The sequence below is a fragment of the Dama dama genome, chromosome 26 (genome assembly GCF_033118175.1).
Source record: "Dama dama isolate Ldn47 chromosome 26, ASM3311817v1, whole genome shotgun sequence".
In the NCBI taxonomy this organism is placed as follows: domain Eukaryota; kingdom Metazoa; phylum Chordata; class Mammalia; order Artiodactyla; family Cervidae; genus Dama; species Dama dama.
Genome location: NC_083706.1, coordinates 25,014,903 through 25,133,554, shown reverse-complemented (window position 1 = coordinate 25,133,554; position 118,652 = coordinate 25,014,903). Strand labels below are relative to the sequence as shown.

The 118,652-nt window shown below is 39.1% G+C and overlaps 1 protein-coding gene and 2 pseudogenes across 2 annotated transcripts; 1 reads left to right on the top strand and 2 right to left on the bottom strand.

Moving 5' to 3' along the window:
- Window positions 1-31,183: 31,183 nt before the first annotated feature.
- Window positions 31,184-115,701, bottom strand: ENPP3 (ectonucleotide pyrophosphatase/phosphodiesterase 3). 2 transcript variants are annotated; one of them, XM_061130463.1, is made up of 25 exons: window positions 115,535-115,701; window positions 109,579-109,654; window positions 105,532-105,654; window positions 103,616-103,669; window positions 98,265-98,325; window positions 92,669-92,766; window positions 82,766-82,845; window positions 80,856-80,975; window positions 80,197-80,306; window positions 78,698-78,763; window positions 77,997-78,069; window positions 69,446-69,554; window positions 67,985-68,113; window positions 67,576-67,607; window positions 66,375-66,502; window positions 60,740-60,806; window positions 59,546-59,633; window positions 57,571-57,749; window positions 56,547-56,598; window positions 54,566-54,720; window positions 46,528-46,663; window positions 43,744-43,821; window positions 42,935-43,067; window positions 41,146-41,302; window positions 31,184-34,774 (listed from the first exon to the last, which is right to left on the bottom strand). In XM_061130463.1, the coding sequence occupies exons 1-25, from the start codon at window positions 115,610-115,612 to the stop codon at window positions 34,604-34,606; spliced, it is 2,553 nt and encodes an 850-aa protein (XP_060986446.1). In that variant the 5' UTR covers window positions 115,613-115,701; the 3' UTR covers window positions 31,184-34,603. The 2 variants fall into 2 exon arrangements, with proteins under 2 accessions (XP_060986446.1, XP_060986444.1); XM_061130461.1 differs by having other exon boundaries at window positions 31,187-34,774; window positions 103,616-103,741.
- LOC133047284 (nucleophosmin-like) lies at window positions 48,296-49,480 on the top strand (annotated as a pseudogene).
- On the bottom strand, window positions 101,216-102,975 carry LOC133047285 (COP9 signalosome complex subunit 8-like; annotated as a pseudogene).
- Window positions 115,702-118,652: the final 2,951 nt, after the last annotated feature.

Here is a 118,652-nt window from a genome sequence, read left to right as displayed (position 1 = left end):
CCCCATTGCCTTCTTTCCAAGGATATTTTATTATTTTATGATATATATATATATATATATATATAATTAGACATAATAATACAAAGATATTATTATCATGAATACCTAAAGATTTTGCTGACTTTCAGTTATCCTTTGGCTGAAAGAAGTGGTAGAAAGAAGTCTCTGAAAGCTATCATCCAGTTAAAGAAACAGCATTTTGAAATGATTCTCCTACATGTATAATCAGCTTACAACGGGAAATAATAAAGCACATTAAAAAATAATCACCTGGCTTGCAAAGTGTTCTGTGTTTCTAAATTTTCCACCAGTATTAGAACTGATCTATGCACAAGCTTCAAACTTGGAAACCACCCACTTTATTTCATAAATAGCAGGCAAACTAGAATGGAAGAAAGAAAATATGCTTATCAAATGGAATTATTCCAGTTGACTGTTCCCCTTAATCAAGTCATTGGGATAACTGCCAAATTCATTCCCTTGGATGGATCCCACACACTCCTAATAGAATCAAAATGTCAGGAGGTTTTATAAAGTTGAACCCTCTGTAGAGCAGGAAAGTGGATAATTCCAGTAAGTCTCTACCCACCAGTCCCCACCTCCAAGCCTCAGGTTAACCCCTGGCAAGATCACGCATACTTTAGACCAGAAATCTTCCATGGATTACATAAGACTACTTAGATATAATTTTACACTTGGAAAATCAAATAAAAATGATTATTCTGAAATTTTAAGTTATGTTTTGTTCATTTTATTCAATGGAAGGACTGATGCTGAAGCTGAAGCTCCAGTACTTTGGCCACCTGACGTGAACAGACTCATTGGAAAAGACCCTGATGCTGGGAAAGATGGAAGGTGGGAGGAGAAGAGGATGACAGAGGATGAGTTGGTTGGATGGCATCACCGACTCAATGGACATGAATTTGAGCAAACTCCAGGAGATGGTGATGGACAGGGAAGCCTGGTGTGCTGTAGTCCATGGGGTCGCAAAGAGTCAGACAGGACTGAGTGACTGAACAACAATAAGAATTGTTTACTTAGGGGTTTCCCTGGTGTCTCAGTGGTAAAGAATCTGCCTACCACTAAATGCAAGAGACGCAGGTTCGATCCCTGGAGTAGGAAATGCCAATGCACCCCAGTATACTTGACTGGGAAATCCCATGGATAGAGAAGCCTGGCAGGCTACAGTCCATGGGGGTCACAAAAGCGTCAGACCACTTAGCGACTAAACAACAACTTTGTTCATTTGTTTTTCAAGGGGGACGCAAATTTTAAAATGTTGGAACGCTGTCCAGACATTTCCCTCTTTTCTGCTCTTCGTGAAAATTTGCCTGCCTCTCATGCCAGAGCTAAGATTCGTACTGACAGTAGGTGTCAAGGAGACCGCTAGCTTCCCAGAGGGCAAAAAAGAGAAATCCAGCCTCCACCACTGCCCTAGCCCAAGGCACAAATGCCTGTGTCTGTTCCCAGCCTCCCCTTCCTCAGTCAGTGTTCCTGTAGAAACTGTAAACCCAATATCCAAGGATCACACATGAAGCTTGAGTCGTATGCCTGGAGAGGGAGCTAATGGAGCTCTGGGTGAGAGTTTGAACACAGGGAAGGTTGCTATCCCAGGTAGAGCAATTTTCTCCACACCGATCTCTTTGTAGAGAAGTAGCGTGTAGGAGGAGAAGGGGAACCTGGCCCACATTTATCAGTATAAGCTTGCTTATTGCTTTTCGCTAAGTAACCAAAGAAACAAGACTTCATTACTACAACTGGAAAGTATTTTTCATGATTAATGCTTGTTAGTCTCCAACTCTTGGAATACAGCTCTGCTGGAGAGAGTGTACTAGTAGTTCTCAGAAAACCCATGAGCAAAGTTGAAATCACATGTGCTGGAACAATCAAGAAATGTTAACATATACAAGTTGTGTTGCTGATCTTTTCTTTTCTTTTTTTTTGACCTTTTCTTATGGAGAAATAAAGATGAAAGTCAGTTTACCACACAGAGTAACCAATGGGAATTGGCCCCCAAAATGATGAATTGCCTAGCTTTCTATACCTAAGATTTACTGAATATTTACATTTCTTCTTGATCATTGGTGATTCCAGAAGAGTGAAATCTCAAGATTGTATGGTCCCTATATTCTCTAATTAAAAGGGAAATACTGTACATGGATCAATCTTTCCAGGACCCTCAGGGTCCTGAACCTTAGGAAGCAAAGATCCGGAGGTGTAAGCAAGGCTGACTGCATCTCATCTTTGTGTTCACTGACAAAGACTCTGATTTCAGAAACCAAAGCCCCCAGGTGCCAGTATCCACTACCAACCAGAAATGCTGAAATTACATATTGTGTTAGGAATGGCTGTGATGGGCTTTTATTTACCTATGTGTGTGCATGCATGCATGCATAGTTGCTTAAGTCATATCCAACTCTTTTCGGCCCTATGAACTGTAGCCTGTCAGACTCCTCTGTCCATGGAATTTTCCAAGCAAGAACACTGGAATGTGTTGCCATGCCCTCCTCCAGGGGATCTTACCGACTCAGGGATCGAACTTGCACCTCCTGTGTCTCCTGCATTCCAGGCGGATTCTTTACCCTGAGCCACCGGGGAAGTCCTTATTTACCTATATCTATACTTCATTTATCAAAATGAAAATATGATTGAGAAGGATAACAGAATATGTTTTATCTAGCTTTTATATCTTAATGGAGACAGATCTATGACACTTCCGGAACTGATTCTGATAGAAAAGGAAGCAAAAGAAGACGAAGGCCCTGAGCATCTACAATGACTGTGGCAAATGAGGGTGCACGCAGAGGGCGCTGTGGACCCTGAAATCAGTTTGTATATTTATTTCCAAGCCTCATTCTATTGAGCCTATTCCTGCCAGCATTCTCCCTTCAGGATAGCGTTATCCTTGATATCCAGATATTCTCTGGCTAAAAAAAAAAGACAGAAACTAGTGAGTTAGATAAACCAAATTCCTGCATCTGATGAGGCAAGTGGAGCAATTTTGAACATCCCTTGGTCAACAGGAACAAAAGACTCCAATGTAAGTAGCCGGGCACATCTGGAGAAGGTGTTAGGGAGTGCACATGTGGAGACGCTCGAAGAACACACAGAGCCTTGGCTTAAAATGATGATCACAGTGCCAGAGTGTGCAGGTTGCCCTGGTTTCTGCTGCCTTTTAATGTTCTCTCTGCGCTCCTACCATCCTAGGTTGCCACGTCCACACTCTGACAGCCTGTCATATCCTCCAACCCCATGACCCTTGGGTTCCTGGATTGTTTTCAGAGTTCTGTTTTCAAAAAACTGTCCTCTTACTTAACATCAGTGACAAGGTGGCCCAGGAGTTGTCACTGGACATCTAATCTACTTCTAATGTAGAATTCGGAGGTCAGAAATGTGTTTAATCTCACCAGGCCCATCAGACCATCTCAGTCCCTTATGCTTCCCACCTCATGGCCAATCTTCCTACTTTGCTACCTATTTGAATCTCTTTGAATCTCTACTTTTAGCACCACCACCACAATCAAGACCCTTTTTTACGGACACCGATCCATGTATCAGACAAAGAGATGTTGGGGGCCTGCTACATGGCTGGCACTGGGGATGTCGCAGTGACTGAAAGTGAGACAGATCCCTGCCTTCCTGTCACTTACAGTTTCACGGGGGAGGCAGGCAGCAGAAAATAAACACAATATCTAGTATATTAGTAAGTGGTCAGAACTATAGATAAAGATGAGCAAGGAGAGAGATGTGGCTGCAGTTTTAACCAGAGTGGCCAGGAAGGTCCTCACAGAGATGGTGACGATTCAGTAAAGACTTGGAGGAGGAGAGGAAGAATACTTGAGGATGATTGTTGCAGGAAGCAACACGGCTACAGAAGTTGGTGGGGATTTGTTTGCTGTGGAGTTTATAGTCAATTAATTCAAGGTCAGAGGAAGTATACTGGAGGGCTCACAATCAGAGGCAGAGGCATTTTTCAGCCACGTCTCTAAGAATTCTGAGGCGAGATAATGACCCACAGAATATGGGAAAGTCAATGATGAATTCTAAAAGGACACGGTTGGCTCACATCCTCCGCTAGTTGTCCCCAGTGTCTGAATCACATGACAATAATATTTCATACAATTTCTCTGTATTAAAAGCAACTATTTAGAATACTTATTCTTCATGAGATGCTGTGACAAGTATATATTCCTTACATGTGCTATTCCATTAAAAATTTCTGATATAATCTGGTATTATGCCATTTTATAGATGAAAAAATTGATCCTTTAAGTTTAAGAAAGTTTCACTGTGTTATTATGTGTCACTGCCAAAGGCACACATTTTCACTCACTCTGCAGAGGAAAGCATGGAGAACTAGTAAAATATACTCAAATCTTAGGGAGCAATATGTAGACTAGTGTCATTAGATCTATCTGTGACATATAATCTAGTTTATTCCCTGACAGATATCTCTGATGGATGAGGGATATACTCCTTTAAGAGCTGGGTGTAGGTCAGGAACACTGTAGAAAATCTTGGCCTGTTCATATTTTACAGCTCCACTGATTGGCCTGAAACCCTTGTAAAAATAGATACAGACAGGCTATCTCATTTTTTCCATATCTGAGTCCAGTTTCAACCAAGAATGTCAGAATGGTGTGCTCCAGGAAAAATCATGGAAATAAACGAAATGAACTGAGATACTCCCAGGTACCCCGTTGTCCTGCAGGGGCTCATGCAAACCTACTCCCCTGGGATTTAACTGCATCTGCCTCATCTCAGGATGAGAAATCCGGAAAGGTCTCCAAGAGATGGAACAGTTAGGAGAAATTCCTTTCTGCAACCTCAACAGAGAGAAGAGTGGCTCTGAGGCTCCAGCAAAAGCTCCCTAGAGGACACTGGCAAATCCAAGGACACATTGTTTACTCTCCTCACGGCTGGTCCCTCAGGAGCTCGCAGAGTGCCAAGTATCCAAACTCCCATGCTTTTTGCATAAGGATTCTCCACCTACTTCTCCCCCACTGTTTCCCTATTCTCCTACTTCATTGCCAACTACTTGAATCCATCATATTTACATAAAGTGAATCTTTACAAGCTTGTACATTCTAGAATAGTTCTGATTACTTATTTGCAATTTCTGTGAATCTTATTAATGTTTTTCCTTGGAATGCTCTGTCATTTCAGACATGTCATCTCACTTGAAGAGAACAACTTGATCATATACATGTATTTTTTAAATTATATACTTAGATATGTAAGCATTTAATATACATGCATTATTTTATAAGCTATACTAATAGCCACATAGCCTAATGCCTCAAACTGTTTGAAATCTCACATTTAGGACATGTTCATTTTCTGATGATAAGATTATTTTTTTAACCTTTAATGAAAGTTGTGGATACAGCTGGTAAAATAGTACAGTAGTAAGATTTGAAAAATTTAAAAAATGTTTTTTCTCTTATTTCCAAATATTTGCAGATCAAAATCCCTCTCCTAAATTCATTCTTTTAACAAATATCAATTCATTCAACAAATACTTACTGGGTGGTTGAAATTTGCCTCAAAACATATCACCTGCCAAGTACTAGGCTAAGCTATGGAAATAGCATGATTAAGTGAGCACCAACAAAGGTGACCCCTGCCCTCCTAGAGTTTAGAGTCTAATGAAATTAATCAATTAATTATCAATTAATCACACCAATGGCATAAGTAAAAACACATAAAGATTATAAGGGAAAGATATCCAGAGTTCACCAACAATTCAAATCATTTATATGGTAAATAACTTTTATCAATGAACTGTGCTATGATTGTATAAAGTGACTGAGAAGTACCCAACGGGTTACTTGACTACTACATTTAGCTGTCTGATCAACAGCTGAAACTCAAGGTCAAAACTAGGTTCCCTGTCTTCTCTCTAACCTATTCTGTTTTAGTTAATGTCAACTTTACCCTTTCATTTGCTTGGGACAAATACTTTGGTGTCATCTTGACTTTTCTTTCTACTTCAGTCCTTGTATCTAACCCTTTAGCAGATCTGTGCCTCTATTTTCAGAATATTAATACATGCAGAATCCAGCCACTTATTCCCTCAACTGATCCCACTGACATCCGGACTGTCAGAATACAAGCGAGAGTAAATCCAGCAATACCTCCTAAATGGCCTGCCTTCTACATTTTCCCCATAAACAGTCTATTCTCAACATGGATGATGTAAAAGACCCTGATCTAAGTTAAGGCAGAATGTACCCTGCTTCTGCTTAAAACATTCCAGTGCCTCCTCCTCACCCATTAAATTCAAGCCCTACATGGACCCTTGTCTTCCTCTGCCCTACCCTCTTGCAGCTCTGCTCCTCACGCCCTACGCTTGAACATCCTGACCCCCTCGCCAGTCCTCAGATGGCCTCTTCTCTCACCGTTCCCCCTGCCTGGAAATCCTCTCCTTGGAGAGCTGCATTGCGTCCTCATCCCTCACCTTCCAGTCTTGGCTCAAAAGCCACGTTTCCAGTGAGATTCACTCTCTATTTACTCTCTATTTTACATGGCAACCTGCCCTGGCCCACATTGCCTGGAATTCCTGATTCCCCTGGCTCTGCTTCCTTTTTTTTGTCCCAGAACTTAGCACTTGTTAACACGTATATAGTTTTATTTGAAATTATACTGTTTCTTTTGTCTCTCTCTCCCATTGGAATCTAAAACTCAAAAGGGAAGGAAGTTTTATCTTTATTCACTAGTACATCCTAAGTGGGGTTTCCCAGGTAGCTCAGTGGTAAAGAACCCTCCAATGCAAAAGACTTAAGAGATATGGGTTCGATCTTGGGTCAGGAAGATCCCCTGGAGGAGGGCATGGCAACTCACTCCAGTATTCTTGCCTGGAGAATCCCATGGACGGAGGAACCTGGCGAGCTACAGTCCATAGGGTCACAAAGACTTGGATGCTACTGACTGAGCACACATATCCTAAGCATTTAGAACTATGCTGGCATCTGGTACACACACTCAATAAATATTTTTCAAATAGATAAATGGAAGTCAGTAGGCAGGGTCATGTAGTTGAAAAGTGGAGGCACTGAGGAAGCAAATCTGGGTTCTAATGCTGACTGCATTTCCTGGTTAGATGAGTTACTACTTACTCTGAAGTTTCAGTTCCTCTTATTATAATAATGTAAAAATTGTGTCAACATAAAAATTATGCATGATGCACTCAGTGTGGCATGGGTTTTACAAGTGTAGTAATGACCGAGATATTCAAGCTGGATTTAGAAAAGGCAGAGGAGCCAGAGATCAAATTGCCAACATCTGTTGGATCATCTAAAAAGCAAAAGAATTCCAGAAAAAAAATATATTTCTGTTTTATTGACTATGCCAAAGCCTTTGACTGTGTGGATCACAACAAACTGTGGAAAATTCTTAAAGAGATGAGAATTCCAGACCACCTGACCTGCCTCTTGAGAAACCTGTAGGCAGGTCAGGAAGCAACAGTTAGAACTGGACATGGAAAAACAGACTGTCCAAAAGTCTGTTGAAAAACAGACAACAGGTTCCAAATAACAACAACAGGTTCCAAATAGGGAAAGGAGTATGTCAAGGCTGTATATTATCACCCTGCTTATTTAACTTATTATCATAGTACATCATGAGGACACTGAGCTAGAGGAAGCACAAGCTGGAATCAAGATTGCCTGGAGAAATATCAATAACCTCAGATATGCAGATGATACCACCCTTATGGCAGAAAGTGAAGAAGAACTGAAGAGCCTCTTGATGAAAGAGGAAAGTGAAAAAGTTGGCTTAAAACTCAACATTCAGAAAACTAAGATCATGGCATCTGGTCCCACCACTTCATGGCAAATAGATGGGGAAACAGTGACAGACTTTATTTTGGGGGGCTTCAAAATCACTGCAGATGGTGACTGCAGCCATGAAATTAAAAGACACTTGCTCCTTGGGAGAAAATTTATGACCAACCTAGACAGTACATTAAAAAGCGAGACACTACTTTGCCAACAAAGGTCCATCTAGTCAAAGCTTTGGTTTTTCCAGTGGTCATGTATGGATGTGAGAGTTGGGGTATAAAGAAAGCAGAGCACCGAAGAATTGATGCTTCTGAACTGTGGTGTTGGAGAAGACTCTTGAGAGTCCCTTGGACTGCAAGGAGATCCAACCAGTCCATCCTAAAGGAGATCAGTCCTGAATATTCACTGGAAGGACTGATGCTGAAGCTGAAACTCCAATACTTTGGCCACCTCATGCGAAGAGCTGACTCATTTGAAAAGACCCTGATGCTGGGAAAGATTGAAGGCAGGAGGAGAAGGGGATGCCAGAGGATGAGATGGTTGGATGGCATCACCGACTCAATGGACATGAGTTTGAGTAATCTCTGGGAGTTGGTGATGGACAGGGAGGCCTGGCTTGCTGCAGTCCATGGGGTTACAAAGAGTCAGACACAACTGAGGGACTGAACTGACTGACTGACTGAATGACTGATTACAATATTTTTGTTAGAGATAAAAATAAATGAAAGACTTAATGCTGTATTTGTTTTTCAAACAATGTTCTACAAGTCATAAAGATATTTTGAATACTTAAAAATACTTGCTTATTTTGGCACTGTAGGTACCACTCAAAACGCAAAGCTCATCAATAGTGTAAGTTCTTCTGGGTTTCTCTATGAAAATTTCAGCAGTTCAGTTAGTGGAAGGCATAAGAAATGCCTCTTTGGAATGCAAATGATTTCTAGCTGAAAACAATCAAGGCCCAAAAGACTTAGGTAAAAACTCTGACTTTTCCCCAACTGCCTAATGAAGCTAGAGGACCTATTCTGGGAAGGGGGCTGTCACCACACATACTATAGTCTGAACCAGGTGTGGTAGACAGGGCAGATGTAGCAAAGCCTGTTTGTTAAATCTCTCTCTGTGGCTCACTGTCTCTGCAGGCCCAGCAAACATTTGTTTACCAAACATTTACTTCTCTATCTCCAAGTGAATTTCCTTCTTCCCCTTTAAGGCCCCCAAATACTATCCCAGTATCCTCTTTTGTCCTTAGCTGAAAGCTTTCCTGGTGGCTCAGATGGTAAAGAAACTACCTATAATGCAGAAGACGGGTTCAATCCCTGGGTCGGGGAGATCCCCTGGAGAAGGAAGTGGCAACCCACTCCAGTATTCTTACCTGGAGAATTCCATGGACAGAGGGGCCTGATGGGCTGCAGTCCATGGGGTCACAAAGAATTGGACACAACTGAGTGACTAACACACACACATTTATTATAGGGCTTTACCATTCTGACAAACAAATTTGGTGGGGTTTTTTTTTGGGGGGGGGTCTCTCCCAATATGCATGTTATTAAACTTTTGTTTGATTTTCTCCTGTTAATCTGTCTCATATCAATTTAATTCTTAGAATAGCCAGAAGAAACTAGAAGGGTAGAGGAAAGTTTTTTCCATCCCAACCTAGGTAACAACAGCAGAAATACGCACAGGGTTTCTTAAGCCATAGACACCTAAGGACAATATAATTGTCTCATGAATAGTATTCAAAGTTAAAAAACTAGAGAAAACACGCCCATTTCTCATGGCACATAGTGAAATGGTAACGAATTATAGAGAGAAAGCAGGAACAAAAATTTGTTTGATTTTGTTTTTTGGCTTTTTTTTTGAAAGAATGAACTTCAGACCAAGTTGTAGAATAGTGAGAAGACATAGACACCTAAGACATGTGAGATTGTGAGACAAAAAGGAATGGTGCTCTGAGCCAGTTTATCCCCAAAGTAAAGTTTCTCCAGGGAAACTGCTTTTAAGATTTCTGAGCCACTTCCAATTACGTTTGAGAAGCAAGTTGAAATATACTTTCTGAGAGATAGAAGAGGACAATAGAGCTGCTTTAGTTGTCTGCATTCTCAGTTGCTCTGTTGTCTCTGAATTTGTGACCCCTTGGACTATAGCCCGCCAGGTTCCTCTGTCCATGGGATTCTCCAGGCAAGAATACTGGTGTGGGTTGCCATTTCCTTCTCCAGGGGATCTTCCCAATCCAGGAATTGAACCCATGTCTCCTGCACTGGCAGGCAAATTCTTTACCACTGTGCCACCTGGGAGTAAATTGCATAAGTAAATTCCATAAGTTTGACTTGAAAACATATATGTTAAAAATCAGTCTGAAGGAGTATCAGAAGCCAAAATAATTCACAAAGTACAAATTCATTCATTCATTCATTCTAAAGTCACTTACTGAGTGTTTACCATGGTCTGGGCACTCAATAAATGTCTTTTGAATGAAAAAAAGAAAAATCCCCACCCTCATAAAAAACAACACTGTATTCTTTATACCATGCCCTCCTCCAGGGGATCTTCCAAAGCCAGGGATCTAACCCAGGTTTCCTGCATTTCAGGCAGATTCTTTACTGTCTGAGCCACCAGGAAAGCCCCAAAATACTGGAGTGCATAGCCTATCCCTTCTCCAGGGGAACTTCCTGACCCAGGAATCCAACCAGGGTCTCCTGCTTTGCAAGCGGATTCTTTTCCAGCTGAGCTACCAGGGCACAGCGACTCATATCTATAGGAGCAATTAAAAAGAAAATTCCAGGTGTTTGCCCTGAGAGAAAAGAGTGTGCAGGCACACATAATAGCTGCTTCTATCTTAGACAGGGTGCTGCAGGGTGAACGGAATTGGAGGGAAAAGGGAACATCTGTGGCCCATCTCTGAGCCAGGCACTTCCCCGGGGCCTTATTCACTTAATCTTCATATTTAGCATTAAAGTGCCTGATCCCTGAGGCACATATGCAACCAGCATCTCTTCCCAAGCATGTTGGGAATACTGAAAGTCATCACTTCTGTACATCCAGTCTCATCTTCCAGGGCTTTGAGTTACTGCTTTTGTAGTAACAGATTCTCACCATCTGTAAAATTTCCAAGCAGCTAGAGTCAGTGAAGATAATAAACAGGGAACAAAAAGAAAAGAAAAGAAAAAGCATTTTAGCCTGAAGGGCAAATGCTTAACCAAGAAGAGAAGAGCTTCCCTGGTGGCTCAGTGGTAAAAAATCTGCTTGCCAATGCAGGAGACCTAGGTGTGATCCCCAGGTGGGGAATATCCCCTGGAGTAGGAAATGGCAACCCACTCCAGTATTTTCGCCTGGGAAATCCCATGGACAGAGGAGCTTGGTGGGCTACAGTCCACGGGGTAGCAAAGAATTAAACAAAATCAACAAAGGTAGAGAAACCACTCCAGCCATCAGAAGTGACTTTGGAATCTGAAAGGACAGAGGTTTTGTGTGCACCCTAAAACATAACAGTCCATTGGGTAGCAGCCCAATCTCACAGAAAACTATAGACAGGTAGCCATGAGCCTGTGCCCAAGGAACTGTTGGCAGATTTCCTAAATGGGACTTTAAAACATGGAATCTACTTTGAAAATGAGAAAAATCAGTATGCCTGGATGGGAAAGTCAGCTGAATTTCTCCAGTTCAATCAACATTTATTTCTGAATCAGGCTTCTATTCCTTTAAAAACCTTGCTTACCTTCAAATTCATTTTTGTTTATAGAAACCTTCCTAAATAGCAATGTTCACAGAGAAAGGAATCCTTTCAAGGAAAGCTCGGAAAATATATGAAAAGGTTCTTTGAAAGCTATCACATTTTGAAACTGACTTGCAATGAACTGCTGCCAGCTGCAGCGATCAGTTTGAGTAGATTCAATGGTTTTTCTTTATTTTTAGTATTTAATAGTTCACTTTTTCCTACTATCTCAAACAACCTAAATATTCTGAGCTCTCTGGTATTCCCTCTAGCAGCAAATTGACAGCATTAGAAGAAATATTCTTTTCCCCTGGTAATTTTCCCAGTAGATTTCTGCACCTCTGATGTTCTGTGGTTAAAGAACATAGATTTATAAGCATAAATTTTAAGAACTACTCAAGAAAACAGACATCCAAAACATCACCTCCAATCAACAGTAGTGCTGTTTGGAAGAGGATGGTTTGGGGTTTGGGAATAGAAAGAAGTACTTTTACCTGAAGAAATAACCGCCTAGAAGTCTCCACTGAAGGAGGTGAGATGGTCACGTTCCCCAGTGGGAAGGATTCTGGTCATAAACTCACTCCAGTCTGACCTCCTATCACCTCTCAAACCAGAATCAGGCCAATCCTGAACTCCCTCACAGCTGAGGGAGTTTCCTCACATCTTTGCTAATGCTGAGTTTTCTTAAAGCCTCATTATATGCCAGGCATTTAAGGACACAATTGAATTTAATCTTCTTGGTCATCCCTGGTAGCTCAGATGGTAAAGAATCTGCCTGCAATGCAGGAGACCCTGGTAGGATTCCTGGATCAGGTAGATCCCCTGAAGAAGGGATAGGCTACCCACTTCAGTATTCTTGGGTTTCCCTGGTGGTTCAGATGGTAAAGAATCTGCCTGCAATGCGGGAGACCTGGGTTCGATCCCTGAGTTGGGAAGATCCCCTGGAGAAGGGCATAGCAACTCACTCCAGTATCCTTGCCTGGAGAATATCCGTGGACAGAGGAGCCTGGAAGGTTCGACAGTGCATGGGGTCGAAATGAGTCAGACACAACTAAGTGACTAAGCACAGCATAGTGACCTCTTGAAATAAGTTCTGTTTTAACTCCCATTTCACAGAGAATTAGGCTTAGAAACTCTGCTTAAACAACTGGCTGGTCAGTGGTAACAGGCTCAGAACCCTAGTCCTTGACTGTTACCCTAAAATGCCTCTTTTTGCCTAGTTTCTTCCATGTCTGCTGGGTCTTTGGATGCCTGAATCTAATCAGCAGTGTTCTAATGAAAAGGTAAATCCCAGCGAGGCAGTGAGTTAGTCTCTGAGCCTGGAGTCTCTGGCCATTTGGATCGAAAAGAACCGCTTGGCAAGAGGACCAGAGAACATCACATGTATGATCAGTTATTCCAGTGGATTCACCTCCAGCCTTGGCTTGGGAGAAGAGTTCCAGGCTGGCTGCCTGAGCCCTGAGAAAAAGGATCGAGTCCTCTTCTGCTCATTTTTATTTTTATTTTTTTAAGGTTTCTAGGCTTTGGGAATCTGCCAGAAAAAGCCTGTGAACAGCCTTAGGAGACCTGTTTGCAGTCCCCCAGGGAGTTGTTAGCCAAAAGTTTCCAAATCCGCTCCTCATCAGTGAGACCTGTCCATTGGGAGTAGCTCAAAGATATTCTTTCAACCAAGATAATTAGCTTAGCAAAAGGGAGGCATTGTGGCTTGGAGAGCTCACCATTGATTACAGGTTGAGATAAAGATTGTTCTCTCCTTTTTCCCCCCTGAGACCTTGGATGGTAAGGCACTTTTGACCTTGTGCAATAGAGATCATCTTTCCCATTGAGAATACTGCGGGGAGGAATGAGAGGGAGGTGGGGAGAAGTACGTGTGTCCATTGTACCACTTCTTGGCTCTTGTGTTTTCCCCATCAGCCTTCACATAACCCACAGGCATGTGGCCCTCAACAGTCGCATCAGGAGAAAGACATGGCCTTCCTAAGGCCAATGATGGCCTTGAAGGGGTTCAGAATATGCCACCTCAAGATGTGCCTCTTTGACATACTGATGATTTTGAGTTGAAAGTACTTGAGAAGGAACAGGTACAGATGAGGCCCTCTGATCTTCTCTTCTGTCTAAAAGCATGGCATAAAATTTCCCGTGATGAAGATGCCCACCCTGCCCCAGGAAGAGAACACGCTCATCTTCAGAGACTGGTAAACAGCCAAACCTACTGAATTAACCTTTGGCTTCCATTAGTTCCCCCATATATTTTCTATCACAGGCTTCCTTGGTGGCTGAGACAGCAAAGAATCTGCCTGCAGTGCAGGACACCCGGGTATGACCCCTGGGTCGGGAAGATCCCCTGGAGAAGGAAATGGCAAGTTTACTCCAGCATTATTGCCTGTGAGAATCCCATGGACAGAAGAGCCTAGTGGGCTCATAGGGTCACAAAGAGTCAGGCACATCTGTGTGAATAACACTTTCACTTTCGTATTTTCTAGCAGTCTCACAATTTGATGCCCTCCCCCAAATCCCTTTGTCTTATCGCATTCCCACAATTTGTCATTATTTATTTATTTTTTCGGCCACACCCCAAAGCATGAGACATCTTACTTTCCTGATCAGGGATTGAACCTGCACCCCTGTGGGAGAAGTGCAGAGTCTTAACTGCCAGACTGCCAGGGAGGTCCCTGTCATTTTCCTTTTGAAGACACTCATGAACACATGAAAATATTAGATAACATTTTTCTGCTTTTCTCCTGTCTTTTATCAGTTTCAGCCCACAGATCCTAGGATGATAGAATAAAGCTTTTCTTCCCCTATAGCCCTCATGGAATGCATGGAAACTTTTCCCCCCAAATAATTTGATGATATAAGCGAATCAAAGTGATAAAATGCCTCTTTGAAGTATTTTTTATCCTTTTTTGCCCTTATGCATTCTATTCATGATCATTGAAGAAAATTTAGATATATAGGTCAACAAAAAGAAGATAAGTAAAGTCACTCAAAATACCACTATCCAGAGATAATTATCATTAATAATTTTGTGCTGATTCTTCTAAGCCTTTTCTATTCAATATAGACATATATAAATTAACTTTTTAAGAAAAATGAGTCAAATTCTGCACATGGTTTTGTAACTTGCTTTTAACTTAGTAATAGATCATTTCATATAAAAATTAAAATTTCTCTTATTTTACTGTCCTCCATATAGTTGAATAGACTTCCCAGGTGGCTCAGGGGTAAAGAATCCGCCTGCCAGTGCAGGAGACTCAGGAGACACAGGTTTGATCGCTGGGTTGGGAAGAATCCCCAGAGGAGGAAATACTCTAGCATTCTCGCCTGGAGAATCCCGTGGACAGAGGAGCCTGGTGAGCTACATTCCATGGAGTCGCAGAGTCAGATGTGACTAAGCAACTAACACTTTCACACTTCACAGTCCCAAGACAACCTCTTAGGAAGCTGCTGAGGCCTAGAAAGGCTAAGTGGCTTTTTGTGGGTACTCAGCTAGATAAGCAGCAGAGACAGGGCATAGTGCATGGCTTCTACTTTCCTCCTCCATCCTAGCCATGTGCCCCCAGACACTGGCAGCAGACACTGAATCTAAGGAAGATGTAAGGGAGAGTGCCGCTGCGTTAAAAGTTACCGATTGTTATATAGATAGATAAACATTTAGACACACGCAAACACAGGCACATACCATAATATTTAATGTATTTTTAATTCAACTGTCTGGTGAACTCACCTTTGAAACTCAAAACCTGCCTCCCTATGTGTCTATCTGTCCATCTATTTGGTCTCTGACACTCAGATCTGTTTCTTAAATTTCACCACATCACACATCTTCTGGCTTCTCTCTGTAGCTGACAGTGAAAGCTAAGGCCACCTTTCATTCATTTATACGTATATTCACCTATGTAAGTGAACCCGCTTGATGCCTTCTACATGACTTAGCAAAACACCCTCCATCTCTCAGCAGAAACACACACATTTACATAGGTGCCCGTGTGCATGCACGCACACCCCTGCACCCTGAGATCTTTTTCCTTCCCTCTGGCTTCTACAGCTTACAGATGATATCTCAATTCTTTCTCTTATTCACTAACACATTATATTAAGACTTTTCAAGCATTCTCCAGGCCCCATACCCTAACCACCTAGCTTTGACAAGTCTTAACAACTTTACCATATTTTTTTCCCTGTATTAAAGAAATACAATACTAAAAATACCATGGAAGCTCTCACATATCTCTCCTTGACCCTTTCTCTCTCCCTCACTAGGAGTAACCCCTAACAAGGACTACATTAAATGCGGATTACTGCTTTTATTACTTATACATATATCAGTGCTCTTTAATCTTTTGTATTCTTAAAATTTCCTTTAAATGGAATTCTGGAGTATTATTCTTTCAACATTGCTTTTGAGATTTTTCTATGCTGACCCATGTAGTCATAACTCACTGTAACTTTATCTTAGTAGTATACTGCTGCATTGTACACACATGTTACTATTTGTTTATACTTGTCTTTTTATGAATATCTATGTCATTTAAAAAATTTTTAATTACAAGATCTCATCTCCTGCTCCTTCAGGAAAGCTAAGTCCCTCACCCCAAGATGGGCAAAAAACTCCCCCAGGGCTGCTGCAGCGCCAGCTCACACCCTCACCACTCAGGTGTTGAATTGGCACTTATGTTTGGGCCCTAGGGATACATCTCTTAATTTTTGCAAGTTTGGCTACGTATTTAAAGTATGTTTAGGGGGACTTCCCTGGTGGTTCAGTGGCTAAGACTCTGTGCTTCCAATGCAGGGGGCCCGAGTTCAAACCCTGGTCAGGGAACAAGATCCCATGTGCTGTAACTAAGACCTCATGCAGTCAAATAAATAAATAAATATATATACTAAAAAAAAAAAAAAAAAAAGTATGTTTAGGGAATTTCCTGGCAGTCCAGTGGCTAGGATTCCACGATTTCACTGCTGAGAGCCAAGGATCAATCACTGGTCAAGGAACTAAGAACCCACAAGCTTCACGGCATGGCCGAAAAAAAAAAAAAAAAAAACAGACTAAAGCAAAGCTTGTTTGTTGTAACTTATTCAACATATCTAGGTGTTACTTAGGGATGATGTCTAGTTAGCTTGTCGTTCTTATTGCGTAAAAGGAGAAGTCACATCTTTTCTCTCTCAACTTCCCTTTTCTTCGATTCTCCACATTCTATTGTATGTCTTCCTCGCTGCTCCTCTTCCCCTTAAACATTCTGACCCCTTTATGACTCTAATGTGTGATCATTTCCACAGATAAAACTGACAACAATGGGCTGATGACTCACAAATCAGGAACCCAGAATTCTCTTCTTGAGTTCCAGATCTTTATACCCAATTTTGTTTTTGTTCAGTCAGTCATGGCCAACTCTTTGCAACCCCATGGACTGCAGCATGCCAGGCTTCCCTATCCATAGAATTCCATGTCCCATGTACATTTTATAAAAAAGCGTTTCAAGTATGGTTGTGTGTGTTAGTTGCTCAGTCATGTCCAATTCTCTTTGCCACACCATGGATTGTAGTCTGCCAGGCTCCTCTGTCCATGGAATTCCCCAGGCCATAATTCTGGAGTGAGTAGCCATTCCCTTCTTCTCCAGGGGATCTTCTTGACCCAGGGATCAAATTCAGGTCTCCTGCATTGCAGGCAGACTCTTAACTGTCTGAGCCACCAGGGAAGCCCTTCAGATATGGTTAAGTGGTTTTAAATATTGCTTCTTAAAGGCAAATTTCCAGGCACTTGAAAAAATTAACTACATAAAAAGATTCAGCCCCTCAGTGATCCCATTACTTTTTGATAACCTCCATCTCAAAGTGAATAACCACAGATCATAGCGCAGAAGTGAAAAAAAGCAAAAGATTCAAGAAATGGGTGAAAATACCAAGAATATACATTTAGAGGAGAAACCCATATGTGTAAAATAAGACACACTCTACTCTTTAATTCTTATTCTTGCCCTTAGCTTCTCTTCTTTGCCACCCACCTTCTAGGACAAATGCTTGAACATCCTGGAAGAGTGAATCACCACATGTACAGAAACCCAGGAGTGTTAGTTTCTTGGAAGTCTGGCAGGTGACTCATATTTCGATGAGTTTGCTTTAACAGTTTCATTTGGAAAAAAGTTTTCATGTTTCCCCAATGTACAGACTGTCTGTTATGAAATTTAAACATGGTAAAAGAATGCATTGCTTGCTAAAGCTAAAAAGTGTTCTACACCTTTTGTAGCATGAGATATTTTCCCATCTTCATGTTGTCTCTATATTCGTCATCATGTTGTCTCTATATTCGTTTCTCGACCATAACTATCTCAGCCATAACTATTGCATTAATTACGGCAAACTGTTTTAACAAATATCTCAAAATATATACAAGGTTCAAACACACCGGCTTGAGTATTTAGGATGGCTAAGCTCCTACTTTGGAAATTCTAACACTTTCATATTTGAAAATTAATCAAGTATGAGGATATTATTATATACTACAGTCCCAATTAACAAAGAGAAAACTCTTTGTATGTTGACTACTCCTGAATTCTCAGTGAATTAGGAGGTTTGGTTTTGTCTGAATTTCTTTGTATTCCTGAAATCTCCTAGTGGAATTCGTTGACTTAGGCCAGTTTCTGGAGAGCGAGGGTTATGGTGAGCACTACCCACAAGTGACAAGTAAGCTTACCTATTTAATGTGCCATAGGCCATAAATAATTAGACTGCTCTTTGGAAAACTTCCAAAGGAGTTGCTTTCTACCCCTTAGAAGAGTCAAATGTTTCCACTTGTGTAAAATCACATTTATTTCATAGTATAGAAAGAAATGTAATAAAACACTGTATGTAGAGAACTCAGCTCACATATAATAGGAGACAAATAATAATAAATACACAGAATATAGCCTAATACAAGCACCACTAGAAGGACATGCAACCAGATATTAGCAGCCATTTGCTCTGCTTGGTAAAATTGCATGTATTATCTCTTTTACAGTATTTATTTTGTATTGGAGTATAGCTGGGAGAAGGAAATGGCAACCCACTCCAGTGTTCTTGCCTGGAGAATCCCAGGGACAGAGGAGCCTGGTGGGCTGCCATCTATGGGGTCGCACAGAGTCAGACACGACTGAGCGACTTAGCAGCAGCAGCATAGCTGATTACCAGTGTTGGGATCGTCTCAGGTCAGCAGCAAAGGGGCTCAGCCATACACACACATGGGTCCATTCTCCCCAAACTTTCCTCCCATCCAAGCTGCCACATAACACTGAGCTGAGTTCCCTGTGCTATTCGTAGGTCTTGTTGGTTATCTATTTTAAATATAGCAGTGTGTATCATGCATTATTTCTTTTGCTTGTCTATATTTCTATGTTTACAGTAAGCATTTATAGATTTATAGCAAGTAAAATTAAAGTCATTTTTAGTTTTTAAGATAATATTTTAAATTCAGTGAAAGTGTTTATTAATTCAGCTCTTTTTACACCTGAAGTTTCCCTGTTAACTGGATGGTCCAAAATACCCATTAACAAAATGGCTCCTATTTCTCCACTTGGAGTTTAACAGTGTTTAAATTTTTATTACTGACATGCAGACAGATTCATAAAGTATACATGAAAGAGAACACTTTCTCACCTAAGAAAGTAGTCCTTCTTTGCTTCAACATTCTAAGTTGGAGGAAAAGTATTAATAGAAGATAACCTAATAGTCATAACGACATTTTCAATTAGGAGATGAATCACTGCCTGAAAGTCTAAGTAACCCAGATATGCCTCAAATTCTGTGGTGGCTTCTGTCCTCACCCTGGGCCTACTCTGAAACTAAACTCAACTCTTTACCACATTCCCCCAAAAATTCAACACTAAATTTCAATTATGCTGCTGCTGCTGCTGCTAAGTCGCTCAGTCGTGTCTGACTCTGTGCGACCCCACAGATGGCAGCCCACCAGGCTCCCCCGTCCCTGGGATTCTCCAGGCAAGAGTACTGGAGTGGGGTGCCATTTCCTTCTCCAATGCATGAAAGTGAAAAGTGAAAGTGAAGTCGCTCAGTCATGTCCAACTCTTCGAGACCCCATGGACTGCAGCCTACCAGGCTCCTCCACCCATGGGATTTTCCAGGCAAGAGTACTGGAGTGGGTTGCCATTGCCTTCTCCGAAATTTCAATTATTAGTGATGTTAATTTTACTGAAGATTTCTAGGGGAAATGAAGAAAGGAAATTACATCACATATCATCCAGAAAAACTTGGCAAAACTTCATCTTCACTGTTTGCCCCCAACACTCCCTTCGGTTGTCTGTCAATCAAAAAAATCCACTCTACTGTCTTAAATCCAGCTTTTGGGTTGTTCCAAGCAATACCCTCCACCAACAGCCCTTCCCACTGCAATAAAAAAGCAGAGCAATAACTACTTAGCACCAGTTAAGTCCAGTTTGTGAGTGTTTTATGTTCCATCTCAGGCAGTTTATCAAAATATTCACCCAATAAATAGGTATGTATGTGTAGTGGTCGTGAAGGTAGTGAAATTTTGTAGCTAAGAGACTATTTCTACCAGATGGATAAATAGACAAAATCTTCATATATTCATAAACATTTATGAATAAATATACAATATGAAAGCCAATTCTGCTCTCAGCCTGTCCTTGTCCTAAACTTTGGCTTCTGACAAGAAAGAGCCAGCCAACCCCGGAGCCCTTGGTGACAGGACTGGGGCCCCTTGACGTAATTCACCTCTAGGTGGGAGCCTTCTGTACCCTCTGACAAAGCACATTTCAGTGGTTTCTGAGAACACATGGAGTCTCCCAGTGTGAAGTGTTTTGTAAGAAAACTTTTTTAGAAACCTAAAAATGTTTTTCGTCTGTACTTGTATAACACACTTGGCTAATCAAGATGTATTTTTAATTTGAAACACACAGCAAACTTTGACCTTCCTTCGACATTCACGTGTCCTATTAGTGCATAAGCTATATATAACATGAAGTTAGGCCCACTTACCTTGATAGCTGTCATAAACCCAAATTCAAACTTTTTCTAACTATTTACACCATCACTCAGCAACCATTTAGTAATCGCCCAGTTACTGTTTCCAAGTATGTGGGCTCTGGCTTGTAAAGTCAGAGTGGGGAAAGAGGAAAACGCAGCCTACGAAGTTTCCATCAAAGAAGTCTAAACTCCAGACACGTCTTGAGTCACTCTGACTCTACTTGGTTAATGAAATTCTATGGAAACTTTTTCTACTCGTTGGCAATACTAAAACCTCCAGACCACTGGTTTCCAGCCTTATGGTGTGCTGTGCTGTTTTTCCCTAATTGCTTTTTGAAACATAAGCTTGTAATTCTTCTACTTTCATCCTTGCTGTTCTGGGTGGTTTCAAGTTTTATGCTCACCTATTACATAAGTTATTCTTATTTTCAAATAAAGATAATTACAATTTTAGGTTTTAATAGCTGACTTTATCATTTGCTGCTGAGTCTCAAAATCTGTGTTACCCACCCCGTCTGTGGTGGCCACAGTCCATGGTTACTCTAGAGATACCTAATGAATACAACTTTCCTGTAACAGATCTATGAAGGAGGAGAGTATCTTAGCCCTGGATAGCCCCCAACTCCCGCTCTGCTTGTTCTCCGCCCCCATCCCTGTTATCATCAACATTTTATCCTCCAAACTTTACCCACATCTCAATCACCTATCATTTCTTGAGATCCTAGGAAAAAATAAAGAATTGAGTGAGCTAATCTCTTAGGAATACATACAATTCAAAAGGGGCACAAAGATTTCAGGTGAGTTTAGCAAATCTCTGATTGGACTAGTTCAGATTCCAGAAGGAAAACATTTCCGGGCAGGGCCCTTAAAACCAACTGGTGTCATCCTGTTGGCTACCATCTGCTCTTCAAAGGGGACGTCACACTGGACTGAGGGCAGCACTCTAAATGCTCTGAACCTCACTTGCTTCATCTGCGCCTTCTCTCAGGGTTAAATAGAAGAATGGGATTGTGTAAATATAAATAAGTAATGTTTTATGGGTGCATGTGAGCACTGATGAAATCTGAATAAGATCAGTGGGCTAGTTAACTGTATCACACAATGGCATTTCCTGGTTTTGATATTTCACCCTAGTCATATAAGATATGACCACTGGGGGAAGCTGGGTAAAGAATATACTGGACTCTTGTACTATTTTTTGAACTTCTTGTGAGTCTATAATTATCTCAAAATTAGTTTTTGTGTGTGTGAAAAAAGTGAGAAAGGATTTTAAAGTCTTCCTAGAAAGGTACAGTATAATTCAAGAAATATTTAACTTTTACTTGTCTCATTTATAGTATCTTTCATGGCCCTAATCGCTGTGTGCATCATTTTAAAGTAATAACTGAGTGAGTGAAGTCGCTCAGTCGTGTCCGACTGTTTGTGACCCCATGGACTGCAGCCTCCCAGGCTCCTCCATCCATGGGATTTTCCAGGCATGAATACTGGAGTGGGTTGCCATTTCCTTCCTCCCCCATAAAACTCATTTAGCAAGAAATATCTTTAATTCTCTCCCCCCCCCCAAATTTTTTTAACAAGTATTAATGTGATTTTTCTCTTTTGCTTATTCTGAGCACAAGCCATCATCCTGACTTGGCCAAATGTGGATATAGATGAAGTGGAGAAATTAATGTTTTGCATTCTTTTATCAAATACCAAAAGAAAGACTGGTGTTTTGATATTTAAAAATAGGGCTTTGTACCAAGACAACTAGACTTTTACCACAGGTTATTATTTGAGGAAACAATTATCTAAATTCCTTGATCTCCCCTTTAACATAGTCAGGGATTGGCTTGACTGCCAAAACATAGAGGTTTTCAGTGGGGAAGTTCCAGAAGGAGAAAAGACGCTCCTTCTTGGTCTCAGTGGAATGCAGAAAGGAAGAGAAAAAGACAGAGTAGAAGGAGCAGATGTATCTGTTTTTATATCTCTGGCAGCCCAGAACATATTAGGTTGATGAGGAAAAACATGGGGTAAAGGAGCATGGTCTTGCATTTTGAACTTGGGGAGCAAGCTGTCCTGAGCCAATGCAGGGCTCACTATAGACACTAGGCAGAGGCGTAGGCAGATGGAACCCCTGAAGTTAGCTTTTCTGAGCTACTCAACTTCCCTGTGGCCTGAATTCTGAGCTCAGGGCCAAGCATGTGGGAGAGGAAATCCCACAATGGGGTGGAAGAAGATTTCAGGGCCAGCCAGATAGCAGGAGGATGTGGTGAGAGACTCAGAGGCTGAGGTGGCTAAGCCAAATGAATGGACGTTGAGTTCACCACTGGTAGATTTCAAGTTTGGAGACCAATAGGTCAGTTCCATGAAAGGCAGAAAGGAATTTACTGCCAAGGCCAGAAGATGCCAGCCAGCACACTCTTTTAGAAATGGGAGGTCAGGAATCTCTTCCCATAAGGTCACAAACTCCCCTTCTTCTTTTAAACCTGTACATCACCCAAGAGAGAAACAGAGGGAAGATGCTATACAAGAGCTAAATATTTTAATCCTAGAATGTCTGAACACTGGGCTTCCCAGGTGGGCCTAGTGGTAAAAGCGCCTGCCAATGCAGGAGACACAAGGGACATAGGCTAGATCTCTGGGTAGGAAGATCCCCTGGAGGAGGAAAGGGCGACCTGCTCCAGTATTCTTGTCCGGAAAATTTCATGCACAGAGGAGCCTGGCAGGTTTCAGTCCATGGGACTGCAAAGAGCTGGACACTACTGAGCACACAGGTTTAAACAGGATTAGACTTTGGGTTAATTATTTTCCCCCATCAGCCAGCATATGATGACTCGTATGCACATTTGAATATAATATAGTTAGTTGTGAGTTAAATTTTTTTAGTCTACTGTCCATGTGTCTTGTAAACTACAGACACTTTACGGGGTACCTGGGCAGCTAGAGAAAAGAAGAAAGACTAAAAGTGAGCAGAATCTGTTCTCTCTCAGATTCAAATATATGGCAGGACAAATTATATTATTATACCCTTACTTCTAAAGTCTAAGCATAGCTTAGTGTAGCCAAAGCTCTTAGCATTTTTCTAGCACAAGCTTAAAAGGGCCAGAGAAGTTTAACTTAGCATTGATTAAGCCCTTATCAATCAAACACATTGGTTGTTACTGGTACAAAGATGAGTAAGATTCATTTTCTTAAATTGCTAACAAGCATATAAGTAAATCTTTGTGATAAATATATACACTAAAATTGCTTTAAAGATGATGCCAACAGAAGTTTTGAAGTTAAGATCCATCAGAACTGAAACAAAGATCCTTTAGCCAGTCTTTCACCAAGACTCTAGCTGAAAATGTAACTGAATCTTAATAATGTGTCTAATACTACTATCTATAGTGGTTAAAAGAATTATATTTTAAAATTCACCATTGTTTTTCATGGTCATTAAAATGCATTTTTTCCTACAGTCTCATTTTTAAGACTAAATTCTTTCACGTTGGGATTCATAGGCTTGCTATAACTTTCAGAGCAAATATCAACCTATAAAAGTATCACTTTTCTAAGCATATTTCATGTGCTATATCATTTAATCCTTACCACAGGCATTAAATTATTCCATGTTATCAATAAAAATGAAGCACACAGAGTTCTCTCAATATGATACAAGAGTCCACCTTTAATGACTCTTCTGCACTTTTTCTTCCCTGTTCTTTTCCTAAAGCACTTGGCAGGTCCTTCCATGTAGTACCAGTTAATACAAACTGTCTTCGTTGTTCCACATTTACCAAAGTGTGTTCTTTAGAACACTAGAACTATGTGCATAGGCTGCTGGTACTTTTTATTTTAATTACAGTTAAAGTTTCTGTTTTAAATAAAACAAATCCTTGGAGCTTTGGTGTACTAACATGAACTGTATATATTTCCAATGGACATAGCAGTGTTTACTGCTTTCTAAACATATAGACCATGTTATAATGGAGCTTCCCAGGTCTATTAGTTTTCTCTAGAGAAATAGAACTAATCAGATATAAATAATATCTATAATATATATGTAACATATATAATAAGATTTACTGATTTTAAGGAATCAGGTCACACAATTACAGAGGCTGGCAAGTCCAAAATCTGCAGAATGAGCCAACACCTGTGGAAGAGCCAATATACAGCTCAAGTCTGAAGAGCTGATATTGTGGATGAGGTCTTAAGGCAGTCTTTTCAATTCTCTCTTGCTTGAGGACATCAGACTTTTGTACTAATCAGTCCATCAACTGATTGGATGAGGCCCACCACATTATGAAGAGTGGTCTGCTTTTCTCAAAGTCCATACATTTAAATGTGCCAAAAACACCTTCACAGAAATACCCAGAATAGACCCAGGAAAGCTAATGAGTAAAACTAACTGTCACACTTGTAGATTAGGATTCCACAGAAGTCCATTTAGAAAACATTGTCCTGGCTGGATTATCAACTCCTTAAAGGCAAGACGTGGGTCTTTAAATTTTTATATCCTTCAAGTTCTTGATTAATTGATAGCAAAAGATTGTAATTATGGTAAATGGAATGAACACTGTGTTTAGTATCAAAAAACACAGAGTCCAGTCTGGCTCAGCATTCTAGTAACTGTGGTCTTGAGGAAACAATTCAACTTCTGCTCCCATCAGGCTTGTTAGATGTGAACTGGGAGTAATCATAACTGTTTAAAACTACATGAGAAGATATGTGAAATTGTTTGGAACATACACTTATGAATTTTAAAATGTTTCATAAATTAAACAATTAAAACTCCATGACAAATGATAACTACATGACAATATCAAATTATATCTCTGAAAATCAATATACTGCATGGTTTTTTGTTATTAATATTTAATTAATTTTGCTTTTTAGCCAAAAATGAAACACTTCATGTTATTTTAGTGTTACCAGAAAGGGGTGTGGGTTAAACCGTATAAAATTGTCAATGTTTAGCAATTTTTGAGTTAGAAGAATGGCATTTCCCTTTGGCTTATCCTAATACCCAGGTGGGCTCCCCAGGTGGGCGCTAGTGGTAAAGAACTGCCTGCCAATGGAAGAGACATAAGATACCTGGGTTCGATCCCTGGGTTGGGAAGATCCCCTGGAAGAGGAAATGGCAACCCACTCCAGTATTCTTGCCTGGGAGAATTTCATGGACAAAGGAGCCTGGCGGGCTGCTGTCCATGGGGTCGCAGCGAGCCGGACACCACTGAGCAATTCAGTATAGCACAGCACAGTACTGTGATGTGAAAGGTGGCAAAATGCAGGTTATACTTGAGGTTATGGCTCGCAGACTTGTTACGGCTAACTGGAACTTGATAGACCCCATGCATGATTGTCTCTGCTTACAAGAAGGTTTTGTTCTGAGACAGAATGACTCAAATTATCAAAAAGAGCCACAAGAAGAAAATTTTGATCACTTTTTTGAATTGGCTGCAACTTTAAAAAAAGTTCCTTTATCTGGTTTTTTATTCTTTTGTGTAACTCAGAAAACAGTTTGAGAGGCCTGAGGGGACAAGAAACTTTTCTTAATAGTCACGCTGGCTTCCCATTGTTAATTGAAAAAAAAAAAACCATTATTGGAGTATAGCTGCTTTACAATGTTGTGTTAACCACTGCCCCTCGAACACATCAGGCACATGACTTCACAGCTTCCCCCGTCTATCTGCCTGCCCAATACCTCATCTCCCCCAAGTCCCTATCAGATTCACTTTCTCAAGGAGGCTTACCTAACCACCCTATTTATTACTTTTAGCAAACTACCCTCCACCTTTTCACAACACATTGTCCTGCTCCTTTTTTATTGTTTTTTCTTTTTATCTGTAGCATTTATCTAATGCATGTAATTTAATTTTCTTATTTGTTGTATCTATTTTTTATTGTTTGTCTTCCTCTCTATAAGCTTCTCAAGAGTAGGAATTTGTCGATTTTGTTTACTGATTATCCAAAGCCGTAGAACAATGTCTGGAACCTAGCAGGAGCTCAATAAACATTCGCTGAATAAATAGGTTTGATGAGAAGACCCGACATAGGCAAGACATGTTGTTGAATGACTAGGAAGAAGTAGTTGTTTCCAGAATCAAGGGGCAACAAGAGAGGAAGATATTTAGTATCAAAGTCATTGAATAAAGATTTGATTCTAAATTTTTGTTCTTAATTTGTGGAAAACTCTGCTTACATGCTATGAGACACTGAAGTCACAATCTGAGGGGATAATTGATGACGATATCATCAGAATAAGCCCATTTTCTGAGATGAGATCCAGACAGATCAGGAGGTAATATATGAATCTATTGCCAAAGTCAGTTGACTGGAGTCACTGTGGACAATATTTCCGTTTTTTTCTGTATCCCAGAGTAACAGGATTAACTGTGCCATCTTCCTTTTCTTTTGCCCTTAAATTGCTAATGTGGCCATAACTTATAAAAATATTCTTGGACCTAACCAGTGAATAAGGACTGTAATAGAGGCAGACCAAACTTAAAGATCAGGGCAGCCACAAACCATGATGGAGATGCTATGAATGTGCCTGACTCATTCTGGCAGGAAGTATAGGCGTCAGCCCCCCAAATCACAGGGCAAAGTTCAGCCTGGACACCAATGCACAAATCTGAGTCGCTGAAATTGTGCCTAAACCTAAGTGAAGCAGAAGCAATTGCCTGGTTCATTAAAAGAGAGTGTTTTCTGTACAATTGAGGGAGGGTGATGCTACCATGGGAGAGCCTCTGTTGCATGTATCCTAGATCTGGTAACATGTTAAATCCCCACAATGACTCTATGAGGTAGGGACTAAAAACTCCCCTTTTACAGAAGAGAAAACTGAGAAAGCTTTTAAGTTTAAGAAAGCTGTAGGTTTAAGAAAGCAGCTCCAGGTCTCACAGCTGGGAAACCAACATTTAAACCTTGATATCTGCAAATTAATGCATGGTCCTATCAACCCGATACCACTTCATAACACAATGGAGAAGAGATTATTCCTTGGAAGACTATTATAAACAAACTTTGCAATAACACATTAAATAGAGAAGACACAGTGCAAATCCCTAGGGGAAATATCTTAATTTTAAGAAATAGGAAAAGTTGTTTAAGGTCTTTGTTTATCTCTTAGAGATATAGAAATTATTTTTTTATCGGGTACCTGGTGGTTCAGACAATAAGGAATCTGCCTGAAATGCAGGAGACTCAAGCTCAATCCCTAGAGAAAGGAATGGCGACCCACTCCAGTATTCTTGCCTGGAGAACCCCATGGACAGAGGAGCCTGGTGGGTTACAGTCCGTGGGGTCACAAAGAGTCAGACACCACTAACAAAGCACACACATTCTTTGGTGGACTGAGCCAATAAGATGGACTAGCTGGCCTCTTCAGATTTCTTCTCCACCTGTACATCTTTAATTTACACACTGGGAAACATAGTATGTTAGAATAACAGATCCAGCCTAAGTCTAAGTCTGGTGTGGTCATTTACTGGTTGTTATTCAGCTACGTTTACAATGTGGATTTGGGATAATTCAGAATTACATGGATCCTCTGTCACTGCAAGGCTGAGGTTTGTTCCTGTCTGGAAGTTTGTGCGAGCGTGAGCCCACTGGTTGAGGGAGTGATTGTGGTCTGCCAAGAGTCCTGTGTAAAAAGGAAGTCGTTCCTTCTAACAGCCTTGTTTGTGTTTTTGAAAACTGTTTCAGTTTATGTCCTGTCTCCATTCCCAGGCCCAGCCCTCTCAAAGTAAACAGATGACAAGCACTGGTGGGGATGCAGGGGTGGGGATGGAGGTGGCGGAAGGAAAGAGATTTCCCTAGGGCAAGAAGATTTTAAAGGAAGTTGGGAATGTAGTTTAAATGTAGTTGGGAAATAACCTCAAGTGCCAAAACCAGATGGGATTTATAAAATCAAGATCAGTCAAATCTGTAAGTGTAAATATAGGCTGCAAGAAACTTCATGTATTTATTCTAAATGATCAAACACTGGATATTCTTATACTAAACTCCAGCTAAATTAATGGCTAAAGATGAATTCTTGGCACATACATAGGTGCACCACCTCATCCTGTTTATCTCCACCCTTCGGATTCTACTTGCCCAGAAAACTCACGGGGTTCTAATGCTTTACGGAAGAATAGACCCTGAGCTCCCTTAATTCAAGCTGTGTCATTAAAAAGGTTAAAAAGAAGGAAAGGTTAAGAAGAAGGAAAGAAAGAGAGAGAGGAAGGGAGAAAGAAAGAAAGAAAAAGAGAAGGAGAGAAAGACATTGAGAAAATAAATTTCCAGAATCTTAACTAAATCTGGAAAATAAGCCAAACTTTAAAATTTCCCTTTTTCCAAGTCTGCTCCCAAGACCTTAGCTGACCCTACTTGAGTTAGAATGTTCTCTTCTGCAAACAAGAATTAATTGCATTCCTTGATTCAGTAACATTGGAACTCACAGAAAGGTCCCTCTTATATGCCTGTCTACCAAAATAGCAGTAATATGAGGTTCCTCTATTTAAAAGCAAGCAATTCTGTAGTATTAAGTGATCAATTATATACAAAGGACTTGTCAAAAATTTAGTTGTTCACATGTTTCCATGTCAGCAGCATAAAAAGGAAAGACAATCGCATCACCTGGGAGATGATATAGTTCTATTGTGCAAAAGTCAAAAAATAACTCTGGAAGACTTGGGGTGATGATTGGTCATGAATACTAATATGGATCTTGACTACACCCACCTAAGGCTCCATTAATTCTCAGCTACACATCATGGGTATCAATTTGTAAAATGTCAAGGCATTTATTGAAATACGAAGTAGCCATTTCCTGACTTATTCCAATAAGTTAAACTTTCTATAGAAGGTTTTTAAATCCTTAAAACGTAAGTGTTTACCTGAAAACTTTGAAATTCCCCTGAGGAAAAAGACATCTGACTCTGAACCAAAGTAATGTGGATTGACATTTCCCTAAATGCCATGTTCAAATATTACATTCAAAGGAAAGCTATGCCCAGGTGTCATGAATTAACAGAGTTTGTTATAATCATTGGTTGATGTGACTATATGTGATTTTAATATATTTATAATATATTTTATATGTAAATATAGTTTATATATAAAATTGTTATATATGTAGTTAAATAGTACATATATGTGCATGTAGTTTGGATAGTGTCACAATGAGTATGTACTTTTTATGATTTAGAAAAAATAAATCTTTGCTTTTCTGGTGGAGGAAAACTACATCTCTAAGTTCAGATTTTGATGTACCAAACTAGGAATTAAAGTTGGGCCAATATAGTACTTCTATTTAAAAAAAATAATAAGGCTGCCATATATATGCTTGCCAACTTCTAGAAATTTTTACAGAGGATACACTTTGAACAAAATTACATGTGGATTCCCTCACGGCTCCCCTGGAGGCTCGGGAGGTTAAGAACCTGCCTGCCAAGCAGGAGACCCAGATTCAATCCCTGGGTCCATAAGATCCCCTGGAGGATGGAACGCCAACCCACTCCAGTATTCTTGCCTGGAGAATCCCATGGACAGAGGAGCCTGGCGGGCTACCTTCCAGAGGGTCGCCAAGAGTCACACAGTGTGACTGACCATTAGTCACACACTAACACATAACACATACACTTGTGGATTAAGTTATTCACTGCAGCATATTTGTAACTACAAAATATTGGAAACAATTAGAGGCTCTCACATAGGAGATTGACTTAATTAACTATGGTGTCAACTGATCCTTGACAAAGGAGAGAAGGCAATACAATGGAGCAAAGCTAGTCTTTTCAACAAATGGTGCTAGAACAAGTGGACATTTAAGTGCAAAGAAAAAAAATTAATCTAGACAGAGACCTTACATTTTTCACAAAATAGCTCCAAATAGATCATAGACATAAGTGTAAAACACAAAATTATAAACTCCTAGCACGGAGCATAGCAGAAAACCTAGATGACCTTGGGTATGGTGTTCAGATACAACACCAAAGGCATGATCCATGGAAGAATGCTGTAACTATACTGAAGGGGGAACAATTAATCCTAGTCATTTTGAGACACAGAATCTGATTATAAATTCTAAGTCTAGAGACACAAAGAACCGAAAACATTTCTTGACTTCTACTTAGTAGATTTTTTTCTCTCAATGGTATTGGTTAGCAATTCCTTCATTCCTTGTAGTGTAAGATTGAGCAATGAATAAAAATATTGGTAATGTTGGGAAACAAGTTTCTCATCACTGGAGAAGGAAGATACTATTATGAAATGAGGAGTTAGGAAGGACCATGTAGTACTGAATGGTCATTGAACTCATTGCATTTTATATGTGGAATTATAAACATAAATAGAGAGACACAGACAGAGATGTGGCTATAGATTGTACTTTTGTTGACTAAAGGAGCCTAGATACAGTGATGCTCCAGAATTAATTAGGACACCAGCACCGAATAAATAGAATCAGAGCTCCTTGGAGAAATGGCTGATTTCAGAGTTAGCACAGATCATACAAGATGAGCCTAAAACAGTTATTTCTACCAAAAAGTAAGGAAGTTCTTAAAAAATAATGACGTGTCAAAAGGACATAAGAGCCTACTTATAGGAGCTTACACAGGTCAAGTCTGAGGGCGATTTGAGTACCAAAATAAACAATGATTCAGTGTATTTTAATCAGTTGGAGTGAAAAAGAATCCATGAGTCTCTACAAGTAAAAAAAAACCAAAAAATAAGAAGGGAACTCTTTCCTTACAGTAGAAAGCCAATAAATGTAGGGGGAATAATGGCAGTTTTTAAAATCACCCTTTGGAACTGTCATAGTAAAAATTGAATCAAGGAAGAATTATTATTGGATACTAAAGACAGGTAAAAATTTAATGAGAAACAGGATACTTTTAGGTTCTCAGCTATCTCAACACAAATAACTCTCCCAATTTACAAGGAGTAAACACTCTCTTTGCAGAAGAAAAACCTAGTGAACACCAACATAACCACAGGACCAAATTTGGCATCAGTAGTAACGACAAAGTTGAACATCTTGTGCTCCCAGAAATGAGGCACTGAGGACACTCTATCATTGATGTAAAAAAAGTGGAAGTCACTCAGTTGTGTCCAACTCTTTGTGACCCTATACAGTCCATGGAATTCTCCAGGCCAGAATACTAGAGTGGGTAGCTGTTCCCTTTTCCAGGGGACCTTCCCAGTCCAGGGATTGAACCCAGGTCTCCCACATTGCAGGCAGATTCTTTACCAGCTGAGCTACCAGGGAAGCCCATCACTGATGTTGCATTTGCCAAAAATACTAAATATTATGAGAAAATATCAGAGAAACCCAAACTGAGGAACAGCCTACAAAATAAATCAACTCTTCAAAATGTTAACATTACCTGGTAGGGGCTGAGGAAATGTTGTACCAAAGAGGAAAGAAAACTTAATGCAATGCATGATTCTGTTTGGTGAGGGGGGTCACAGAAAATAAATATTTTAAAGGACATAACTGAAGGTGAGAAAAAAAAACTAGATTTGATCTGGAAATTAAAAAATGATATTGTATCATCATTAAACTTCCTGACTGTGGTTGTATCAATGTCCTTGATCTTAGGAGATACACCCTGAACTTTTGCTGCATAAATGGGAATGATGATTCCAATGTACACTCAGAAAGTTCAGGGTAAAAATTAAAGCTATCCATAAATATACATAGTGAGAATATTAACAATTAGTAAAGGTGGGTGGAGGTTATACAGAGTTCTTTATGCTATTCTTACAACCTTTCTGTCTTTCAAATTCTTTCTAAATAAATATTTCTTTAAATGCAACTAACTGTATTTTTTACATTTTTACAAACAAGTTCATTATAAAAACATAAAAACCAGACTACATAATGAAAGTTATAAATTAGCAATTGTAAATCTCCTGTAATTCCGTTAATTGTTAACTCATTGTCTTTCCTTCAGAATGATTTTACACATACATATCTTTTTAATGAGCTAATGATACCAAAAAAAGTACATTACACGATCTTTTTGCAAAAGTATGTGATTTTACAGGCCACGGTGGGGCCAGGGACCACTGATGGGAGGAACTCTGTGTATATACAGGGCATCAACATTTTTGACTGACACATAGCTGGAAACAGTTTCCATCTTTTCTCTTGTCTTTCATCAGCCTCTCTGTATTGTACATTTTAAATCCAACTCTTCATGTGGAGTTAATAAAAATCCAATGACCCCAAGCTAGCGTTTAACTTAGCTGTAATTAATTCAGTTGAAGTCATAATAGTAATAGTAATAACTTTTTGAAACTCAGGCCACAAGACTTTTTGTCACCAACAAAGCCTGTGTCCCTTGGATGAACTGGTATATATATATCAGAAAAGAGTGGAACATTGTCAGTCTGCAAATTCTAAAATTTGACCAATACTATTACCCACCAAATGAGTACTGGGATCTCTTTGCTTAATAATCACATTTAACAGCAAAATTCTGTAAAGTAATTATCTTTCAATAAAAAATAAATAAATTTTAAAAATTCACATTTTGAAAAACTAAACAGATACATATATATGAAGTAAGTGTTGGTTTTTTTTTTTTTGGCAATGTCAAAGGGCACAAAATAAAAATTTTATCTCCATCTCTCAGTATTAATTTGTGTCACCCTGGCTTAAGACATAAATCAAGGGTTGACAAATTGCAGTCCATGGACCAACTCTAGCCCGCATCTGTTTTTGTAAATAAAGTTTTAGTGAAACACAGTTAAACTAATTCCTTTTATATATCATCTATGACTATTTCCTTGATGTGTTAACAGAGGTGAGTAGTTGCAACATATTGTATGGCCTAAAAACTTTTATTATCCAGCTCTCCCAGAGTCGGACATGACTGAAGCGACTTAGCAGCAGCAGCCGCAGCTTAAAGAGATTGGCTTAGATAGTGAAGAATATGACTGCAATGCAGGAGACACAAGTTCAGCCCCTGGGTTGGGGAGATCCCCTGGAGAAGGAAATGGCAACCCACTCCAGTATTCTTGCCTGAAGAATCCCATGGACAGAGGAGCCTGGTGGGCTACAGTCCACGGGATCGCAAAGAGTCGGACACAACTGAGAGACTAACACTTTCACTTAAAAAGAAGTTTTGCCAGTCCCTTAAAAATGATAGCATACTATACATGCTATTCTACCACTCTTTGAGCTTCATTTAACAATAGCCATACTGTCATCAATATATAGACCAACTTCTTTGTTTATAGCAGTGGAACCACATTCCACTGGAGTGTGGAATAAACTCCATCATTTGCTCACCTGGGCTTCCCAGGTGATGCTAACGGTAAAAAAAAAAAAAAAAAAAACTCGCCTGTAAATGCAGGAAACGTGAGTTGCGAGTTCAGTCCCTCGGTTGGGAAGATCCCCTGGAGTAGCAAATGGCAACCCACTCCAGTATTCTTGCCTGAAGAATCCCATGGACAGAGGAGCCTGATGGACTGGTCTATAGCATCGCAAACAGTCAGACACAACTGAAGCGACTTAGCATGCACGCATATAATTTGCTCAATAAGACTTTCAGGTTATTTTCTGGTCTTTGTATGCAGAAGGAAATGGCAAGCCACTCCAGTATTTTTGCCTGGGAAATCTCATGGACATAGGAGCCGGGCGGGCTACTCTCCATGAGGTCACAAGAGCTGGACATGGCTTAACAACTTAACCACCGCTACCGCTTGTCTTCATAAAAGATGATACTTTCACGCATTTGTACAAAGTATATCTGTTGGCACCACTTTTACAAATGAAATTATTGAATGAAGGCAATGTGTATTTTTTTTATTTTAATACATATTGCCTGATTGCTCAGTGTAAAAAGTTTTATAACAAAAATGATGTAGAATTGATTCGGTTCAAAAGTGAGACCTACTTCTCATACTCTGTTTTCTATTTAGCTAATGCTGGGAAGAAAAAGATAGCCAAGGATTATAAATTAGATAATAAGGAAGGAATAACATAGCACAGTTTGTGCAAACTGTGTAACTTTAAAACATCATATTTTTACAGAAATGAAAAAGAGAAAAGAATAATTAAAATTACACAATACAGCTTTTAGAGGAGTTAAGGAAAATAGAAAATGTTATTTTATGGTCTTCAACAGGAAAAAATAATTCACAATTTGCCAAAGTTGTTTCATATATTAAGTTAAATAACGGTTTCAAATGTGGGTAAATACGTCTTTAGTTGCAAAATTTCAGAGACAGGCTGTCCTTTATCCTGATAAAAGTCAAGTCCAGTAAGAAGTTCCACATCACGCACGCGGGCAGTATGTGCATTGAATCTTTCTTCAACCCAAAGAGATTCTGCTTTATTTTCCTGAAACAGAAAACCAAAAGATTATTTCCCCTATAACATGGTTTTTCATTAACAGAAAATTCTTTTATTACTTAGAAGTCCTTTTTCCTGTGGTTTTTTTGTTTGCTTGTTTTTTTCTGAGGTATATTAACATACAACATTATATTAGCTTAAAATGTCCAACTCATTGATTCGATATTTGTTCTTATGGTTTTTATTGCCTTAAATCTTAGTTTGATAAAGCTACATTTTGTTGTACATTAACATAAAAAGAAAAACAAAAGTACAAACTATACAATAGCAAATACAGACTGTCATAAAATAGAGAGCCATTTTTATATTTACTTCAGATATAACTTTTTTAAAGAAATGAAACATTAAAGATGAAGTCAAGTCTTATTCAGAGCTAATCATTGTCATGAGTCAGTGTGAATCTAGGCTGTGTTTTTTTTAGCTTTTACTGAACAACAATATAAAATACATAGCATTGATTTATGTTTTCAAATTTATATGAATGAGATTCTATACTTTTTCATGCAATTTTATGTTTGTAATCTATTCATAGTGAAATATCTAAATCTAGTTAAATCATCTACTTTTAGCTATGGTTTGTGGCAGCTCAGTTTATATTTTCACTGACATATTGATAGTAATTTTGGCATTATAAATAATAGCGTCATGAATAAATTGTCTTCTATGTTTAAGAACATGAGTTTCTAGGCTATATAAATGAAATTGCTGGGTCACAGAGTATATGCAACTTTAACTTTACCAAATGGTAAACCTAACACTCCTCAAAGTGTATATAACAATTTACACGTCCACTGACAGTGGAGGATAATCTCCATTTCCCCACATCCTTGCCAAACCATGTTGTGAAATAGCGCTTTATCCATGTTTCAAGTTTATTACTCTGAGTATTATTGACTGTCTTTTCAGCTATTTCTTGGCCATTTGACTTTCAGTAGGTTTTTAACTAAATATAAAAAACAGTATACTGAAAAAAATATAAATAGCATGGTAAAAAATTTTACCATAAATACTGTATATATATATATATATGGGTTAGTTCAATAATTTGGAGCCATGGATTGCTATGAAATTCCTTATTCTTTATTTTTGACTTTTCTGACAGTCATATGAAGTTGCTAAATTTCTAGCTATTTTTTAAAGTAAGAAAGTTTACAAGTTTGTTAATTAGATGAGCCTGCATGAATAACTTTCAACTGACTTTAGCATACTTGTTCACTTGTTTTTTAAATATGCAAGTTTAAAATAGGCAGCTATTGTTTGAGCCAGAGGAAGTATAAGAGGAAATCACTGTTTCAAACCTCTAAAGTATGTTTCCAGGTAAGATTCATGAGATGAGTTATTGTTTTTTAAATAAATATGTGATGTGATAATTTTAACTCATATTTCTAATGGGAATCAAATTCAGTCTTTTCTTCCTGCCTTCACTCTTTAGGGCTTCCCTCATAGTTCAATTGGTAAAGAATCCACCTGCAATGCAGGAGACCGAGGTTCAATTCCTGGATCAGGAAGATCCCCTGGAGAAGGGAAAGGCTACCCACTCCAGTATTCTGGAGAATTCCATGGACTGTATAGTGCATGGGGTGGCAAAGAGTCGGACACGACTGAGCGACTTTCATTTCACTTTTTCACATTTTAGCAACATTGAATGGTGTTGATCACTTTTTCCATGAAGTTTTCTCCCATTTGGCTTTTATTATTCTATTTTCTCCTGGCTTCTTTGGTATCCATCTAACTGAGTGTTTAGTGAACACCTGACAATCTTTTGTAAAACTGCAAAGAAGTGATCTTAAAGAACAACATAATTATACCTAGGCAGGGGTAATACTCAAGCTATTTCATATCAGATAGTTCACCAGCACCAACCAATCTGAACAGAATTCAGCTATAGACAACTGCTCTAGCTATACCAATGCATCCCAAAAGAAAAGAAGCCTTGTGTATATTTTCTACGAACCATATTTAAATATATGCTTTTGATCATTTATATAATCCATTTATTAATCTATATGTATTACACCTATTACATAAATAGAAGTATTATATATACCCCAAATAAAACTCAATTTGTAAGTTTTTTGAGGTGATATCAGATACTTCCTTATTCACTTATAGTCTGGTCATTGCTGGCATCACCCTAATGAAACCATCTAGACGAGGATGACCTAACTTAGCGGAATTTTTGTAGCCCTTTCGCTTAGCTGTTCTGAAAGTTCCTTCTTTATCTTCCATAGCTCTGCTCCCTTATTCAATGACACCTTCTGTTTCTTCACCTTACTGTAGTTTTTTGCCCTCCTAGAAGAACGGATGTCTGATTTTTGGACCTCTTCTCTCTACTTTCTTCCGTTTGGCAATTTCATTTCACTCCTGTGATTTAATACAAAATCTATCTCTATAATGCAGATCTCCTCTAAGTTCCATACCTGTATTGTCTTATCCCCAATTCCATTTACAAGACAATTGTATACCCCCAATTACATTTCGAGGCTTCCCTGGTAGCTCAGATGGTAAAGAATCTGCCTACAATGCAGGAGACCTTGGTTCGATCCCTGGGCCAGGAAGATCCCCGAGAGAAGGGAATGGCTACCCACTCCAGTATTTGGCCTGGAGAATTCCACGGACAGAGAAGTCTGGCAGGCTACAGTCCACAGGGTCACAAAGAGCTGGATACGACTGAGCAACTAAGCACATACACAGTTATATTTCCAACATATACTAAGTTAAAATGCAGATAGTCATATGGACTTATAGCAACGCTCTCATTTATCTGACAGGAATTTAATACTACAAAGCTAAGGGAAAAAAGGAAAGGGAGGAAGAGGGAAGAAATGATGGAAGAACAAAGGAAGAAAGAAAATAAGAATCAAGTTCTCTACATCAAGTGTGAGGTGGAATTGTAAATCTACCATTTCTACAACTGGTGTCAGCTGCCTCCAACCTCTTGCAGTGTGAGTACCTCCACAGACTCAGTGATTAGAATATTTAAAAATGCAGAATTTTCATACAGTATGACCCTTAAAGCAAGCTAACTATTTCACCGGTGCTTAAAGCACAATTACTTGTTCTAATACCAGTGGAAGTGTTGGCGGATTCTACATCACTCAAACAGTAGAGAATCTGTCTGCAATGCAGGAAACCCAGGTTCTATCCCTGGGTCAGGAAGATCCTCTGGAGAAGAGAATGGCAACCCACTCCAGCACTCTTGCCTGGAGAATTCCATGGACAGGTAAGCCTGGTGGGCAACGGTCCACGGGGTCACAAGGAGTCGGACATGACTGAGTGACTAACACTTTAACTTTCTTTTCAAGGTACAGCTTGTGTAGGTACTGCATTTTCTTGGTGATTTGATTCTAGGTGATTTTATCTGTATACGAGATTTCACTTTATATTGACTTTAGAATGTAACTCCTTCATGAAATGTGATCTCTTTACAATGACTGCCATTTGCTTACTGTTTATTGAGAATTCTTAGGAGTCTATATGAAATATTTAATTTTCACAACAAGATCATTAGGGGGTGAATTGTTTCATACATTTGAGGAAAGTGACACTCAGCTATTTCCCCAAAGAGGACAAATCAGTAAATGAACTCAGATATTCAACTCCAAAACCCGTGTATTTGCATTCTATTCTCTACTGTAGCCTCTTAGGTATTCAACTAGTTTCTCTATTGAAGGACCACAAACAACAAATTTATCCTTCACAAAACAACTGATCATTTTCTGCATTTCTTGGCCAGTCACACCTAAATTTTCAGTTACCTGACTTTATTATCCTGTCTCTTCCCTCCTTCATATCAAATTGACAGTCACATGTAACAATGTCATAGCCTCTCTTATAATCATAGATTGTTTCATATTCATTGTATTATGTCTCACCGTTCTGTTTATCCAATGTCATGCCCTGATTACTACCCTGTCAATTCTTTAAAATCTTGGAATATGTCCAGCTTGTTGGTCTTCATGTCTTAGTCAATAGAAATGATGCTTTATTAATTTTGAGATCATCTCCACTGTGGATGCACGGGGAAAGCTTTGTACCATTTGTGCTTTACCTTGACGTGTAGGTGGAATTTTTAGCAGATAGAAAAGAAAGACATTCTAGAAGAGAGAAGCTCATGAGCAAGGACATGGAGGTAGGGAAAACTAAGAGCTGGTCAAGTAATTTCAAGAACTTCAGTTGGCCTGGAACTTGGGTCTGCAAAGTCAACTGAGGGTAAATTGTGAAAAGCCTGAAGTACAGGCTGGGAGATTTTTGTTGTTTTTGTACAGTACTTTTATTCAGGATAGACAGATAATCAAAGTTTGCAGATGAGAAAATACTCGTAATGAAAAGCTAAATTTTAAGATCAGGAACTTGGTCGTGGTATACAGAGGTAAAGGGGGAAAGGACAGGAGACAATGAAACTACTTAAAATTCATTTTCAAAAGTCCTAATAGAAGGTAATAAGGGCCTAAACCAGGAATAGCAAATAGTTTCTTCTTTGCACACCCATTACGAATGGCTACCTAGAACCTCGATGGTAAAGAACTATTTATTCCTGATTGAGTGGAAAAGAGTATCAAACCAAGAGTATCAGTCACCAAAGTCTGCCACTAGAAGAGGAAGTACATAATGATAGCTTCCCCTTGTCTCAACTAAATAAACTTCTGATAAGACAAATAGGAAGAGTTTCAACTATACATCTCCTGATAGCTTCTTGTTTGGAAACTCTTCACGGTCCTAGGACTGAGTGATCCATTGCTTAGCCTCTGACCTTTGCCCTCCATTTCTAATCAGTGAAAACAACCATCAAACACTCAAGTTCAAACCCTATCTTCAAGACTCAGCTAGAATGTTGCTTTCCTTACCAGGAAGTATTTCTCCTTTGAAATCTTACAACAGTTTTACCTGTCCCTCTTTGTGCCACTTATTTTTCTTTCCCCTATTTGACTAGGCTTCTCAGTGCTAGACTATGAGCCTTTTTTTTTTTTTTGCTATAATTCATGTCTGATTTATTTGTGTATTGCTCAGAGTATTTAGCATGGTGAAGGCAGTTACATGTTCAATACCTGAAACAATAGAGAGGAATTTCAACCTGGCCTAGAACCTAAGCTTTAATCCATCTCTAATAGCCCATGGGATTTTCCATGTGAACGCCCATTTCTACAAATCAGATGTGCCTACTCTTGATTATTTTACCTACCTGCCAAAATAGTTCTCATTCCTAACTTCCCTTTCTTTTTCCTAATTGTCTACATTTAAAATCTCTGATTTAGCTTTGACTCTCCATTTTCATTTGGCTCTTGCATCCAGGCAGTTACCAAGTCCCTCCCTTCATTATCTCCATGGAAAAGTCTTTCTAATCTTTTCACTCTGTTCAAATAATGCCCATCTTTTAGGGCCTTACTTCCACCTCAGTTTATGTAACCATTATTGATTATTCCAGCCAGATGTGTTTTGAATTTGAAACAGTAAATCCTTATAACAGTATTTGGCAATGAATCCCAACTGTGTAGTGTCTCTTACTTTCTAATTTTTAAAATAATTCTTATATGATCAACTAACCCATTAATGTGTCTGAATCTCATCTACATATATCATTTACATATCAAAGTTATATATGAACTCCTTGAGGGCAGAGACAATATATTCCTCCCTGGTGCATTCTAAAAGGTATCTGTTGTGATACTGTGCAGTTACAATATATTCAATATATTTGTTGAATGACTTCAGTAAAGACCAATTACCAGGATGCATATTTTTTCTATGAAGAACATATATGAAGTCAAAGTAAATATTTACATGTAATTTGCCTTGATCCACAAGATTTTTAAGTGGCCTAACACATGATGTTAAACAAGGAATGTCATTTGAACCAACTTATTTTGTAAATATATATATATATTTAGGGAAAAAAAAATATATATATATAGGCCTGGCGTGCTGCAATTCATAGGGTCACAAAGAGTCGGACACAAATGAGCGACTGAACTGAACTTTAATTTTGTGCCAACTTTGGGACAGAATCTTAAGGTATGCATTCAGAATAAAAGATTAATAAGCTACAACCCTTCCCTTACTAGTGAATGTGAGTAAAGTAGATCTAAATAAAATATATATGACATGCATATATAAACACATGTTCATGTAAGCATTTGCATGTTTAAATTAATATTTAAATATTCGTGTTTAAATTAATATTAATTACATAGAGATCAGTAGTCTAAGGGAAAGTTCAAAAATAAGGTCACATTTGGTACAATTCTAACCTAGGAAACACCTAAAATATGTAGTGTAGTAAGAATCACTTTTATGAAAGCCCAGATGAGCTCGACGAATCATTTTTTCTGGGGCCAGGGCCTCTCTGGGGGCATACTCACGGGACAACTTTCCACGTTGGTAGGTCGGTGAGGGATGACAAAGGGTAAGACGTCCAACCACCCAGGGCAGGCATCAGGGGTTTGGCTCTGATTTTTACAACTAGTCAACACCACAAAGTAGTGTGTTGGGATGGGAACACTGGTGTTGACTGCATAACTAAAAACATAATTGAAAACACTTTATGTTATTATACTTTTCCTTCTGAAGATTATAAATGTCCATATATATACATATTTTTAAAAGAAACATCAAGGTCAAATTATAGCTAAAGAAAGTAAATAAATAGAAAATATAAAATCTTATCACACATTTTTAAGTCTTATTGAGCTAGAATCAAGATTTAGGTCCAAGCTTGATCATTCTATCATGGAAAATATTAGAATACAAAGAAAAGCTGAGTATGATATTCTGCCTCCTAGTTTTGTTGACTTTATACTTCCTAGTGACATTCCCTAATAGAGCAAGGGCTGGGAATGAAGGATCTGGGATTCCAAGACTAGCTGCACACTTCTCCTAGACCTTGGATGTGTACTAATCCTCTAATATTCTATGACTTTCTAAGTTTCCTCAACTTTAACATGGAGCTGATCCTGTGGTACCATTTTCACAGCATAGACAGGGATAAATTCATACAACTGACTTGACAGTCCTTTAGTCTCAGATAACAAATATAAAAGTGCCTTTAAAAGTTTCAAGTGCAAAATAAAGGTAAGCTATTAGTGTGAGTCCACTAAAACGAAAATGAACTGGTATTAGTAGTCCTATGTTCCTGTGATTTAGAATCAGAGTTAGACTGCCTGGGTTCTGGCTTTACTACTTAGCTGTGGAACTTACACAAGTTTCCTAACCACTCTGGGCTTCAATTTCTTTTTCTAAATGGGAGCTAATGGAATCTAACATGAGGATCTTTCTCAGATTAAATGAAGTATCTGTAAACGCTTAGAAGCGTACCTAGCATGGAGTAAAGTGCTATCAAAGCATTTGCTAGAATTATTAAATAGTGAAAGACAGGATCAATAAACACTGACATAAGGACAAGGCAAACAAAATTGAAAAGGTGACAAGCTAAATTAGTGGTCATAAATGTTATCTTATCAGAAGGTATAAGTAGAGATCATTGCTTTACATAGTCTAGGGTTAGGCATTACAGTAGTTTAGTACAGTCTGTTTTGATAATAGAAAAATCATGGATGACACTTCAGTTCTCTGTTCCTGTGTCCTGGATTCAGGAGTAATTCCTAGCAATTTGTATGACCAGGTTTAGTACAAAAATATACAGCTTAGTTTACAAAGACAGTTGTAAATATAAAGTTTATAAAGATAAATAGGACTAGTTTTCTACAGGAAGCCTATAATCTCTCCTGGGAGATACTTTCATGAATCATCCACTATTCGAAATATTGGGCAATATTTTGAATAGTCACTTCTTAATTTTTTTAATTTATTGCTGAACTGGTTCTCTACTTTCTGATAGCACAGTGAGCATTCCCTACTTCCTTAGCCTCGACAAAACTATGTTTTCCTTTCTCATTAGTTTAGAAATTTTCCAAATAAAAAATTTGCTAAACCTTTCCTAGACATTTTTTTCTTTGCCTGTTGGTTTAAATCTTTACCATATAAAAATTTTGTGAAGTCTTTTGACAGACTAGTTGAAAATAGTCAACAATTATATCTCTACATAAATATGTTATATAATAGAATACTGAGTTTTAATTTAAAATATTTAGGTTTCCCCTTATGATACCCTATTGTTAAATCAAAATGTCCATTTGGTTTCAAATTACTTACTCTGCAATTTCATCTGGAGCATCAAAATGACCATCATAATCATAATCAAATATTGGGCCACTAACCACATTGACTCCATTTCTTTCCATGGCATATTTTACAAGGAGAACACTATGGAAGTAATTCCACATGGCTAAAAATAAAGGAATAAAGTGCTTAAAATATCTACCTTTATTGAACATGGAACTATTTTCTATTATAAACTGGTACATTTAAATAGCATCCAATTCTATTTCAATACTTGTCAGTGGTCATTGAGGAATTCTGCAAAACAGTCTAAGCAGCAAAACTAAACAGCCACAATCATGGTAGGTTTTGTTGTTGATGTAGTTGCAGTCTTGAAATTATAGTTAAATATGTCTCCAAAGGCCTTCCTAGGGCTGAATTGCTTTGGAGACAGTATTAAACAATAGTCAGAACATACATACTGCCTTTTTAATTATGACTCAGGGCAGACACATTTCATTTATTTATGGTAAGTGTCAGTAAAATTTTATTTTTTATAGAAATAATACATTTGCATTATTATATACAATTGTATATATAGAAATACAAATGTGCACAATTTTTTAAAGTTTTATTTTGTGATTAGCTCTTTACAGTAAAATTAGGATTAAAATATTATCAAATTTCTAGCCACAAGTCACTCCAAGTAAGCTGAAAAAAATTTATGTTAGATATCCTTCCTGTTTCTATATTTAAAACATAAGAACAAAATGACTATTAACAGAAACAAATTTCAGTTAAGGATGTGTCTAGTTCAGAAGTTCAAAGAGTCACCAAAATTAATAATCTAAGTGTATACTTACTTTTGAATGCTTCATACATAGGGACCAAATTACTTGTAATTAAAGCATCATATTGACTATTGGAAGTTCTATTGTTTGCTGCAAAACAAATAAATCTTATTAACTCTAGCTACTAAAGAAAATATGGCATTCTATATAATAGGCCTATTACTATTACATATTAGTGTAAATTTAATAACACACAAAACACAGAGTCACAAGGCACTCTCTGGTAGACATCACTCATGATGCAGGCAGGCTTATGCATCTGGTACCTTGCAGATGGTTGGTGACCCTCAAGAAGATATGTCCACATCCTATCGTCCCATCACCTCAGAAGGTGATAGGTAGGAAAACAGTGTCTTCACAAATGCAATTAAATTAAAGGCTTCAAGATAAGATTATACTAAATTTACAAAGAAAGTGAACCTTTTAGTTGCTCAGTTGTGCCCAGCTTTTTGGGACCCATGAACTGTAGCCCACCAGGCTCCTCTGTCCATGGAGTTCCCCAGGCAAGAGTACTGGAGTGGGTTGCATTTCCTTCTCCAGGGGATCTTCCCGACCCAAGGATTGAACCCCGGTCTGCTGCCTTGCAGGCAGATTCTCTACTATATGAGCCACCAGAGAATCCCTTTAGTGACTGGTATCCTCATAAAGGGGAGAAGGCCCTGGCACCCCACTCCAGTACTCTTGCCTGGAAAACCCCATGAACAGAGGAGCCTGGTAGGCTGCAGTCCATGGGGTCGCTAGGAGTCGGACACGACTGAGCGACTTCACTTTCACTTTCATGCACTGGAAAAGGAAATAGCAACCCACTCCAGTGTTCCTGCCTGAGAATCCCAGGAAAGGGGGAGCCTGGTGGGCTGCCATCGATGGGGTTGCACCAGAGAAGGAGGGTTAAAAAGAGGAGAGATTTGGAGGAGAAGGCCATGCGAGGATGGAGGCAGAGACTGACTGATTCAGCTCCAAGCCAAGCAACACCTGGAGCCCCCAGATGCTGGAAGACCTAAAGAAGGATCCTCACCTAGATTCTCTCCCGTAAAGAGAGTGTGGCCCTGTTGACACCCTAATTTCAGACTTCTGGCCTCTAGAACTTTCAGAGAATAATGCTCTGCTGCTTTAAGCCATTGAGTCTGTGGATAATTTGTTACAGCAGTTTCTAAAGCAAATATAATACTGATAGAAAAGCATCGTTATTGAATATACAGAAGATAATAATGCTGTGATAATTATTCCAAAATAAAATTTTCTTAAGAAATTTTTAATTCAATGAAGACTGCCGACAACACCACAAATGATTGGCTTTGAAAACTCATGGACATGACGTCTAGCAGAGTGTGCGCTGGGTGTGTGTACTCTGGACCCAGACTCCTGGGGTTGGAACCCCAGCTCCGCTGCCCACCAGCTGACCCACTTGGGCAATACGCTATGTCCCTCTGTGCTTCGTTTGTCTCATAGCATCTCTCACTGAAATATTGAGAGGATTTAAATTCCTGCAAACTTCTGAGTGTTTCTTATAACACAATTTATATTTAAACTGCACTTGGCTACCTTAACTAATACTCTATTGAAAGGCCAATGTATGGGCACTGAAAGGCAAAGAGAAGCAAGATTTTTTGGCTTTTTTCTTTAAGATTTCACATGCTGTTCACAGTCCTCAGATCCTCTATGACTTTTCTCCTTTTTAAATTAAATTCTGAAAGTTGGAAAGTCAATAAACATTATCTACTTTTCAGAGAAAAATAAAAATTTGCCCAGAATGGAATTGCTAACAGAATTTGTAATGGAAAATTAGAAGGGAGTTTCATTCTAGCCTTAATATTTTTTGAGACAAGCTGTTTAGCTTGTAATTTCATTTCCTTATCAAGGCAAACATTTATAAATCAACCAGTATCTTAAGGCTTAACAGACACTATTTTGATGGGTCAACTTAAAAATTTTTGTTGATCAAATGTTGCAACCATTTAAGATTTGTCCTAGGGTTTACATACATTTGATGGAGCTCTAATTGTCTCTAGAGATTGTAGTAAGATACATCAGTTTATGATCCTAATTCTGTTAGCAATTTTACATCAATGTAATACTTGCTTTCATTGAGCTTTTTCTCCCCCACTGTAAGCCTCAGAATCTCTGAATTATAAATTTCTAAAGTGGCCTCTTTGGTTATGGCTTCCAGAAAACTGAAGTCAAATATCTGGAGAAAACCCTTTCCCAGAAGTTAAAATTGTTGAAAACCTCTTGAGTAAATTAAGGAAATGACAACCCTTGCTGAACAGAGATTTGAGTTTTAGAAAAATCACACCGGCTTTTTGCATGTTCCCAAGAGAAAAGCTTTCTGAAAAAATATTTCAAGTTCATTCAGCTGCTTAATCCGCAGTCTAAAGCTGTTGGGTATACAGCATGAGCAAAAGGCCCAAATTCCAGTCTGATTTGTCTTCATACGCACAGCTGCATTCTCCACGCAAGCCTTAGCTTGGCCAGTCATCAGGAAAAAATATTGTTTTTTTAGACGCTTATGTCCTTCTCCAAAGAGACTTCAGTTTTAAAATTAAACTTAAACCTGCCGAACTCTCTGAACATCTGGGCCAGATCAGAGCTGATGTGTGGTTCCCAGTGCAAAATTTATTAGTTTTTATTATAGCTGTTGCGCTGCTCCAGGCTGGCCCACAACCACTGGAAGCCTCCTGGGCAGCTAGTTTAGCCCAAGCAGGTAGTTTTGGTGGGGAGTATATGTTTAAGGCACATGCCCACATCCAGCTGATGAGGGCTTTCTAAGCTGCTGCTCTAAAAAAGAGTTATACAAACCAGGAGGATAGAGGAAGCCGTGGGTGATATTCTTGTCTGCTAAAGAGAAGGAACAATTCTGGCTCTCAGAAGGAGCCACCCTGACATCAGCCCGCAGACAGTCTGGGACAGTGGGAGGAAGAGGCGATGTGTCTCCCTGTTGAAAGAGAGAAGAGAAGAAAAAAGTGACGCCCACGTGTGGCTCACCCATCCCCTTATATGGTTTGTAACTTCCCTAGAATGTTTTTCATTTAACCTTTTCCTATTTTCTTAGTGAATCAGGTCTACGCAAGCAATGGAAATGGATGTCTTCAGCAATGTTTTCTTCTGTGGTTCCCTTCTAGTTAGGGACACAGGGAGGGCAAATCAAATACACTTTGGAAAGGATTATTTGCAGAATAAAACCTGAATTGAGTACAGAGAAGTAATGAGAGCTACTGCTAAAAACCAAATCCTTTTTGGGATCTAACTTTTAGGTGGTAATTTATATTGTGCTTGCAATTAAAAATTTAAAATAAATATAAACAATTTATTTTTAAAATATAGATAGAATTAAGAATAGTATTCTTCAGTTGAACAAGAACTTCTAGTTAACCTAAGATTAACTTAAAGAAGCTATAGTTATATGAATGTACTTAATTGGGAATTTTAATAAATTTGTAGCTATCCTTTATTGTTTATGAAATATAAAAATTTTAAAAAATTTTCTTTGCAACTTTATTTAAAGAATAACACAATAATTTATTTACTAGCAGGTATTCTATAAATGTGCCACCTAAGTACTTAAGGTGATACAGTATTATATAATCATATTTTGATTAGCATATAATTATGAGTATATAAACATTTTGCTATTCATTTAATTTTTTCAGAAATTTTGATTCATAAACTCTCTGTTGCCCACTGCATACTTGTTTCTTAAAAAATTATTTTGCAATTTGTAAAAGAGAAGATTAAATTAAATTAGAATGTTCTTCCTCTATTCACTATATTGTGTTAAAAGCAAAAATTAGCTATGGTGTCTAACGAGGGGGTTGCAAGAGCTGGACACAACTCAGTGACTAAATCACGACTACCTCTGAAACATACGTGGTGATTATTTTATAATATAGGCATATATCAAATCATCACATTGTACACATTATAAACTTACACAATGTTATAGGTCAATTATATCTCAATAAAGTTGGGGAAAAATAAATAAAATGCACAAGATCAGTTAACAAAGGAAAAGGCAAGTTACACTGTGTGCTATCCCGAAGATGAGACATAGAACAGACAGGAGGTGATAAGGGGAAGGACAAGTGGAGAAAGTACCCCTAACATACTGCAGTGCTCCAGATGGAAAAACTATACAGAAGTTGAGCAAATTTCTCAACTTGATTGTACACAAACGTATCTTTGCTTCCTTCTGAAATCCTACTAAAAGAAGAGTCATGATGAAGACACATAAGAGATGATAAAAAAATTTTTCAGAAACAGGAAGTTAAAGAAACATATTTGTTTACTACTGTAACCTTGACTTGGTAGACCAGGGAACATTGACAACCAAGAGCCTGTGGTTGGGGAAAGTCCAAAGAAGCTGATTCTTAGTGTAGAACACCAGAAGCGTACAACTTGGGAGTCTTCTAACGACAGGGGATGTGTGTAGAGTTGGAAAGAAGAGGATAGGCTGAAAGTCTATAAAAGAGGCCAGACAGAATCTTTGCTCACTGGAGAGGTTGAACCAGAAGGACAACCAGGCTAAAGGACATGTACATGGCAGATAAAAGCAATGGAATTAAATTTAAAAATCTATGTACTCTTTCCCTGGTGTGATTCCGTCCTGCGCGGCTGCTCTTTCGAATAGTAGTCGTTTAATTCCGTCCGGCTTCTCTCCCACATAAGTGCATGCCGCCAACCCATGGAGGATTCAATGGACATGGACATGAGCCCCTTGAGGCCCCAGAACTATCTTTTCGGTTGTGAACTAAAGGCTGACAGAGATTATCACTTCAAGGTGGATAATGATGAAAATGAGCACCAGTTATCTTTAAGAACGGTCAGTTTAGGGGCTGGAGCAAAGGATGAGTTACAGATTGTTGAAGCAGAGGCAATGAATTATGAAGGCAGTCCAATTAAAGTAACACTGGCAACTTTGAAAATGTCTGTACAGCCAACGGTTTCTCTTGGGGGCTTTGAAATTACACCACCTGTGGTCTTACGGTTGAAGTGTGGTTCAGGGCCTGTGCATATCAGTGGACAGCACTTAGTAGCTGTGGAGGAAGATGCAGAGTCAGAAGATGAAGAGGAGGAGGATGTGAAACTCCTAAGTATATCTGGAAAGCAGTCTGCTCCTGGAAGTGGTAGCAAGGTTCCCCAGAAAAAGTAAAGCTTGCTGCTGATGAAGATGACGATGATGATGAAGATGATGACGATGATGATGAAGACGATGATGATGACGACTTTGATGAGGAAGTTGAAGAAAAAGCTCCAGTAAAGAAATCTGTACGAGATACTCCAGCCAAAAATGCACAAAAATCGAACCAAAATGGAAAAGACTCAAAACCATCAACACCAAGATCAAAAGGTCAAGAATCCTTCAAAAAACAGGAAAAAACACCTAAAACACCGAAAGGACCTAGCTCTGTAGAAGACATTAAAGCAAAGATGCAAGCAAGTATAGAAAAAGGTGGTTCCCTTCCCAAAGTGGAAGCCAAGTTTACCAATTATGTGAAGAATTGTTTCCGGATGACTGACCAGGAGGCTATTCAAGATCTCTGGCAGTGGAGGAAGTCTCTTTAAGAAAATAGTTTAAACAGTTTGTTAAAAATTTTCCGTCTTATTTCATTTCTGTAACAGTTGATATCTGGCTGTCCTTTTTATAATGCAGAGTGAGAACTTTCCCTACCGTGTCTGATAAATGTTGTCCACGTTCCATTGCCAAGAATGTGTTGTCCAAAATGCCTGTTTAGTTTTTAAAGATGGAACTCCACCCTTTGCTTGGTTTTAAGTATGTATGGAATGTTATGATAGGAATAGTAGTAGTGGTGGTCAGACAGATGGAAATGGTGGGGAGACAAAAATATACATGTGAAATAAACTCAGTATTTTAATAAAGTAAAAAAAAAAAAAATCTATGTACTGAGTGGTAAGATTCCCTCCAGTCTCATTGCCCCTGTGTATGTTGATTCAGATTAGAAGTATCCTTTCTTTGGGAAACAAACCAGCCTGAAAAGAAAATTAGATACAATTGAGAGTCTCCAACAAGATGTCTGGTTCTCCTAATTAATCTGTAAGGAAGCCTATCAGCGGGCAAGCCCCAGCCCGGTAGCTTAGTGTCTCAGCCTTAAATCATGAGCTGACAGCCAAGGACCATCAGATATATTCATTGGGGTTGGGAAGAGAAACCAAGAAGAAAAACAGACAATGCAGAGAGTAAAAGAAAGCTCTCCTCTTAGATAGATGAGTGTATACGTGGTATCATAAAGAAAGAGCAGAAAACGTTTTAAAAGGAAGGAGATAACAAGAAGAGCTCTTGGGATTTAAAAATGTGACAGCAGAAATAAAATTTTCGATAAGCTCTAGAAAATGAAATTGCAGCTATTTCTCAAAAAGTGATTTAAAAACAAGAGAGAAAAAAGGGAGAAGCATATAAAAACATTAGAAGTCTAATATCATATTAATTTTGAAGAAAACATATTTCTAAAACTCTAAAGCTATTCCATAATTATGCATATATTTAGAATCAAAACATCTTGAGATGCACATTTGAGATGAAGTCTCAAATATATGTCTTCCCTTCTTCCTTTCTTAGGAAGCTCCTCGGTGATATAGCCACCAAAACAAGGAGTCGATTAAGAAATATGAAGGTATTTGTATTAGATACAGTATATCCACTCTCACCATTTATTTCATACAGTGAAATAAATCTGTCACCTTCTGGTGATGGATAGTAGAATACTAAAAGCATTTGTTCATATTCTTTCAAAATCATATAATGAACAATTCTGAATGACCAGGTTTCTTTCCTTGGTAGAAAGCGGCACATTAAGATGTTGCAGGGACTTCCCTGGTGGTTCAATGGTTAGGATTTCACACTTCCATTGCAGGGGGCAGGGGTTCAATTTCTGGTCAGGGAAGTTCTGCAGGCCACTAGCGGCGGCCAAAAAAAAAGATGTTGCAAAGTGAGAGAACCAGGGAGCCTCACAGCTAACCCAGTAAACCATATAGACACCCAGAATACTGTGAGTTGATGTTTCATCCTGCCATCTTTTCTGAGTTCCTTAGAGTTTTTTTAAGTCATAGGATAGAAACTCAGGAGAACAATAAATAGAACTCAGACACTCAGATGAAATCTGAACTCTCTGGCTCTCAAAATTCTTCATGGGAAGTAGATGATGAATACAGACAGGAAAGTGAGATACTTTCATTTCTAGTCGGGCATGAAGACAAAGCAGAACTTGAAAAGGGATAAAATTAGTTTTATTGAAATTATAAACTCTCCTTATCTGTAGGCTGAACGTCAAAGCTAAAACATATTTATAGGAAGATGGAATAACTGCTCTCTTGCTTTATGGTAAGAATAACAATTATACACATTTTAAAATTATTTTTCTGGTCATGTTCTTTTTCTTTCTATAGGGAAAAATATTTATTACAGTTAAAAAAAAATCTTTTGCAATACATAACAATGTCCCTAGTTTTTAAAGACTCACAAAATATATTTGGGTCATAATTTATAATATCAGTGTTAACAAGCTTTAGAAACAAAAAAGACTGTAAAAATTCCATCATTGGAAATATATACATATGTATACACTTGTGTACATATATGTGTATATATATATATATCCCTCTCCCTATATATAGGCAGAGGGAGATATCTTTCAAAGTGTGCTAGATTTTCTTCTCTGAAAAAGCCCTTTGACTTCATATTCAATTTCTGAATTGTATATGCTAAGTAATAACTGTAATTCTTGCTATTATTATTTTAAATTTTCTACCTAGCAACAAAAAAACCCAAACACTTTACATCTTCCTGCTGAGGAAGCACAGAAGCAAAATCCTTATACAGTCTGATCAACTTTAACAGTTTTGAAGCAATTGCTCTAGGACCTTGATTTCAAATCACAACTACTTCCCCAAAACTCTTCTGAGATAATAACAACAACAATTAGAAACCCACCAAAGCCACAGAAAAACAAAAGCTCCATAAAACTTAAAGACACAAGCCAATTGGATCCACGCTCCAAGAAGTGCTTATTTAAAGTCTGATTTTTCAAACGCAGAGCTGATTTACAACATTTTTTATGTGAATCTCAAAACATCCTTGTATGTAATTTTCTTGAACCACAACATACTAACAGAGTAATTTCTGAATTAGAAAGCAGAAAATTGCTAGAATTCCATCCTGTCACATGGAGGGAGAAATACACAAGCAGTTCTGTGGGACCAGTGAAAGGACAGGAACTTTGGGTAACAAAGACGCTCATTTTAAAACAATAACAAAAAAAGAATTGTACTAAACTCCTAGTCTGAGCCCACTTAAAATCTCTCTGCCTCTGGTTTCCGCTAAAGCTCATATAAATTCAGGAATGCAAGACAGCAGAGGAAAGTATTAAAAACATAAACATTCCCCTTAACACCACATAATCCCTGGTACCTAGATTTTTCAAAAGAGAATTGACTAATATAACTGGCCATGAACATACTGCCCCTCTCAAAATTAAGAACAAAACAGAAATTATTTTAAGGAATGAATAGCTTCATATCTGTTTCATAGTGTGCTTCACAGTATGTTCACTCTATGAAAATCACAAATAACTGAACACTGTGCCTATTAAGAAATTGATGTCACCGTTAACCATACATATGAACTCAGGTAACTTTGTAAAATATTTGCCCACATTGGAAAACAACATGAGTGCTCTTCTACCACTGGCCACAATTAAACCATTGTCAGCAAGAGAGTTGGCTTTGAGAACACATAAAGCCTTAATTAGTTGTGGGAAAATATGCTTATTTTTCTCCAAAAATCTTGAATTGGAACAAGAAGAGTAAATAAACTGGATACCACCGATCACTTCCTTTCCATAAAAAGAGATGGAATATCTGTACCCTTAGCAAGAACAGTAATAAGTAGGGGTTTGTCATCAGAATCTTTGTATCTAAAATACCAATTTTCTCTACAAAAATATCTTCCTGATTATTTACCTTTCTGGTTGGGAGTCTGGTTGGGAGTACTGCTTTCTCTTTAGCTCTTTAAAAATAATGGTTGGGTTTAATTTATCCAGTGTATTCACTCAGTAAACATTTACAGGGCAGCTGTATGGTCCTGGGGAATGCCTTAAATAAAACCATTCCTGCCGTGAATGAGTGCTTCGGTTGATTTTGTGGCAGATTGATTTTTGCTTTTATTTGTTTTTCCTTAATTGTTAATGAGGTTCAATTGCTTGGTCCCTATCTTTTGTCCATTTATTAAGTAAGATGCTTGTAATTCTCTTGTTTATTGGCAGAAATTCACTGCCTGTTCTGGATCCTAATTACTATTCCGTATACTCATCACTTATTTCTTATGGTGGTGGTTTAGTCACTGAGTCAGGTCCAGCTGTTTGCAACCTCCATGGACTGTAGCCTGCCAGGCTCCTCTGTCCATGGGGTTTCCCAGGCAAGAATCTGGAGTGGGTTGCCATGTCCTTCTCCTGTATACCCATCAATTGTTTCTTATATGCAATGCAAATCCATCCATAACTTAGTTTTTTGCCACACATTAATGTAAATTAATCAGTTTCCTTTGAATTATTTTAGTTTTTGTTGTTGTTCTATGAACTAAGAAATCCTTCCTTATCCTAAGGCCATAGAGATATACACAAGAGAAAATATGGGTTTGCTGTTCACATCTGGGTCTATAATTTCACCAGTAATTTAATTTTATATATATATGGTGTCAAGTAAGGAGCTGAGATTTTCTTTTTCTTATGGAAGCCAATTGTCCCAGTGACGTTAATTGAAAAGGAGTTTGCCAAATAGTAAAAAAAGAAAAGAGGATTTAAACAATTGGATTCTCAACTTCAATCTGGAGAAACCCGACACCTATTATATACATATAAGTCTAGCCTGACTTCTTAGAGAGCTAAACCCTTAAGAAGAAAATTACCTCTTAACACATTATGTTTACTGTGCCTACCATGGTACACAACAGATAGTATTTTAAAGTAATCAAATAAATAACAAAAACTTTTATTAATAAATTACCATCACCTCTTAGGTGCACCCACCAGTACTTGGGAAATACCAAATGAAACGTGTGCCTCTGTACTTCCTGTTGCTTCTCTTCCAAATCTTTCCTCTGTCTGACATACCAGTTGGCCAACTGGCCTGTAAACACTCTACTTTCTTCAAGCAAAACACCAAGTATCCCTCTTTCGCACTCATGTAGCACCTGCAAGTACTTGTAAGTAAAACCTGGGACACGGTCTTACAAGCCACAGGCCCAGTGGGCTCCTTTTGGTATCTCTACTGAAAATCAAAATTCAGCATTTAAGATGTCAAAGAACTACAAATTGGGTCTACAAATCAGAACATCTTTGTTCTGATGTGGATGAAACTAGAGTCTGTCAAACACAGTAAAGTTAGAGAAAAACGAACATCCTATCTTCACACATATGTGGAATCTAGAAAGATGAAACTGATGAAGCTATTTGCAGGGCACGAGCAGAGAGAGACGCAGATGCAGAGAGCGGACGTGTGGACCCAGCAGGGGAGCAGAGGGCGGCCTGGATGGAGACGGCCGCTCGGACACGTGTGCACCAGCGTGCGGGAAGCAGGCAGCTGGGCGGAGGCTGCTGTCCAGAGCGGGGGGCTCAGCTCAGGAATCTGTGATGAACGAGAGGGTGCGATGGGGGGCTGGGGGGGTGGCAAAGAGAAGGAGGGGATTCTCTGCAGCAGAAACTAGCGCCGCGCTGGAAAGCAGTTATAGTCCAATTTAAAAAATAAATTAAAAAATAGTATCACTCTGAAAGAAAAACCAAACAAGCTACAATTTCCTTCCAGCTTCTGTGGATCAGTGGACACTTACGGGTTTAGGGACGGTGTATGAACTCCAAAGCGGCATTCTGAGAGTTTTGTCAAATCCACTGACATATTCCCTGTGATAAAGGAGACAGGGCTCCTTGTTCTTCTGTATCAGCCTGGGCCTCCCAAATGGCAAATTTAGTTTCTCTGTTGCTGTTACTAAAATAAAAAATAACATAAAATAAAAATGTGAAATTAGCAAATGTTTCTATTGCACAGCCTGGCTCTGAGCTCTTGGCTCAGACGGTGAAGAATTTGCCTGCAATGCAGGAAAGCCAGGTTCGATACCTGGGTCAGGAAGATGCCCAGGAGAAGGGAATGGCAACCCACTGCAGTATTGTTGCCTGGAGAATTCCATGAACAGAGGAGCCTGGCAGGCTGCAGTCCTTGCTGCTGCTGCTGCTGGTGCTAAGTCACCTCAGTCGTGTCCGACTCTGTGTGACCCCATAGATGGCAGCCCACCAGGCTCCCCCGTCCCTGGGATTCTCCAGGCAAGAACACTGGAGTGGGCTGCCATTTCCTTCTCCAATACATGAAAGTGAAAAGTGAAGGTGAAGTCATTCAGTCATGTCCGACTCTTCACGACCCCATGGACTGCAGCCCACCAGGCTCCTCCATCCATGGGATTTTCCAGGCAAGAGTACTGGACTGGGTTGCCATTGCCTTCTCTGCTACAGTCCATGGGGTCTACGCATAGTTACCACCCATCTCTGATGGATTACTATTTTCCAGGTACTCTGGTAACTCTTTTACATATTTAACCTCTTTGAGTCTAACAACAACCCTATGAGGTAGGTGTTACTATTCCATTCTACAACTTATGAAACTAAGGCTTAGATAAATTACTTAGGTAAACAGCTAGCAGTTCACAAGACATATTTGAAGAGATAAAACCTTAAAATTAAAAGCACATACTTATAACAAAGATTAACTACTTTACATATTGTCCTAGGAAAGAAATTGGAATTTTATTAAAAGTATATCCTAATGTATTTATTCATTTTTGTTTGCCATTATAATCTAGATTTCATCAAGTACTGATGGCTAAAAATCCTGCAAAGTACTTATGCTATGGAATAACAGTAGATTATAAGAATATCATCAAAATAGCCAACATATTTACGGAACATTTACTCTGTGAAAAGCACTATTCTAAGTACAGACATATGTTAACTCATTTAATCTTTATAACAGGTCTAAAAATAGGTATTTCCATTTTACAAATGACAAAACAGGCCTAGAGAGTTTAGTATAAGAATACTTAAAAGACAAAAGGTTGACAATAGTTAATAATACAGTATTGCACATTTGAAACTGACTGAGAACAACATTTAAAATCCTCATTACAAGAAAAAAATGATGACTATGTACGGGGACAGATGTTAAATAGACTTATTGTGATGGTCATTTCACAATAAACACAAATGTCAAATCATTATATTGTATACCTGAAACTAACATAATGTTACATATCAATTATACTGCAATTAAAATTTTTTAAGTAAAAAAAAAAGGGATAACAGGTAATAATTACATTACTTCAGACCAGACACTATTCTAAATTCTTACTACCCATCAGCTCTTTCAGTCTTTACAGTTCCATGAGATGAGTACTATTTTTATAGATGAGAAGTCTGAGATACAGACAGGTTAAGTCATTTGGCCCAGGTTACACAGCTGGCAAGCAGTGGACACAGGACTTAAACCCAGGCAATTTGCCTTTTCACATCTAAAAAAGTGAATAGAGGACTATAGGTGATGCACAGCCATTTCAAGGAGTTTGTCCCATCCTTGGAACCATTGCAACTACTGCATGCTTGTGATGCTGTGATTAGATCTCTGTTATTTTTCCCTCCTGTGTATTGACAATAAAATCTTCATGGTCAAAAGAGACTGGAAGCTTATTTCAGAGAAGCCCAAAGAGACAACATGGTGTTTTGTTAGGGCTAAACAACGAAGATTTAATACAGTTTCTATTGACTTACTTTCATCTTGGGTGAGATGTAGCATTTGATTCACGCGTTCAACATCAGAATTCTGCAAGATAATGTCGGAGATGGGGAAGAAGTGAATCAAAGAAACAACATGTTTTACAAGGTATCAAGATTATTTCTGTAGTAATCGCATAAATATTTTACTACTGAACAAAAAAGTCAAACTAACTTGAGTTTAAATTCCAGTTCTTTCACTAACTTAGAGATACGGAGATATTACTACTTGCAGGAATACATTTTTTGTGTGGGAGGTTGCAAAGAAAAAATTGATGACGCCGATCATTTTGACTAGGACTGGAATCAGCGACTAAGCTGGGATGACAACATCCTAGGGCTTCTTAAGTTTTAATATATGTGCCTGCAACTCCCTTGACGGTCTTGCTTCAACACAAATTTTGGTTCGGTGTATGCCTGAGCTCAGTAGGGCCTGAGATTCTGAATCTCCAGGCAGCTTGCAAATGATGCAGACGTTGATCCTAGGACCACACTTTGAACAGGAAGGGACCTTTCTTACACAGAACTTGTGTTTTCCAGTCAGAATGACCAAGCTTCTGTGACATTGGACAATTCACCTAACTTTTCAGAGTCCTCTTCATCTCTAAAGAGGGGAATAAAACACCTGCTTCATAACATTTATTATCATTACTTTAAATAGTGGTTCTACTGAGGTTATCTGGAGCAGTAGGAAACCCACACACTTACTCTGATCTTCAGTGTAGATTAGATTTTTTGCCTAAAGCTTAGATTTTTGTCCCTTTAAATCGTTTTTGGTTGGTAATTTATTTATGCCTTTATTTCTGTGATATAATGTTATTTTGAGGATTAGAGAAGGGAAAGTCTTCCATGTCCCCTGACTGTAAGAAGCAATTCTTACCTGAGGCAGCAACGGATTACTTAGCTTTACAACCACCCTTGGAACTTGGCAGCAAGTGTACCTTGACCTGGTTGTTAGCTACCCTAGTTATAGAGGAGCTTGCCCTTTACACTCTTATGGATCCATAAAGTTATTACTTACACTTTGTAGTCTGGGGCATGAACATGCTAGAGTATCTGTGGGCAATGGAGAAGTAAAGCCGCAAACAGAAAACTTTGACAATTCCTCTGCATGGGATGGTTCATAAAAAGGCACCTTCAGAAGATGGTTTAAACTGCCATGGGTACCATTGTTTGGTGCTGGTTGAATGTGTAGCAGATCTGTTTAAAAAACAAATTCAAAGGACTGTTAAATTAGAAGGCAGCAGCATCTATGCAGAAGATGATAGAAAGCAAACACCTGCTGCTTACTTCTTTAATAAATTCCGCTGTATATGCCATTTGGCTTACCTGCTTTCCCTTTGCTTCCCAGTTTACCTACCTAGTCTTTCTAGAAAATAGGAACAGTTGCTCTAAATGAGCCAAGGGAATATTCATGAACTGTTTCTGTTCCTCCAGAGAAAAGTATCTTTGCTTAAATGGTCACTTTATGCCTTAAGCATATCACGGTTTTCTAGCATAAAAAGCTCAGAGAAGGCAATGGCACCCCACTCCAGTGTTCTTGCCTGGAGAATCCCAGGGACGGGGGAGCCTGGTGGGCTGCCATCTATGGGGTCACACAGAGTCGGACACGACAGAAGCGACTTAGCAGCAGCAGCAGCATAAAAAGCCATCCTTTTAGTAAGAACAAGTCTGTGTGCTTAGTCGCTCAGTCGTGTCCGACTCTTTGCGACCCCGTGGACTGCAGCCCACCAGGCTCCTCTGTCCATGGGGTTCTCCAGGCAAGAATACTGGAGTGAGTTGACATTTCCTTCTCCAGGGGATCTTCCTGACCCAGGGATCGAACCCAGATCGAATCTGTATTGCAGGTGGATTATTTACCTTCTGAGCCACCCTTTCAGTAAAAACAAGTTTAAAGAAGTTAAATAATTTATAATATTACTTGTTGTATATTTACTTATAGGAAAATTCTCTAAGTACAGATACTAAGTACAGATAAACTGGTGAACTCTGCTTATTTAGAGAATTTCATAATTTTTCCTATAAAAACAGAACACACAAATCCTGCACCAACATACCCTTGTACGTGGCTCCTGCTGAGGCCCCCAAAGAGATCTCTCCTAGAACTGCCATCCTCTCTTGTTTCTTTTAAACCCTCCCTGAAAAGGGCTGGCAGCTCTGACCACAAACTCAGCCTTGGGAACCAAGAATTTAAGTTGTTAAGGCTTCAACACATTCTTTTTAAATGGATAGTCTCTGGTATCTAAGTCACATTCAATTACCACAAGCCAGTGGCAAGATTAAGAGTGACAATTGGGAGCAAATTTATGTCACAAATTCCTAAAGTGAAAGGTGAAATTGCCGCTGACTCATTGCCTTGCTAAGTGATGTGTGGCCTGAGGTAAGCATACCAGCAGGAAGGTGGGTTAGATCCCCCAAAACTCTAATTCTTTAAGGATTTTAACATTGAGTGCAATAAGTGTTGATCCAAACAGGACATTTTTTTTACCTCCTTTTATTCCAGAAGCTTTCTGTCTGTAATCAAAAGAAAATACTTCTGTTTTTAGGTGTGTTATTCTTGTTTTGAGAAGTTGGAAGTGTAATTTTAATTATCTAAGTTCTATTAAATTTTCATATAGTAACTAACAGAAAAGTTGTTCTCCCAAGGTCTGTGGTTGTTGTTTAGTCGCTAACTCGTGTCTGACTCTTGTGACCTCATGGACTGCAACCCGCCAGGCTCCTCTGTCCGTGGGTTTCTCCAGGCAAGAATGTCGGAGTGGGTTGCCATTCCTTCCTTCTCCACTCCCAAGGTCTAGTGTTTATCAGTACTTAAAAAGCCTCACACTTATAGCTGAATAATTCTGAATAATAAATATTCCTCCCTCGTCTTTTTCTACTTTCTGTCTTCTTAAGGCAGAGCATCTACTTCTAGGATATCAGCATATCACCAACTTCAAAATTCATATTTTTGAAACTCAATTCACATTTGATTGTTGAATTTATAATGATATGCTTACCACATAATAAGTTATAGACTTCAATATTTTCAAATGGTTCAACTTCGATCTTCTGTTTAAAACTGGGTCCATGTGCCAAAAAGATAGCCTAGGCATTAAAAGTCCCACTATTAAATGCCATGTAAACTCAAAAACAGACAAGAAACATGATTTAACAACTCTTCTATTCATATCTTATTCCTCTGTAAGGAATGCTTTCCATAATTTTTTTTTGCGGTATGTTTTTTTATTATTGAAGTATAGTTGCGTACAATATTATATAAGTTACAGGTGTACAATGGAGTAATCACAGTTTTTCAATATTCCATTTATAGTTATCATAAATATTGGCTGCTTTCCATGTTTGAAAATGGTTTTTTGCATCATTTCTACCTGTGATATTGTACTAAGTGAAATCAAGTATAATTTATACTGTGTTTACTTCTAAGTCCACCTACTTCCATAGCATCTCCTATCTCAACAGACCAGGAGAATACAAGGAATAGTGGACAATCAATGACAGCACAGTTCTACAATATCTGGACAATAGAAATTAGAAATTCATCACACAAGTCATATATTCTTTTTAAACTCCTTTCACATCATCATTCATATATATTACTACTACATGACAAAAAATGTTGAAATTTATAAGCATTGAATTTTTGTACAACTTATATTTGCTCACTGATTTCTCAAATACATCTCTCACTTAATTTTAGGATAAAGAGACCTAAACCTTTTTATTTATGTTTAGCTGATTTTATGTGTTAGTCACTCAGTCCTGTCCAAGTCTTTGTGACCCCATGGACTGTAGCCTGCCAGGGTCCTCTGTCCATGGGATTCTCCAGGCAAGAATATGGATTGGGTTGCCATTTCCTTTTCTAATTAAAGGTAACTTAATTATATTATGTCAAACAGATCTAATTGTTTTAGAATATAAATAACTAGAAGAACAGAAGCAAACATGGGTAAGCAATTATTTTCAGGTGACAGGATTACAAATATACACTTATGTATTTTCCCAAGAAAATCAGCAAAGCATATTGCTTTGTTATGCCAATTGTCTACATCCACCTGTTAGAATGAAAACTTCCTGAGGGCAGAGGTCTTTATCTGCGTTGTTCACAAATGTATTCAAGAGTCCTGAACATTGTCTGCCACAAAGTAGGTGCTCAATAAATATTTGTTTTAAAAAAGGCAATAAGTTGTTACCTCCATGCTCTTAAACTCGTTGTCATAACCATGGGTGCCTCCTCCACAGTTTGAATATGCTCTACTCCTATAAAAAAATAATATTATTACACTGTGATCAGTCTATTTGATATGAGACCTTATTGCAAACTGAGCTTTCTAGGTTTTGGTGTGGTTCTGCTTTTATATAAGTAAAATTTTCTGCCAACAATAGCATAAATATATTTATTTTCATGCTCAAATTCACAGCCACAGAGGAACAAAGAGAATGGTAGGAGAGAAGGAAGGAGAATTCCAGCATCTACAAATAGAATTCAAAAATGTTTGACTCTTAAACATTAAAAGAAAGATAAACAAAGTCACAAATTTTTAAAAATTTGTCTTCAGGCTTACCTGAATGTTTATACATCCATGTCTGTGTGATTAAGATTAATTTCATTAATATATTTCTTTAAGCATTTCAGTACTTTAAAAATATACCTTTGGAACTGGGGGAAAATATCAATTCCTATTTTATGGCAGGTATATCTAGGGAAATAATATGAAAATATGGATAGAGAAAACTCAGGGTAAGTTAATTATAACATTTGAGCAGGAAAAGCCAGTATATTCTTTGAATTCAGAGTTTATTTTTAACTTTTGGGATTTTCTTCCATAGGTGGTTGTTCTATTACTGGAAAGACTTTTAAAAGTCAATTCATTTGTATTTTGCCTACATTTTCACATTTTAATCTTTGAATTGAGCAATATTAGCAATTTTATATGCAGTTTTTATACTTGAAAATAAAATAGTGATAAATGAACCTAAATTATTTAAAACAGTAAAGGATGAGATGGATGGCATCGCCGATTTAACGGACATGAACTTGGGTAAACTCTGGGAGATAGCGAGGGACAGGGAGGCCTGGCCAGCTGCAGTCCATGGGGTTGCAAAGAGACACGACTTAGCGACTGAACAACAACAGTTTTATACTGGTTCGAATTAGGTGTGCATGCTGAGTTGCTTTAGTCATGCTTTAGACTCTGCGACCCTATGGACTGTAGCCTGCCAGGCTCCTCTTTCCTGCAGGCAAGAATACTAGAGTGGGTTGCTGTGCCCTCCTCGGGGGGGGGGGGGGGGGTCTTCCTGACCCAGGGATCGAACCCCGGTCTCATTATGTATCCTTCACTGGCAGGTGGGCTCTTTACCACTGGTGCCACCTGCGAAGCCCTCAAAGTAGGCCCCCAAGGGAAAATGCCGACCGACTATATCCAAATCTGGGCCTTAAAAGACTTTTCTCATTTGCTTCGCCCCGCCCCATGGGCAAATACACACACACACTCACACACACACACCCACACACGCAGTGTTTTGGTTATTTACATTGTAGCCTTAAGAACAGGCTTTAATTTAGTGTCATAAAAAAACTCAACTTTTAAAAAATTCATAACTGATTCTCACTCATCTTAAATAAAAAATAAAAATAAATCAGAAAATAAAAAATAAATCTCAACAGTGACCAGGTCACACTCAACTCTACCCAAATGAGAGAAGAAAGGAGAAACTAAATACTACCCAGAATGGAGAGAGCAAGAGAAGTCCTATTTAAAATCAGGCTTAAGTTCATTACTGTAAGGTGCCAGCTCATGTCATCTTAATTCCAAAAAAATTGTTGGTAGAAGGTAAAATTTGTTCTAAAAAATATTTTTATCCTTATTGAATAGATGTTTGGTTTTCCTAAGATTATTGGAGCTATTTGATTGAGGTGAATTGAGTTTTAAATTCTGTGTGGCAAGTTAGAGTATTCATTAAAGAAAGAAAGAAAAGGTCTTTTGAACCAAGTCATTGATAAAATTTTCTAAAATTGATCCTTTATTCATTTTTCTGTTTTCAGAAAAAAAAAAATCTAGTTTTTGTTTGTTCATTTTTATATTTCCAACTCCTAACCCAACACCATTAGAAAACTTTAGTATTACAAAACTGCATTTGGAAGCAAAAGACAAAAACATTGTTTGAAAAAATCTATTTTCTATGGTTTTCCAAATGAAAACTTTAGAAATTTGTTCTCCTAATTACTCATGTTCAAGTGTTCCAAACACTAATTTGACTCTGGAAGTTACATATGGAAAAATGGAAGCTGGCACTTGGAAAAGACGAGATGATTTTATCTTTCAAAATTTAGCTCAACTTCCAAGTACTATCTAAAATCTCTTGGAGCAAACTCTCTTTTATCTTCTCTGTGTCTAATTAATAAAGTCAAAATCAAGGCCCCATTCCTCTGCCACAGCTGGATAATGACAAAGATGGATGGTGAGCAAGACCTCTCCTGATACCCAGTTAGTCACCAAGTCCTATATTTCTCTGCCACATCTGTCACTTTCCCCTCACTTTCCTTTTCTGCTCTCACTGTTCTGTGCTATGATGGATCTGACCTGAACTGGTGATCCTGACTCTGAACTTCAGAGTCTTCCATATAACACACACAAACACCCCCCCCCACCAAATGTATTTAATGCTATATATCCCTGCTGGAAATGGAAACACGTGTTTTAATGAGTACAAATGTGAGACAGAATAAAAAGAGCCAGTAACATCCTGGAAAATCTAAGTCATAATTTCACCACATACTTGCCCAATAGTATGCTGACTGACTAGTTCTACCATCCGCCATGGCTTCACAGCTTCCCTTGGGGCTGTCATCACGCTAAAAAAATGGGTTATGACCTCCGGTGGCTCAGCATCTGCCTGCAATGCGAGAGACTTTGGTAGGGTCTCTGGGTCAGGAAGATCCCCTGGAGAAGGGAACGGCTACCCACTCCAGTGCTCTTGCCTGGAGAATTGCATGGACCCAGGAGCCCTGTGGGCTACCGTCCATGGGGCAGCAGAGTTAGACACGACTGAGCTACCGACACTTTCACTTCCACTTTTCTAACTGGCCTCCCTGCTACTCACGTGACCATCTTCCTCCATAGGGCAGCTGGAGGGAGCTCTCTGAAATGCAAATCCCAGTCTTTTCACCTTGAGCCACCTTCTATCTCCGAGTGGTCTCCTACTTTCTTCACAAGTCACATTCCTGAGTCCTGACAGATAAGGCCCTTTGTGCAGAGGTCAGCGTCACTCACTAGATGCTCTAGCAATATGGATCTACTTCCAACTGATGGAGTCGGTCCTTCTGCCTGGAAACCTGACACTATCTACCTTCCTTTGCCCCAGAGCTCCTACTGGCTTAAAAAAAGAAAGAAAGTACTCCACTGCTCTGAGCAGAGCCATCAGAGAAAGAAGCACCTCTGAGAAGTCACAAGCTGTCAGTGCTCAAGGCTTGGCAAGCAGACGAGTGCCTTCCAGCCAGGAGACGGGGTCCTTCTCCTCCTGTAAACACAGCCTGTCAAGCCTTGTTGAGCTGAGCAAGGGTTAGATTTCCTCTCTCACTCTGGGCTGAGTGTCTCTGTACAATGCTCAGATTGACAACTGCCTGGGCAGACCTGCTTATGTCACAGCATTTAGCCTAAGCCATCCTGAGCATCACAACCCAGAGCAGAAGTCACGCCCTCCAGGAAGCGTTCTCTGACATTCTCTGGCGTTTGCACCCGCAGTGTGAAATCACTCTTTTTGTTTCCTTGTGCCTTGTCTTTATCCCATTGCAACAATTGCTACACCTGATTATAACTGTTGCCACCCTTCCTCCCTGGGTGACTATCCTTAGGGGGAACTGTGTCTATCTCCACTGTGAGCAAGGTACCTGGACTTACAGATGATTTGTCAGTTTCCATTCATAAAATAAAAAGCTGTTATTCATGTTATCTAAAAGGGAACTTTAACATTACATCAACTAGTTTCAAATAACTGGGTTTCCCCAAATTAGTAAAATCTAACACATTTTTAAAAAGGGCAAAATAAGGAGGAGACGGAGGAAAATAGATTACATTAAATAAGCAAATTTGCTGTAATTTTCAAAAATGGAATATAATCTACTTATCAAATATTGAACATTATAACTAAAGATGACATATTTTAACTTAGAAAACAGCCTGAGCTTCATGTGTTAAGAGCTGGAGGTAGCATAACTCTAAGATCTTATCAGGTGAGACTTCCCTGTTGCTCTGGTTAGGGCTGTGGTCAACAATTCCTCTGATGTAAGTTAGTTTACTTTGAGTTCACATAGCAAGAGAATAGTAAAACCAGGTTCATGATGTATTGCAGATGAGAAAATGAAGCCTTGAAATAGCAACATGTCCAAGGTCTCACAACTTGAACTCTGGGGCTGTTGCTCTGTTCACATCTCACTGCTTGCTAGTAAATATACAAAGCTGACAATTTGCGACTGAGTAATATCTCTCCTTCCAGAGCCCACAGTCCATGCTGTCAAACCCATGGGCACTTTTTTGTGTTGTACCATTGGTCTTCTAATTCATAGCCTTATACCATTTGATCTCATATCCTTAATATTTGGAGAACTCACATTTATATATTACAAACCCACACTACTAAAAACTTATAATCTAAAAGAAATAAAGCTTAATCATGTTCATGTATTTTAATCTCTTTTTTTGGAGAATGCTGTCCTAAGCCACAGGACAGCCCTCTGAGCCCAAGGGGCTCAAACTGCAAGAAGAAAGGCTAGTGCCATCTAGTGGCCCTATGTTAAACTGCACTCTCTCTGGCCGAGTGGTGCTCTGCTTGGCTTTCCTGTTACCTCAGAGGATAGACTCTAGTGCATCCTCAGTTCCTCATTCTGTACACATTTATATTAGAGCCCAACTTCTCTTCCTTCATCTCCTCTTCCTTTATTAATCATATCTTTCAGCTACTGTGCCTTTATTTTCCTCTGTATTATGTAACATACAAATAAGATAGGCCAGAAAACATGGGCCAGAACCTGATTCCACTTACATATATGAAAAAATACTGTAATAAAATACAAAAAATAGGGAATGTGAGATAGGGAATGTAAAAGAGAATGTAAACTACCAGATAGGGTGTATTTATTTGTGTACTGGCTTATTATCAGACTTCTCCACTTGACAAAGAGGGCAGGAATTATTTCTGTATCCCAAAAGCCTAGAACAAGGTTTGGTACACATAGAGAAAGCACAAATAAAATTTTGCTGAATCAATTAATTAATTGGTTATTTGGAGATGGAATTATGGTTTATATTTTCTGAAAACAGACATATTTTGCAGATGCTCAATGATCAATGTGAATCACAGTTGTAACTAGAAAAAAAAAAGTTGTAACTAATTGGTTAGCTTGGCCTTACAGACATAAGCATGCTCTTTCAGAGACACCACAAAGATGACAAAGACCTTAGAGAGCCATCTAATCAGTTACTCATTACCAGCCTGTGAGACAACTAATATCATTTTTATATCCTGTCTGCCACCTAGCGGAGACCAGAGTGGAGATCGAGAATGTGCTGGTACCGATAATCTCTGGAACAATTGATAAGCAGTCAGCCTTCTTCCTCATTCTTATCTACATTGTGAAGATTAGGATGCCAAGGCTGGCAACCTAGTAACAGTCATTTCATATAAACAAGTGCTAGATAGCATATAAAAGATCAAGAAATTGTCATGCTCAGGAAGACTCATGTGATCATAATAACAGCATAAGGTCAAGAAAATTTATTATGAAAGATGGTTGTTAAAAATATTATGAGAAAAATTAGACACACAAACCTCACAGCCAGCCACTGTCGATCCACCAAAAGATTGACTTTGTCAATTCTGACATGTTTGGCAAAATGTAGGCGTTTTGGCAAATCAGGACTCAAATAGGGTGTGAAATGCTGATCGGGTTTTCGGCACTGAAAAAGAGGTAAATTATTTCTTCGTGACACCTATAAAATGGTCAAACTATGCATGAATGTAATGGATTTCCAAAGCCTGTGTTATCAAATCCCTTTGCACCTCTGGGATTATTAGGCATTTGCCCTTCCTCTTCTCATCAACAGGACTTCTAAAGGGAAAACAATGTGGATTTAGAGTCTGTATATTAAAAATTCCCTACACCGCTCCTCCGTCAGCATGGGCACACTACACGTAAACCCTCATTAGCAGGGGGCAAGATGACCCCTCACGCTGACTCAAGATCAGGATATTAGGTGTAAGAGAAAAAAGGAGGGATTAACATGAAGGAATTTCTGCTTAAGCAGTCATTCCTGCTTCAAATTTGCAGTGTGCCCCAGGTTATAGTAACTATTCTTTCCCTAGTGTTTCTTTATCTTTAATCTCTCACATTTTACTCTGTTTTTACTATAATTGCATATTACCTATATGTAAATAAATCTAGCCCCACCCCAAGCAATGGTAAACTTATGAATCCATATAAATAGATATATATTTGCAAATATACTTTAAACACAGAATTATTAAAACCACTACACACTCTCCAAAAGTGGTGAACTTCACCTTGAAAAATGCCAATTGCTTTGAGCTATCTAGAATTTGCCCTGCTTTTACAACCTGAGATGCAAGAGCCAATTAAAAGCAGTTTCAATTAAAGAAATGACTGCTCTTAACTGTACAAAAAGATCTATAAAATCCATGATTTGCTATTTCCTGATATTGAATCATACAAAAAATGTGATGAACGATGTTGCCCAAAACTCACTAGCCTAGATGAATGAAACACCAGTCCACTTAATTTAGAAGTCAGTGAAACTGGTACCAAAACAAATTTCCTATAGTGGTGTCAATTTCAAAATAAAAACAGCTAAAATAAAAGCAACTGACAAGAATATAAAATAAGGTTGACTGAGGTTTAAGAAATAAATTACAAATGGTTTGAACTAGAAAACGTAGAATACAACTTTCTTGAAACCCAGATTAAAGACATTACATTAATCTAAATATATGTATTGGGAGTCAGTATACTTACACTGAGGTTCCTAACAATTTCTTCAGAATTAACTGTTTGAAAAGAAAAACAAATAAGTTATATCAAAATTGAAACTTGACAACTATAAAATTTAAACAATTCAGTTGAATTGACATAGTTTATTAATGAATATGATCTGGTGCAATTAAATAAAAAGTATCTTAAACAAAGAATTATTTTAATATTTAAGAATGGAGTGGAATATATTTTAACCAACAATATTAGATATTACCATAGACTTTATTAACAGACTGTACTTAAACATGGGAGTTTCTTATTTACTTCTGTGTAGTCTTCCCAAGAAGTCAGAAAAGGGGGTCTGGTAATACCTGAATTCTCAGAATTAGGGGCTTATATTATTTGCTTTAATTTTACCATTATTTTTCTATTTGGGCATCTTCATACTCACAGGTAAAAAAATCGTAAGGTATGTTACGAGTCCTGATGCGGGGGGCAGGTCCTTCAAACATGTAGAAGTTTATACTGGAAAAATAATCAGTCATATATTCTAGTTTGTCACAATAGGTCTGATCCATTCCTGAATTAAAGAAAAAAAATGTCCACTGAATGTATAAGATGGTAACAATTGGTTGTCTCTGATCAGGTCAAACAGCAGATATTTTATGCTACATATATCAAACCAAGTTTTTGAGAAGATTTACAGTCTACCCAATTGCTTCATTCTAAATGGCAGGCTTTGAAAGTCTTGGTGGTAGAAGAGAAGAATCAGGTTTATAAGAAAGAATGGATAGGAATTATAAACAGATCATCTGTTCAATGTAGATCAGTTAATTTTGAAAAAGAAAGTTCTCTATTGAGAGCTAATTTATAAAATTTGATTTGTATATAAGGCAAGATGAAATACTTTCAAATCCAAAAGATAGCATGCATTTTTATGTAACAATAAAATAAGTAGGAGAAAAAAGTTTAAAGAATATTTATTTTTCATAAGGGTCTTATTTAAATTTATATGAGCAGCATATGCTCCTAAAAAGATTTGGTAGTTAAATCTTTTTTTTATTTGAAGATTTTTCAGACTCAGTCCAAACTTTTCTTTGTATTATTTTTATTTACTTCATTATTTTTATGTTTTACAATGTCCTTTAACAAGATATATACTAAAACATTTCCCTTAACTTTAGAACAATTAGAAACTCTTTAATTACTATGTTTCACATCATCTTGATGTCCTAAGATATAAACAGAAGTTCTACAGACATGCTCCTTCTCATCTTCTTGTCCCTCTAGGCCACCCCAGCTAGAAAAGGTCCACCTCTGCTTTATGCACTTCTCACACACCATATCAAGGAAACTACTCGGCACTGAGTTAGCACCTTAAAAAATAGTTGTTGAATGAATGAGCACTTTAAAAATGAGGTTGCTGAGGGCATGACAGCATCTCACTTCCTTAAACATTCAAGTTAACTGAAATGGAGAGCTAACCTCAAGTAGAGAAATGTGGAGTGCTAGGATTTTAGAGAACTCTATTCATATGATTCAAAAAAAATATGCAGAACATCGTAAAGCTAGCCAACACAGTCAATAGAAGCCAATCTATATGAAAGAATCATTTACTGGAAAAAAAGGCACTTTTTGTGATTGAATAACAGCCCAGCTGTATCCCTGTAGAGCTCTAACTCCATTTTTACAGAAAATGGAATGTATGGATAAATTTTTCAGAATGACTATTAGAATAATTAAACTTAAAGTATAAATTTTAGTCCTCTAGTCAGCACAGACTACCATTCGTAGCACATTCAAGAGCTTCTAAGTCTAGAAATGCAGACTCTAAAAATCTTTATTATATTTGTGTGCTCCCTGAAGTGATAAGATAGAATCAATGATAAAATATGATTTAAAAAAAGCATACCGTGGTCAGCCAAAAGGATTATATTGACACAATTGAGTAAGTTTCTCTGCTTTAGGCCTTCCATTAACAATCCAAAAGTGTTATCTACCAACTGTAAGGCTTGAATTACCTAAGGACAAAAAATTGGAGTTAAGATTGTCTTCATGAGTTAAGGCTTAATTAATTAAATTATCTAATTGAGTAAAAATTAAATATATTTCCTTCTCCAAAATTGTTGGAATTTTGAATAGGATATCAGAGCCCAGCACCCATGCTACATGTACAAAAGACCAATTCCTTATATTCCTATAGACAAAAAAAAAAAAAAAAAAAAGGATTTTCCATAAGATGGAAGACTGGCCAATAAATAACTGAGAAAAAGTGTTCGACATCAACAAACATTATTCAACTGCAAATACTTTCCTGAAAGTGTCCAATGCTGGGAAGAGTCCATAGACACTTCCCTAGGAGCCTAATGGTTATACATGTTCCAGAAGACTGTGTGATAATATGTAGCCAGAGAGTTAGAAAGGGGCGTAAGTTGTAACCTAATAATACTGTTTCTGGGTGTTTATCTGAAGTAAACAGAGTGCAAATGGAGATTTACATGCAAGGACAGTCATCACATTATTTATTTACAATTTAAATACAAGAAAAAAATTATGCCACATCCTTCAGTGGGCATACTCAATAGCCTTTAAAATATATATATTTTAAAATGCCACAGGAAAACAATCACAATACAACATTACACAGAAAACGCTAAAATCAAACTGTATACACACTCATACATATTGCATAATGCGATTTTGTTTTAAAACATGTTTAGCATTTCACAGTAAAAGCACACAAACAGAAAACCAAGATAAAATATATCAAGGTATTATTAACAGTGGTTGACTCTGAATACTGATTTGGAGTTCATTTTTTATTTTGTTTATATTCTTTCATGTTTTTAGATTTTTCTACACTTTATCAATATAGTACATTGAATTGACTTAAGGTTTAAGTGAATAAATTTTTAACTAACATGACTTCATTATTTTTTTCAGTAGATAGAATGTATAATAGCAATGGGTTGGGAAACTGATTGCCTTTTTATTTTAAGAATTTTACAAGCCAATTACTATTAAAGCACTATCTCATGAAATTCTCTCAGTAAATATTCATCAGTACAGAGTCGTGTCCGACTCTTTGCCACCCCGTGGACTGCAGCACGCCAGGCCTCCCTGTCCATCACCAACTCCCGGAGTCCACCCAAACCCATGTCCATTGAGTCAGTGATGCCATCCAACCATCTCATCCTCTGGCATCCCCTTCTCCTCCTGCCCTCAATCTTTCCCAGCATCAGGGTCTTTTCCAATGAGTCAGCTCTTCGCATGAGGTGGCCAAAGTATTGGAGTTTCAGCTTCAGCATCAGTCCTTCCAATGAACACCCAGGACTGATCTCCTTTAGGATGGACTGGTTGGATCTCCTTGCAGTCCAAGGGACTCTCAAGAGTCTTCTCCAACACCACAGTTCAAAGGCATCAATTCTTCTGTGCTCAGCTTTCTTTATAGTCCAACTATCATCTCCATACATGACCACTGGAAAAACCATAGCCTTGACTAGACGGACCTTTGTTGGCAGACTAATGTCTCTGCTTTTTAATATGCTGTCTAGGTTGGTCATAACGTTCCTTCCAAGTAAATATTCATGGATGGTGCTATTGGAATTTCCAGTTATAGAGACCAGGAAACTCAAGGTTCAACTTAAAGATCTAGAACAAGTTAATATTTCCCCATCTATTTTGCCTCTTCTTAAATTTTACATGAGGCTTAGTTTTAATCCTTCTGTTTTCAAGCTTCCCTCTTTCTTTCCTTAGGACATCTCCACTTCCATGCTGTCTATATGCTGCTAAGCAGTCTGATTCATCTCCTTTGAGGTCTAAATCCACGTTCAGTTGCCTTCTGGACATCTCCATTTGGACATCACAGGCATCCCAACTACAAAATAATCTCCTCTAAGAAGATCCCTTCAGTGGCCTTACTGAAATGAACCTGCCTGCTTATGCTAGAAATCTGAAACTCTCGTACCCCATGACCTGTCTCACACAAAGTCATATCAAGTCTACCTCTTAATCTCAAACACATCTTCCTCTATCCACAATGCTGTCACTATCATAGTCCAAGTCACTGCCATCTCTTTCCTGAAATGTTGCAAAGTCTAACTCATCTCTCCCTGCTTTCCCTTGCTTCCTCTAACCCATTCCTCTTACACAGTAAAAGTGGTATTTCAGTTCACATAGATCTGATCAGGTCCTTCCCTGATCAAAATGCCTGAATACTTTCCATTGCACGTTTTATGGCCTAGAAGAACTTGAAAGATTTCGCGCCTGCCTCCTCTTTTAGGTTTTCCCTTAGCCCACTCCTCTAGTTCCTAGTGCTCCAGACATTAGTGGGAGATGGTTTTCCTTTGGCAATCCGCACAGCACCTGGCATAGAGCAGCACACGGTAGGAGGTAGCTGCTATTATTATTTTTACCATCATCATATTGTCTGTGTGTCTAGCCACCTATCCATTTGTCTGTCCATCCATTGCTCATTTTATGTGTTCTTCTAACATGTTCAGCTCCTCCCTTAATCAGGCCATTTGTAAACTTTTTTTTCCTTTTTGTTATTCAAAGAACTTTCTAACCAGCCCTAACCCAGACTACGTTAACCCCTCAAGATCTCTCAGGAAATCCTGATCTGTTCCTTTGAAGCACTTTTCCAAATTACACTTAAAATTTATTTGGATACTGAACTAGAGCACTCTATAGAAGAAAAAGATAAGGTGCCTAATGTCAGCCGTAGGGATCAGATAAAGGCAGATTAGAGCTGTTGTTGTTTAGTCGCTAAGTTGTGTCTGACTCTTTGTGACCCCATCATGGACTGTAGCCCACCAGGCTCCTCTGTCCATGGAATTTTCCAGGCAAGAATACTGGAGTGGGTTGTCATTTCCTGCTCCAGGGGATCTTCCTGACCCAGGGATAGAACCTCTGTCTCCTGCATTATCAGGTGGGTTTTTTACCACTGAGCCACCTTGGAAGCCTCTGATTAGAGTATGCCCTCTCAAATCAAATCAAACATGCATAACAATTAAAATGGAAAAGAAGAGATAGTGAATATGTCTTAGATAGTTACTCCACCTGTTGGAGGCACAAACAGATCCTTGTGCATCAGGACTCAGGAGAGAGGAGCGGTGACCGCACAAGAGCCTGACCCAGACTTGCCCGTGAGTGTCCGGCAGTCTCCGGCGGGGGTGTGGGTCGGCGGTGGCCTGCTGCAGGGTTGGGGGCACTGGGTGTAGCCGTGCATGCATGGGACCTTTGGGAGGAGGGTGCCATTATCTTCATTACCTCCACCATAGTTTGGCACCGGGTAAATAAGAGGGATGGAACACAGCCCTACCCATCAACAGAAAATTTGATTAAAGATTTACTGAGCATGGTCCTGCCCATCAGAACAAGACCAAATTTCCCCTTCAATCAGTCTCTCCCATCAGGAAGCTTCCATAAGCCTCTTTCCTTCTCCATCAGAGGGCAGACAGACTGAAAACCACAATCACAGAAAACTAACCAATCTGATCACATGGACCACATCCTTGTCTAACTCCATGAAACTATGAGCCATGCTGTGTAGGGCCACCCAAGATGGACAGGTCATGGTGGAGAGTTCTGACAAACCGTGATCCACCAGAGAAGGCAATGGCAAACCACTTCAGTATTCTTGCCTTCTGAACCCCATAAACAGTATGAAAAGGCAAAAATGTAGGACACTGAAAGATGAACTCCCCAGGTTGGTAGGTGCCCAATATGCTACTGGAGACCATAACTGGAGAAATAACTCCAGAAAGAATGAAGAGATGGAGCCAAAGCAAAAACAGCACCCAGCTGTGGATGTGACTGGTGATGGAAGTAAAGTTCGATGCTGTAAAGAGCAATATTGCATATGACCCTGGAATGTTAGGTCCATGAATCAAGGCAAATTGGAAGTGGTCAAACAGGAGATGGCAAGAGTAACATCAGCATTTTAGGAATAAGTGAACTATAATGGACTGGAATGGGTGAAGTTAACTCATGACCATTATATCTACTACTGTGGGCATGAATCCTTTACAAGAAATGGAGTAGCCATCATAGTCAACAAAAGAGTCCAAAATGCAGTACTTGGATGTAATCTCAAAAATGACAGAACGATCTCTGTTTGTTTCCAAGGCAAACCGTTCAATATCACAGTAATCCAAGCCTATGCGCCAACCGGTAATCCTGAAGAAGCTGAAGTTGAATGGTTCTATGAAGACCTACAAGGCCTTCTAGAACTAACACCCAAAAAAGAAATTGTTTTCATAATAGGGGACTGGAATGCAAAAGTAGGGAGTCAAGAGATACCTGGAGTAACAGGCAAATTTAGCCTTGGAGTACAAAATGAAGCAGGGCAAAGGCTATTAGAGTTTTGCCAAGAGCACACACTGGTCATAGCAAACACCCTCTTCCAACAACAAAAGAGAAGACTGTACACATGGACATCACCAGATGATTGACACCAAAATCAGATTGATTCTATTCTTTGCAGCCAAAGATGGAGAAGCTCTACACAGTCAGCTAAAACAAGATCAGGAGCTGACTGTGGCTCAGATCATGAACTCCTTATAGCCAAAATCAGAATCAAATTGAAGAAAGTAGACCACTAGACCATTCAGATATGACCTAAATCAAATCCCTGATTATTATACAGTGGATGTGAGAAATAGATTCAAGGAATTAGATCTGATAGACAGAGTGCCTGATGAACTATGGACAAAGGTTTCTGACATTGTACAGGAAGCAGGGATCAAGATCATCCCCAAGAAAAAGAAATGCGAAAAGGCAAAATGGTTGTCTGAGGAGGCCTTACAAATAGCTGTGAAAAGAAGAGAAGTGAAAGGCAAAGGAGAAAAGGAAAGATATTCCCATTTGAATGCAGAGTTCCAAAGAACAGCCAGGAGAGATAAGAAAGCCTTTTTCAGTGATCAAAGCAAAGAAATAGAGGAAAACAACAGAATGGGAAAGACTAGAGATCTCTTTAAGAAAATTAGAGATACCAAGGGAACATATCCTGTAAAGATGGGCACAGTAAAGGACAGAATGGTATGGACCTAACAGAAGCAGAAGATATTAAGAAGAGGTGGCAAGAATACACAGAAGAACTATACAAAAAAGATCTTCATGACCCAGATAATCACAATAGTGTGATCACTCACTTAGAGTCAGATATCCTGGAATGTGAATTCAGGTGGGCCTTAGAAAGCATCACTACAAAGCTAGTGGAGATGATGGAATTCCAGCTGAGCTATTTCATCCTAAAAGATGATGCTGTGAAAGTGCTGCACTCAGTCTGCCATCAAATTTGGAAAACTCAGCAGTGGCTACAGGACTGGAAAATGTCACTTTTCATTTTAATCCCAAAGAAAGGCAATACCAAAGAATCATCAAACTAGCACACAGTTGCATTCATCTCACACGCTAGTAAAGTAATGCTCAAAATTCTCCAAGCCAGGCTTCAACAGTACATGAACCATGAACATCCCAATGTTCAAGCTGGATTTAGAAAAGGCAGAGGAACCAGTGTTTGAATTGCCAACATCCACTGGATCACCGAAAAAGCAAGAAAATCCCAGAAAAACATCTACTTCTGCTTTTTTTTTACTATGCCAAAGCCTTTGACTGTGTGGATCACAACAAACTGTGAAAAATCTTCAAGAGATGGGAATACCAGACCACCTGACCTGCCTCTTGAGAAACCTGTATGCAGGTCAGGAAGCAACAGTTAGAACTGGACATGAAACAACAGACTGGTTCCAAATAGGGAAAGGAATACATCAAGGATGTATATTGTCACCCTGCTTATTTAACTTCTGTGCAGAGTACTTCATGAGAAATGCTGGGTTGGAGGAAGCACAAGTTGGAATCAAGATTTCAGGAGAAATATCAATAACCTCAGATATGCAGATGACACCACCCTTATGGCAGAAAGCGAGAAAGAACTAGAGAGCTTCTTGATGAAAGTGAAAGAGGAGAGTGAAAAAGCTGGCTTAATGCTTAACTTTAGAAAACTAAGATTATGGCATCTGGTCCCATCACTTCATGCCAAATAGATGGGGAAACAGTGACAGACTTTATTTTGGGAGGGCTCCAAAACAACTTCAGATGGTGACTGTAGCCATGAAATTGAAAGACACTTGCTCCTTGGAAGAAAAGGTGAGAGGGTAACAGGCAGGAAGGCCAGGGGTCTCCAAACAGAGGAAATAGGCTGCAAGTGCCAGACATTTTCATCTCTCTTAAGTGGCAGGAGGAAACAAACCAGCGATATTTTTTCTTCTCTATAAAAATTTAAAAGGAGGTTTCTCTTAAAATGCTGTGTTGCCATGACACCTGGTTTCACCTGAAGCTAACTACTCTCAAACCTTGAGTTAACCAATACACTTTTTTATGGAAATGTTTATCGTAAAGCTATGTTAATTTACCCCAGACTCTGTAAATTCTGCCAAATGGCCTAACCTACTTACTCAGATATTGTTCCCCTAATCTATGTAAACGAAACTATTTGTTTGTAATCTGCCCTTCTACAAGATTCAAGTCAATCGTTTTATGGCCAGGGATGAATTATCTGGTGCCATTCTAAATTCTAAGACATTCCTTTCTTTTCATTAACAGACTGTGAGTGACTATATAACTTACAACTAAAGACTAGAAGGGGGGGGGGTACTCTTTTGGCCCCTTCTGATGCCTATGTCGGAAGCTTTCTCTATCTCCTTTATACTTTAATAAAACTTTATTACACAAAAGCTCTGAGCGATCCAGGCTCCATCTCTGGCCCCGGATTGAATTCGTCTCCTCCGGAGGCCAAGAATCCTGGCGTCTTATCGTTCAGCAACAACCTTTCAAAGCTATGATCAACCTAGACAGCATATTAAAAAGCAGAGACATTACTTTGTCAACAAAGGTCCATCTAGTCAAGACTATGGTTTTTCTAGTAGTCATGTATGGATGTGAGAGTTGGACTATCAAGAAAGCTGAGTGCCGAAGAATTGATGCTTTTGAGCTGTGGTGTTGGAGAGAACTCTTGAGAGTTCCTTGGGCAGCAGGGAGATCCAACCAGTCCATCCTAAAGCAAGTAAGTCTTGAATATTCATTGGAAAGACGATGCTGAAGCTGAAACTCCAATACTTTGGCCACCTGATGCGAAGAACTGACTCATTTGAAAAGAGTCTGATGCTGAGAAAGATTGAGGGCAGGAAGAGAAGGGGATGACAGAGCGTGAGGTGGTTGGATGGCATCACTGACTCAATGGACATGAGCTTGAGTAAATTCCTGGTGATGGACAGGGAAGCCTGGCATGCTGCAGCCCATGGGGTCATAAAGAGTCGGACACGACTGAGTGAATGAACTGAACTGAACTGAATTCACTCTTAGAATAACCTGATTAAGTTTTGAATTCTGTGAGTCAAGGGTGGTGTAGGAATATAAAAAAAGACTAATGGGTTCAAGAAGCTTTCCTGGAGGCTCAGTGGTAGAGTCTGTCAGGCAAGGTAGGAGACACAAGAAATATGGATTCAATCCCTGGGTCAGAAAGAGCCCCAGGAGTAGGAAATGGCAACCCACTCCATATTCTTGCCTGGGAAATCCCACGGACAGAGGAGCCTGACGAGCTACAGTCCATGGGGTTGCAAAAGAGTCAGACACAACTGAGCAACTGAAAAAAAAACAGTGGGTTCAAAGTGGTCAGACTTGAGCACAGCTTATATTAGATATCATTTTGATTTAATGAGAAGGAAGAAGAAGGTTATTTCTGACCAGCAGCTAAGTCACACTAGCAGAATAAACACACTTGCATTCCAACAGAGGACAGCCATGATGTGATCTCCATGGGGTAGGGAGACACCACACTAATGGGACACTGCTCCCTTACACTGTGTCTGAGACAATGCAGGCTCGAGTGGGTTTTAGAAGAGAATCAGCTTTTCTAAAAAAAAAAAATCATACTTAAGAACTGTATTTCTGTAATAAATACAAAATGGTTTAGATAATGAAGAGACAAGTATTAAAGAGTCTACTTCAATTATCACGGGGGTCTAGACAGGGAATAATTCTGCCTGATCAGTAATATATTGTCTAATTATAAAGAATTCTTATTGGAGCTCTGCTTTGATGGACAGCTGGATAGTCCACAATGGACTTTCAGGTGACATGGCTTGAAATGGGGTACATTAACATCTTGACACATAGGATCTAGCCTTGATGTTCTTGTTACCTGAAGTAACAATCTGCATCTAAGTATACAATAAGTGTTATCAAATTAATCAAGATGCAGTTAATAAGACAGATATTCTTTTCAGACTTTCAAATATTTTGTAACTAATAAAGCAGATAATTGTTAATATTTTTAGCTATTTTTATGTCTTCATATATATATCACATACACTTGTATTCAGTGGAAATTAAAGAATAGCATTTCATGTTGTAGGTGAAGGTCAGATGATTTTACCTTTGTTTAAAAAAGAAAAACTTACTCCAGCACTGACTGGTCCATAACTGTGTCCTGCAGAATCAGGTTCCTCCACGTATATGGTGTAAAAATTGGGTCTAGGGGTAAAATCGAAACAGAGAGATGTTATCCATTTGGAATAAAGGTACAGGTTGGATCTGGGAGATTCGTAGATCTGGAACTTTGTGGCAGCTCCTCCTCTTTTTCTCTGGCCTTTCCTTCTCTTCCTGGAGAAGGCAAAGGCTACCCACCCCCGTATTCTGGCCTAGAGAATTCCATGGACGGTATAGTCCATGGGGTTGCAAAGAGTCAGACATGACTGAGTGACTTTCTCTTTCACTTCCTTCTCTTCATCCAGGCCCAGCGGTTCCACTTGGCCTTGGCAGGAACGGTGGTCCAGTAGGAAGTAAACAAGACCTTCTAGGATGCAAGCGCTGGTCTGACTCAGTTCTGAAAAATCTGTCTTGTTCTTGCTGCTAAGGCCTCTTGTGGTGTGCTTCAGCCCTTGTGTTTCCTGGTTTGTGACTTTCACTGACCCTTTGTTCTACCACAGAAGTTCTTTCTTTAAGTGCCTAGTTTTAGGAATAATTCTTTAAAAATGCCCATAAAAAGGAAATGCTAAGCTTCCCTCCCCCCTCAGAATAGTCATTTAACGTAATGAAGTACTTTCACTTTATTCCCACAGATATCCTGCTGAGCCAGCACTTCCCTGATTCCAGGTATTACCTTTCAGCTTTGGGTAGGTCCAGCCACTTTAACAGTGTAAAGATCCTCTCTTCATATGTGACACTTCTGAAATGAAAAGTAAACATAACTTTAAAAAATTCATCAAATCAAGGAGAACTTCATTATATTCCTACTCAAGAAGGCAGATTGATATTTTCAGATGTTTCTTTTGTGTTCATTCATATACTAAAAAGAACACTGAAAGGGATTCAATATTACTTGAAGAGATTCCTGTTTTCAACACCTATACAGAGATACTTGTGCCTTGATATAAATTGTGTATTGCTTTCTTTCCTTCTCATTCATCTCACCTTCACTGTTACTCCAATTAAAATAAAATTGTTTTACATTAGTCACTATTCATCCATTCAATTTGCTTGTTTTTGTTCATTCATTTGTGCAGTTACGTGTACTATCTATTGTCAGCCATAATTTTGTTCCTTTTAAATGGAATCTATCAGTGAGAAAACCAAAGATGGCTTCCTTCCTAGAGGTCACATTCTGGTCGAGGAAGAGAAACAATAAATAGGCCTTTTGTTGTCTTTCAGTTGCTAAGTTGTGTCAGACTCTTTGTGACCCCTTGAACTGCAGCACACCAGGCTTCCCTGTCCTTCACTATCTCCCTAAGTTTGCTCAAACTCAGGTCCATTGAGTCAGTGATGCCCCAAAATAAATTACATAGTGTATTAAAAGGTGATAAATGCTATGGGGGGAAAAAGAAAGATGAGAACCAGAATAAGGGGCACTGGAGAAACTCAAGTGGGAGGATTTCAATTTGAAATCTTAGTGTGATCAGGCTAAGACAATGTTGAGAAGGTAATTTTTGAGCAACAGCCAGAAGGAGGTGAAGGGGCAGGCTATGCAGATAAATGGAGGCAGATTATATGGGGCAGAGGAACAGCCTTTGCAGAGGCCCTGCAGTGGAAGCAAGCTTGGTGTCCTGGTGTACTGGGGTCACCAAAAAGGTCAGTATGGCTTGAGAGGGGTGAGAGAACCCAGGAAAATAGTAGGAAAGGAGTCTAAGAGGCAGGGGGATAGCAGGACTCATTCCAACCAGGGCTTGTTGGCTGTATTCTGTACAAAACTGGGAGCCTTGAAAGTGAGGGGTGCAAAACAGTGTCATATTCAGACTTGCTTTTTTAAAATAATTATTCTGGCTGATGAATTGATGATTATAGGAAACAAACATATAAAGAGGGAGATGTGTCAAAAGGCAACTGAGGTAATACAGGCAAAAGAGGATGACACCTCAAACCATTGTTAGTGCTGGAAGTAATCAAAAATTCTCAGACTGCATATATCTTGAATTAGAGGCACAAGCATTTACTGACAAACTGGATAAGGGATGTAAGAGGGAGAAATCAACACTGACTTCAAGATTTTTGGCCCAAATAACTGGAAAAATAAAATTATCATTATGATTAAGACCAAAAAAACAAACAAAAAAAACTCAAATCATTCCTGCCTAGATGGGATTACATGTGCAGGTGTTTTCCTACCTGTTGTAAACCCTATATATGGAAGGATAGGTGCCATTTATAGCCACATCCGATCCTGGCCAAAAGTAAGTACCAGCTTTTAAACCTTGATACATTGCTGTCAGCCAGATCTATAAGAAGAGAAAATTTCAAATAAGTGGAGGTCAAGAAAATAATCAGTTTGATTAGAAATGACGCTATTTATGAGAAACTGAACAATACTAAACCATTGCAAAATGCATTTAATTTTTAAAAGGTGTTGAAATTATTTTGAATTTCTACTTGCAGCAATTTTAAAAAGTTACTAATTAGGTATCCACTTCAAAAATCAAAATGCGTAGGAAGGCAATAAGAAAGATCATTTTTCAAATTGGTAAAATTGTACAGTTGTTCTCTCCCTTTTAAAGATTTATAAAATAGAATGAGTTAAAAACTTAACAGATAATCTTTCTGAGTAACTTCCAGGTTGATATATTTATAAACCAACATCCAAGTCTCAAGGCAACTTAGGTGAACAATTATACACATTGAAAAGATTCAAATCATAATTATAAATTGTGCTGAAACTATTTTCGGCTTCCCACCCCTAGCCCTGAGAAATTAAAAAGACAACATAGAACTCAGAGTGGAGAGAGAAGAGTGATCCATTGTCATGTGGGGAAATGGACAATGACACATACCGGTTGCCCCTGCCACCAAGCTGGATTATCTTTCTCCTTTGAAGAAAGTGAAAAATTCTTGTTGAGGTTTATATCATACATATTATTGTCAATGATGCCATGTGATTCTGGATATAACCCCTAAAATGATAATTTCAGAAAAAAAGATTTAAGGTAAAATAATACATTAACAAAACATGTATTTAAATTGAAATAGCATAAGACCTATAACTCTTATTTGAAAAGAAGTCATATACCTTTCAATATAAAACCCCTAGATCTGAGCCCAAATACATATATTATTGTTACATATATACCAGTTCCACCATGGTCCATAGCTGCAAATGAGTGATGTTAGGAAGATGATTCGTGTTCATGGTTTTAATGTAACTCTTATGTTATTAATAACTAATTATAGATTCTATATTACAATAATGATTAGACACTGGTTTATTGGCAATAAGAACAAGATATTTGTTACATAGAAGCTATTAAGTATCAGATGTTGGCCAATGGGTTAAAATGTGTTATCAGCGCTCTAGAAGGAAGCCTTCCAAGTCTCTGTGCTTCTCCCTGTCACTCATCCATCAATCCAGTCATTTGTTCAGTCCGGTCACAAAGACTCATTCAATCATTTCACACATTCTCACTGAATGTCTATGATACCATAGGCAGTTATAACTACATTTAGATAGACTTTTAGGGTCATTATTTCAGAACATTACTATTATATGAATATGGATACATGCACATATATTGAATATTAATAGCACTTATGCATCTTATGCATAATCCATTATTTATATAGACATATGGTGGTGCTAGTGGTAAAAAAAAAAAAAAAAAATCCACCTGCAAATGCAAAGATATAAGAGATGTGGGTTCAGTCCTGAGTGAGGAAGGTCCCCTGGAGGGGGAATGGCAGCCCGCTCTAGTATTCTTGCCTGGAAAACCCCATGGACAGAGGAGCCTGGCAGGCTGCCGTCCATGGGCTTGCAACAGAGTTGGACATGACTTAGCGACTAAACAACAACATACATATATATGTATGAGCACGCACACAGATATGTATTATGTACTATGTATGTAGACCTATACATGTGTGTGTGCGCGCAGGTGCGTGCACTCTGTTGCTCAGTCATGAGACCCGGGTTTGATCCCTGGGTCAAGAAGATCTCCTGGAGAAGGGAATGGCAACCCACTCCAGTATTCCTGCCTGGGAAATCCCGTGGGCAGAGGAGCCAGGGGGTCTACAGTCCATGGGGTTGCAAAGAGTCGGACACAATTGAGCAATAGTAATAAAAGACTAAATGCAAAGTAGTGAAAATATAATATTCTTTGGCAATAAATGTTGAGGCAGAGGACTGCTTAAGATGTGCCCTGAATCTATAAATATTAAAAAACTTAATCTTCCTTTGTGTTCATTTTTATCATTTCATGTACATCTTCTCATACACTGAGGAGAATTCATTGCTTTCTTTGCTTTATTCAAAGAGATATAGCCAGTTTGAATCCAACTAAGAAACAGGAGACTTCACCAAGTTAAATATAATTTTAAAAACTAGATAAGAAAGAGATTCTCCACATCAAAGCGGCTGTTTTCATACATAGCCTACCGTTCCCACAGACCTTCAGATAAATGGGGTCTAATCAAAAGATCAGAGTAGAGAGTATTTCCCATGTCCCAGAGGCTATCCTGGCCTGTCACAGAGATAAATGAGCTGAACACTGGGACACTCGTTCATAAATAACATCTCATAGCCCTGGACTGGCCTCATACTCAGACATTCCTTCCCAGCCTGTATTAAGCTGTGATTGCTACCACACATGATCCTGAATCTGTGGCTTGGCCGGCTCCTGCCTCAGCATGTCTGGTGTGGTCAGTTGCCCATCGAGGGTCTGTCAGTCTTGCCATTGGACCAAGCACTCACCGTGACAATGGTATAATGATTTGGGAAGGTTTTGGTCGGATAGGCAGGTCTCAGGTATTGTGAATGAACACCACATGTTTCTGCAACAAAGGATAGTGAAAAATTAAAACGTTGTTTCTTCTTCAGCAGTTGTTTGAATAACAAAAAGTATGAATATGAAAGTGTCCCAGAGAAATAGAAAATTAACTAGGGGGTGAATTGCAAATAGAAAGAGGTTAAAATTCTGATGCTTAAAATGCCTCCTTCAAGGAATGACAGTTTTCAGGAGAGGGGTGTGCTAAGTCAAGGATCAGGAACATTTTTCTGTGAAGAGCCAGATAATAAATAGGCTTTGAGCAAATGGCATGGCTCTGTTATAACAAAACTTCGTTTGTAGACATCGAGACAAAGAAATTTCATGTAATTTCTTTTGCGGGGCACAAGGTATTCTTTTTTTCCCCCAACCATTTAAGAATGAAAACAATCCTTAGCATTAGCAGACCATATGGAAATAGGTACAGATTGCTGATACCTGAGCTTAAAAGACCCTAAACTTTTAACACAGCACTAGATGTGTTTGCTCTTGCTGTTCCTCTCTTGTCCTGGCTCATTAAAGTAAAATTTTCTGTATAATATTTGCTTCCCAATATAACAAAAGCCAACACAACTACCTAGATAACTGAAAAGGAACTTGACTTGTGTGAATGCACAAGCCCATGCCACGTGGTAATGTTTACAAAATTAATTTTCCACCTTATTATTTTTAGTCCAGTTTCCATTTGATCAGCGAAGTTTCTTGTGTTCTGTTTTCCACAAAGCATGGCATTAATTTTGCTTTCAGTCATTCTGTTGTTTTCATCTGTGCAATAACCCTGCTCAAGAAGGTCAGAACCACTAAGGCACATTGCTATTTGCTCTGCAAGAGTGAAGTGTGAGACATTTTCTGTACCAAAATCCTACCACCTCTAATTCTAAAAGAGAACTTCACCACTAGAGATTCTATTTAGGTTAAAGCAAAAGGTGCAAATGATGGTTGTCCAGAAAGCAACAAACTTTGCATCTGCAAATGAAGTTTTTCTTAAATAGGCTTGGAGTTGGTCTCCTTCCCACCAGGAAACCAGTATTTCCAACATGATTCAGGAATTTCCTCCTTCAGAATCTTCTTGGATCCAAGTCTACTAAATAGGACTCTGGTGGGGGTGGTGAGGGCTGAAAGGTGGAGGGAAAGGAGCTAAAAAAAAAAAATCTACATCTCTAGCAAGTGCCCCAAGTGGTTCTGATGTACTTAAACTGAAGCTTGCTCTAGGTCATAATGTATAATCAAAAATTAAAATAACATTTTTTCTTTTTTAGTCAATACCACCAACAAATAAACCTTGTCCTCAAATAGACAGATATATTTAATATTGTTATAAAATCATATGATAAGAAAAATAAAATGAGATCTAATCTACTGACATAATTAGAAGAATTTAAGTGGAGAAGACAATCATACAATAGAGAGAGATATAAGGTTTCTGTTTTTATTTCCCTGAGGCATGCATAATGTGTTCAAATTCTTAAATGTGTCTAAAGGCACAGAACATAAAATAAAAAGCAAAGTAAGTTACTAAGTTACCAGTGATATAAAAACATGACACCTTCCTAGTCTTAAACAGGACATATCTGTGGACTAGCTACAGATTGAAGCTACCATTTTTGATCACCTGCCTTTGAACAAGAGCTATTAGAGAACAGATCATCATAAGCAAGATCTACCACCATTTCTTCCTGATCTTAATCATCTAAATTATGACTGAACAGAATAGTTTTGGAAGGATGCACAATAAATTAATAAGAATAGTTGCTTCCGTAGAGAAAAACTAGGAAGATCAGGAAAGAATCTGTTGTAACTTTCAATATCATTTTTTAGTTTATTATTTGCATATTTTGTTCCTTAAAAAAACATCTTTTTAAAAAGAAAGTACAACCAAAAAATTGAAAATATATATGGAATAAACATATACCCATAGTAACTATAAACTATAAGAAGGAATAGAAGACTGAATGAATGAGTAGATAAAATAGCTGAAGAAAGTACATGTAGCAAAAGCACTTCAAGGAAAGGAGTTCATGGCAGTAAACAGCCAAATGAAAAAAAGGAGGAATTTCAAACAAACCACCTAATTTTCTACTTTAAGGAGCTAGAAAAAGAACACGCAAACTCCAGTCAGCGAAAAAGAAAAAAACAACAAAGATTACAGCGGAAATAAGTGCAACAGAAGAGAAAAACAATTTTAAAAATCAACAAAATTAAAGTAGGTTTTTTGAAAAGATAAAATTGACAAAACTTTAGCTACATTTAAAAAAAAGAGAGAGAAGACTCAAATCAGTAAAGTCAGAAACCAATACCACAGGAATAAAAGGATTACAAGAGACTATTATGAACAAATGTAAAGAGTCTCCCCACAACGCGGGAGCCCTGGGTTCCATCCCTGGGTCGGGAAGACCCCCTGGAGAAGGAAACGGTAACCCATTCCAGTATGCTTGCCTGGAAAATTCTCTGACAGAGAAGCCTGGTGGGCTACGCAGTTGGCGGGGTCACAGACTTGGACGTGACAGAGTGACTAACACTTCTAACGCTTCCCTAGTCTGAATTATGAAGAAATAGAAAATCTGAACCGACCAATAACAAGTAATGGAAAACTTCCTAACAGAAAAGCCCAAGATGGCTTCACAGGTTAATTTTACCTAATATTTAAAGAAGCCTATCCTTTCTCCAGAGGATCTTCCTGACCCAGGAACTGAACTGGGGCCTCCTGCATTTCAGGCAGATTCTTTACCAATTGAGCTATCAGGAAAGCCCTTTAAAGATGGATTAATGCCAACATTTAAAGAAGGAAAGTGAAAAGTGAAAGTGAAATTTGCTCAGTGTCCAACTCTTTGCCACCCCGTGGGCTATACAATCCATGGAATTTTCCAGGCCAGAATACTGGAGAGGGTAGCCTTTCTAAGGGATCTTCCCAACCCAGGGATCAAACTCAGGTCTCCCACGTTGCAGGTGGATTCTTTACCAACTAAGCCACCAGGGAAGCCCAACAATACTAGAGTGGGTAGTCTATCCTTTCTTTGGGGGATCTTCCTGACACAGGAATTGAACCAGGGTCTCCTGCATCACAGGCAGATTCTTTACCAGTTGAGCTATCAGGGAAGCCCTTTAAAGAAAGCTTAATGCCAGTTCTCAAACTTTGCCAAAAAACAAACAAATGAATGAAGAGGAGAGAATATGCCAAGATTCATTTTATGAGATTAACATTACCCTGGTACCAAAGCCAGATAAGGATACTAAAGAAAAAGAAAATTACAGGCCAATACCTTCATGAATTTAGACAAAAAAAAATTCAACAAAATACTAGTATGATAAATTCAACAGCACATTATAAGGATCACACACCAAAGTCAAGTGAGATTTATCCCTGGGATACAAGGATGGTTACTACTAGTCTTCCCATAACCCCAGTTTCAAATCTAACTTTGCAAGAAATCTGACTTCCAGTTCAGGACAAATTACTTCTATCTCACTTGACAGTTTGCTGATCCTGGACCTTCTTTTGTCTGTTCTCAACCACACTGAGACAAGAAAATGTTCTCACTAGAGTCCGTGACCCTTTGGTAGTCACAGGTATATCTCGGGGCACTGTGGTATTAGAACGTGCTCAGTCTCCAGGCAGTTTGATGGGACACTGGAGATGAGGTCCTAGGCTTCCTTAAAGTGATGTCTTCCGTCACATACCTCGTCTCAAGCCTACCATTCTCTAGAGGTCCTAATCCTATCTCTTTTACCACATCTACTCTTAATTGGGCCTCCTAGAAATGAAAAGCCCATTTTGCCTTGGTGATGTCTTCACACATTAAAGAGACTATTAAACTAATAAAAAATAGTTTAAATCTTCAAAAGGGAAGACTCTCAATAGCCAAATATTTCACCGGTGTCCTTTCAAACTTTCTGTGGGATGAACAAGTCAAATAATTCCACTTCTAAAGGGGCTCGGTTCAGCCTGGTTAGATAAATTCCCCTTGGGACCCAGGTTTTGATATCTAGACTACTAGAGGAAATGCAGAAGAGGAAATAGAAACTGAGTGTTGTTTATTACTTTCCAGGACACAGTGACTCAGCAGCAAGGGACAAATCCTGAATTTGGAGCCAGTTCTGTCAGAGACCCAACCTCTTAATCTGTTAGCTTAAGATCTGCCTCAAAGAGGGAGGGGGAGGCTGAATAGACAAAGCCCTTTGTGTTGAAAGGGGAAGTAATTTATCTTTCTACAGTCAAGGAATGTTAGTGCTGGAATTAGCAGTAGAAATAATTAGGTCTAATCCTCTTATTTTCATACTGTAAAATTTTCATACTGCTCCGGGAGTTCGTGATGGACATGGAGGCCTGGCAAAAAGAGTCGGACATGACTGAGCAACTGAACTGAATCCTCTCATTTTACAAATGATGAATCTAAGTCCAGAAAAGGTAATCATCTTAGAGTCAAACAGCTTTTTTAAAAGATAATTTGGGGAGGAGCCAAGATGGCGGAGGAATAGGACGGGGAGACCACTTTCTCCCCTACAAATTCATTGAAAGAACAACTGAACTCAGAGCAAACTTCACAAAACAACTTCTGATCGCTAGCTGAGGACATCAGGTGCCCAGAAAAGCAGCCCATTATCTTTGAAAGGAGGTAGGACAAAATATAAAAGATAAAAAGAGAGACAAAAGATCTAGGGACAGAGACCAGTCCCGGGAAGGGAGTCTTAATAGAGGAAGTTTCCGAACACCAGGAAACCCCTGCACTGGCGGTTCTGGGGAAGATTTGAATCTCAGAGGGCAACCTAACTGGGAGGAAAAATAAATAAAACCCACAGATTACATGCCTAAAAGCAACTCCCAGCAGAAAAGTACCCCAGACGCCCGCATCTGCCACCAGCAAGTGGGGGCAGAACAGAGAGGAGTGGGCGGCATTGCTTAGGGTAAGGACCGGGCCTGAGTGCCCTGAGGGCAATCAGAAGGAGCTAACGTGAGATAGCAACTTAAACTGTGGGACAGCAAAAGAGAGAGAGAAAATTGACCGGCCCTAACACACTGCCGGCCGTTCGCAGAACAAAGGGTCTGAGCAAGTCCAGAGAAGAGCTCGCAGGCTACGGACCGGCCCAGCCCCGCAGGAGGCTGGAGGCGGGGGGGAGGGGAAGGGGCAGTCTCAGCCCCAAGGACCGCATCCCCTACCGCACTGCAAACAGGCCTCCAGTTTCTAACCAAAGACTTCCTGAGATTCTGGATGGTCGACATCCGCCGGGAGGGTCGCGGCGAGACACAGGGCGCAGGCACCCGACCGGCGCGGGGGGGGGGGGGGGGGGGGGACTGGGGCTGGGGACGCGGAGGGCAGAAGGCGCACGCACCCGACTGGCGTGGGCGGAAACTGAGACTGGGACCGCGGAGGGGAGAAGGCGAACCGCACCCGGGGAGAGAGCGCCCGTCAAGCTCCTGGCTGCCTGAGCCGCTCTGACGGGGAAGGCACAAAACGCAGGCACGGCTTTTTGTTCCGCGCTTTTGTGGAACACCGGAGGGCTGGAACCGCGCGCAGCGCGGGGCGCGCTCCATATAGAGCAGCCGGGAGCCTGAGCAGCACAGAGGGGAAAGCAGCGCCAGCCCCTCCCGGCAGCGCCAGCCCCTCCCCGCAGCGCCAGCCCCTCCCCGCAGCGCCAGCCCCTCCCCGCAGCGTCGCCCCTCCCCGCAGCGCCAGCCCCTCCCCGCAGCGCCAGCCTCTCCCCGCAGCGTCACCCCTCCCCGCGGAGCGACGGAACTAGCTGCCTGAATAAGAGTCCACCTCCGCCCGCCTGTGTCAGGGCGGAAATGAGGCTCTGAAGAGACCGGCAAACAGAAGCCAAATAAACAAAGGGAACCGCTTCAGAAGGGACTGGTGCAACAGATTAAAATCCCTCTAGGAAACATTGACTACACTGGAAGGGGCCTGTAGATATCGAGAAGCGTAAGCTGGAACGAGGAGCTATCTGAAACTGAGCCGAACCCACACTGACCGCAACAGCTCCAGAGAAATTCCTAGATATATTTTTACCTTTTTTTTTCAAATTAAAAAAATTTTTTTTCTTTTCTTTTCTTTTTTATTTTTTCTCTTTTATTTTCTTTTAAAATTCCCTATTACTCCCCCATTACTCCTTAACTTTCATTTTCATAGATTTTTATGATTTTTTTAAATTAGGAACATTTTTTTTCTTTTTCTCTTATTTTCTTTTAAATTCCTCTATTACTCCTCTACTACGCCTTAATTTTCATTTTCATTTCACTATAACCTTGCAAAAAAAAAAAAGAGAAGCCCTATTTTTAAACCACACTTCATATATATTTCTAAAATTTTTTGTGTTTTAGTTTTTGTTTTTAATATTGTATTTTTAAGAGTCTAACCTCTACTCTAGATTTTTAATCTTTGTTTTTCAGTATGTGATATAAATTTTGGACATTTAAGAATCCAATATTCAGTTCCCATTTTTATTCAGGAGTGTGTTGATTACTCTCTCCCAATCTTGACTCTCCTTTTTCTACCTCAGAACACCTCTATTTCTTCCTTTCCCCTTCTCTTCCCAATCCAATTCTGTGAATCTTTGTGGGTGTCTGGGCTACGGAGAACACTCTGGGAACAGACAGCTGCGTAGATCTGTCTCTCTCCTCTTGAGTCCCCCTTTCTCTCCTCCTGCTCATCTCTATCTCCCTCCTCCCTCTCCTCTTCTTCATGTAACTCTGTGAGCCTCTCTGTGTGTCCCTCACGGGGGAGAATCTTTTCACCAGTAACCTAAAAGATTTATTATCAGTGCTGTATAGTTGGAGAAGTCTTGAGACTACTGGAAGAATAAAACTGAAATCCAGAGGCAGGAGACTTAAGCCCAAAACCTGAGAACACCAGAAAACTCCTGACTACACAGAACATTAAGTAATAAGAGACCATCCAAAAGCCTCCATACCTACACAGAAACCAACCACCACCCAAGAGCCAGTAAGTTTCAGAGCAAGACATACCATGCAAATTCTCCAGCAACGCAGGAACATAGCCCTGAGCGTCAACATACAGGCTGCCCAAAGTCACACCTGACACATAGACCCATCTCAAAACTCATTACTGGGCAATCCATTGCACTCCAGAGAGAAGAAATCTAGTTCCACGCACCAGAACACCAACGCAAGCTTCCTTAATCAGGAAACCTTGACAAGCCATTCGTCCAACCCCACCCACTGCGTGAAACCTCCACAATAAAAAAGAACCACAGGCCTCCAGAATACAGAAAGCCCACTCCAGACACAGCAATCTAAACAAGATGAAAAGGCAGAGAAATACCCAACAGGTAAAGGAACATGAAAAATGCCCACCAAGTCAAACAAAAGAGGAGGAGATAGGGAATCTACCTGAAAAAGAATTTAGAATAATGATAATAAAAATGATCCAAAATCTTGAAAACAAAATGGAGTTACAGATAAATAGCCTGGAGACAAAGATTGAGAAGATGCAAGAAATGTTTAATAAAGACCTAGAAGAAATAAAAAAGAGTCAATTAAAAATGAATAATGCAATGAATGGGATCAAAAACACTCTGGAGGGAACCAAGAGTAGAATAACAGAGACAGAAGATAGGATAAGTGAGGTAGAAGATAAAATGGTGGAAATAAATGAAGCAGAGAGGAAAAAAGAAAAAAGAACCAAAAGAAATGAGGACAACCTCAGGGACCTCTGGGACAATGTGAAACGCCCCAACATTCGAATCATAGGAGTCCCAGAAGAAGAAGACAAAAAGAAGGGCCATGAGAAGATACTCGAGGAGATAATAGCTGAAAACTTCTCTAAAATGGGGAAGGAAATAGCCACCCAAGTCCAAGAAACCCAGAGAGTCCCAAACAGGATAAACCCAAAGCGAAACACCCCAAGACACATATTAATCAAATTAACAAAGATCAAACACAAAGAACAAATATTCAAAGCAGCAAGGGAGAAACAACAAATAACACACAAAGGGATTCCCATAAGGATAACAGCTGATCTATCAATAAAAACCCTCCAGGCCAGAAGGGAATGGCAGGACATACTTAAAGTAATGAAAGAAAATAACCTACAACCTAGATTACTGTACCCAGCAAGGATCTCATTCAGATATGAAGGAGAATTCAAAAGCTTTACAGACAAGCAAAAGCTGAGAGAATTCAGCACCACCAAACCAGCTCTTCAACAAATGCTAAAGGATCTTCTCTAGACAGGAAACACAGAAACGTTGTATAAACGTGAACCCAAAACAACAAAGTAAATGGCAACGGGACCATACCTATCAATAATTACCTTAAATGTAAATGGGTTGAATGCCCCAACCAAAAGACAAAGACTGGCTGAATGGATACAAAAACAAGACCCCTATATATGCTGTCCACAAGAGACCCACCTCAAAACAAGGGACACATACAGACTAAAAGTGAAGGGCTGGAAAAAAATATTTCATGCAAACGGAGACCAAAAGAAAGCAGGAGTCACAATACTCATATCAGATGAAATAGACTTTCAAATAAAGGCTGTGAAAAGAAACAAAGAAGGACACTACATAATGATCAAAGGATCAATCCAAGAAGAAGATATAACAATTATAAATATATATGCACCCAACATAGGAGCACCACAATATGTAAGGCAAACGCTAACGAGTATGAAAGAGGAAATTAATAGTAACACAATAATAGTGGGAGACTTTAATACCCCACTCACAACTATGGATAGATCAACTAAACAGAAAATTAACAAGGAAACACAAACTTTAAATGACACAATGGACCAGCTAGACCTAATTGATATCTATAGGACTTTTCACCCCAAAACAATCAACTTCACCTTTCGTGTTAGTTTCAAATGTACAGCAATGTGATTCAGTCACACGTGTATCTATTCTCTTTCAGATTTTTTCCCCATATATAGGTTATTACTCCATTCCTCTCTATTATTAACTTTATAAAATTGTGCCCTAACACAGAAGTACAACATCATGATAAAGATGACAATAGAAATGACAATTATGGTAATAACTTAAATCCATGCAAGGTACACTATGTACATAGTCTAGCGGTATTTCTATTAGGTGGGAAGTGAACATTTTACAGATGTAGAGACTGGGGCACCAGCAGGGGAAGTAAATTGCTAGTAAGAGGTAGAGCCAGGTTCCAGGCATCTTGACTCCAGAACTGGACAGAGATACTGGGCTTTTCACCTATGGCTGTTCTTGTTTAGTTGCTCAGTTGTGTCCAACTCCTTGTGACCCCATGACTGTAGTCCACCAGGTTCCTCTGCCCATGGCATTTCCCAAGCAAGAATACTGGAGTGGAATGCCGTTGCCTTCTGCAGGGGATCTTCCCAAACCAGGGTTCAGACTCACATCTCTTGCACTGGCAGGCAGAGTCTTTACCCCCTGAGTCACCAGGGAAGCCCCTTCACCTCTGGGAGCCTCGGTATAGGCTGGTCTGTCTGGTCTACTCAGGTTCCTTCGGGCTCCTATTCTTTTTTTTTTTTTTTTTTTTCGGGCTCCTATTCTTACTGGTCATATCCACCTTGCTAAAAGCCAGAATCTAGATATGACAAGCAGCATTTTTGAGACAGTATCTAGGAACAGATTTTCATAGAGCAGGAGTTATATTCAATTACAAAACAAATCAAAATAAACAAAAAGATGAGCATGCTGCAAAAAGAGGAGGAGCCAGCAAGTGTAAAATAGATATCAATAGTAAAGTCATCAAAACTCTTGAGAGGAGCTGGGCTGAGACAAACCACTAACATTAAAGGTCAAAAAGAAAGCTGCACCATTTAGAGATTAACTAACTAGTTAATCTGTCATCCATACACATCTGATTGTAGGAGGCTTACTCAGTTTATTGATGTTAGGTATTAGAGTACTCCATGTCTGTAAATATTCAGCTCTAAATCCATCCATGGAAAACAAAATAACTGGTGGCAGGTCAAACCTGAAAATGGAAAACAAAAATTTAGACCAGTATCTTGATTTTTTTCAAAAAAGACTCTTTTCTATACTACTTATAATTCCCTAAATTTGAGAATGCTGAGAAAGTACAGTCAGAAATAGTTCTAAGTTTTCCTTTTTCTTTTTAAATATTTCCCTTTACAATCAGTGTTTCCAGTACATTGTTAATCCATATAAAAACATACAATATTTTTTCAAAAGGTGTTACATAAATTATCTGGGTCTTTCAACTTGGGAATCTGACATCCTTTGAGTTCTAGAGTTTAAACAGTTTTGGCTAACTTTATTTTCATTTGCCCCTTGTCACTGGCTATCTGTGACACCCAAATATACCATGTAAGAAATTTGCCTAGCCCTGAGCATTTACATTGAACAGGCAGTGAGCGGTGGAGAAAAATCAGGGGCTTTGGCCTCAGAAAGACTTGAAATCTATTCTCTTCACTAACAAAACATCAACAGAAATGGGATTCTATATTGTAGACCTTTCACAATTCTGGCTTTGGCTAAAGATCCAAAAGCAATGATTCCTGAGTTCAATGCTCACACTCAAAATTATATGTTACAATTATTCTACCACTTTTTGGATACATAGCAGAATTGTTATTGTGATATGGAATTCATGAGCTCTGAAACTTATGTTTTATTATTCTAAAGTTCTACATTTTGAACTTTCAGGATATTAGTATTAACTTCCAAAGCATTACAATTTCATTTTAGATGAATATGTAAGTTACAATAATGAAAGGAGGTAACTTTGGGTTATAGCCAGTGACTATCTTTTTATCCATCTAATAATTTTTTCACTTCTAAAATTGTATTTGTATTTTATACACACACAATTAAAGATGTATAGCTTCATAATCCTTTTCCATACTAAATGCCACTGTGTAACCATCACCCAGATCACAAAACAGAGTAATACTTAGAATCTTTCCCTCATGCACTCATCTAGTCAAAAACTTCTGCAAACCACACCTCACTAAGATGATCAATATCTTGACTTCTAACAGCATAGATTAGCTGTGTCTATTTTTGTACTTAGATTTATACACAACTGAATCACACAGTGTGTATTCCACCGTGTCTAGCTGCTTTTACTTAACATTATGCTTGAGGTCCATCCATAATTTCGCATATGGTTATAGATCATTCATTCTCATAGCTGTCTGGAAGTCCAGTGATTCATCCTGTTGATGGGCATTTGAATACTTTCCAGTTTAGGGCTATTATGAATAACAACTATGAACACAGTAACTTTGTTTTGAATTCTAAACATAGTGCATGCAAATAAGAATGGCAAAGACACTTTCAACTCTGTGCTCAAGCAGTTTATCTACACTTTTGAATAAGAATATGTGTTTCCAAGGAATTTGGTTAGAATATGTCTTTAAAAATTCTGACAAATGCCCAGTATTATCATAAAGAAAATTTTGAATGCTGTTATCAGCTAAAAACAAAAATAATTTCAGTTTCTCTCAATATGTTTGAGTAGAGCTAAAATATATATATATATTAGCATAGCCATCTATTTGCACATTATAAAGGAAATTGTGAGGAGAGTCTTGACGATGTCCATTTGGTCTCCCAGAATATACATTTACTGAAGAGTAACCCATTTAACAAATATCTGAGGCGGGTTTTGCATTAGATGGGCTTCCCCTATAGCTCAAGTAAAGTATCCGCCTGCCATGTGGGAGACCTGAGTTCAACCCCTGGGGTGAGAAGATCCCTTGGAAAAGGGAAAGGCTACCCGCTTCAGTGTTCTAGACTGGAGAATTCAAGGACTGTTGCAGTCCATGGGGTCTCAAAGAGTCAGACACGCCTGAGCGACTTTCACTTCACTTGTGCTGAAAAAGTGAAAGTTAAGTCACTCAGTCCTGTTCAACTCTTTGCAACCCCATGGACTGCAGCCCACCAGACTCCTCCGTCTATGGGATTCTCCAGACAAGAGTCCTGGAGTGGGTTGCTGTTTACTTCTCCAGGGGATCTTCCCGACCAAGGGATTGAACCCGGGTCTCCTGCATTACAAGCAGACGCTTTACCATCTGAGCCACCAGGGAAATTGTCACCTGTGCTAGATACCGAGACAAAGGCACTAAGGAATCATAGCCTCTAACTGTGTGTGCGCACTTAGCCGCTCAGTTGTGTCTGATTCTTTGAGGCCCCATGGACTGTAGCCCACCAGGCTCCTCTGTCTATGGGATTCTCCAGGCAAGAGTACTGGCGTAGGTTGCCATTCCCTTCTCCAGGGGATCTTCTCAACCCAGGGATCAAATCCAGTCTCCTGCATTGCAGGCAGATTCTTTTTCATCTGAGCCACCAGGAAAGCCCCACAGCCCTTATCTAGAGGGTGAAATTAAGAAGTAAACAGAAGTGATTAAGGACTAGATTTAGGTACAGGATGCTATTCAAGTACATAGATTCGGTATTGCTAACGTGAAAGCAGGCTCTGCAGGGGGTATGACATGTGAAGTGACCCTTAAAGAACAAGCAGAAATGATCTGAAAAGAGAAAGGGACCAATGTTTCACTCAGAGAAAACACACAGCACAAAAGCCCATGTGAGATGAATGACTCATGCAACAACATTTATGAGCCTTAGAAACACGGGGCTAAGCAAACAAGAGAAAACAAAAGACAGACTTAGGAGGATATGTGGTATGAGTGCATTTATGTAAAATTCTAAAACATGAATCTATGGTGATGAACAATATGAAAAGATATGACACTGAAAGATGAACTCCCCAGGTTGGTTGGTGCCCAACTTGCAACTGGAGAACAGTGGAGAAGTAACTCCAGAAAGAATGAAGAGATGGAGCCAAAGCAAAACAACACCCAATTGTGGACTTCTGATGCTGTAAAGAAAAATATTGCATAGGAACCTAGTCTATGAATCAAGGTAAATTGAAAATGGTCAAACAGGAGATGGCAAGAGTGAACATTGACATTTTAGGAATCAGTGAACTAAAATAGACTGGAATGGGTGAATTTAACTCAGATGACCATTATATCTACTACTGTGGGCAAGAATCCCTTAGAAGAAATGGATTAGCCCTTATAGTCAACAAAAGAGTCCAAAATGCAGTACTTGGATGCAATCTCAAAAACGACAGAATGACCTCTACTAGTTTCCAAAGGAAACCATTCAATATCACAGTAATCCAAGTCTATGCCCCTACCAGTAATGCTGAAGAAGCTGAAGTTGAATGGTTCTATGAAGACTTAAAAGACTTTCTAGAACTAACACCCAAAAAAGACATCCTTTTCGTTTCTGGGGACTGGAAGGCAAAAGTAGAAAGTAAAGAGATACCTGGAGTAACAGGCAAATTTGACCTTGGAGTACAAAATGAAGCAAGGCAAAGATGGAGAAGCTCTATACAATCAGCAAAAACTGTGGTGCTGGAGAAGACTCTTGAGAGTCCCTTGGACTGCAAGGAGATCCAACCAGTCAATCCTAAAGGAAATCAGTCCTGAATATTCATTGGAAGGACTGATGCTGAAGCTGAAGCTCCAATACTTTGGCCACCTGTTGTGAAGAGCTGACTTATTGGAAAAGCCCCTGATGCTGGGAAAGACTAAAGGCAGAAGAAGGGGATGACAGAGTGTGAGATGGTTGGATGGCGTCACTGACTCGATGGTCATGAATTTGAGCAGACAGCAGGAGTTGGTGATGAACAGGGAAGCCTGGAGTGCTGCAGTCCATGGGGTTGTAAAAAGTCAGACATGACTGAGCAACTGAACTGAACTGAACTGAACTGAACTGATGGTGATGAAAATCTGAACAGAGACATCTTTCTGGGGACTTGGAAATATTCTATATGTTGGAAATATTCTATATCTGTGGGTTACATAGGTTTCTGAATTTCTAAAAATTATACTGAAGTGTGAATACCTCAATGCACAAGAACTACATCTCAAAAATTAAGAACAGAAAATTTGGACTGTTTACAGTGTGTAGAAAACAATCATCCAGGAATTTAAGTGACATATTGCAATTTGTATTCAGTTCTGTTCAGTTGCTCAGTTGTGTCCGACTCTTTGTGACCCCATGGACTGCAGCATGCCAGGCCTTCCTGTGCATCACCAACTCCTGGAGTTTAGTCAAACTCATGTCCCTTGAGTCAGTGATACCATCCAACCATCTCAACCTCTGTCATCCCCTTCTCCTCCTGCCTTCAATCTTTCCTATCATCAGGGTCTTTTCCAACAAGTCAGTTCTTTGCATCAGGTGGCCAAAGTACTGGAGTTTCAGCTTCAGCATCAGTCCTTCCAATGAACACCCAGGACTGATCTCCTTTAGGATGGACTGGTTGGATCTCCTTGCAGTCCAAGGGACTCTCAAGAGTCTTCTCCAACACCACAGTTCAAAAGCATCATTTCTTTGGCGTTTAGCTTTCTTTATAGTCCAACTCTCAAAGTCATTAACACAATTCTGATTTTAAAATTTATATTTATAAATATGCCATCAAAATAATCTTGCAGCTTAAAAACAGGATCATACATCTATGTGATCAGGATGTTGATTGTCTTCTCACATGAAATCTTCTGAACTTGGCACTGTTATTATTGCTATTATTATTATTACAGTTATTCTGATTTTATAGATGAAGTTTAGGGAAGTTACTAGGGCAAAATCCTACAGGCAATCAGGACCCAAACTCAAGTCTTTTTTTAAAATTCTAAATTCTTTACTCTTCTACCTAGAAACTTCTGAAGAGGGTAGCTGGATCTGGTATAAACTAAAGTAACATGATATATAAATAGACACATTATCCACACACATTTTTTAAAATGAAGTAATATTATCTAAAAATATCTCCATCAATTCTTCCTATAGCCTGATAGTGTCTTCTCTTTCTTTTGTCTCACTATCATGTCCCCACTGCTTGGGCCGGAAGAGTGAAGCAGATGAAGGGCAGAAAGGACAACCAGAGGCAAAGGGGAAATTCACCTTGACTGCATACTTCCAGGGCTGGACCAAGTCCGGGAGCAGCCATCATAAACACATGAAGGGGTTCATGGGAAGGTGGGGTGAGGTGTGATGCCTCACATGTTCATCACCCATGCCCACCTCATCCATTCTCCAAGGTCCACCTTTCACAGTGAGGCCTTCCAAGGACAATTCTCTTCCCTTTTCCTCAGTGAAAATAAATCTGAGGGGCCAGGATGACAATGGAAAAAGAGTTTTGGCTAACGTCATTTAGATCTAAATTCTAGTTCTGATTTTTATAGGATCTTGGGATGTTACTGCAAATACTTCAACCATTTTTTAAGTCACTGTTTAGGATAACTTAATACAAGTTGCTTTGTAAACAATAAAGCAAACCAAAGTGTGTTGTGAGTTGGAAGCTACAAGGAATCTAATCTTTTGTTAACAGTTTTGTTTTCAAATGTAAACGTGGTGGGAAATTCCATCCTGCCTTCACTACATTTCCGTGTGCCATCTATTAAAGAAGGATAAACAAGGCCATGTCCGTCTCACCCTTCTGGGCACTGAGGCTGCTGGGCTGTGCTGCATCCTTCTTCCACCCATGAGGTTTCTCCTGAAAAGCATTAAGATCAACATCTTTAGACAAGAAAAGAGAAATCAACATTCAATGGATATGATCTTTCCAAATGACTTAATTCATACTACTCCAATGACAAAATTCATACAGAACATGTTAAATGCTAGTTCACACATTGACAAGGTCAGTGCCTGTAGCGATTTGCACAGATCAGTAATCTATACTAACAATATCAAGAAGCCCATCTTTACCAAGAAGACAAAGGGCATTCTTTTAGCTGGAAAGGGACAATTTCTTCTTTCTTCCTTTTTTTTTTAAATAAAGTTTTTTCCCTCAAGGACAATGCTTTCCCAACCATTAGGAGAAAATGAGTTTAGTAAATGAAAGTGTTAATCACTCAGTCGTGTCTAGCTCTTTGCAACCCTATGGAACCAAGAGGTTCCTCTGTCCATGGAGTTTCCTAGTAAAGAATACTGGAATGAGTTGCCACTCCCTTCTCCAGGGGATCTTCCTGACCCAGGGATCAAACCTGGGTCTTCTGCACTGCAGGCAGATTCTTCACCAACTGAGCTGCCAGGGGCCCTTTAATTGACATAGGTATACAATCTAAAGAAAAATGAATAAAAGAGAAATAACCAAGGAGAATAATTGATATTGATGTTAAATGGGAAAAATTGAACAAATTTTTAAGATCATAACTTAAAAATTCTCACTCCATGGATGTTTCTGTTTACAGAATATTTCAGCTCATTAATGAAGTAGAAATGATCAAATATGAATGCCATCATTTGCAACTCCTAATGGACTATGGGGTCCATGGGGTCACAAAGAGTTGGACAACTTAGCAACTCAGCACACTTGCAATGGATCCATGCAATCATCATACATGCCTAACATGACCAAAATAACCCCAGACAGACAGATATGCCTCCTGATGGAAGTAACACCACTACGTGTGAAGGATACATGATAGATAGATAGGTAGACACTTGAATCTGAACAGTCCTCTGGTTCTAACTACCAGTTTGCAGGAAATATGGGAGAAGACAAAATGCTTAAGTCACAGAAGAGCCAATCTACAAATCCCAGACTGGAAAATTCTACAGAATAAGTGACTCCGTTTATCCAACATGTAAATTGCATGAGAGGAAGTAAAGAAAGGGAGAACCTACTTTTAAAGGATTTGAAATATGTCAGCCAATTGAAATGTCTGAAATCTCTTTGGATCCTACTTGAAACAAATATTTTTTAATATCATGAAACAGAAAAGTCTGAACACAGATTAGATATTTGTTGATAATAAATATTATAATCACTGAAGACATTTTTAGACATATTGATGGTATTCTAATTTTGTTAAATGTTCATCTTTTTTAGATACATGCTAAAAATATTTATAGATGAATGATATTAACATTAGGATTTCCTTTGATGTAATCTAAAATTTTCAAAGATAGGTTGGGGGTGTTTTATTAAGAAAAAACTCCAAAACTTGAAAATGAGCAAAAGGAGAACTGATAATTAGACTTCATTTTAATGTCATGCTGGTAATTATTATAATCTTAAAAGCCCCTCTCTGGATTGTCTAATTGCCTAGAAGTATATATCTTTATCTAGCTTATCTTTTACTATTTATTTTACACCTTAGTAAGGATAGCATTTTGGAGGAGGAAATGGCAACCCACTCCAGTGGGCTTGCCGAGAAAATCCTATGGACAGCGGAGCCTAGTGGAGCCTGGTGGGCTAAAGTTCGTGGGGTCGCAAAGAGTCGGACAGGACTGAATGACTGAGTACACACACAAGGATTCATTTAATCAGTAGAAAACTAATAACAGTGTGACTGATTCTTGTCTGATAGCAAGTAAATTGTCCTATAACAAAGCAAATCATTTGTGTCCCACCAAAAAATATATCTTCAGTGATTTTGTTCCAATACTCTTTCAGTTCTATGTATACTTAGTCTCTGTTCCTCTGAACCAGCTTAACACTCCAGTTGGCTGTCTCCTTAATGAGTTAATGGATCTTTGATATATATGCTTTGTATTTATTAGAGTCATATTTTTATCTTTTTGAAAATTTCACTGTGTCAGCATGAGACAAGATTGGTCATGAGTTGATCATTGCTGAAGAAAGGTGACGGATCTATGTTAAAAACATACTGTTCTCTTCCATCTATACATTAGAAATTAATCTTTTTTTCCCCCAAAATTCTAAACTTAAAATATAAAAGTAACTAGCTGGTTTCTTGCACAAAAATTATTCAAATTCCCTCCAACTCCTGCCTGGAGACACAATTTTGGCAAGAATCATTTATATCTGTAAAGTGTTGAATTCTTAGAGTGAGAAAACACTTACCTTTGTTTAAAAAATAAACTGAAATGATTCAGGGAACACCATCAAAGTAATTAATTAGTGGTAATAGTAAACTTCAACATTGCCTGTAACAATCGCCTTTGTTTTTGCTAAATTCAAGAAATACTGTGCAATGAATTCAGTGAGAAAATTCACCACATGACCAGAGAATCACTATTGAGATAAAAAGTTAAGAGTTATAAAATTAGGGTAGAGGGCAGGAGACTACAAAGGTCAGAGGCAGTATGTTCAGTGAACTTATTAGAGAAACAAGCAACTGGAAACTATACTTGCTTTGTGAATTTAGATAGATTTTTAATGACACAATATTCACTGTTAAGTACCAATTATTATTTAAAAACAGACTTAACCATTTGGAACTTTTACTTTCCTTTCTGATTGCCCTTCTTAGCTGATTTTCAATTATATTTTGCATAAAAACTGATTTATCCATTAGTGCAAAACCTATTTTCTACTAAGGGATAACAATGTTTCTACTATAACATTCTTCCTATTTTAAAAAAATCGAAATTCAATTTAATCTCTCTTTTTTTTTTTTTTTTTTTTACCACTATATAGGTCATTTCTATTTAATTAGGAAACTTGTACTTTAATAGAGACAATGACAAACTAGAACGCATCCACAGGAAGACAGGATAGTGAAACCTCTAGAAACTACCTTCAGTAAAACAGCTGAAGAATTCAATTAAATATTTATTGAACAAATGCAGAATAAATGAACTAGGGGGTGGATTTAACCTGAAGATAAAATACACAACTTCAAATATTCAGAGGGCTGTCACACACAAAAAAATGAAAGACTTGTTCAGTATTTCTCCCATGGGCAGAATTTGACCCAAGGGATAAACATAAGCAGCGGATAGGCTGCAGACTAGTGGTACAAAGTGTATCACGTAATAGCTTCTTTCCCCAACAATGCATTCCACACTGACGTCTCCCTTCTTCTGAAAGGAAATATTACAACTTCATACTTCCCACGAATGTCTTAAATAAGTCGCATATTCAAGGCAAGCCCTCCACCGCCAGCAATGGATATACTCACGCTCTCAGAAAAAAGTCTAAAGCAAACTGGTTTACCAGGGAAATGGTCTTGTCCCTCAGCTCAGGATCAGCTTTCTGTATTTGTGAGCCTCAGGTGGGCGGAGGAAAAGAGCATGTTCTCCAAAGAGGGTGTGAATTACCATCCCCAGCAATGCAGACGCGGACTCTGGGGTGTCCTTCTCACACCCCAATGCACCACGGCAACAGTCAATCTACGGTGCAGATGGGAGGGGACACACTGTGTGCGGGGCAGAAAAAGCGCTTGACCACCACTGTTCTACAGGAGCGGGAGGGCTGCATTTCACAAGTCACTAGGGAATATAAACTGACTGCATAATACTGACGGACTCCATCCAAACTGTCAAATGCTGCAAAATGAGAACTGTTCCAACAATCCTTCAGCTTGTTTTAAGGACAAAATATATATAATATACTTGATATTATGTATGTATTTTATCACATACTCAGTAAAGTATGCCGAGGTGCTTCATCCATCCAATAAAATTGAAAAAGAAAATTTTACATTTCTCTACTTGTCAGTATTCAGGCTTCTGAAGGTGGATCTTGAATTCGGAAAGGTCAGTTTTCGAGGAAAGCCACGTAATCGGTGAGTCTGGCTAACTGCTGCTCGTTGGGGATGGGTGGAACAGGGGCGGGCTCTGATACGGGAATAAACCTGTTAAAGGAAACATCCAGGGCCCCTGCAACTGGCTTCTTGGGCATGACCATCCTTGTGGTGGAGTCGGCTTGCCAGCCTTGTTCGAGGATACCTTTCATAGCCTCCTCCACAGGAAGTCCCACAAAGGCTGCAAAATCGTCGGCGATGATGGAGGTGTAGGCTTGGGAGACCAGGGCAAAGGCTCGTCTCCGGGTTGCATCTCTGAGAGCTTCCATGATTGGCTGGACGGCCTCAGACCACTGATGAGCGTGGATGGTGCTGTAGATCCCTCTGCCAGATCCGCTGGCCAACTGACCAGATAGCCCCAAGTTCAGAGTTTGCAGATTTTATAGCAGGTGGTATTCTTTTCCAAAGATATCTTGCATTGTTCATGTCATTATGGAGTAGATACAAAGCTAGAAGCTGACCATACACTGGGGGTGTAGCAATTCCTCCTGGAGCCTCGAGCTCCTGGTTCTCGCACTGATCCAGCAACTTTTTGAAACTAAAGGAACTTTCCGCCATCACCGCCACTGGCATTTTCCCGGCCGGTCCCGCCGCCGCGCCTCCTCAGCAGAACCGGGCCCCACTCTCTTAATCTCTTTTTTGTATAAAAATATCACACATGTTGATTATGAGAAAAGGGTTGACAGCAATTGCTTCAGCAAAACTTGAAGCAATTTTTTTGCTATATATATGTGTGTGCATTTTTCTTAAGTCTCATCAGATATTCAGAGAGATTGGTGATTTTTTTAAAAGAAACCTGCACCCCTAAAGCAGTAAAGCAAGTGAAATCAGGCATTGATAAACCTGGATTCTCATTTTGGCTCTGCATGACCTCTTGCCAGTCCTAAATCAGCCAATAAACCAACCACTTAGGACATAGTTGTTTCAACAATCCTATTGGTTTAACCAGCTGCTATTTGGGCCAGAGAATCTCATTTGTGATGTTTTAACTTTAGGATCTGCCATCCCATGTCTCAAACCACAAGGATGTCTACCATAGGCATTGGACTGAAAAAGATCTTGCTCTACAGACAACATGGAACGTTGAGTTTTTTCTTCTATAATATCTAAGCTATGAGCTCCCTTTCTCTTTCGTACACAAAACACATTTCTTCTCACAGTAAGCACATTGAGTCTTTTCTTCCACACAGAGTGGCTAAAAATTCTTTGACTGGTTTTAATATTATCAGCCTAGGCCAGCTCTAGGGTCACTGAACTCATGAAGGCAAATGGGCAACACCTGCTTACCTTGGCAAACAATCTTATAGTCAGCACAGCAATCTTTCTTCTGTAAACAGTCATCTGAACAAGAGCAAAGGCTGGATTTCAATCTGGTCTCCCCACAGCGAAATTTATTGCATGTCCATATTTGAGCTGAAGAATTACACAATTCAGTTTTGAGCATACAACTTCTTTTAAGAATACCACTACCAAAAATATCAAATACCATCCAAATACCAAATACCATCCAATACCAACAATATAAATACCATGCATTTCTTCTTGTATTATCATATGGTCAAATTCTTAATTTATCTGCATCCACAAATGAAAATATATAATACGAATAAGAGGCAGTCCACCACTTTTCCTCTTTTGGCATGGGTGGCAGAGAGGAATGTAGCTTTATAAGCTGTTCTGGTCTACCTATCAGGTACACCTCTGAGTTTGGAGAAACTGAACACCTGTCCTATTCCCACCCAAGGATAGAAGAACTACCAGCCTTGAGTGACCATTGCCACCCAAGAGCAGCCTGATCTAAGGACTGACATAAGGCAGAGGCAGTGACAGCAGAAGTAACAGGAACATGGCCAGGTCTCTAGGAACACGGGCGGCCAGGATACATTCCAGGTGACAGTGAAAGGATGGTAGATCAGCTCCCCAACGTGCCTCTGGGATTTTTCCAAGATAGGCACTTAATGTGAGATCAGTTTCAGTAAATCTAGAGCTAACAGCAAGAGGCTGAATCTACAAGCTAACAAGAGGAGATTGTTTCCTAAAGGGCCACCTGCCAGGAAATGGTGATTGGCATTAATGTCAGCCCTACAATCAGACAAATGCATTGGCTAGGTGACAGCTGTATGTTTCAGTCATGCAGAATTCTTCATTCTCCATTATATATTATGTACTTAGAAAGAAAATATTTTTAATAATGAATTAAAGGGAATACAGATCTTATCCCTACTGGGTTATCCTCTCCCTCGAGCCCTTTTCAGAGAAAATAATGAAAGGAGCTCTACTGTTCTAATCTTCATTATCATTAAACCACTAGACACACCACCACCATTTTCATTGACTTCCTAGAAAATTAGATATTGCAAACTAAGCTGTCTCTTCCACCTCAAGGACAATGTTTCTGAAGTTGTGTTCCATGGAACACTGGCATCAGAATCACCAAGAATCACCTGCTTTCTATGGGAGTCTTATGCTCTCCAAGAACCACTAAAAATGAAATTAAATAAGATGACAAGCCATAGGAAAACTCCTTCGAAATGTGTATAATTTGACAGTATTTTATCTGCTGGAGACTGTTATTTCTCAACCTCAACTAAACAAAGTGTGAATTCTATCTTTAGAATACTGAAAAAGAGGACAGGCTAATACTAGATCCTGAATACAAGGTGTTATGGGCTGAATTGTGTCCCTTCCCCAAAATGCTGATGCCTTAACCCTCTTCCCCCATTACTATGAATGTGACCTTATTTAGAAACGGTTCTTTGCAGACAAATTAAAATGAGGTCATTAGCGTGGGTCCCAACCCAGTGTGACTGGTATTCATCTTGTAACAAGAAATTTGGACATGAACACATGCAGAGGGAAGACTGTGAAGACACGGGGAGAAGGTCACCTGGAGATAAGGGCAGATTTTGGAGTTTTGCTGCCACAAGCCAAGGAACACCAAGGATGGCCAAAACCATGGCAACCTACCAAAACCTAGAAAAGAGGCAAGGAATGGATTCTCCCTCACAGTCTTGGAATGAATCAACCCTGCCAACACCTAGAACTTGGACTTCTAGTTTCCAGAATTTCTGTGGCTTAAGCCACTCAGTATGTGGGACTTTGTTATGTCAGCCCAAGCAAGCTATTAACACACAAGTGTCTGGTGAGCATTTGCACATTCATTAATGATCACACAACCAACATGTTAATAAACTTGTTCGTACTTGATTGCACACAGGTGTCTTCAAAGTCCCAGCAGCAGTCGCCTCGGCCTTTACATCCCGCATCACAGCGGCAGCCCTCTAGTCCTCTATGTGAAGCATCAAAGCATTTTTTTCTGCAGCTGCCTGTAGGGTGAAGGGATAAGGCAGTCAGTGCTCAGCAGTTATCCAATGTCTCAAAGTTTGATGGTGGAAGCACAAGAAGTACCCAGTACAGATTAGGACAGAAAAATAGATAAGTTTTATTGCACTGCCTGACTCATGAGTGCAAAGTGATAAATAATGAATAATACATAATAACTGATTTTTCCCCAGGACTCCAGAGAGGTCCCAGACTCAAAGACACCAGGGTCTATTAGGAGAGGGTAAGAGGGACAAACAGAGGCTAAATGGAGTGAAATTGGTTGAAAGTCTGGATCCCATCTCCCACGTCAGAATAGAAGGCTCACAATTTGGAAGAAAGTGGGAGGAGTTGCTTTCATCACAGAGGCTGCAGACATGGAGGACAGCCGTAATGAGCAAAAAGGATGAACAAGTCTTACTATTCAATGAAACAAATGGTCACCAGACCTTTGAGAATGGCTGAATAGCATCCAACATGAAGGATCAGAACAAACAAGAGAAAAAGGGAATACTTTTGAAGAGTAAATAATGCAAGGAATAGAAGAGTTAAACACACACACACACGCAACTGATTGAGATGCTCAGAAAAGATACCACATTCATGAAATAAGAAAGTAAACTAATTCTAAAAAGGTAAATCATGTTCAGGGTGCTCTTGGAAATAAAAAAAACATGACAACAGTAATGAAAAATTCAGTGGCGGGGTGTGGTAGGCAGAATTACGGTTCTCAGGAAGGTTCCCTCCCCTAATCCAAGGGACTATGAATATATTGTCTTGCATGATAAAGGGGCTTTGCAGATGTAATTGAGGCTACTACTTAGCTGACCCTTAAACAGGGAGGTAGTACTGAAAAGTGAAAACAAGGAAAATAAAAATGATATTGTTAAAGAAATCATAATAAAATTGCCCAGAATTGAAGAGCAAACATTATTACATCCAAGTTGCTCACTAAATTTTCACAGCAAAACTCAAAGCAAGGGATCAACATGGTTAGAGAGATCTGGAAAGCTCCCAGGGAAAGAGCAGGAGAAATATATAAAGGATCTTAAGTCAGAATGATACCAGAAAAGCAACACTGGGAGAGGGCATAGGTCAAATGACATGTTGGATACATGCAATAAGTGGATAGGTGCATAAGAATAGGTGCACGTGTAGCAATTAGATAGCAACAAAGTTTAGTGAGAAAGTATGGGGAAAGGTTTATAAACCAATTACATAAAATGTCTTTACATTTTTACATTCATTCTGCTCCTTTGAAACATATTCTGCACTTGACTTTTGGGACACAGCAGTCACCTGGCTTCCCTCCCACATTTCTGTCCACTCTTTCCTAGTCTTCTTCCTTCATCTTCCAATCCTTTAAGGCTGGCATACCCTGGTCACATTGCTTTAAATCCCACATATGATGCTGATATTCACCATGTTGTATGTGCAGTCAGAACTTCCCTGAATGCCAGCCTTATATATCTAACTACTTTTTGACTTTTCTACTTGGACATCTGGTAGATACTTCAAATTTCACGTATCCAAAATGAAGTTCCTGATTATTCCTCCCAAACCAACTCCTTCTACAGTCTTATCCAATCTCAATTATGGAAATTCCATATTTTTAGGAGTTCATGCTGAAATCCTGAGGTCATTCTTGACTACTCTATTTCTTACTCCATATTCAACCTGTTGATACAGTCTATCTACTACATCAAAAGATCTCCAAATCCAAATACTTTTTCCCAGTTACAGTGCTACCACCCTGGTCCAAGACATATGGATCTTTGATATCATTGCAATAATTTTCTAACTTGTCTCTCTACTTCTAGTATCACTCAGGCATTTATTCAGCAGCCTGAATGATCACTTAGAAAAGCAAACAACAGCATGTCATTCCTTTACTTAAAACCTCCGATCAATCCCCATCACACTCAATGAAAGCTGAAGCCCACATTTTGACCTACCAACCCCTCTATGATCTGACTCTTCTTTGGTTGATCTCATTTTATGACTACCCTCCCTCTGGTCCTCTTAGTTCTAGCTCACTGATCTCCTATTATTCTTTAAACAGAACTTGCCAGGCAAGAATAGCACTTGCTATTTTCTCTTGCCTGAAACGTTCTTTGCCAAAATATCCTTGTTTCTTCCCCACTGCCTCTAGCTCTTTACTCAAAAGTTATTATATACTTCTTACCTGCCCTGACTCTATATTTCATGTTCCCCCTTTCAGTTTTATTTATTCCTTAGCACTTTCTGTATCATAATATATATACTATATATATATATATATATATATAGAGAGAGAGAGAGAGAGAGAGAGCATATTTTTTTCTTGTCTGTATTCCATGCTAGAATGTAAACACTTTGAAGGATTTTTGTCTGTTTCTTGTATCACTATATCCCCAGTAATTAGAGTAGCACTGAGTACAGAGTCAGTACTTACTTGTTGAAAACAAGTAAAAGAAGGGATGTGCACAAAAAAATGATAAAATTGTCATTCAAACTAGAAAAACTAGTTTAAAAACTCACACTTGAAAAAAATACTGCCTTTGAAAAGTAGGTTAATTAGAGCAGAGAATGGTGAAAATGATCAAGAGTTGGGGCTTACGAAACAAGAGTTGTGGTGGAAGAATGAGGGGGTGACTATGTTAAGGATGCTGGCAAAGAGGGATCAGTGTTAAAGGCCAGTCCCCTGGGCAGGAGGGTAAGGGGAAGGATGGCATATAAGCCCTGACAGACAAAGGAAGAGAATGAGGAACAATGACTCTGGGGAGCCAGTCAATAGCTGTACTAACATAGGGAAGGGATGGAAAGAGCTGGATTAATTGGAGATTTTGTTTAGAGATTACTATTGCCTTTTGCAATTATGTGATTTGTGGGAAGAAATAACCAAGAATTGATACCCAGCTCTATGCACTAACATCAGAAACCACCAAAATGGCCTGCCAACATTTGCTAGATCTAGGCCTGGTACTGCAGCTCAGAAACACAGCAGCAAAATGACCAGAAAAGATAGGCATTTTCCAGTCAATGCCCATCTCTCAGTTCCATGGTGTTCCCATGTGATACTATGGGAACTGCGTGTCTGTAAATTAACTGAAAACATATTGGAAAATTGCCAGTTAACATCACCAAAGGTCTCCCAATGAAGAAGCAATAAGACTTTCTCCGTTGGAGTCAAATTAGAAGTTGATCAACCAAATTAAAAAGGAGAATAAATTATCTAACATTTGACCCCATACATTCCCTGAGTAAAAGTGTCTAAACAATACATACCAAGATTATAGTAAATGCACATAAAGTACGTTTATAGAGTCACTTATAAATGGTTTATTTACTCTTACACACTAACAGGATATGGCAAAAGACATGTGAGGTGTTTTGATATTTTGAGCCACAAATCTCCTATTTTTTATTTGCTTTTTATGGAAAAAATAATAATCATAATTGTGAAGCTCTTACTGTGCACTCTATTTCAGGAAAGTGGCACTGCCTAGCCAAGAAATAGTGAGATTTCAAGGCTAGGGTAATATTAACATGATGTCAAGTACAAATGTGGTGGCTAGAGGTCCTGGGTGTGAAGCACCTAAGACTTACAAGGCCGAGTTTATCATCTGGTACTAACGATAGAGTAGGAGTAGGGAGAGAAGGAATCTTTGATCCAGTTTCCAAAGTCCTCTAGGAAGGTGATGAAAAGTAAGTGGGGAAAAACTGGAATGATATGAACCTCAAAGAAGAAGGGAGATGAGGTCAAAGGAGAAAGTCCAGATGTGGCAATGGATGGTGCTAACCACAGAAAAGTGGGGTGTGGGAGAAAGAGGAGCCTAGCAGGGGGAGAGCGACATGCAGGAGAGAGGAGGCAAGTCCAAGTGCTAACAGTGAAGGTGAAGAGAAAGAAGAAGGAAAAAAATATTCTGAGGAAATCCTGAGGGGTGTACCTTGCTCTTCTTGTCGTCTGAGTCCAGCCACCAGGCCTAATGCAAGTGACACAGCCGCCAACAAAATGAGAAGAACCTGTTGTAAAATTTTTAAAAATGTGACCTTTACAATTTCATTAAAATATACAAAAATCCAGATACCCCGTCTCCCCCAGTGATTGTTAGGGGAGCACAGTGTGCTAGCTTTGGTAGCCCAGATGGTAAAGAACCTGCCCACAGTGCAGGAGACCTGGGTTCAATCCCTGAGTCAGAAAGATCCCCTGGAGAAGGAAATGGCAACCCACTCCAGTGTTCTTGCCTGGAGAACTCCATGGAAAGATGAGCCTGGAAGGCTACAGTCCATGGGGTAGCAAAGAGTCAGACACCAATGAGCAATTTTCACTCACTCATTCCATGGGTGACTATTATGGGAGCACAGTGTGCTAGCATTTCATAATACCAGAATTTTAAAATACCATTGATTACAGATTTTAAGTTCAAATACATTAGTCCCAGTTGGTTTAACCCCAAATTGAGTTAAAGTAAAAACGAAACCAAGGGGGCCAATTATCTTTGCACATTTTTCTTTCTTAACTAGATACATGTTTGGAGATCATCTATTTAAATGATTTTTTTATTTTAGTCACTCAGTCTTGTCCAACTCTTTGCATTCCCATGGATTGTAGCCTACCAGGCTCCTCTTTCCAAGGAATTCTACAAGCAAGAATACTGGAGTAGGTTGCCATTCCCTTCTCCAGAGGATCTTCCCAACTCAGGGATCAAACCCTGGTCTCCTGCATTGGGGCAGATTCTTTACCTTCTGAGCCACAAAGGAAGTCGTATTTATTTAAAAGTATCCCCAAACTCTGAAATCATGAATTACATCATTTCCAGGAAACAGCGTTTCTGATCATGAGAAAACAGTGAAGATATTTCAGTTCAGTTCAGATCAGTCGCTCAGTCATGTCCGACTCTTTGCGACCCCATGAACTGCAGCACGCAAGGCCTCCCTGTCCATCACCAACTCCCAAAGTCCACCCAAACCCATGTCCATTGAGTCAGTGATGCCGTCCAACCATCTCATCCTCTGCCGTCCCCTTCTCCTCCTGCTCTCAATCTTTCCCAGCATCAGGGTCTTTACCAATGAGTCAACTCTTCGCATGACGTGGCCATAGTATTGGAGTTTCAGCTTCAGCATCAGTCCTTCCAATGAACACCCAGGACTGATCTCCTTTAGGACGGACTGGTTGGATCTCCTTGCAGTCCAAGGGACTCTCAAGAGTCTTCTCCAACACCACAGTTCAAAAGCATCAATTCTTACACACTCAGCTTTCTTTATAGTCCAACTCTCACGTCCATACATGACCACTGGAAAAACCATAGCCTTGACTAGATGGACCTTTGTTGACAAAATAATGTCTCTGCTTTTTAATATGCTATCTAGTTTGGTCATAACTTTCCTTTCAAGGAGTAAGCATCTTTTAATTTCATGGCTGCAATCACCATCTGCAGTGATTTTGGAGCCCAGAAAAATAAGGTCAGCCATTGTTTCCACCGTTTCCCCATCTATTTTCCAAGAAGTGATATGACCGGATGCCATGATCTTAGTTTTCTGAATGTTAGAGCTTAAAGCTCTAAGCCAACTTTTTCACTCTCCCCTGAAAATATTTAACATATAAAAATATAATCTCCAAATAATCAACTAGCAAATGACCTGCTTTGCTCTACATAGCAAACAAATGTTCTGGGTAATCTGGAAGTCATTGACTAGTGATTGTTTATATAATCATTATCACCATGCTGACAAAGCTCTTCAGTGTAATGGACTTCATACTATGACTGAAATTAAACTGTGTAATAAAGAGAATTCTTTTCACTGATCTCTTTCCCCATCAAGTCCAATGATAAGTATCCTGGATGATAGAGCTTGAACACACAGTTTACTTAGGTAATTAGGTACTTAATTAGGTAATTAATTAGGTAATTAACTAGGTACACAGATTACTTGTGTCAACTACAAAATGGCGTCCTCAGTGGCTCAGACGATAAAGAATCTGCCTGCAAAGTGGGAGACCCAGGTTTGACCCCTGGGTTGGGAAGATTCCCCTGGAGAAGGAAATAGCAGCCCACTCCAGCATTCTTGCCTGGAGAATTTCAGGGACAGAGGAGCCTGATGGGCTACGGCCCACAGGGATCACAAACACTGAGCAACTAACACTTGCACTTTCACAAACTGGCGCTTGCCAAGAGCATCGCCAGCGACTGAACAAGGGCATGTGCCATCTGACTCCAGGGAGGGCGAACTCTGTGCCGCTGCAGCTGTTGACCTTTAACACACCCTGAGGGAGTTCAGGGCGGAGTGAGGCACTCCGTGCTCCAGGGAATCTGGTGGGACAGGTCTTTAGATAGCTAGATACTTTCAGAAACTGATTTCAGGATTCCAATCCCTGCATCTCTTCATATTTAGAAAAACAGAAATCTCTTCATGATGAGATGAGTTCCTTATGACTAACAGAAAATCTTTTGTAAAATGAGTGCTTCATAGCACTGAACTTCTGCTTCCATTCACGAAGGTGAAAGAGGAGAGTGAAAAGGCTGGCTTAAAGCTCAACATTCAAAAAACTAGGATCATGACATCTGGCCCCATCACTTCATGGAAAATAGATGGGGGAAAAGTGGAAACAGTGACAGACTTTATTTTCTTGGGCTCCAAAATCATTGCAGATGGTGACTGCAGCCATGAAATGAAAGGATGCTTGCTCCTTGGAAGAAAAGCTATGACAAACCTAAACAGCATATTAAAAAGCAGAGACACTACATTGCTGAGTGTAGTGTCCACATACTCAAGGTCCACATAGTCAAAGCTATGATTTTTCCAGTAGTCATACTGCTTGGAAGAAAAGCTGTGATAAACTTAGCATATTAAAAGTAGAGACATCACTTTGCTGACTAAGGTCCATAAGCCAAAGCTATGATTTTTCCAGTAGTCATGTATGGATGTGAGAGTTGGACCATAAAGAAGGCTGAGTGCTCAAAAATTGATGCTTTCAAAGAGTGATGCTGGAGAATACTCTTGAAGAATCCCTTGGACAGCAAGGAAATCAAACCAGTCAATCCTAAAGGAAATCAGCCCTGAATATTCATTGGAAGGACTGATGCTGAAGCTGAAGCTCCAATACCTTGGCCATCTGATGCAAAGCGCAGACTCATTGGAAAAGACCCTGATGCTGGAAAAGATTGAGGACAGGAGAAGGGGACTACAGATGATGAGACGATGGATGGTATCACCAGCTTAAACTCAGACACGAGTTTGAGAAAACTCAGAGAGTTGGAGAAGGACAGGAAAGCCTGGCGTGCTGCAGTACATGGGGTAGCAAAAAGTTGGACTTGACTGAGCGACTGAATAACAACTCCCTTCACCAAAATCTCATATATTGACCTTCCCCCCTGCCTCTCTGGAGCTACCTCTCAGAGCTATTTGAGGTGCTCTCTACTGGGCTGCAGCAGCCCTCATTTTGTACCAAATAAAACTTACCTGGCAACTCTCAAGTTGTGCACTTTTTTAGTTGACATTAGGAAAGTATTTTATAATACCAATGAAATTTGTTATTTTTTTTTAAATCACTTTAATGAAAGAAAAAAACCAGTATCAAAATTTGCTTTTGATAAAAAGACCCTACATAAGGTATAGATCTGTTTGTTTGTTTGCCTTCTGGAAATCAACTAAAAATTAACACATCTAACTTTTAAAATGGAAGTGAATTCAAGGATGGGGAAACATGTTAAATACTATGAAAACAATTCTCATATGAAGTGTCAAAGTTAGCCCAAGGTCAGTGACCTCCAATAGGTGTTCGTTCAGTAGAGAAGATGAAGAGGAAAAGTGAACATAAACAGTTATTAAAGAACACCATTAATACTTTTCCCCTTATTTTGATTCTCAAAAGCCACAGATTTAGATTAAGGCTAAAAATATTACAAAGCAAAAATGCACTGGGAAACTTTCCTATGATAAACCTCACGAGTCAGAGTCAGCTATATTTCAGTTTACACCTTATTTTGGGGTCTTTTACATCCAAACTTGCTGGAAAAATAAGCAACATCTAGCTGTCTTTTGTTGATGCTGTAGCTGTCATCAAGACCAGCAGTCATGTCTGAGTCTTTGTGACCCCGTGAACTGTAGCTCTCCAGGCTCCTCTGTCAATGAGATCCTCCAGGCAAAAATACTGGAGTGGGTCATTTCCTCTTCTAGGGGATCTTCTCCATCCAGGGATTGAACCCAAGTCTCCTGTATCTCCTCTACTGGCAGGTGGATTCTTTACCACTGAGCCACCTGGGAAGCCCTCAAGGCTAAGAAGGTTCATTTTCAATCTTGTATAATCATGACTCTAACTATGTAACTCCGAATAAGTTTCTTGATATTAAGGTGCAAATATATCTTAAACTATCTTATGCTACCTACAAATTGTAGAGGGGAGTACTCTGAACTCCAAAAATTACTGAGAAACCAACATTTGATTTTAACTTGACTGAATAAAGAATGCTAGAAACAGATACATTTAAAATTTTGTAATACAACTTTTACTAAAATCTAGAAATAGTAGGGTTGAAACTATGATTTTACAATATTGAGCTTCCATTTATGTGCACTAATAAACCATTAAAAGGATACAAAGAAGGGAAATAAATGATGAACAAGATTTGTTCTCAAGGAAATCCCTGAATTTATAAGATAGGATAAGTATGATAAATGGCATAAGAGCTAAAAGTTCCCAGAATAACAAATGTCAAAATTCCCAGAAAAATAAATGGAATATCTTTGTTATATTATAAACTCAAACTTTGAGTTCCCTTTGTTATAGTTATTGAGCTCAATTCTTACACACATTGTTTCACTTACACCTCCAAACAATGCTTGCATGAGAGAGTGAACAGTGATGGCATTAAGTTGGGAATCTAGGAGAAAACTGCAGCAGGAGAGTTGTGAGAAAATCAGGCAAATGGTTTTGACTATAAGGTAGATGCTGAAGGAAGGGCAAGCAGGCACTTGCTATCTGAGGACTGAAACTCAGTCAGGAGTGAGAACTAGCAGCCAATGCGGAATTCTTGATGGAGAATACACTCTTAAATCCATGAAAGGTTAGAGTCCATAAAGAAAAGATCTTCACACAGTGTTTGGTGAAATGCCCAAAGAGAAGAAAGATAAATAAACAAATAATTCAGATAAGGAGAAAAGTGATAAAACCAGGAATATCAATGTCATCATGAAAGCAAGGGGAGAGAATTCAAAATGAGAAATTACTCCATGATATCTGAGTACTGCTGTTATGAAGAGTTAGCAGGGAGAAGGATTGACTTTTGAGGCGGCAACTTCAGTGCAGTAAAAAAAAAAAAAAAACCCAAAAACTAGAGAATAAAAAACGGTTGGCTGGTGAGAAAACTGAAGCGATGAAGAGAGTCAGAAGTTCGATGGTAAAAGAAAAAAAGAATGTAATAAAACCAAGGAAAGTTTTTGTTTTAAGACAGGGAGGATCTTACAGTACAAAAGAACAAGAAAGAGAAAGCAGGCAAAAGAGGCTATCCCTAGGAGTGAAGTTAAATGGCACAAAATCAAGAATTGAAAAAAGAATTAAAGACCCCGATTTTAATTCCTCACCCTCTGGTCTTAACATACTTGTGCACAAGGGTGACTTGGGAAATAATTATAGTTATAATCATGGTAAAATCAGCACTGCTAAGCATTTTACCACAGATCCCAGTTTTTTAGATTGACCAAATATTAATTTGTTGTTATGCAAATTTCTTATTTGCAAAATGTGATTTAAAAATTTGCTTTAGAGTTGTCATCAGGGATAAAACTGAACACAGTTACTTAAAACTTCATATTTAAATAGCAACACAAACAATTACAATTCTAGAGTCATACCCCTACCTTTTGCCATAAACTACAAGGGTGAAAATGTTAAAATGTACTTACAATGCAAATTATTTTGTACTTCTTAACAGTCTTTCTCTTAACAGTTTCTTCCGTTGTTAAATCCAGTGTAGATTGCATTGTTCTGTTCGCTAAATAAACCTGTTCTACCAGAAGACAGTAGACTGATTTCCTTTTTCTAGTCAGGCAAAGAGAAACTGCATGAATTATATCACTGTGACTGGCTTTTAAGTGTTTGGAAAGCGCACAGCTCTTTAATGATTGGATAGGTAAGACAGGAAAAAAAGCTGTAATAACAATAGTGTCATGAGATGAAAGTTCATTTCCCGTACACTGTAGACAACTGTTTTTTTTTTTTTGTCCTTTGAAAAAATCTAATTCAGGGTCTTGTGGATTTCTTTCCATGGACCACAAGGAACCACCAGGTCTTTAGAAATTCAGAAATGCACAAAACCATATTTGAGTATCTTTGGCAAATGGTTCTCTGTACTGGGTAAACTTAGAATTGCCCAAAGTAGCTTTTTAATTTTAATTTTTTAATTATGAAGCCCAGGCTCCACATTGATTGAATTAAAATCTCTTGGAGTTTTAACAAAGGAAGCAATATATTTAAATATCCTTCCTAGTGATTTTTTTTTATGTAGCCAAGATTAGTCTAAACACTTTGCTTTGACTCCTATGTGCATTTTTGAATTCTCTCCTGAAAACATTCACTCTGGATTCTAATCAAACTTGCCAATTGTACAAGTGTGCGTGCTAAGTTGCTTCAGTTGGTCCGATTCTGTGCAGCCCTATGGACCATAGTTCTCCAGGCTCCTCTGTCCCTGTGATTCTCCAGGCAAGAATACCAGAGTGGCTGCCATGCCTTTCTCCAGGGGATCTTCCTGACCCAGGTATAGAACCCCTGTCTCTTATGTCTTTTTTTTTTTTTTTTTCTCTTATGTCTTTAAGAGGGTCTTTACAGCTAACGCCACCTGAGAAGCCCCTACAGACAAAGCTAGAAGACCTGAGGGACTTGGTTATCTGCTCAGATCACCTTGATGAGTGATCTCTCAGAAGTAAGATTCTGCCAGGTCCTCAGATTCCCACAGCAAGGTATTTTGTTGTTATTGTTATGCTATGGCATACTGATTATATAAAAGAAAGATTAAGCCTACATCACAATTTGTCTCAAAAGCAGGATATTCCTAGGACTGTAAGTCCTATTCCTAGGACTTATGTACTCATCTAATAATATAAGCCTTTGCTTTTTTCTGGGTTTCTGGGGCTTCCCTGGTGGCTCAATCGGTAAAGAATCTGCCTGCAGTGCAGGAGACCTGAGTTCGATCCCTGGGTTGGGAAGATTCCCTGGAGGAGGGCATAGTAAGTATTCTTGCCTGGGAAATGCCATGGACAGAGGAACCTGGCAGGCTGCAGTCCATGGTGTCGCAAGGAGCTGGACTAAGCACATTTGCACTTAAGACCATCTAGTCTGAGTCTGGTTCTCAGCGCTCCCACCTTTGTCTTCCTCTCTGTTATAGTTTGCTTTGTATGTCAATGTGGCTAGGCTGTGGTAACCAGCTGTTTCATCTCCCACACTGCCAGAACACCCATTCTCCCTTCTTCCTCTCTTGTTTCCCAAGCCCCTTCAAGCTTGAGAACACAAGAAAAGACCAGACAAGGAAGTCAGGTGCTCACTTCAGCAGCATGTATACTAAAACAGACAAGGAAGTCAGGAGACCTCTGATAAAGTCTTCTGTCTGTTTCAAATTAAAGGACTCAGCACTGAAGTCTTCATTTTCTAAATTGATCTCAGATTATCTCCATGCTAATAACTGTTGGATGTTACAATGGAGAACTATCTTAGGTCTTCAGAGCCTGAGGGAAGTAAGCCTCAGAGAATCTACCTGAGGCATGTACAGATGTGTACAGTAGAGATATTGGCATTGTCTAACCTCTAGTCATATTTTCTGTTATAACATTTCCCCTAACTGAATCCTAAGCTTCAACCTCTTTTGAATCTCTCAAGTCCTGGAAACTTCCTAACTGTTCTCCTAAGCACTGGACATCAGCCAAATCCACATCTTCCATGCAGTTTAGACTTTGGACTAGACTCCCTGGGTCATTTGAACCTGCACTAACTTACTTGAATCTTGTATGCGTGCGTGCGTGCCTGCCTGCTTAGTCGTATCTGACTCTTTGCACCCCATGGCCTGTAGCCCGCCAGGCTTCTCTACCGTGGAACCGGAAGTCTCACTGTTCTTTCTCCCTTCATTTTAGAATAATCTGCACCTTCTGGATTATGAAAACTTCACTGTGTGTTCCAATGCTTAGAACCCTCGTGCTCTAGAAGGCAGCTACCATTACTTCCCCCACCAATCATAAATAATTTTTAAATTTTACAAGGTCCCTGCATGCACAGAATTCTGGGAATTTTCTAAAATCACAGTCAGCCCCCTGGTTAATGTGTTGGGAAAGCCCCAGGGGCCTGCCAACATCAACCGCCCTTCCTGGTTCTCCCACCTGAGCTTGACTGGCAGTTGGACAAGCAGGACTGGGAAGGATCAGAGAAACTAGGTAACTGAGTGTGGTGGAGGTGAAGTTTATATTAGACTCAGGTCCAGCCACAGAAAAAGTCCATCAAGACAGGGAGACTTCAAATAAAACAATAGCAGGGATGGATGGGCAGGTGGCTAAATTCAAGGAGGGCTTATTATGAAAAAATGCAGGAAAAGGCTAACCATATAGGCAAATGGGTTTAGGAAGCACAGATGCTAGCTTGCCCTTGGCAAATGGAGTTCTAAAACTGGAGCTGAATCTAGAACAAGCTGTCCAAGTGGGACTGGCATTAGCAATGCCAAGCCAGGGCCAAGAGACAGCAGCATATAGGAAGGGACAAGGCAAAATCTCACCATGGACTATAGGACCCAAGTTCTTGAAACGGAAATATTAATATAGTGACTGGGTTACTAGACATCCAAAAAATGACTGAAAAAGCAGAATCCATACTCATGGATGGATAGTATTTTGCATACCTGTGTGTATGATAAATTACTTTTCACGATGAAACACATAAAATCTCATGAAGAGCCAGCACAGATGAAAACTGGAGATGAAAGTGAAAGTTTGGTTTCTCAGTCATGTCCAACTCTTTGTGACCCATGGACTGTAGCCCACTAGG

Coding starts and splice junctions, on each gene's coding strand:
- ENPP3 (XM_061130461.1), bottom strand. CDS start 115,612: ATGCAATCTACACTGGATTTAACAACGGAAGAAACTGTTAAGAGAAAG. Junction 56,599..57,570: donor CATGCCCCAGACTACAAAGT/GTAAGTAATAAC, acceptor ATTATCTTGCAG/AATTCTGATGTTGAACGCGT. Junction 46,664..54,565: donor CATACACCGTCCCTAAACCC/GTAAGTGTCCAC, acceptor CTCTTTCAACAG/GGAGACACATCGCCTCTTCC.